This window comes from Lutjanus erythropterus, chromosome 11, assembly GCF_056507025.1.
Source record: "Lutjanus erythropterus isolate fLutEry1 chromosome 11, fLutEry1.hap2, whole genome shotgun sequence".
Taxonomy (NCBI): Eukaryota; Metazoa; Chordata; class Actinopteri; order Lutjaniformes; family Lutjanidae; genus Lutjanus; species Lutjanus erythropterus.
Window position 1 is genome coordinate 18,061,881 of NC_139327.1, and position 144,179 is coordinate 18,206,059.

Consider the following 144,179-nt stretch of genomic DNA (forward strand, 5'->3'; position numbering starts at 1 on the left):
AACATGCTATCTCAATGCATTATTATATAAAAGTACAGGAAACGTCATGCAGACGACGATGAACACACGTAGCAAAAATACCATAGAATACCTGTTATATTGTAACATTTCAACAATTTAGCTGCAATGTTACTAATGATGAGGTTGTAACTGTAATGCTAAAGTAACATTGTTACGTCACAAATGATATGTCACCATTGTAACATTGCAGGAGCGTAGTGTGTTGGTTGGGTTTGTGAAGTTTGGGTTGAACCAGGAAAAAAATAAAATAAAATAAATAAATAAATAAATGACATTATTATTATTGCAATGGAACACCAAAAGTCAAACTTCACAACATGCCTAATACTACCAAAACTACAGTTTATTCTGGATTTTCCTTCATGTAGAAATACTTTGTACACATTTACATTTTTCAGTTTCCAAACAAACTATGAACACTCGAGAGCTCTAGCAAATATCAAAGCTGTCTAATTTACACTTCTATAATCAGAAGGCTTTAGCATTACTAGATATGTTTCAGCTAGAACACACAGAGGGAGAAGTTCAGCGTTTTTCAATATTTATAAAGTGTAAAATGCTGCCATAAATACATAAACAATAAGCTTGTTCTCATGAAATGCTACAAAAATAATAATAAAAAAGGAAATATGGAGATACGTCAATCCCTTCAAATGTTCAGTCACTGCACATTCAGGTCTGTGCTGTTTTTCTAACAATAGAGATCCAGGTCGACGTGCAGTGGAAACGTCCAGCATCTGTGTCCAGAAAGCTCTCCGCACTGTAGCTTTTGCCACCTCAACCCCAATACCGGCAGTGCTGAGAGATCCACTGGCTGCACGGGAGGACGAGGACGAGGAGGAGGAGGAGGAGGAGGAGGAGGAGGAGGAGGGGTGGAGGTGGGGGTCCTATTCATACAGCCCTGGCCTAAATTAGGCCTTCACAACCTGCCTAAAAATAACAGAGAGAGCAGGAGAAGGAGAGAGATCGCTCACATACACAGAGCGAGTGTGAAGAAAAGCAGCACACCTCCTGTTTGTGTGTGTTTGTATGAGTGTATGTGTGCGTGTATGTGTGTGTATGTGTGTGTATGTGTGTGTGTGTTCCCAGTGGGCAGGGGCTCAGAGAGGGTTCAGTACATTGCATCCTCATATACGTCCGTCCGCAGGCAGAACAGGATCCCTCCACCCAGCATGAAGATGGTGGCCCCCCAGCCAAGCCCGTAGCCCCAGTTGAACTCGTGATACGTCTGAAGAACGGTTCCGTCGATGAACTTTATCGGGTAGAGGACCAGAGCGCAGGCCTGCAGAACCACTGGAACCAAAAGATTAAAATCATAAAGAGATAGTTCTGTTCTTTCATCACAATTTTACTGAAACAATTAGTCATTTAATTAGAATTCAAAGCTGCAATAACTGAGTTACTGAGTCTCAAGGTGCGTTCCAAACTGGGAAGCTGCAGTTTCCGAGTTCTCAGTGGGAAATTTCAACTGGAATGCCCCCTGAAGCTAGATTTCTCACTTGGAAAGTTGGAGAAACCACACCAACCCCAACTTTCACAGAGTTTAATTTTTTTCTGTCACTGGGTTTCCCTAAAAGCTACTTAACAGAGCAGTGGCCACAGTCACTTGTCACAGCACACATGGCAGAGTGACAGGTGGGTGGCAAGATATTCAGAAAAATGAGTCCGAAACCAACAGGTTTAATAACAGAATGTAAATTGCTCTGATATTTCTTAAATAATATTTTGATATTTTCAATATTTGATAGACATATGCAAGAGAGTGCACCGACAGTGCAAAAACAATAAGCTGATTAATCAATTTGATTTATTGCCAACTTTTGCCATCATCCATTAATTGTAATAATAATAAAAATATCCAAATTCTCAGATGTGAATGTTTTCTGGTTTCTTTAGTCCTTTATGACAGTGATATCTTTGGTTTGTGGACAAAACAAGACATGAGAGGATGTAATTTGAGTTTTGGGAAACAGTGATCAACATTTTTCTGAAATTTTATGGACCAATAAAACCAACAAGTAATGATCAAGGAAATGACAAATACTGATGTACAAGAGTGTAAACACAGCTGTGATGCAGCTGTGCATGGTCGATTGTTCGGCTGAGCCTCAGACAGCTTCAGCCCAATCTGACCCCTGCTTGTGCTTCTCTGAACTTTTCACACTTTTCACATTCTGTTTTACTCCTCAGTCTGGTTGTGCTACTGTGAATACTTCTGCTTTTTCTTCCACTTCATATTGGTATTTCACTTTACTTAACTTAATCATTCTTTTCAAGATTCATCCTTCTTTTTATTTATTATACAATTGTATATGTATTTCGTGTGACCTTTTTTCCACACCTTAACGAGGAGAATGAATCCCAGGCATTTAGTCCATAAAAATCATGATGTTAACAGCCTTGCTCATGTAAAAACACATCTGACAGCCAACACACTGATGTGAGGGCAGGAGTGTGACTTTGGCTGGTATTGAAAAGAGTCTGAAGGATTTTTGGCGTCTCCAAAGAGAACTGCGAGTCAGTGAAGGTACATAGAGGTTGGTTACATAAAGTGATTATATACAGTATCAGTGCCTCTGCTGCTTCAGATGGTCTCATCAAACTGAGCCTCCCTAAAGATTTTCCATGACAGGAATTACAATGAAGATTATGAGAGTTTTAAAGGAGCCCATAGGATGAGAACAGGAACGTCAAAACAGCTAACGTCATTTCTCTCCACTTCCATCGATCCTTGTACTGTTTACATGTAGTGTGACTCCTCATTACCAAACACATATCACTTTACTGCACCTCGAAATAAATGCAAACACTAATAAGAGCTTCTACACTATATAAGATAATTAAAGAGTAATTGGACTTATTTATTACTCTTGATTCATGTGATGCTAATGAAGCAAATATTTTGATTAAACAATAGCGATATAATGAAAAATATGTGAGTAGGTTGATAGGTTGAATTCCTTCCTAATGAGATTTGTATGAAGCCATTTGTTTCCCGCAAACAACAACAAAAGGCCACTGCTCCGAAAAACAGTTTGGAGGTCAGTGACAGTCTGCCAGACTCCATTGACATATCGCTCAATTTAACTGTTATTAACATCTACTCTTTCTGAAAGATTATTAATGATTTCTTACGACTCATAAACAGACACTTACTCATTCGGTGAACATACGGCATTAATTTGAAGTCTAATAAGAATGAAACAGGCAAACAGAAACAGGCTTTCTGGACTTTTAAAGGAGAACATGCTGGCTGTAGTCAGAGAAGCTGGTATTTCAACGTAGAATGTTTCCTTAATCTCTGACAACAGATTATGGTCATTTAATGATTTACTATTGTAAACATATTACATATTTCACATTTAAGCCGTGATACATTTTGTTAAAACTAACAATTTAATCTTTAAGCACTTTTCAAGCAAGGACAAAGGTTTTAGCACCAAATGTGTTTCTATTCCTCATCCTGCCTCCATAAAAAAATTAAAGTATTTCATGAAAAACAATCTTTGTATGACACACCTCCTCCCTGTGGGTTTATAGCTTTTTTTTCCTGACAGTGACATGAAACCAGTGTAGATCCTTTATGTTGTTAAATGTGGAGCATTTTTAAACAATTGTTGTTGTTAACCTTGACATCACTGAGGAAAAATTCCTTCCTTGTGTCGATTATTGTGAATCATTTTTCCTGTTAATGACTCAGGACCACGAGCTACCGGTGGTAAATGTGTTTCATTGTGAGTGTACGTGCATGTGTGCCATCAAAGGCGCACTGTGGCACTTCAGTTCCTTTCCGTACATGCTTAGGTGACTCCTGAGGAAAAGGACTTTGTGTAACTTCGACTCCTCCTTTCCTTCCTACAGGATGGAGCTGTGGGCGTGCAGGAGGGACGACAGCAGCCCAAGAATGTGGCGGTGTTGATGGAGCCCAGACTGAGCTTGCAGCCCGCTGAGGTCATATTTCCGGACAGAAAATAAATACCACACAGCCGTGGTCCTGCCAAGGGGCATTTAACAGTCCAGCCCCTCTGCTGCTGCTGCTCTGCTGAGGACTGTGAGCATGTTAGGAGACCTTATTCTCGCAGGCTCTTAAAGCAATTACACACAGGAAAGGATAACACCGCATTCCCACGCCTTTCAGTAAATGGCTAACAGTCAAATGTATAGCCATTAAGTTGACTGCACACACTGGTCCTTTGTGACTGATGTTTTCAGAGACGGACAAGACAAAAATCCCTTGTATTTCAATTTGAAAACATTATATTGCATTACTTATCTGCTTGGTCAAGTCTAATTTGTGAAATGGAGGACACCAGATGTACTGTCTATTATTTTATGCAGCTTTGTACGATAATACATACTCTTTGTACTGATATATTTGGTGTCAACAGAAACCGTGGGATCTTAAACGGAAACCTTGGCACGTCACGTCAGTTGAAGCAACAGATTCCTCAGTGCGTGTGTGCATATTTACCAAGAAAAGTGAGTTTAACTGCTTGCAGAACCATGTAGCAGTGTTTACATGTACCAGGACTACTGTACCCTATAGTTATTACTTTGTTGGCTACATTGCACTAGACGACAAACAAACTCATCTAGTATGTCGCCTGGCTACCCAGAAATGCGAGTTGAAATAGCATTTAGTTCTTCTTAACGCCAGTGACATGCTTGTGAGATCACTGGATGCAGGAGAAATGACAGATTTTGCAGCATTAAACCTTCTCTTTGTCTGTCATTGCAGCAGCACTCTCGCATCACTTGACTACATTAACCATCAACACCAACTGGACATCCGAATGAAAAGTGTTGAATTTTTGTTCCTGTGTCACTCTGAAATAAAATCACCAAAATGCAAGCTATTAAATGTTGAACAAGAGTTACTTTTACTGAAATTACAGTAAAAAGAAAGAAGACATAATGTGGATTTTCTTTTAAATGAATCTAACAATGTAACGCAACACAAGCAGGAAATAATGGACACACCACAGAAATGTTAAAGAGGTAGTTTGACATACATGTTAGATGAGGTGTAGGCAAAACAACCCTGCAGGACACTATTTGGTCAGGGTAGCATAGAGAGTGTGTAGCTGAGCAAGCAGCAGAAAGTGATGGTTAACAAACTGAAGAGGAGAACAGATGAGTGAGGATGGTAATCTGGCAGTAAATGCAAGGGTTCAACCTTAATGTCTTGTTTTATCAGTCCAAAAACCAACCAGCAGTTTACTTTGATAATAAATGGAGACATGCAGGAAATCTCGATATTTAAGAAGTTGAAAAACACAATTTTTCATATAAAATTACTTTAATGATTAATTGATAATCAAAATAGTTATTTTCTACCATTTGCCTGGGTGGGCAAGTTAGTTGCTAAATTTACTAGCCCAATGTGGCATTTTACTAGCCACGGGCACATGGGCAATCCTTATTGTTGAGCCCTGTACATTGCAGTTTAAAAGTCAGTAAGTAAAGGCTGCAGCTTCTCAGTACTAAATTAAAACTCCACTGTGTTGTTTCCCAACTGCGGCATCACTTTGATGATCACCTCTGCCTACACTGACAGGGTGCGATCTGCAGTGGAAAACAACGTTTACCTCGCCTACCAAACATGAGAAGAGTCAGGCTGTTTCACATTAAAACCAACCTGTCAGGAAAGTAGAAACCTACGAAAAAACAGATATTGCCCAAGCCTGCTGACCATGTTTTGGGTGCTTTTTGCTTTTAGACAGACCCAGACAATCTGTTCACCGTTTCATCCCCTTCACACTAAGCTAAGCTAACCTCCTGTTCCTTTTGGTCTAGGCTTATTGTAAAACTTCAGGAGGAGAAACGCTATTAATGAAGAATAACAGGATATCTGTTTCTTATATAATCCATTTTTATTTTGGAAACTGGCAAAGCTGGAACTAGGCATGAGTTAAGTAGCAGTAAGTGGTTAATGTTCCATCACTGCTGTCAAAGTAAAATAACCACAGGCTGTGAGTCAGTTATGACAATGCCTCTAATGTATATGGAACAATGTGTCTTGACTGCAAACTTCTGAATATAATTATATGTTTTATAGATAGATCCTCCCTCACTAGTGTCAACATTCAGTTTCACGAAACGACGCTTTCACAAAGCATGTAGGAGAAGAGCAGTCCAAGCATGAGAGGCAGTGCTGGATGAGTGAGGAGTCTGTGGTGGCTTTTTTTTTCCCCCCCTCAGTGACTTCACTCTGTTGGTAAGTCTGCAAATTCTGCGGCTGCTTTTTCTTGGCTCGTAAGCCGGCAGCTCCCCAGACTCCACACCACAGAAAAAATGAGCTCAACCAGAAGCTTCTCTCAGCTGCTTCTTTCTTTCTGCACCCTTCTATTTAATGAGAACACTGGAACAAAAAAAAAAACCCTGTCTATATAGAAATTGTTGTGGTTGTGCTGTGCCGTCTAGTGCAAGAGCAGGATGTGTTGGAACACAGCAGAAAAGTGCAAATTATATCAGAACTTTTGGTTGAAAAGAGGAGAAAGGGAAGAGAAAGACATACCTGCAGTGAAGAGGAACACAGCCACGGTGCGGTAGTGCCGTCTTTGCGTCCCCCGGCAGAGAGAAATCAGAGCCACCAAAAAGGCTACCAGAGTTGCCACGGCACCGGCCACCAGCAGCACCAGGGTGGCAATCTGCCAGTCTGCAGGATGAGAGACACGTGTACAGGTTAGAGTGGAGCATCCCAACAAAAGCCTGATTCACAGGACAGCACTGCTGAATTGAACCGCTGTGTTGACAAACACAAAACAAGAGCAAATCCCAGAGTGAAGCAGAATGGACTTTGGCCTGCACCAGAGAGCGGCTCCATCAGGAACACAAGCAACGAGAACCTGATTAGTAACACAGAACTCACAGTAATTAGATTAAATGTATTATAGAATTAGTTGCTTAGAGGGTTAAAGTTTGTATTTCAGACTTGAAGAAACATAAATTTACTAATCTCAACAGCTGATAACTTGTAAATGAAGATATTGAAACAACAGCTGTATCCTTTGAAACACTGTCAATATTTTCATAGTTTATTCACAGTATTTTGTATGACAACATATTAGGGTCATTATAGATAAGACAAACAAACAAACAAACAAACAAACAAGCAAAATGTCTGAATTCCCTTGAGAAAACTGTGATTAAAAAACAAAACAAAAAATTGTGGTGGTGTCTGTCTCTCTGCAGAGTGAAGTGATGTGATTCCTTGTCAAAAAAAAACCACACTATTTTTTTCTTGAAAATTTATGACTTTATAATCTCAGAGAATATTCAAGTTTTTCTCTTGCAATTTTGTTAGTTTTTTCTTGTAAATTTACTACTTTGACATCAGAGAATATTTCAATTTTTCTGCAAAATTTGAGTTTTTTTTCTCCCAAATGTACCACTGTAATCACAGAGAACATTCAAGATTTTCTCTCCTAAATTTGAGATTTTTTTTCTTGTAAATTTACTACTTTAATCTCTGAGAATATTCAAGTTTTGTTTTTCTCATTAAGTTACCCCTTTATTTTTTTTCTCAGAAATGTAGCACTTTAATCTCAGACTTTTTTCTTGTAAACTTATCCTCCTCTAAAATTTATTTTCTAAATTTATCTTTGTACCTGTTCAAAATTAATGTATCTTCCATGAATTTCGGCAATATTTTTTGGTACACTGCACACTGCTAGTCTATACCCAGCAAGGTTTATTATATTTCTATAACCTGGATTAGATTTTTACATGAAAATTAAGTTAGTAATTTAATTAATTTGTTGAAATTCTTGCTGCTAATGTGTGGTCACTGTGGTGTTCAACACTGTGACATCTCCTTGGAGTTTTTGGTTCATGAAGCGGCTCATGGTTGCCAGTTTTTTCCATGTGGGTGCAGCCAAGGTGGCTTTTTAACAGCACATTTATTCTATTTATATCAAACCAAGTTGCTCCTGGTGGAAAAGTAAAAACCTATTACTTCCCCTGCGTCAGAGGATTCTTCTTTGGAAAGACCTACACAACACTGGGCTGTTAAGCTGAACTGAGACGAACTCTCTATTCAGAAAAGCTTTGATTCAGAGTCTGAAACCAGAAATGTATTCAGAGGAAAATGTTACATTTTTCCATTCTTGCCCGCATTGTGTGTTCAGTCTTTGATGTCCCACTTGTCAGCATTCAGAAGAAAGCCTCACCTCAAAAGACTCGACTGAAAAGGAGAATTTGCATGAAGCTAACAAGCTCGGCGAACAATCTTCGCTGGGTGTGTCTGTCTCCCTCTCACACTCTGAGCTCCTGATTCATTTGTCTTCAGGGTGGTAAAAAGGAACTTTGTCCCAAAGACACATCTGAACTCCATTTGATTCAGCCTTCGAACATCTTTGGTCCATTATGTGGTTATAATTTTGGTTTTGAGTCAAAAAAACCTTCTCTTCAAAGAATATTGAACAGTGTACTCACATTACAAGTATAGTTTTCGACCTTACTGAGGGTATAAGTCATAATACAGTCTTCATCTGCATTGTTTTTGTCGCTTGCCATTTATTCTCTCTCGGCCAGATGACGTCACTCCAAACATAGATTGAAATTCAAGAACCTTGGGATAGCTATGAGAATATATGCATTATAAATCTGTTTTGCCTTGTGGTGAACTGCCCCTTTAACCTCAACGCGCCCCTCCACTGTTGCTTTAATGAGCTCTGCAGACACTCAAAGCGAAAAGCCCGCCTCCTATTCACCCCAACACATTCCACAATATCAGACAGCAGTCAGTTACCCCACGGCTGTGTTTCCCTCCACATAGTTGTGCCTGTGCTGGTGGTCAAACTGCACCAAAAGCCACTGCTGAACAGGAAAAATCTAAAATATTTTACATACTTCTGGCAACCAATGACAAAACAAAATGTTCATTAAATTTATATATAATTATATGGTTTGATTTTTTCCTTAAAGTCTTTTTATTACTGTTTTAACAATGAGCTTCTTTAAGTTTAATAGAGACGAAGCTCCAGTTAATAATAAGCCAACCTGCTGTACCAGCCACCAGACAAATGCTGGTACATCTGGTGCATTTAATGCGGATTTCCTCCCCTGGTGGGGTAAGGAAGGGGGTTGGAGGCGTAAACACTCCTGTCATGTGGCTTCTCTGCTGGACAAAAGACAACCTGGTGGGTCCAGGGCTGATGAAGTCAGTGGATGATGGGGAAGATGCTCAATAGCGTCTCTTCAGACCCACTCGAAGCCTTCTACTGGCTGCAGTGTGTTAACTTTTTGTGTCCCAGCAGAATTATATTCTTGTTTATAGCATCGTTTCTCATCATTAACGCTGAAACTGAGCTGTAAATTGAATTAAAAGCATGAATGACAACATTTAAAGGGAAGGTTTTGCATTTTCATGTGGCTGTCCGGTCGATGTTGATGGTAGATACAGAAAATTGAAGCAATACATTCCTCAGTGTGTAAGCTAAATTCTCTTGCTGCAAAATCTGTTGTTCTTCCTACATCCAGTGATGTAGTTGGTGTTAAGGAAGAGCTATAGACAATTACAGCCAGAGGACATGCTCAGTGAGGCTTTTGACACCTAATCCTCCTTTTGGCCAACAAAGTAATAAGATAGGCTAGGGTGGTTATACACAGCAACATGGGTGTGGGCCTCAGAAGCAGGAGGAGGAGGAGGAGCAGCAACTCATCTTTCTTGGTCAGTAGAGCACGCACTGAGGAATTTATTGCTTCGATTGACCCCTCCTAAGCCACGCCGCTTTTGGAACCTCAGTCAACTTTCTCCTTATCTGTTTCCACTTAGATATACTATGTGCTAAGCTCACCTACAGTATGTAGAAGAGAAAACCAAACTTTCAAGACGGTAGAAGATGTTGCTTGGGGAAAAAGCGACACATATATATGTATATGTAGTTAAGTTAGCTAATGTTAGCAAAATGATAGCTTAGCTGCCTAGCTAACAATTGCTATAGAACAGCTAGCTAGTTAGCTAGCATTTTGCTGCAGATGCATGGTGCATTTCATTTGAACTGGGAAGTCAGAATGGGAAAGTGAAGTTTCCAGTTGGAAATTTCAGCTGCAACATGTCGGACGAACCTCACCAACCCCGAACTCAAAATCCAAGATGGCCACTCTGTCAAAGCTGTTTAATTGGCACTTCTGTCTTTTGCATCTTGTGAAAACAGTTGTACACACATCACTCTCAAAGTTATATCTGTGGACACGTTGCTCTAGTCTTTGTATGCATGAAATGCCATAAAGTGCATTGTTATCAATCACAAGCAAAAGTTTCTTTTTCCTGACTTGTTATACAGGAACACAGTCAACTCAGTGAAACCTCATTCCCAACTCTGACTTTGAGCTCTGAGGTAAATGGAACGCTACCTAATGATTGATGTAGATCAGCTAGACAGTTAGCCTCAGTCTCGCTACAGAACAAAACACTTGCTAACTAGCCAGCTAACAATTGATGTCGATTACAAAAAATTAGATTAGATTACATTAGATAGAAAGTCGACCGAGGCAAAAGGGGTGGGGCATAGAGAGGTCAACTGACTACATTTACCATCAACACTGACTAGACATCCCCATGAAAACTGCTATATTTTCCCAACGCTTTGTTGACTGATTTACCATAGAAAAAAATCAGATAGGATTACAGACCCTTTTCACAGCAGCCATTTTTATATGAATAGTCAGATAAAGACAGGCGTTACCAATGATCCTAATTAAAGATCCATTCAGGTCAGAGTCATTGTGCTGCTATTGTGCATGTTGGCTCGCTGAAAGGCTCTGTTACACTAAATGGAACCATGAACTTGCATTTACCCTACTGTTTCATATTAATATGGCTGCCACTGAAAGAGGTCTATTGTCACTAAATCAACATGGTTTGAATACAAACTCAGTTGTCTCATGCCCGCCCATGAATTCGTCAAACCTTGCTGGCTGCAGCTGAGCATCACAATGTGTTTGTCACTGTGACACCACGTCAGTGCTCTGGTATGAACAGAGGAAATTTATCAGCAGCAGCAGCACAAGAAGCTCTGAATGCCTCAGCGGCTGGACAGAGACCAACAAACCAACTAAAACAAACTCTGACCAGGCTGGGAGATGATGTCCAGAACTGCCGAACAAATATTCCCCTTTGTTTGTTCAAACATGGGGTGTGCAGCCTTTGTATAGTACAGTACTAAAAACAGAACCTGAAAAAAGCCACTGATAACACGTTAGTTTAAAACCACCAGAGAGTTACATGGCATAATTACGTAATTACCAGTGCATGTTGCTTTGTATACTACGGTGGTGTTCAAAATGGGGACTGAGGACCAACAGTGGTCCTGAAGAGGGTAGAAGGGGCCCCCAGCAGAAGGAAGAATATAATAATTTAACTTTTAACACATTTTTTTAAGCTGGAAAAACAAGAAATAGAGTTGGCTGTTTTGATTGACTGACTTTGAAGTCAATGATAAAACATAACAAGCCTTACTTTGTATCAAAATAGATGGAAACTAGAACCAACATGTTCCTCATTAGACAGTATTAGACTTTATTAGACTTTATTAGAGGGTAATTAGGGACAAATTAAATCAGAACTGTACTGTAAACTAAAGTGTATTATTTCCCACTGTTATACCCTTATTATTATTTATGTAAGGCTAACACATTGCAACAGAACAGTAGTGTAAAATGAAACGAAATGTGTCCCTAATTACCCTCTTGTTATGTCTAATCAGGGTGTAATAAAGGGTCTTACACTGTCTAATAAATATATTATATTTCTAATTTCTTATTCCATTAGGTGTATGATGTATAATTAGTTTGTTTGTTTATTTTCTAATAGAGAACATATTATTTCTATTTTTTTTAATCAAGTTTTTATAAAAGTACAGCTTGTTCTGTCTTATTAGTGTATGTGTCCTGACATTAAAAAAAGTTTGGGAACCCCTGGTTTATTATACCATAAAACTGGAAAAAACAGATTTCTCCTAAAAAGCATATTACAAGCTTGATGTCGCAGCTTTTTCAGCATCATTCTCCATTGTGCAATAACAGGTCTAAATCTACAGTAGCTATTTGTTTACTGTGTCTGGTTCCGTCTACAACAAAATAACAGCATCCTAACTTCAAGGACAGAAAGTTACAAACAACAAAGCTCTGTCAAATAAACCAGAAGTGCCGGAAAAAAACAAAACAAAACCAAAAAAAACCCCAAACGTTGATTCCTACCAGATGTGAGGGTGGAGAAGCAGCTCCACTGAGCCTCCTCCTCCTCGCTCGGATGCCGTGCCGCGGACTGGGAGCAGGACTCCCACAGAGACAGGGAGAAATGCTCGGCGGTGACCCAGGCTGGACTCAGCAGAGCCACCACGTCCAAACAGAGCGCCAGAAAGACGCACAGCAGAGCGATGAGCTTGAAGGGTCTGAACACATACACCTCGTTCACAGACATCTTCTCATAACAAGATGAAGCAAACACCACCAACCGCTGCAGCTCAGTCACAGTCAGATCAGCTCGCTGGAAGTCCGTGCGCGTCCTCACCCACCATAGCCTTCACTGCTTTGTGCGTGCGTGTCCAGCTGGAAAAGTTTAACGGGGTACATCCGGTTAGATTGGCTTTTCAGAATAAAAGTAAGACCTGATTTTTTTTGTTATTCCTCGTGGCTATTTTTATTATAGTTAACTAAAACCAAATAAAAATTGTTAACATTTTTGTATAAATAAAAATAAAAAATAGACTGTACACACACACACACACACACACACACACACACACACATATATATATATCTTAAGTTTAATTTTTCTCAATTTGGCAAGCAAGAATGTCTGCCACCCATATAATTTTATTATTATTATTATTATTATTATTATTATTATTATTATTATTATTATTATTATTATTACTAAACTAAACTAATGAGGAAAAAACTAAACAATAAAAAATAAATAAAAATAAAAAATGAAAAAAGTGAAATGAATAAGCCTTCTCAAAAAACTGACTGAAACTAAACTAAAAAACAAAAAGAAATTAAAAATATATTACTCTCTTCCATGATACTGTTTTCAATTACCAGTGTTTCTCCAGTGTTTTATACTGATTGTATTTATGATCATGAAAGCCTATTTTTGTTTTTCTGGCTGCCAAAACTAATAGCAACATCCAGACAAATTAGCTACTTGAACTGATGGGTATGGAAATCACTTTATTATATTGTTTTTTATTGTCGTCCATATCTGTTTCAAATTATTATGCAAAATTTTGGCTGTAGATGCTCCTGCAAACATTCAAATCTCAAATTTAAGTTATACACTATGTGATGGCCATGATTTCAGTCACTAAGAGAGGATGTTGGCTTAAAATCACATCCTAGAAATGGGTCGAATGTCACGCCCAAAAACATCTGGAGAAAACACACTCCAGTCAGTACAATATAATTGTACATAATTATTATTGGCAACAGAAAAATTGGCTGAGTATAGAACAGCAGTCCTGCTCACACCCAGGCTTCAATTTCTGTGCTTTTATTCTGAAAGCCACATTAGGAAACCAAACTTGTTTACGCTGTTTAGTGGCAGCAGCATCTTTTCACGGGATCAGCAAATTACACCAGCAGTCAGTCAGTCAGGAAAAAGTGGTTCCAAGATCAGATCTTTTAAGCACAGAAAGGAAACACAGTGTAGAAGTGTAGAGTTCCCAAACGTCTCCAACACAAATGACATTAGTTTATGTCCAGGTCCCCCTTTTGTAAGGCGTCTTTAAAACAATTATTATTATTAATTATTATTATTATTATTATTATTATTATTATTATTATTATTAGTAGTAGTAGTAGTAGTAGTAGTAGTAGTGATATTATATATCAATTTTATTTATTTATTTATTTTGCATTTTTACTTATCTTCTCTCCACTTTGAAACTAATAAACAATAGCAGCAACAGCAAGACTAAGGACTTTTAAGACACTGTAAGCAATCATAGAATTTATTGTTGAATTTCTAGCACTGAAAGGTGTTGTTGTCTGAATGTTATATTCTAGCTACATAAACTTTATATTAAATAGAATGTATGTGAATGTAACCCCATTGTAATCTGAAGAATTTCTTTGCATTGCATATTTTCTTCTGTGATGTATTATAACTACATTTATCTTGTAATCTAATTATATACTACTATACTTTTCAACACTTTTCATGTTTATGATCATGCAAGTAATGATACCAAAAAAAAAATAAAAAAATCAAATTAAACAATAAAAATTAAAATTTCACGGTAAAGTATTCATCTCAATATTTAAAAAATCATTTCTAATAAAAATGATGTTTACAGCATTTGTTGTTTGTATAAAATTTGTTTCTGCTTCTGCTTTCCTTTTTTTAATAAAATAAAAGTATAGCCAGCCATGACCAAACCATGTACAAAAAATGGCTCAAACTGTCTTTAGCAATGAGTGTGTAAATTATGTATGTACAATAGCAGTACAGAAATAATGCATTAGTTGGCAGCAGTTCACTTATAAAATTGAAATAATAAAATAAATTAACCATGTAATATCATGGTATACATCACTGACACGGTATTTTTTAAAATGTGATATTGAATATATTGTTCCACCCTTACTGTCCTTATACAGTGATACAAGTAAAAAAAAAATCTGAACTATCCCTTTAGTGTCTAAAAGCTGAGGGCTGTAGTAAATCTTGTAATGATCTGATTGTCCAGCAGATGGCAGACATGTAGCATTATGGATGCTGAAGCCCACAAGACAGAACACTATGTCTGCTGTTAATGAATGACAGAGAGAGGGTGAGTTTGCCTGCTCAAACATCACAAACACCTGTGGAAACCTCTGGAAAAGCACAGCTGTATGACTCACAGACACTAACTCATTCAGAGAACATTCAGTATAAATTTGAACTTCGATTAAAATAAAACATGAAATAAATAAAATAAATAAAACAAATGTTTTTAAAATATATTTAAGTATTTATAAGTTCAAAGAATTGATGAAATAATTACTTTTTTTTTATTAAAATGTATTCATTTTACAGTATGTAATTATTCTACAGTTATTCATTTATAGTACTAAAATTAATACAGAAAAGCCTTTTACAGTAGTTGAATTAGTGTTGTGATAAAAAAAAAAATACACCATGCTGATTATTACTGCAATAATAATTAAATAAATGTGATTATTACTGTTATAACAATTACAGTACTCTGGTACTGTGTTTAGATTTACAGTAATCATACTGTGAAATTTATTTACAGCAGCTTACCAGCTACTTCCTGTCAGTCTGTTACTGAAATTTTTCCAGCATTATTGTTACAATGTTCTTCTCCCCACTAATGTACCTGTGTAATTATAAGTGTTAGATGACATTTTATGCGCCGCAGCAGTAACATCAACAGTATTAATAGGGAAAGATTGGTCAGAAAAGACTTAAAAACCCAGTGCTTGCTGAAAATCACTGTGACATATTAAGAATAGAATTGTCTGTTAGCTTGTTGGTCTTCTCTCTTAATCCTGTTTTGGCTTCTTCACACAGCCCGTGTGTAGGCCGAGCTCACTGATATTTTTACCTACTTTGGGAAATAACCCTTTGATCCACGCTCAGGCATTATGGTGAATTTAGTATCTCTCATAAACAGACAGAATTAAACAAAAAACACCTAATAAATCCCCAAAGTGGAAAGTTATATTAGATTTGACTACAATCTCGTCTAATTTTCATTTAGTCCACACTTCTTGGGAAATATTTCCATCTCCTGGTGAACAAAATAACTGCAGATCATGAAGCCTGTTCAGTGGGAGAATCACTAACTCTTCTTTGTGCTGAGAAAATTGTGCAACGTTTAATTAAACTTCCAATTAACAAAACACAATATTTGTCAAGATCAAATTCTTCTTCACATATTTTTGGTTGAGTGATTTATTGACCATCATCTATCTGTTTCATAATAATAACATGATAATGAGAGGCAACCACTTTACTGTACTGTGATTAGTTTTTTCCTCAGGTATTTCTATACCTGAGGAGGAAATGTTAAGGGGTTAATCTGCAAGATCCATGTTTCTTTTATTTTAGTGACATATTTGATGTTTGGCTTGATAGACACACATGAAACCAACTGCCAGCAGGTCAAATAATTACAGCACACATCGCATCCTCATACATATACAACAAAAATGTAAACACAACTCTTGACAACACTGTTTCTGCTCTCATTTTTTATGAATCAAAGGCAAAGAATCAGAGAGTCATTACCTGCCCTACTCTGCCACTGAGTGGCTAGTACTAATTGTTTTTGTTGCTTGGGTTGGTTAGATTTAGGCATGAGGAGTGATTGGTTAGGGTTAAGGTAAGAATATCAGAGGCAAAGCAGGGTGGGACATGACTTTGGCCTTCTGGGGGAAAAAAATGGTATCTCTATCCCAATGTGAAATAACCATATTTCAGTGCCTAATATGTCAGTGTGTTTTTTTCAACATCAAATTAAACATTTTAGAGTGGCCTTTTATTATGACCAGTCACACAATCATGCTGTTTGAACAGCATCTATATGCCACACCCATCTGGTGGATGAATTTGTGAAACAAAAATTTGAATGAATATATAATTGAGTGAATATATATCTTTTCTGTACATAGAGGAAGTATTTTTTTTCCCCTCAGATTTAGAATACATGCAGTTTTATCCCCCTACAAAAGAATGGAAGTAAGAGGACTTTTGTTTTGCAAACATAACAAACATGCAATGCATTTTTAATGCATTTTCTGTCAATGATGTTTATGTTCCTGTGCATGGGAGAGCAGGGACAGTTTCCTTTCACTTACTCAGAGACCATTAGGACAAGACCAACCAAACTTTATATATGTTGCTTCATAGATGTTGCAACAAACCTCAAGCCTGTGGAGAGTTGCAACACGATGAGGGGACTATTGCAATATGTTAAACTTATATATATATAATTTCATAGTATTCTGAAAATATCCATTGTCTCAATAGTATTGTAATATTATTCACTCAGTAATATTTACTGAATGACAGTTATTAAGTATTGTTTGTTTATATGTAGAACTTAGGCCTACCTTGAATCACTGTGCAGATGTTACAGATGCTGTCAATTCTCTCTATATTTCAGTGTAACAGGAAGAACTGAGCAATTTGCAATGTATCAAACTTTTATTAAACATGTTTTATTGAACAAAATTGCAGCTGTTTTAAAAACTGACCAGTGGGGATCATCACCTTTGTATGTTACTGATTAAAGAAGACTTGTTGCATCTGTCCCATATTGCAACTGTCCACTGTCTACCCTACTTGTCTTTTTTTTAAAATTTATTCTCAGTTTTTCTAACTTAGAGAATATATACTACAAATAATAGATATACATTGTTGTTATAAAAACACAAGAGCAATTTTCCTCACATCAGAGGTGAAGGTAGTATACATGAAAACACAATGGATTACTCACTACAAGTAAATACTTTGAGCACAGTATTTTCTCTCCAAGTAAAGTTGTCCAGTGTAAAGAACACACAGAACCTTTGAATTGCACCTCTGCTGCCTTCTTGCCCAGTTTGGTTTAATTCTACCCCTATCATTTGGTGCCTAGATTAGGGGTTTTCAGTGTATCTGACATAATGAGAGTTTCAGACTAATGCCACCCTTCTCAGTCCTAATGGTGCTGCCAAGCTGCCAGCAGGGCATCTGAGTAGGGGGGAGTCTAGTATTAGGCGTATCCATGGACGAAGCATTGCTCATTTCCTTTAAATGCCCCTCCTCCCCCGACAGCACAGGCAGAGCGTTCTGTCATCCTCCTCCAAAAGCCCCTCATTAGAAAATCTGCCGAGCAGACAAAGCTACTTGAGACGGCACAATGGTGACTCCCCACATGGTGATTTGAAAGAGCATAAAGGAAATCCAGGTCATGTTTTACTTTCCTGGATCCGTTTTCTCCCTAATTTTGACTTATCCACCGAGCCGCCCGCCTACAAATCCTCTGTTGAGCTTCATCCGCCATGTTTTAAATATCCAGGTGATTTTATTCAGACTCCCACATGCCAACACTCACATGGCAAATAAAATGACAAAGAAGTGCAGAGAATGAGACAATGGAGGATATATAAAAAAAAAATAAACACATGATGCTGACTCACATCTGTGACTCAGCATAATTCATGACGATGACGATGAAGACTATATTGTGTCTCTGACTGAGGGAAAAAAAAGCTTCTTTACAGACTACTCATCACATGACGTCACCCTCTGTTGCTCATGGTGGTCCTCCTGGAGTGGCTGCAGCTGATTAGGCTCAGAATAAGCCTCTCAAGGTTTTTCCGGCTATGAATAAGCTTCCATGGTAACTGATGAGGCCTTGTTTAATGATGCTCAGTCTGTCCTGCTCATCTCACTCTTAACCGTAACAACAGCAACATCACACCATCACGAGTCATGCTGTGGTCAGACTGTGTGAGCAGACATATCTCATTTAGAACATTCGCCATGGATCGATAATGTTAACCCACAAACTCTCATTCATGCATTTGTTCATTTATTCTTTCATAGTGTTGTGAAATTTCAGTGTCAGTACTTTATTTACTGTTATTACTTTCTGTCATTTTTACTGTACATCACAAAGTCATCATTTAAAGGCACAGTATCTAATTTCTGCTGCTAGTGGTCAAAATAATAACAGCAATTTGATGACATTGTGAAGTAACGTAGGGTCATGGTAGCTGTGGTCTTCATTGTTAAACAACCATATTGCTGATGAAAATCTATTTGACATGACTCAGGCTTGTTTTTTTTTCCCAAAATTGAAGTTTGACCTACCGTTGGAGCAGCTGAACTGCATGGGTTCTTCCAGACTTCCTACACATTGTTGTCAAAAGTAACATTAGATGAAAAGTACTGACAAAAGTAGAAATGTAAACTTCTTATGGCAGCTCGCGTTCTTTTGCATGCATACTGTCAGGAGATGCCACTGCAGCAATGGCGGCTTGTTAACATCAAGGTATTTTGCTAGATTCATCTGTAATGGGATTAAATGGCACTTGGCTTGTGGTGCTCAAAGTACCAAAAACCCAGGAGAAAAATTAAAAGCCAGTGTCTCTTCCCCAAAATCATGACCTCCTTGCCCAGGATAATCCACAGACCTTGTTGTGAGCAGTTTCATCCAAGAACTACTTTCTTTCTGCAGCGGAATCTATCAGAACCAGTTTAGAATCTACCAGAACTACTTTCTTTTCTACTAGAAAGAAAAGTAGTTCCTACATAAAACTGCACACAGCATGGTCTGTGGATTATCTTGAGCAATCAGGTCATGATTTCTGGAAAGAGACACTGGTTTTGAATTTTTCAGAGGCATTTTTTGGTGCTTTGAGCACCACAAGTCGAGTGTCATTTAATCCTAATATCTCCAAAACTGATGCATGGATAAATAGTACTACAGGCCAGGGGAAATCTATGATTTTTTTATTTTAGGGTGAACTGTCTCCTTAATTTTACTTTTCACCACTGATTGCTGTACTGTGGTATTGAAACTTTTACTCCACTGCTGTGAAAATCTATGGGATCAACAAAGTTATCACAATTCATCCTGAGGGGGACATTAATCTGCATACAAAATGTCATGACAACTCATCCGATAGCTGTCGAATAACAGACACACTGAAGCATTCATCCTCTTCCTCAGCTCATCACCGTTGCTCTGCGTCTAACCTAATAACACATCACTAATGATACGTGGCAGCACATTTATTGTTGTCTCCTGGACGTCACAGTCATCGGAGAGTGTCCTCAAAGTCACCTTGAAACCTCAACCTGCTTAAATGTTGTCATGACTGTTGCATTTTTTCCCCTTCAGTGAGTAGTTCAACGTGTCCTCCAAGTCAGTCCAGCGCACGAGTGCATCTTAGAGCAGCTGGGCTTGAAGTGCCTTGCTCAAGGTCATGTTGACAGTTAGTGTTAAGGGAGGCGACAGCGAGTCTCCTTCATTTCCTGCACTCTGATTTACAGCTTTGCCAGGGGATTTAAACTGATGGCTTTCCAGTTTCGAGCCTATTCTCAAGACTGCTGCTGCTGCAGTGACTATGCAAAATGCTGAAGTGGGTTAGAAGGAGAGTGATAGATTAATGTGGACTGCAGAGATGAAGGCTCTCTCACTGCATCATCATCACTGTCTCATCATTTCATGATTTCAACTTGCAGCAACAGTGATTAGCAATCAGGGTCATGAAGCTGATTGTATTTGGCCATTTGAGAGTCATTATCAGTTGTCTTAAAAACACTGAAGGGATGGTTCACCTCAAAATCAAAAATGCATACAGTTCACCGTACCTGTACTGCTATTTATCCATCTAGATTGTTTTGGTGTGAATTGCCGAATTTTGGTGATATCGGCCGTATGGATGTCTGCCTTCTCTTAGATATAATGGAACTAGACAACCCTAACCATGGCTTGTGGTGTTCACAGCAAAAGAAAACAAAACATCTTTGAAAAACTCAATAGCAATGTCTCTTTTAGAGCTGCATTGATACTTGAAGAAACAACTAATTGATTAATTAAGAAAATAATCTGCAAAAGTAATTGTTAGTTGCAGCTCTTTTCAGAAAGCATATTCAAGATAGAATCCACAGAGTTTGTCTTATGTAGGGACTATTTTCTTCCTATTGAACCACTCTGGCCAACCATATTTCTGTGCAGAGGCAGCGTGCATCTACTCACGGACGACAGGTTACATCTTAGCTAAGGTGGACACCCCTGCCTACTTCCATGCACAGAAAATAGTTCCTACATAAAACTGCTCACAAAAAGGTTTGTTGATTATTTTGAATAGATGGGTCCTGATATCTGGAAAGAGACATTGCTGTTGAGTTTTTCAGTTTTTCTTTTTTTTTTTGAGGGGGTCGGGGGATGAAGCTTTGAGCACCTCAAGCTGAGAGCCATTTAGTTCCATTATATTCAGGAGAATTTGAATCTCCTGAACCCTGCGACTCACACCAAAACCATCTAGATGAATACAGGCCAGAGGAAAAATATGTATTTTTGATTATGGGGAGAACTGTCCCTTTAAGTGAGACCGTCTCAGTATATCCTCTGATGTAGTGGACACCAGATGGAGTCACATTGTGTGTCAGTCCAACAATGAACAAAGACTTTTAATGTGGTGCCACAGCGACTACTCCAACTCTACTCACTGCTGGGATATAAAAGTCAAATCCGGGCCTCATTTTGTTTAATTCACTAAATTATAAGATGACAGATGTATTTATGAGAGAGTCCAGTGTTTGCGTTTTATAGTCAAAGCCCCGCTTGGCTTCACAGTCACTCTGCAGTCCCACTGTGTCCCTGGATGTCCACCTGTCTCTCAGTGGCTTGGCCACTCTGGGCCTGTCTGCCAGCTTGTGGACATCTGTTTACTTCCTCCTCCATCAGTCGTCATGGCTGCAAAACCCCCTCCTTACCAGACCCCTCCCCGCCCCTTGCCGTCCGGCCTTCTCCACCCCTCTCTCGTGTTTCCCCCAGACACCAGCTGTGAACCACTTATGCTTATCCTGCAGTCCACCTCATTCTGGCCTGTCATATCACCGGCCAGCACAGCTCTCTCTCTCTCTTTCTCTTTCTCTCTCTCTCTCTCTCTCTCTCTCTCTCTCTGAAACTGTGCTGTTTGTACTGGTTTCACAACCCACAAACACCTAATTTAAATATGCACACTGAAACTGGGTGAAAGTGTACAGAATGTCCATTCAGCTTTGAAAAAAAAACCCAAATTAGATATGGGAAATTTTGCATGGGGTAAATGGAAGAGAGATAGGCAAATGCACTTTCGAACACTTCTATTGTTTCTGTTTACTACTGCAGGAAATGGCCACCAGATATGACACATGATCCCACTGATGTTTGACGCTGAAGATGTGTGTGCCAAAAAGGGAAAAGTCATCCTGAAATTTGGTGGAATCAACTAATCTTTTCTCATTAACTTAACATGAATATACATCTTTTTTTGAATCAAGTTTAACTTAAAATTTCTATTTTTTTAATAAATGTGTTCTTCTAGCTTGAAGACTGATGAGTCGATGATGAGTTGATGCTGATGATGAGTTGTATTATACAGAGCTGAATGATCTTGTAAAGAAATACGATCAGCATATTAGCAGACTTCCCAGCATGCATTTTTTTGAGAGGTAAAATTCTACTGAGTCCCTTCTTTTTTTTTTATAGTTTGATGACATATTTGCTTTGTATCTCTTATAAACTCTAACATATTGTTTGTTTTCACAGTAATGAAACCATTCTTTGCACTTGAACTGAAAAAAGTGTCTCTGCAAACTGAGAAAATTTTAAATGAAAACAAATTTATTTGTTATGTCTGTCAGTGTGACTAAGAAGTTGTTAGTTTAACTTAATATCTTAAGCTTACTGAACATTTTTCCTCAAGTATAACTGAATTAATAACAAGATTATATGACTGGAAAACTTCCTTTGCTTTGAATGATTACAAAATTACCTCAACTCAACTTGGCAGTTAACTCAAAATTTTAAGGCAATGTGATTATTATGTTAATTATGCTATGTTATGTTATGTTATGTTATTATGTTATGTTGACTATTTTATGTTAAAACAAACAAAGTCAGTTTTTGCAGTGACATTTAATTTCTTGGGTTGATCTACATTCTAACGTAATCTTTTTTAAAATTACATTTGATATCAGTATGTCAGCAAGCTGAAGCAGTACAATAAATTCTGTCTGACCTGACCGTGACATAAGCTGCTAAAGGGCTGGCATTAAGAGCGACTCATTACTAACAGGAAGGACAACTTTGTCTATGCTGCTTCACCAGAATACATCAAGTCCAACATTTGAGAGGCAGAATTTGAACAAGTTCAAACTGACTGTAATTACTGGGCTCTTTATTCAACAGTAATAATGTATGAAAGCATGTTGAGGTCATTTTGATTTTATAATAGTGAATAATTTCAGCACTTGAAAACTTTTATTCATTGCCATGCTTCTTTAAATTGCCAGAAGCAACAGTGGACTCTTTTCATATTGTGGCTCATTTTGAAAGGTAAATGTGTCTACGTGGATTGTGCTTGTGAAAACTCCATGTTTACCAGTCAAACAGTGACATAGTTGGATTACCAGCCCAAGATTAGTTACTTGTACATTTTAGAATTGTTATAGTTATCAAGTTGTTATCTTGTTGTGTTTTTAGGATGTTTCTATTTCCATTTCTCTCCAGGCAAAACATTAGTGAAATATGAGTTTAGAAAGAAGTTATCGGTTCAATCCAGGGTTTGACATTAACTATGACCTCAGGATGTTGCTCTGTGGCCACCAAATATTCCATGTAGATGGCTCCCTGTGGCAACCAAGTTTAATCCTCATACTGTGAGCTCTTACCAACACAATGTTACATTTATACAAGCATCATAATTCCTTTACTTCTTTTGTAAGTACGGGTCTACTATGCCTACTCAAACTACTTAAGGTTCAATTATGCCTCCTCTATGTAAGAAATAAAATATATTGTTTCAAATGGACTAACTGCTGCTCAGAGTCAAAAGTTGCTCCAAGGAAGAAAAAGAGTCAGAAGCCTCTGACAACAACAAACATGGCGACGCTGGAGGAGGTTGTAATAATGTACGTCTTGAGAAAGAAGCAAAAACAGAGGCAGTGCTGTGGATGGTGGGCGTCTCCGTGACCATTAACTACATTCCGACATATGAACAAAGAATGCTTTTGACTAACTAATTGACGATGTACATAATTTCCAGTACTTTGGGATTTTAAAAACTTTGTTGTGTCTTTCTTGAACTTTTGGCCACACTGCTACACTGCTGCCATGACTGCAGGAAGTACTGCTCCATTTGATCTACATTTTTAAGTTTTCAGAAAACATGCAAAACTACAGACAAAATGAAAGCAGAGTACGGACAGAAGGCTCTGTCTATATCTGTATGCACTGCTAATGTTTAGCATAAATGAGCCTTAACATGATCCTTACGGAGGAACCAGAAACACAAAAGGTAAACTATTAAAAAACAAAAATGGAAAATTTTGGAATTAATGGAAGCAGAAGTGTAAGTGGTTAGAAAGTGACACATCTAAGGTCATAATATACTGGGACATGTGCCACCACCAGCCACAAGTGTCACAGGAAGGCGGTGTTACAGTATGTAACATATTCGTATTAAAATGTCAAATGGTAACGTGTTATATACTTTGTTGGGTTGTGTACTTAAATTACCAAATGTTTCCAACAATGTTAAAATGCAGAGAAATACATAATTTATCCATGGTATACCTGTGCATTTCCTGTTGGCTGTTGCAAGCTTAGTTGCTGTAACTTCCAGGAAACATAAGACATGTCGGATACATAAGAGAGGAAGGAAGCTGGCACATGTGACTGAATGTAACTTTAATATAACCTCATCCATGACCACGATTTTTCTACCTAAGTCATGCCAGATAGTTTCATTGGTTGTGGTGGTTGGTAAACAGTGAAGAAAACAGCTCCCATGGTCCCACGCACATTAAGTTGCCTTTTCTGTATTGCTCCTATATAAATTTACATTTGGGCCACCAAAAATATACTTCGGCCACCAAATTAGGTGTTTGGTGACCCATAGGATCAGTTCTTATATCATTGTTATATATTGTTAAAATATTAATGTCTATTCCTGTGATCAATATAAAGCACTTGCTTAACATTTTAGACAATTTAGGGATATTTAAACTATCTGTGTGACCCAAAATACATATTTGGGAGCTTTCTTTTGTTTAAATCCATTTCAGACAGTCAGAGAAATGCATCTAACGCCATCAAAGCATTTAATGATGAATAAGGGGATTACGTGACCAGATTTGCAAAGTCGCTGAGTACATGTTCAGTTTTGGCATGAAACATCGTGTGACCCAGCACCATACTGAGAGCCAAACATCCAAATCTGCTCCTCTTCTTCCCATATGCCCCCCCAAACCTAATAAACCACCTCCTGCATCGACACTCTCTCCCCCGTCTCCACTGACAGACTGCAGGCAGTGGGCAATGGCCCATGGGGAGCTCGCTGAGGGAGGTGCGGAGCAGCCAGTGATCAGAGTGAATTAGAGTTATGCGTGACATGCAAAGGAGAGGCTCCAGAATGTGACAACAGCTGAGTTTTAAAGTGAAGCTTTTCCGCCTGAGGGGAGAGGAATAGACGACAAAGAGAGCGCAGCCTGCTGTGAAAAGAGTCAACTCCTTTTGTTGGCGCTTTAAAAACACAGACCTGTTATCCATTGGTCTTCTCATTTAAAGCAGGGGGCTGCTCAGAGACGTCTTTGGCATCAAAGTAGACCAATCAATTAATGAACATGTTTGCCACTGTTTAAATCATCTTTATCAGCACTCAGGGCGTGTTAAGATCCTTACACCTTCAACAGCTGCAATCCCACAAGCATTTGTGCATCTGTGAAGACGATGGATAGAAAACAGACCTTTTTCTTAAATTTCCATTTTTGTCACTTTTATATTTTTGTGTTGCTATATTGCTGAGGTTTTCAAAGTGGGCTGTGGGCCTCACCAGGGGGCTCAAAACAGTTGTGAATGAAAAAAAAAACTTTTACGTTAGTTAGAGCATTAGTTGTCGAAACAAGATCATGTAGAACAGCCAACATGTGTGGGATTTGGTTAAAGAGATAGCTCAGATATACAATATGTGGGAATTTTACCATTTCACCATTTTCCCAGAGACAAACTATCAACTATCGCTGTTAAAAAAGTTGTGAAGTACTTGAAATAATTATGATCATGGCAATGGAGATTTCAGAGACAAAGTCACCACAAAAGAGTATAAAAAAGGTAAAACAGCACTGATTTATCAGCTGAATATTAGTATTGGTTGATATTTAACTTGCTGACTACAATCAGCTTATCAGCAAATACAATGACGTTCACCAAAGGCCGCCTCCATGGCATCTAATACTGATGCCGCCAAAAAGCCTTTTTAACACGTGGTTAATGTTGTGAAATGGTCGCAGTTTGGGCAGGTTTAGGATAAGACCATGTTTGGGGTTGCAGTAAATATGTTGCGTTACATAATTTGCGTGACATCACTGATGCTACTGGTAAGACAAAAATCACATGACACAAGTAACACAATAATAAAAACGTAACAACATTTTGGTTTCACACAGGACATGAACTTATGGTTGAAAGACTTGTTTGTCTGAGTCATTCATCCAACCGACCTCCTCCAGATGTGGACGTCTTCCATCTTCATACTACACACACCTGCATGGTAGAGATAAACCATGATCTTTTCCTAAACCTAACTTAGTTTTGTTTTCTAAACCTAAACAAACTGTGACTGACAACTGAAAATATTAAATAAAAAAATATTTTAATTTATTTATTTATTTTTTTTACATCATTATCATATTGGCCCAGAATTTCCAGAAAGAAGGTCAAGCCAATAGCCAAGAACATCAGTGCCTTCCTCACAGAACCAACAAAATAAACAAATAAATAAATATTTTTTTAATTTTGCAGTTTCTTGTCCAGCTTGTTGGGACACAAAGATGGATCATTTTAGGAGAAAACACACATATTCATCCCCTGTCTGCCCTGAAGTCAGTGTAGTTCAAGCATTAGACCAAAGATGAACTTTATGCAACATTATACATTTGTACTGTGGCCCAGTTTTGAGGCCCAGAAGTCATTACTGCTCAAGGAATAACATAACAATGGAGTTCATTTGTTTGATGATGTTACATTTGTGTTTTTCTTGCCACATTCGAGCCTGCTGGGAGTATCGTATGAAACCTTTACATCTCACCTTTCCCCTGATCTATGACACTTCCTGTGGCGTCTCCAGCAGCCTGACAGAGCTGTCGGTGAAATGGATACTGCACTACAATAACTAGCACAAAGCCTCTTTATTAAAATCTGTTACATTGCCATGAGGTTGAGAAAAGTTAACACCCCCAAGCTTGTAATTTAATATGGAATAATGACCAGTGTGGGCTTTTTGGTGACGAGATGTTTTGGTTTCTTCGGGTTGACAGTTTCTGCCTGTGTGATATTTTTAAAATGGAACTGACGGCCGTATCAGTTTGCTGCATCTATCATACAAAGTGTATGCAAAATCAACCACAAACATTTGTTCCTGTCGTCCTCTGGCATCTGTTGTCATCTCCATCTCCAGATATGTTATTTTATCGTTATCATTAAGTGCAGACATGTAAAATTAACTCTGCATTTCAGTAACTTTTCCTTGATGTACTTTTCTTTTGAAGCTGTGTCATATTTTCGGGGGTTCTGTGCAGATGTTCTGTCAAAAAGCAAAAGTAAAGTAGCTTGGATGTGTGTCACATATGAGCTCTCTTGATGTATAGTCATTGTTGACTGGCTATAAAGAGGTAAAATAGTAAATATATGGTCCCCTGACAATGAAATACTCCTTTAAGGGAACCAGAAAGAGAAGTCAAACCCAAACACTGTAGCAGTGAAGCTTTTATCTTCTCTCAACAAAGAGCTCCACCAGACCGAGAGCATCAAACTGTGGTTTGTCTCAAAGGGAGACGACCACTTGTGATGATTTTGACTTGGACGGATGCACACAGAAATCTATGGAAGCCTATTTCCAATAATGTGATGAGGAAGACAAAAAAAGATAAGTAATTATAATGCAAAAAGAGAGAGAAAGATTCTCATTGTTTTGAGATTCTAACATGTTATTTTTTTTTATGAAGGGAAGGTTCACACCTAAAGATCTTGATCCTGGATCAAACCAATGCGAGCATGAGGCATTTCTTCAGTTTCCTTCCACCAGTCTGGTTTGCGTTCACAAAGGCAAAGCTCAAGTGGTCCAGAAAATGTAAATCCATACACTGACCCATACATGATGCATTTGTCTTCAGTCAAACAGCTGTAAAATGGTGGACGTTTCATTTCCTATAAATTTTCCACAATAAAAGTCACACTTAAGCTTAAGCAGTAAATTTAGGATGTGTCATGCATTCATCAGCAGTAACTTAAAAACAATAATTTAAATAATTCCTATGCAGCTGCAAGCAAACTGCAAGATAACTGCAAAATAAAGCAGATAGATGAACATATAAATAGGGACACAGGAGAGACACTAAACTTCAAACCACAGAGATTTAGTTAAAAGCTCCAAAAGGGCTGAGGGCTGAACACACATTTTTTTTATTATTATTTTGAGACACTCACTCTTTATTTAGAGAAAGATTTCTAACTTGTCATTATTTTGAGAATGTCTTTCATTATTTTCAAATACTACATTATTTTGATAGTTTCTCACTATTTTGAGATACTAAGTGATTATATTGATAAAGTTCCTTAATACTCTTAAATAAAGTCATTATTTTGATAAATTTTCTCACTGTTTTGAGATACTATATCTTTATATTTATACATTTTCTTATCATTTTCAAATACTGTCATTATTTTAAGATATAAGCAACTATTTTGAGATGCTGAGTCATTATAATCATAAAGTTTCTTATCATTTTTAAATAATCATTATTTTAAGATGCAAGTTAATGATCTTTTCTTCCTCACTTTGGCTTCCACAGACATCAGCAGTCTTTTTGATGTGACAGAAAAATAAAATCAGGAGTTTAAATCAGGAATTAGATATATTCAAGAGAAGAACATTTACTTTCACCTCTGGACAGGAAGTAGGAGTGCCTCACACACACATCATAAGATCTCTAATAGTCTTTACTGCTCATGTACCTCTGGTGAGGCTGATGTCAGCTCCACCCAGCAGCCCCACACTGACTGATTGACTGACTGGCTGACTGGCTGGTACCTCCAGCAGCATTTCCACAGTGGGCGGGTCCAGGGCTCGTTGGCTTTAGGACCCAGTGGCTCCTCCAGTGAGGCAGGCAGGCAGCAGCAGCGGCTCGGCTCGCAGACTTGAAGCAGACAAAGGCGCAGGGAGAGACGGCGTGCCGCTATCCTGCAGCATTCATCCACTCCCCCACGCAGGCTCACACTCCCTTCACTCCACTCCAGCAAGCAGCAGCAGCGACGCAGGTGAGTGAGCCCGCTACACTGGGTGGGATTATCCGCAGACTTTACCGGTGAAAAGGAGAAAAAAATGTAAACTGGGATGGGGTTCATTCTGGAGTGAGGATATTGGGATGACATTGTAGGTTTGTCTGAGCGGGGGGGAATAATTTTTTGGGGTTTTCAGATACGTGCTGTTTGAGCAGGTGGATGATGATTAGGTGTGCGCACACCCACCCACCCCCTTTTTTTTCCCCCCCTCCTGAAGAAAAACTTGCATTTTCTGCCGCTGCTGTTTGCCATGTGCCCTCACTCATCCTTCATAAATGAGAAGAGTGGTGCCGTGAAAGTTTTTCCTCCCTTTTGTGAGTGCGATTTCCAACCACCGTGGCTGTTTCTGGATGGATTCTGTGCTTAAATCAGCTTTGATGGAGATGAGTGGAGAGCCGTAATGTGGTGCTGGTTTGTCAGGAGTGTGTAGTCACAGGGGTGTTGTGTGGGTGGCTCAGGCAAGAACATAAAACCAGCCAAAAATATCAATGATACTGCAGTGTTGCTTTTTAATGCCCAGAACCGGCTTTTAATTTGAGAGAATGCATCCATTTTGCTGTGGTGGTGATTTTAATCAGCTATTGTAAAAGTATGACATGTCATTAAAATGAGAATCACGATTTAAAGGTAATAATAATTTAACACTGAAAAGATTTGTTAAGAGAAAAAATCAGTGGACCACATTGCCTCCATTGAGTGGATGGACTTTTTGGAGCCAGCTGCTCCTCCAGCAGGAGCAGCAGTGATGGTGATGTCACTCTGAAGGCAGGCAGGCACCCTGTTTGAGACAATGGACTGTCCTAGTTGATGCTCCACTGGGGAAGGGTCACTGTTAGCTCTGCCCATTAGTGCGGCAGATGGGATTGAAACCTGGCCTTTGTCAGCTGAGGAGCACCCTCTTCACACAAGTCCCACCCCTATCAGCGTGCCTCCTGTCATAAAACCCCAGTCAGCAGCACAGCCAGGGGTTACCAGGGGGATTGGAGGGCCCCGCCACATGGATGGGTGGCGGCAGCATGTTTCCTTCTATTCTGTTTTATCGCCTCCATTTGCCAGTGTGGTCCTCCTCTATACTGTACCCTATGCCACGCACCATTTTTCGTTCCAGCCAATCAAGAGCACACCTTGCGTGACCGATCAACTGTTTGAAGACACGATCAGTTGAAGAGTCGAGCTTGGCTGGAATGAAAACCTGCAGCCATACGGTCCTTTATAGATCAGTTTGGATATGCCTGATATAGGGCATTAAACCACAGAGGACAATGCAGGATTACAAAATGTTAAAGACTCTGAGCAAATGAGCGTTATTTGAGATTGTTTCATTCATTGGTTTGCATGCATGGAATGAAAAGGGTGAAAGAGACACCAGAGGTTTCTGAGGAGATATTTTTTGACTTTTTAAAATGTTAAATGTTCATTAGAAGTAGAGGTGTGTGACACGTTTGAGATCAATATCACAATTAAGGATGGGTGTCATAAGAATTCTGTTGATACGATATTGATTAGGGGTGGGAGTCTCTTGGCACCTTTCATCTCGGTTCTTAGGGCTACAGTGTGACAACAGAATGATTATTGACGCATTTTGATGCATCAACATAAAATTGTAAACTTTAAAGCCAGGGGTGCCAGTCAGATTGTATCTATCTCCAAATGCTCACACTCAGTCATCCTCACCGAAACTCAAGAAGCAGCTGAGTTTAGAACATAAACATGACACACATGTTAATGTCTGTTACTTTTCACTGTCCAATCTGTTGAGCTGTAAGGAATGTACTGCCCCATATTATAAAATTATTACAGGTCATCACAATGGTGAGAAATTGGTTTAAAATGTCCATTTATTGACTTTTCTGCATCAATCCATAATCTTTCAAGAGAGAATTGCGATGCCTCCAAGATTTATTCCTCCCGCCCCTAATATCGATATTGATATTGGTTATCAATACAATAGTTATCAGTGGTATTTGCCATAATTTAGTGTGAAAAATAGACATGACATGAAAAGATTCAACAGTTATTTTATTACTTTGTGAGCCTGTTCTTGATACCCATCGCTAATCACAATATAACAGTAGTATGATGTTCAGAGCTGGGGCTGCATCTAATGATCATATTCCTTATTGATTAATCTGGTGATTATCAAAATCTCATAATATGGTGAGGAGTCCAAAGTGATATCTTCAAATGTCTTGTTTTGTCTGACAGACCAAAAAAAAATATTCATGTTTGCATTGATACAAAACAGAGACAAGCAACAAATCCTCACTTTGGAAAACTAGAGAATTGGAATGATTTGGAATGAATTGGAATGGTTGATTTTTTTGCTGGAATACTGTCTGAAATGCATAATTGATTATCAGAATAGTTGCTGATTGGTCTTCTCTCATATTAGTTCAGTTCAAAGCGGTGAACCGTGTTCTGCTGTTTTGCATAAACCAGTTAAACTCTTGAGACATGAAACAAGAAGTGAAAAAAAACTTTTGGTTTCAGAAATTTGTAAAACAATAACACAACACTGTAAGTTCATGTTAGTATAATATAGTTATAACACAAGGTCGATAAATGCAGATGTTGAAATGTTGCCTGTCTCATTAAAAAAAATGACAAACATCCTAAAAGACATATTTTGTATGTGCTGTTAATAAGCAACTCAGACATAAGATGTGTTCAAGTGACCTCACAGTCAACAGTCAACTCCTGTAAGCCAATTATGACCTAAGAGAAACAATTGAGATGCACTGGGTCAAACTGGGCATTTAAACTCTTAGAGAAAGACTACTAAACAGATCAACATACAATAATAAAAAGATAAGTTTGTGATCCCTCTTTGGGAAGTTCTTTTTTGAAGAAGAACAGTACATTAAAAATGAGATCATGTCAGTAGAGCAGGTCTTTAATCGGAGCAGTGATAACTTCCTCTTTTATGTGGGTGGGTGTGGGTGTTTTTATGGGTGTGTGTCACTGTTCAGTTGTCAGTGAAAAGTACAGTTCAGTGGGTTTTTGTGGCTTTTTATGACTGATTTGTGGTCATCAGGTGGCAGGTTAACATGAAGTCCTTAAATAGAAAAGCTTCCAGCATTTGGCCAGTCCATCCTATAGCATAAGTGGTTTATTGTTTATTGGCTGACCAGATGTATCGTTTGCATAATTTCCAAAAAACAGGAAGGACTGGATCTCCTGTAACATTCAAATCCCTGCTATTTAGAGAAACATGGAAAAAACAGGGTTAACATTCTTTCAAACAATGAAAGCATAAAATATGTTTCAAATTTAGTAGAAATGCACTGACAATGCCTTAACTCTTACTGTAACACTTCCTCCACTTAAATATTAAACAGTCGGCTCTGAGAATCCATTATTTCTACTGAACAATGTACTTTTTCTGATGTACAATATAACAAGATTTTTCAAATCTGATCTTGTACACAGATCTTACTTTCAACCATACCAAAGACGACTTCTTGGATTCTCTTTAGTACTTAAATACTGCACTACTGATATTTAGGGAATATTTTAATAAATATTACAATTTAAATTTTGCTTGTATTATCCAACCATAGTATGGGTTGTCTGGCTAGACATATGCTATATATTTTGTTGCGTTGTTTACTTAAATTATCCTAAATGTTTCCAACAATGTCCAAACGCAGAGAAATATTAACTAATTCAAGGTAGCAGTGCCTTTCGTACCAGCCGGTGCTTGCTAGATGCTTGTGGCTGTAACTTCTGGTAAAACACAGGATGTGCTGGATATGTCAGAGAGTGATGAAAAAAGTTGGCGTAAGTGACTAAATGTAATGTGAATGAAACTTTAATATTACCTCATCCACTAACATCACTTCTGCCTGAGTCATATCAGACTTTTTAATCTACTATAGTGGTCGCTTGGTTAAGATAACTCCCATGATCCCACACTGCTTTATAACATCATCAAAGTATGTCTTTTGTTATCATTTTAATGTGAGAGAGACGACTAGTGACAGATCTTACACGTTGTACCTTAAATCATAATTGCATTACACCCTAAAAAATATTAAAATGGAAAGTAACTTGTATTTTAAATTTTAGTTTTGATCAATTGTACTTTACCTGAGTACAGATTTTCTACCCACCTCGGGGCATTTTCATTACACTGGACATAATATGCGCATATTAACAGCTGGACAAATGAACAAAGGCAAAGAAATTGATTGATTGCAGATGTTTAACTAACAATCAACAAGTTAACAAATGGTCTATCAAAGAGAAATTTTAGATTTCTACCCTTGAACTTCACTAGTTGGCAATGAGCCAGACACTGATTCATCAGGGCAAGTGAGACGACTGCTCACAGGTGTATGTAGGCGGAGTACAGAAGAAGAGACAGACATATCGTATGTGCACTGTGCTCTATGCAGCAGTTTAGCCAAAGCTGATAAGACACTGGATTGTAATCTCACTGTAAGCAAAAATATATGACCTCAATTCAAGAATTGAGCATTTTGATGCAAAGCACTGTGGGCCTAAGCCATTTATAGATGCATCTTATTGAATAAGGAATGATAAATCTACCTTTAACATTTGGTTTCTTTGCAATTATGTCCCTAAACAGCGTTTCTGTGGTATTATTTGTTTATCATCAGTGAGAGACCCAGTTAAAACGTGCCAGTCAGTCAAATAGTCATCTTAATTTCATCCTTGTCAATAAACCTATTTTTTCATGACTGAATCTACTTCATTAGAACCTCTGACTGTAGCTTTATGATTATTTAAACATGGCGCTGAAAGGATTTGTCTTACATCAGAAATTTGGTTCTGCCTGGGGCCAGAGGGTATCAAATCTACAGAAGGTGGAAGGCAACTGAATCATCTGGGAAGATGAATTTTTACTGTAGGCTTTCAAAGCTTATTTTAAAATTTAAAGGGTCGAGACTGTCATATTCAACACAATACAGTTCAAGGACTGAAATTCTGCACTGAAGCTGATGTTGTTTGAAGTGGTCACTCTTTGAGGCAAGGCTATCAGTCACTGCTGTCACAAGGACACGTTTGGATGGAGCCTAAAGACCAGTGTTCAAAACCAGTCCTTTGGTTTAAAAAAGAGTGGTTTTATTCATTGGCCTCCTGTGTGCAGATGAAACCATTACACTCAAAGAAGTTAAATGTCTGCTAAAATGAAATTAAATGAAGATGCATGGTCCTGTATTGGTACCAAAAGCTTATTGTACAAAAAAAATGTTTATCTTTACCAGTGAATTCTTCCAATGACTGATAACAAAAGTGATCCTAATATATTAGAGATTATATGATTAATCAGACCAAGTATGTTTGTCTATTGGTCACTTTATTCTTGGCAGTTAAAAGAGTTTGTCTGTTGCATGTTATTGGAACAAGCCAAAATAGTAAATCTGGGCTAGACAGTAGCATTTGCTAGGTTGCCATTGGCAGCCATTTTTAGAAACTGGCAACCAATTTATGGCCTTTGGTTGCCATCAGTAGCAAACAGTTTTTGACATAAAATAATTGGAGTTTGACTGTGGGCTGAGTGGTTTAATTAGCCCGTGAATATCACAAATGAATGTGCAGATTGATTCAACTTCAAAAACAAAGTCTTGGAGGCCAAAGTATCTTTGAGCTGGACAGAAAATTATACAGCAAAGTACAGACAACATACATCTTGATAAGTGACACATTAAATCCACTGTTTCAAGGTAGCATATCCTACAGAAGCACGGTTTGCTGTTATAAAGCTTTTAAAAATTATTTTTTGTCACATTTTCATTATTAAACTAATTGCATTGAATCTGAACTATGCAAAATTTAAAGTGACTAAAAATGGCAAGCACGTTTTGATTTTTGGCAACCAAAAGTTGCCGGCTGCTTGCCAGCCCGGCAGCCACTTTTAAAAGTTAGCGTTAACCCTGTAAATGACAATGTTGCATTATTATTAATATCAGTGTATTTTACTCAGAGATTACATACATTATTTTCCTTCTTTTCCTAGACTCTCCGGAGCTGGTCACCACCACCACACATCTGTCACAACCATCACAACTTTCAGTCATCATGGAGCTAGACTTTGGACATTTTGACGAGCGAGACAAGGCATCCCGTACCCCACGGGGCGGACGGATGAACGGACTTCCCAGCCCTACCCACAGCGCCCACTGCAGCTTCTACCGCACACGCACTCTGCAGGCGCTCACCAACGAGAAGAAAGCCAAAAAAGTGCGCTTCTACCGCAACGGAGACCGCTACTTCAAGGGCATCGTGTACGCTGTGGCCAATGACCGATTTCGCACCTTTGACTCGCTCTTGGCCGACCTCACACGCTCGCTCTCTGACCACATCAACTTGCCACAGGGTGTCCGCTTCATCTTCACTATTGATGGCATGCGCAAGATCACAACCTTGGATGAGCTAGAGGAGGGTAAGCATGGGACGCACCAGACACATTTGATTTAATGTATGTTCTTCATTAGGTAAGGGATCATTTGATTGTTTTTTTCCCCAGTAGAGGTGCTGTATTTACCACATTCACACAGTGGGCATTTTCTTTTGACATCATGCTTAGGGTGGGAAACTTAAATGCTTGTATCAGAAAGATAATGTCCTATTACTGTGTTCTAGGTTGCACAAATCATTATCATGTCATTGTTTCCCAGTTGATCAGCAACTGAAAAGAAAAAGGATAGTGAAAATCCAGAGGGACATGGATAACATATTTGATAATATATTGCTTATCAAATACGTCATTTTAGCTGGAAATACAGCGTGATGTCCCCTGGATTTTCACTATTCATTGTATTTTCAGGTGCTGATGGATTGGGAAGTGGTGACGTAATAAGCATTTGTCAGATTTTGTGCATCTAATCAACTTTCAACCTGGAACACAGCAGTACGACGTTATCTTCTTGATAAAAGCATTTGACTTTCCCACCCTGACCGTGACATCAGAGGAAAATGGCCGCCGTGTGAATATGGTGAATTGGGACCGAACTGAGACATTACAGGCCACCATGTTAAAAATGATCTGCAGTTTCATGCCAGTTTCTGTGCTGAGAAGATTTAGAAGTAAAACATTTCCACTTCTCAGATTAGAAGTCTTATCCATTTTGTCTAGACTCCCGTAATCTCCTCATATGATGTATCGACTTCTAATCCGAAGGGTTACCTTGGACATGTGTCATGATCCACTTCTCTCAACTTTTTGCTCATTATACATTTTGTTAAGCTATGAAGTTGTCTTGAAATTAAAATGAACATGAGGAAGTGAGAAATACATGAGAAATCTTGCCTTCTTTGAACTAAACAGCCACATTTGCAAAACACCAACACGTCCTATTACTCATAATAAGTCGTATTCATGGGTCTGCTTTCAAGTATTTGTTGAACCTGCTTATAAAGCTGAAAGCAGGTCTTTTATCTTGGTCCTAAAGGGCCTCCGTGGTCTCAGATTTTGCATGTTTAGCTTTAGACTCTCACAGGGGTTCATACTGAGCTGTAAAGTCAGCTCTCTGCAGCTCAGCAGGATAAATGGTTCATTTATAGACGACATTAGCATCTAATTCTTTAAAGAAACCTCACAAGTGTGAATTTTTCTGTCAAACATCTCCATCTGCACACACAGTAACAGTGGGTGGAAATCCCAATTAAGACTGCACCTTTTTTGCCACTTATAGTTAAACAAAAGGATTTTTTTTCTTAATCAGCAGTCGAGATATTTTACAAAGCGGCATTTCTTACTCTTTGTGATCAGTTTGTGTTTCTGTCTGATGGATGGAGGAGTACAATGACGGACAGCTTCATGAGCAGCTGCCATCATGGCTGTTGGTGTCTGCTGTACTCTATATTTGGCATCAGAAAGCTGATCAGAAGTGATTCATGTTCTTACATGTTGGAAAAGTCGCCAAAGATGATTTGGAATCCGTTTTGGTAAATGAATGAAGTCTGTGCTTGGCACCAGACAAGATGATCCATGCTTTGGCCTGCACGAGGAAAGCCATATTTTAGTGTGTGGATGCAGCAACATAAAGCTTGTATTGAAGAAAGTGGATGGGAATGTTATGAAGATACAGTAGAGGATTACAAAAGAAAGAGTTCTGTATCGTTGATGCTTGAGTATTGAAGAAAGCTGCGTTTGTTGGATACTGTTTAACCTGGCAAATCCTCAGTCATTTTCAATCAACAACCATCAATCAGATGTTTTTCAAGAATCATTTCCAGACCCAGTTAAATGACCCAACTTTAAGTCCTGGCCCGCTTGCTGACAAACATAACTTTATGAGAAGTGGGGCGAGGTGGACTGGGTGAACTTGGGGTAAAGCTAGAAGATAAACTGCAGCTTAATTTGTCCAAAATAAGATGATCATCTTTGCTCCTTGAGCTGCTTAGGGAAGCTAGGAGTGTGTGTGCGCCTCTATTTGCTGCATGTGTGTGGTGACTGCAGTAAAGAAGGGGCAGCACTGTGGGTGGTGGGGGGCATTTCATTGTGCTTCCTCTTGTGGGATATAATTAATTGCTCAATCTCCTCTGCACTGTGTAATCCTGTTTTGTGCCTTTGTCTTTGCCATAATTTCTCCACATTTGGCCTAATTGTTGCCTTCTGGATTCCCCCTTTTGTCAGAATTCTTCTTTCTCTCCATCTCTCTCCCTCTGCCGCATGTTGTCTTTACTTTAACTCCTCTCCCTGTCTGGGCAAGAACAGCACAATCTGCTGTAAAGCCTGGAGGTCGATAATGGCGAAGAAAATGGAGGATTATTCAGCGAATGGGATGAAAGATAGGCCAATTTAGGAAAAGTACATTTGCAGTGGGGATGTAGAATATTTTAAATCCCTTACTTTTTAATTTTGAATGGTAAAATAACCCCTACCCCCTATATGATTAAAATCCTCCATTAAATGGATCATTTTAATTTGGATTGTTATGAGGTTGTCAAAAGTCAGTGTAATACCTACATCAGATGGCGATCAGCATGCCCCCATTTTAGAGAAGTGGACAGGACTGCCAGTGTAGGAAGTTAAGCAATGTACTGCTGTGAACAGGGTCAGCACCAAAACTAACTACTTACTTAAGCCATCTAAAAAAAATCTATATCAGTTTAAATGAATGCTATGTTTAGAATATTTTAACCAATTTACTTTCCCATCTGACAGCATTTTCAGTTCTCCAAATCAACCAAACTCCATATGCAAAATCAGTAATTTCACTTTGCAGAACACAGAAGTTGCTGATCAACGGCTGCCTTGATGATCGATTGCTTTCGTGACTTCGGTGTTTTAAAACAACTAACTAACAGATCGAGGCAGTGGTAGAAGACCACCGACTCCTGTGTTCTATGAGGTAATATGACAAATTTCACATATAGAGTTTGGCTGGTTTGGATGAGCAGTATTTGGCTTCTGTCATGGCAACCGTCAGAAAGACTGTCAGCCACTGTCTCCTGTGGGTCGTACACTCACTATCAATACATACCTCATACAACCCCACTTCAAATATGTCCAACAAGGAAGTCCATTAGTCTTACAGCAGGCTTCATCTGGATGGATGAATGTTTAAGTCTAGGGAAACATGCTTTAAAATCAAAACACAATCAATCTTTCATAAGTGAAGATGTGTTTCTACTGTACTACTGTTACTGTCGGTGTGTGCTGTAAAGCAGATATTGTTGGGCTGATCTGTGCTGTTGTCTCATGGTAAAACCTTTAAGTTTCAACTCCCCTTTTTTTCTTCAACACTAGACAAAGATGTGAAATTTCAAGCTACAGCATGAGAATAAAATAAAATATAGAATAGTCTAATCATTTAAATGAAACGCTTAGCTTTTTTCCTTCCTCAGAACGATTTTGTAGATAGATTTAGACCACTAATATCTGTTTAATGTCACAAAGACAACACATCTGTAGGAGTTCAATTCAAAAGCAAGTGGACTTGCTTGAGGTTCTTGAGGATGTTTCACCTCTCATCTGAAAGCTTTATTTTATTCTCAGTGGGGAGTTTGAGGCATTTAACCTATTGTGGGGTCAGTAAGTCACATCTAACCCTTCAAGATGACTGGAACTCCTACTAGTCAAGTAGAACTGAAGAAGCCTTCCAGATAAGAGGTGAGATGTCTTGAAGAACCTCAAGCAAGTCCAGTATAGCTCCTGGAGATACCATGACCCAGGTCAATCTTAACAGAAAAAAACTTGTTTCTCATTCATCCCATTGACATTTAACACATTTTGGTGTTAAGATATCCAAATTCTGAGAGTCCTCCTGCCATTCCTTTAATCCAATGGGAATGAATTGCATTTGCTTTGTGGGAATGTGAGGATCAAAAACAACATTTGGAAAAACTCAAAGTCTGTATATGTCTCTTTAGAAACAGTCTGGGAAACTTGAAGCCGGGCTATAAACAGTTTTTATTCTCTAAACTTCCACAAACAAACTGATACCATCTGTTGTTTGTGCCATTTACTTGAGCAAAGTAAAATGAATTTTAGTTGGAAGTTTAGATCGATGTGAGATGAAATCCAAGATGATGGTAATTTGCCTTCCTGCAGGTTCAAATGGACACCTCTGGGACTCTCAGGTGTCAATGTTGAATGGCTGAGTGTGTTACAAACACACTAACCCAATTTATCTCTGCCGTCACAGGGGAGAGCTACGTTTGTGCGTCAGAGAACTTCTACAAGAAGGTTGACTACACAAAGAACGTCAACCCCAACTGGTCCGTGAATGTAAAGGCCTCAGCAAGCCAGAAGAACATGCAGTCCTTAGCTGCCAAGGCTGCCAGCGAGCCCAGAGAGAGCAAGGACTTTGTTCGACCCAAACTAGTGACGGTGATGCGCAGCGGCGTGAAGCCACGCAAGGCTGTCCGCGTCCTGCTCAACAAGAAAACGGCACACTCCTTCGAGCAGGTGCTCACCGACATCACAGAGGCCATTAAACTTGAAAGTGGCGTTGTCAAGAGGATCTACACGCTTGACGGCAAGCAGGTATGTCTTGCATTTAGCCTATGCCCAGATTACATCATGCTCTCAGGTGAAGACATCGGATCATGTGTGCTGCATTGGGTCACCGTATGTGTATGAAAAACGCTTACCCTCCCATTTGTTTAATGGATAAGGCCCTGTGTTCTAGGAATTACTGGAATAAAGCAGGTACGGTACAGTATGTAAGCAAAGCTGCACAATAGGAAAATTTGTGGTCAGAATTGTGGACAGTTGGTCATTCATACATCCACGCACACCCAGGCAGGTATCAGGATCAAAGCAAAGCAGGAAACTAAATCATTTGCTCGGAAATGCAAAAAAAGACAAAAATGTTATTGTCTGCTCCTTCCCTCAGTCAGCACTGACACGACAGGTTCATGAGAACCTCGAACATCCATGAGAACAATCTGTGCACACAATGATCTTCATTGTCTCCAGTGTTTATCTGACTCTGAGTCTGAGGCAACAAGCTCTCCTGTCTTGTGGTTCAGGTCATTAGTATCCTGTCCAGTGGCCTTTGTTGTGGAGTTTTTAGGCTATTGGTATTTCTCAGTTGTCATTGAAAAGCTCAAAAGTCCTGGGAAGTTCTCTCTTCCATTCATTATGGTGGACCATAAAGAGCCAAGCCCTGTATTGTTGTTTGATCATTTTGTCCCCATTGTTACTCTATTTAGGCTGGTGCATGCTGGTGTTTTAGTAAAAGGGTGAGAAAATGGATCTAGAAAAACCTTTATGTCAATGAAACTCAAGTCTCAAACTCAAACTCAAGTCATGGCACTGAAGCTTGTAAACTTTACTCTGAGTCCTTTATGTTATTTGTGCACACGAATATTGTGGAATATGAAAAATCCCATGCAGACAATTCAAACTGGACAAAATGTGGCAAGTATAATACAGTTTTTGTTGTTAATAAGCTTGCTCAGACACACCTGATGTTTGAGGTAAAACATTTTTGGAAGAAAATGATCAGCTTCCAGTTATCAGGCTGTCAGTCTCTCAAGACGCTGCCACATTAGGTTGGTTGGCATAAATTCCCATTTTGAGATGCTGCGTTAGTTGCATGTTGAGGATCAAAATGCAGACATTTCTTGTGTCATATAACAGAAGCCACAGAATACAGGGCAGAGTGTCTTTAATAACCTTGACTGTTCTCTGGTGCTCAGTTAAGGGACCCTTTGGCTGTTGAAGCCAAACAGAAATCAGGGCAGTGCAATCCCCACAAGATGGACAAAAAAAAAAAACAGCAGGAAAGAAATGTAGTTTCCACTGGCTGGCTGTGGGCAAGAGAAATGTGCATTGACATCATACCTTTATTTTGCATACGTAAAAGTTAAGGTGGGTTCACACCTAAAGGTTCCTGAATTGAACCAATGTGAGCATAATACAGTTTCAGTTTTCCAGCTGATTGTTTGTTTCACAAAGGCAAAACTGTAACAGTCCAGAGACACAACTCACAGTTGGAAATGTTGTTTAATTATTGGGCATACAGATGTCAAGTAAAAAGACAAGAAACCTGCCAGGTTCTGGAGCGGATGTCAGTGGACTTTAGAGGACCGCACACATGAATGTCTCATAAAACAGTGGGTATTAAATAATTTCATAATGCAGACATTTCTCAGTCCAGGTTTGCCCCCTGCCGGTCCACATTTTTCAAGCAAGCGTGCTACTAGTTCAGTCATCACCAAAACAAGAAGGAACATGTATTTTAACCAATGAAATGACACACACAATGATACGCTTGTGTGACTGGTTTGTACTGCTGTACTGCTCCAGACTGTGAACACCCCTTTGAGGCAGACCAGAGGACGGTTGTTTGGTCTGCACCAGAGTTCGAGTCTAGCGTTCACATCAACCCAAACGAAATACACAAAGGGCGTAAACGCTCCAGGTTTCAGTTCAGCTGGATTGAAAAAGGCTGGTGTGAACTCGCCCTAAGAGACTAAAGGTAATACAGTGTCTCCTGAATTAAAAAAAAGGCTCAAGATTAACATCTAAGCTGTATCTCAATTCAGTAGTACTATTATAATAAAGTACATTCATTTCTTGAAAAAAAAAAGAGAGATGAGAGGTTTTTTTCCTGATTGTCCTCCTATAGTTTCTTGTGTAGCCTTGTATCTACAGTAAAACCATGAATATTAGCTGAGTACTCACTGAACAGACGTAAAATGTTGAATGGGAAGTGGGACCCAGCTGTAAATTCAGCTGGAACAAAAGCACAGGAATGGCGAAAGCTGATCAAATGATCCATTTGAGGCACACAGCACACTTTAACTTTACCTAAAAGTCACTCCCCGGGGAAGACTATTGTTTTCTCAACACAGTGGCTAAAAGGACATGATGTTTTATTCATGTGCGTGCTTTATTGGAGCAGCGTGGAGGGACAACCACAGCCACCGTGCAGGGTCACCCACCTGGAAGGCCATGGAAAGGTCTGTGAAATGGACCGTCTACTGTATCCTTTGTAACAAATGTGAGCTACTTTATAAAGTAATAAATAAAATGTGAGCGAGTTGTGTGGTCCAATAAAAACATTTGAAGATGAATCGGGCTGCACGGTCGAAATCTGGTCATCAGTCGTATTCTGTCCAGTAGGGAGAGATCTTCTGACTACAAAGTCTGACAAATTGATCTTTTCTTTTGATAATTTCAGAACCCACACCTGTAATTGTCTGCATGGATCAAATACTTGTGCTTTCCACACTATTGTGAATCACAGATAATTAACAGAGGCAGAGATGTGGAGCAAGCGTGAAAGCATGTGTGGATACGAACACGGACATCTGTTCCTCAGTCCTCTCTTTGATATGGTTAAATGTTCGCTAATTCTCCTGCGGGGACCTTTTTCCTGTATTATTCATTACAAGATGGACTGGGGATCATGCCCTGCTGAGTTCCTTTAGGTGTTGTACTTCTTCGTTTTGTTTTTTTTTTTGCCTTCCCCTGTATTAATAAGGCCGGAATCACATGTGGCTTGGAGGAGGGGAGGTGCGCTGAAATGATAGATGGGGGAATTTGATTTTAATGCTCTCTCCCAGGGGTGCAGTCTGGCTGCCCCGGGTCTTGTACCGTTTTTTCTTACAGAAACACTTGCTAAGATGTTTGGGTATGGTAATCACTTTATAAAATATGACTTTTATGTTAAAATTTCATGCTTTTTTATCTTTGTGGTTGGGTTGTGGTTAGATCTTGCTTGAATTTTTCCATGCATTTTTAATGATGTGTTTCCACAAAATGAACTTAACAGCCACCATATGGTAGCTTTACCAATCTGGGCACATTCTGTAATCATCACTGTAGATATATAGATTAATTATTTCATGATTAGAGTCCACTGATCACCTGACTCGTGTCAGGGACTCCCAGTTTTCATCGCAATGCACAGAATAGTGTGAAATGCTGCTGCTGCACACATTATTGCGGCGTCTTTGTGTGCAGAGGCACACTGCAGCTGCTCTGTGGTGGAGGTGATATGGTAGAAGCAATATTGATGCAGTGCCCGCCCCTCCCTGACTCTGCGCCGCCGATCCTCCTCTTCCCATTCCATTGCGATAGCTGCTGGGACCGGTTGCTAGGAGACCACATCCCGGGCACAAAGAGAGCCCAGCTGGTGTGGACTGGTCTGTCAGATACCACATCCTGTAGTGGGTGTGAGAGTTTACTATCAATGCAAGCCTTTGGTTTTAAAAAATCACATGTCATGTTTTTTTTTACCTGTATACATTTCATAATTGAGTGTGAATTGAAAGCATCATGGAGCATGTGCATGTGTAAATTTTTTAAAGCATCAGTTTTGATATAAAGGGTGATTCAGGTTGTGTTTCTGTAGAATTTTTGAAATGCCTACTTTTCACTCTTGATTTTCCTCTTTTCCTTTGGAGCTGTGTAGACTCTAAAGACAGCCTGCCCTCCTCTCTTTGTCAGTGTTGTGAACAAAATCACTCCCATTTTCCCCTCAAATGCTGGTGCTTTTCACTTCAATCGGGAAGGGTGGGGCCAGTGGATTCAGGACTCATTTTCCATTCTTGGAGCAAATTAGGATCGTTTTATTTTCGCTGATGGGTAATAATTATTCCCGGTGCCTTTAAAAAAAAAAAAAAAAACTTGATTTGCCCTCACTGCTTCTAAAGGCTGCATTAAATCGGGGAGAGTTTATTTAATTGCTGGCAGCCATTTTGTATTCACTCCTTTTTGATGAGAGGTGTCTGCACAGGAGAATAGTTCCTGATTTGCATTAAAGATCTGCTGCTTGTTTATCTGAATTGCACTTTGAGGGGGTTTTCGTCTAATAGATGCCAAATCCAAATGTCAGTTGTGCGATGTGTTGAAGGTACATTGAGTACCTGTATCTTATTAATGATCTTGACCAGTCTGCAGCATTGCCGAGGGCTCTTTAGCAGATTTTGAATCATGGTTTTCGTTTAAGTCCTCTTTTAAAATTGATTTGTCAACAAAGAGCCGCAGAAGAAAAGAAATGGATGCTTCAGGCGTGCTTCAGGCACAAGGTCACACTGTTATTGTTAGAGAACAAAAGATTCCAATTTGCTTTAAAAGTTAATAAGTCGTGCAGTGAAATTATTCACAGAATGGGATATGGATACAGGCATGGGCTCAGGGCTTCTTAACGACTAAAATACATCCAGGAATAGGGAAGAAAAGCCTGCTTTTCCTCGGTTATCAGTGCTCTCACAGTCTGCCTGCTCTTTGCCATGCTGCAGAAGCAGTTGTCATGGCAATAAGCTCCGCCGTGATGGATTCAGTTTGTGACAATGGCTGTAATACGCTGAGTGTGCTCTTTACATTGGGTCTTACCTGCTTGCTCTCTGCTCCTCACCCTTCAACACAGCTCACTGCAGACACATTTCACTCACACCCACCCACCCACACACACGCACACACACACACACGCACACACACACACACATAGCATTAACAGGAGGCAGACAGTCAGGCTGACAGAGGGGCGTGGTCCCCATGATGAAGCATCTTGAGCAAGCAAGAAGCCTGAATCCCCACACACACACTGAGCTCCCCTCCTCCGTTCCTGCACGAGCACCACATCAACAAGTGAGCATGACCTGGGGGGGAAAAGGAGGAAGCCCAATTTAATAATGCTAAGGCCACATCAGTCAGCCAAATGGAAAGCCTGCTTCCTCAGGGTTGGGGAGGGGTGGGGTTAAAACAACATCGTGCACCAGCTGCTCCCCATGACTGCGCAGATATCGCTGCCTAACTGGCTCATCTGTGCTCCAAATGCATCCGGAGCACCTACAGTAACACACAGACACTGTGCCAGTGCACCAAGGTCACAGATGGGTCAGAAAGGCAACTGGATACAGCAATCATCGTTAGAATCAGACAAATCACTGCCGTGCTCATATAAATGGGTTTCTTTTATATTTTCATCTACTAGATTTGATTTATTTCCCCTATTTATCTCCTGAATAAGCTGTTGCTACAAAAGCAAGATTTTCAAGCTATGACTGTCTTTTCTACTTTGTATTGTTTGTGAAAGCTTCAGATGAGATGGACAAAATGGAGACACTGTGTATTTGAAGGAATATTCCACTTGGTGCAGCAGAGGCTCTGATATTGATTAGGTCTGTGTGTCTACAGTGAAGGAAATGGTGTGGGAGTTTCCCCATGGGCTGCAAGGTCTTTATCTTTTTTATACTTCACTTTTCTCTCTCATTGTGCAGGAATCTTGAGACTGTACAATACAACATTTAATGAAATAGAATCTGGGTTTTTTTTTTTTGTCTTTTTTACTCAGACGAAAAGGCAACATGCACAGGGCTTGCTTGGTCCCTTTTGTGGTGCAGGGAATTAAATCTCCAAAAAATCCAGTTTCAAAGAGAGAATCAATTCTTGCACACACCTATCCCATCTGCATTGATTTATTAAATAAAATATAACATGCACATGTTCCCTTGGGTGGCCTGTCCTCCTGAAAATGAATAAATTTTATTTATTTTTCCATGGATGTATACAAAGTCATAGGAGCCTGTGGGGCATTATATACTGTGGACATTTTCAAGTTTATGCTATAAAACCCATAGTTTTATATTACTGACTTGAAAAACAAAAATATTGTTTGACTGAAATTCTACCTGCTCTTTAACCAATTGATTGGGTGATGGTTATTTCTAGTTTAATTAAACTGGTCACAGTGTACCGAGTGACTCCACCTACTAGCCTAAATGGGTGCAAACCAAAATTACACAGCATTGCTAAGCAAATGAATTTCAGCACTTGACCTTTTTCTTTCACGTGTAGCTATACTGTTACCTTGAGGGCATGTATATCAACTAAATTTACATACAGAAACAACTCCAACACATCCACACACTGCTGACAAGGCTCACAAAATAGAAGCAGCTGGCTACTGTACAAGACCCTAGCTATCACAGGTCACGCTGCAATATAAACTTTCATAAAAAGCAGCAGTTACAGCATCCAAGCTACTACTCTTGTTATTTAGATGGTTTCAAATGCGGCTTAATGTTCACACAGTTTCTCCTGATTGTCCTGCAATATTACATAATTGCCCCATCCTGTGGAAATGGCCACATTAGCAACACGCTAACACCAAATTCAATAGGATAACCAACAAAATACATACTAAAACAACAAAAACATGGCAAAACTGACAGCTTTTAAGGTTTGAAGCTTGGTCACGAACCGCTTGTAACTTTATAGGTACAATATTGAGCTTGCACTGTAACCAGCTGGCACTCATTCTCATATTACTCAAAAATTAAATCCCATTCACCCCTGAAAATAATGAATTAAGAAGCACTTCTCTACTTACACCATCAACTGTCCAGCCAATGAGGATGAGTTGACCAACTGACTATAACATATCAGCCCTAATTAAAGCACGGTCACAATATTATTGATATGTCTTGAGAAAGGTCTTTATGACTGAAACATCAGCCTTTTTTGATAAATTAAAGTGGAGGTGGGATTTTTTTTTTCCTTAACCTTTTAGTTGAATGCTTTGCCCTCAACCTTGCATCACACAAAGAATCATGTTGTCTACTAACATAAGGAAAAGGCAGTAAAATAGAAAATGCTGAACTGTCTTAATTTTTTTTGCTTCCAGCTGAAAATCCTCAAACTGATCTGAGATAACTCCTCTATGTTATCTTTCATAGCACAGCAGATTAGTGTCCTCCTCAGTTATCTTTGTTTCTACTGACTGGCCATTGGCTGACGTGTTAACGGCAGTGGTAAGCCTTCACTGTTTGTCAGATAAATAGTGATTAGATGAGCCAACCAGGTCACAACAGAGAGTCCAAACGATATAATGCAACATTGAATAGCTTTACTTCTGCACATAGATCAATTAACATGACTGTGCAGAGTCAGAGATGATACAGATAGTGGACCTGGAGAATCATTCGTTATCGCTCTAATTGTGCTGCTGAAAGGATGAGCTGAGGTCGAGACAAGCAGCTGCTTGTAGAGGACAAAGGAGGCATGAGCTTTGTTTGGAGATGTTTCCTGCTGCTTCACACAAAAGCTGTGGCAAGGAACTGTCGTGTGACTGTTATTGACCCAAGATATTGAATTTTGTTTTGCAGACCAAATACTTAAAAAGTTGGATTTGGGTGGTTTAAACCGTTTGAATTACACCTGAAATGATTGCCTTCTCAAAACATGTATCATACCATAGATTAGACAGAACATTTGAGACACTGCCCAGCCCAGAATATAATGGGCTGAGCTTTTTTTTTTTTTTTTTTTTTAAACTGTGGTTGTGGTACAACAATACGCAGTAGAATAATTAGTGGATGGAGCCACCGTGATGTCAGCCATTAGTTTGTCAATTACCTTTTTGAAGCCTCAGGTTTTTCATTATGGGTTTGCCATGTTTGATTTTTGCAACCAGAGCATACACAGTACAGACGAGAGTTTGCCTAGTTTGACAGGTTGATCCAAGTTTCGGGAGCCCTGTGTGTTGCTGTGGACAGACTAACTAAAACAGTCTGTTGTGCCATAAAGCATACCATGCTTTATTGTCTATTTTACTCTAAATAGGATTCATAATTTACAAAATGAACATCATGCTGCATAGAGGAAGACTTGAAACTAGCTACAATCTGACTTCTTTTTTGCAACTAGTGGAGTCCCTGATTGCTATTACAATGAATGCAGGTTAAAGACACTTCACTTTTCAGACCAGAAAGCTCTGTCCATTTACTCTACTGTTTACAGGCACAACACATGCTCGCCCCATAAAAGTAGGGAGGTTTGATGGAGGTGGAGATCTGATTTTTGCTTGTGCCTGTGGTGAATTCCTGGTGTCGTGAATAGCTCATGTTTTTGAAGAATGAATCCTATAAAAATATGAAACATCTCAACTCAGATCTCGGGTAATTTCCAGATGTTTTCGGTATTATGGAACACATATTAAAATGAAACTGTTCATTAAGAGGAATTCTAAACATTGCACTTGTGGCCCACTCTCTTCTCATCACGAAGTTCAGATGTGCAGAGAGCTCAGTTTCTTTATTTAGCACTTGACTACCATGATGACCTACCTACCATTGGCCAGAGTCTGGCTAAAGGAACTCTGAATAATTCAGTTGTTGGAGTTAGTGGATCCCTGCGTAGCTGCTGATGGTGTTGGTGGTTTTCGGGAGGTCATGTGGTCCTGACAGCTGGTGAGGCAGAGATTAGGGATGGGCTTGGTGGGACAGAGGGTGGTGGGCACCTGGAGTCTGGAAGGAGCCAGTTTTTCAGAAAACCCCACCCACCTGCCTCCAATACAGACACAAATAGATATGTAAAGACTGACTTAAGTATAGCTACTTAAATAGTTTTACAATGCCACATGTAAAAGTAATATCTATTAATTATGCATACAATGGAATAAAAAGTACTAAAGCTATTTTAAAAAAAACTATATAAGTGCTCATTCAAGACCTCTGTTTAGTCTTAATTGTCCTGCCTTAAAAATCAAAGTAAAAAATTCTGATATTGTGACAACTCTACTCTAATGCGTGTATGCCATGTGCAGTATATGTAATGTGACAGATCTTTCTATCATCTTTAAGTTGAATGTCAGTTTGTCCTTCTCCTGGACTGTTGCCAGGTGGATCTGGTTGACGTAGTCGACTGACCTTTTCAAATTGAGAGAGGACGCTTCTTAACCTATATCCAAATGTTCCCAAGCCGGCCTGCCCTTTCCTCACTGCAGCAGTGTTTCAAAGGGACGCTGACATTTTACATTTGATCTAATCGCATGCAAAGTAGAGCAGTTATCCACAACGTTTCTATCAACTGTAGACAGATGTCCAAAATTAATTAACAGTTACAGTAACTCTTAACCCATTATGGGCATCCCATGTGAGAAGAAAAACAAATGATGATGGACATGTTATTAATCGAAGGACTGTTGCTCAGGCAGCCTATGTTTGAATGACTGTCGGGACTATCTGTGGAACATTTGAGACAACAATCTAAATGAATTATTTGTGGGCTTAATGATGCAAAGAGGACCGGTCACAGATCTGCACTGTAACTGTGCAGATAATGTGGATCTTGAGTGATCCCTGTAGGGAATAGGATTAGCAGGATTGCTTAAAAGGATTCAGTGTTTTGCTAAGGACTCTTAAAGAGGATGGGTGATCTTTGAAACATGGGGTTAAACCCATAGGGATATCTCAGAGCGTATGTTTTTTTTTTTTTTTGTCTCCCAATTTGTTAATGTTTCTGAGACATCTCAGAACAAACATATACACTGATCAACCACAACATTAAAACAACTGACCGGTAAAGTAATTAACACTGATCATCTTGTTACAGTAGCACCTTTCAAGGAGTGGGATTAGGCATCAGTTCTTCAAGTTGGTGTGTTGGAAGCAGGAAAAATGGGCAAGTGTAAGGACTTTGACAACAGCCAAGTTACAATGGCTAGACGATTAGGTAAGAGCAGCTCCAAAACTCTTGGTTTTTGTTTTTATGGGGTGTTCCTGGTACGCAGTGGTTATTACCGACCAAAAGTGGCCCAAGGAAAGACAACCGGCGAACCAGAGACGGGGTCATGGGCGTCCAGGGGGAGCAAAGTCTAGCTCGCCTGCTCCAATCCAGAACTGGACCACAGGACAATGGAAGACGGTGGCCTGGTGTTTACAAGGTTGTTACTTGACCTCCTAATTCCCCAGTCCGATTGAGCATCTGTGGGATGTGCTGGTATACGAAGACAGATCCATGGAGGCCCCACCTCACAATTAAAGGATCTGCTGCTAATGTCTCGGTGCCAGATACCACAAGACACATTTGGCAACACTAGACCTTACCAATATTACAATATTTGGCAGGTGGTTTTAATGTGGTGCTGATGGGTGTATATGTGTAGTTCTGGGATCTGTGTAGCATTTGAGGTACCAACAATCTTGGTTAAAGTGGCCAGATAGGAAAACTTTTACTATGGAAGCCAGGGAGCCAGAGACACCTAACCTGCAGTGTCATTCACTGTTTTAGATTATTTTTTCCTCTGTTTGAGTTTTCTAAGCATGTTTCATGTTTAGATTTATGAAAAACATCTTAATTTTGAGGTATTAATATTGAATCCCTTCTCAGGTTGTTAAGAGGACAGATGAATAAACTCGTGCTGCCAGTCAGAGACCTGCAGAGAGGACACAGTCTTCATTTCGAATCGTGATTCTGTTAAGAGATTAAAGTAGCAGTCTGTTGGATAAACACTTTATCCCTTTAATCAGCTCTGTTCTTAAAGCTATTAAAACATGGACTAGCCTCTACCCTCCAGGCCCAGTCCAGCCCATTTCCATCTCCGCTCCTCCACCCGTCGGCCTTAGGGGAAGAAAGAGCTCTTCTTAATGCTTCCATCTTATGATTAACTGTCAGGTGCCCGTGTTGCCACACAGCTGTCTAACCTAATGAAAGTAACATGTATCTAATCTCTTGATGATGACCACGGAAGAAAACCCAAAATTGCAGCCTGTAAATTAGCCCTGGCTGAAAAACCAATTAGATTTTGATCCCTGGAGTCAAAGCACCATCTCCGTACCTCAGCAGGGATCTTCCAGGCCTGTATCCAGGGAATCTTGTGGGACGCAGAGAGGGTACAGCTGTTGGATGCCTCGCCAGCGAGTCACCACCACACACTTTTAGCTTGTGTAGCAGGACAGAGAATCAACATGGCAGCTGCTGGGGTGGGGTGGTCTCAAAATTATTTGCAGCTCATAGTTTGGATGTGTGTCACAAAGGAAACCATGATGCATGTTGGCTGTCCTGGCAAATGTCCCAACACAGGCTAGTCTTTCAGGCTGTGGAAAGAGTTTTGAGTGTTGTGTTTTTTTTTGTTTTTTTTTTAGAAAATTAGCCCCAAAGTTAACCCTGTGAATAAGGATGGAGTGAGTCATCTGTGGTTCAATCACTTCATATGTCTTGATCCAGTTATTCATGTAAGAAAAAGCAAATTTCAACTGGTGTTGAATGGCAAGCTGGAAATAAGGCTGAGAAGTTTTGTAGTTAATCTCATCTACACCCTTAAAAAAACCAAGAAGATGCACAGCTTTTAGCTTGAATGGCTTTAATAGGCGTGCCTGAGCTGGTAATAGGGCCTGTATAATGGAGAGCAGGGGAGAAGGTGTGGCCCGAAGACATCTGTCCACTCAGGCCATATTGTGTCAACAGCTGGTATAGACTGAAAAGTCCCTGGGGAAGGAAGTCGAATCACTTAAACATTACAGCAAAGATGTAACATTATATTCTCTGTTTGGGCTTTTTTGTGCCTTTTGTGTCTGTGTGCTTTGTTACAAGTGCCTACTGTAGCTGAAGGGATGTTAACATGACCAGGAAAACGCAAAGGCAGCTCACTACTACCTGCAGCTGACTAAATCCTTTGGCTGACAGACAAGGAAGATCCACATAAGGCTGTGTGTTTGCTCAATTCAGCCTCTTAAAAAATGTAATCAGCTTTTAACATTTTCATTTGTTATCAAATCTGTGATCACATCTTCCACAATGCTTCTTCTGCACAGCTATTAGCAGTGCTTCATCATCCTGGAAACGCCTGTATGGCTGACATTTTTTTTAATTAGTCCTGAATAAGCATTTCAAATGCACTTTATTAATGAATAATAACACAGATATAATCAGATTAATATAGAGCTGATAATCCTCTTGGCATTTGCAGTCTTGGGTTCTGTATCTCTCTCAGTAAGTGCAGTAAAGGCATTGATTAACGTTTAAAACTGACATTTTAACCATGCTAGCATTGTTGCTCCAGGGAGGGCAAAGTTGATCTGTCAGTCAGTCCACCACTTAAGATGGAAATGGCTCAGAGGCTAATTGACTTTGGTGACCTGCTTGCATTTCTTCTTGCACCACCAGCAGTGTGCAAGAAGAAATGTGTTTTTTAGTGCAATATCTAAACTTTTGGATGCATTGCAATTCATTTTCCGCTCAAATGAATTGTAATCACTTTGGGGATCCCTTAACTTTCATACGACACCATCATTTTAATAAATTATCACTTTTCATAAATGAAGCGAGAAGTGGGGTCATTTTTTCCTAGGCTTCTACACAAACAGACTTTTTTGCAATTAGTGGAGTCGCCCCCTGATGGTTGTTAGAAAGAATGCAGGTTTAAGGCACTTAAATTGCCTTCAGTTTTCAGACCCGGAAGCTACATCCACTTCCTACCTGCAAATACCTGCAACACTAAAGACACCCTAGCCTCAGCTGTTCTTTGTGTTTATTGATCATATTTAAATGTTAGTATTCAAAACTAAGACGGTGAATACAGTAAACATTATAGCCTATATGCTCATTGTGAACATAGTACCATGCTAATGTTAGCATTCAGCACAAAGAACTGCTGTGCCGACGTACAGCCTTACAGAGCTGCTAGCATGGCTGTAGACTCTTAGTCTTGTTATGGTACGAGTTGATGCCATTTTATTCAGGGTCTCAAGTTTTCTGTCTTCTGGCTTCACAGGTTACTTGCCTTCAGGATTTCTTTGGTGATGATGACGTCTTCATTGCATGTGGACCAGAGAAGTTCCGCTATGCCCAGGACGACTTCTCTCTGGATGATAACGGTGAGCGTGACAGCAGTAGTCTGTGTTGAACATTATAGTATACAATAAGTATTTTACAGACCACTGGTTTTAGGGGAAGCTTAAGTGTACCGCACATTCATGCACATGTATGGGCTTATGAACACACCATGAGCGTTAAATCAGAATGGGTGACAATTATTATGGCACTTGACACACCTACCAAGGACACACCATTTCCATGCTTTACGGAAGAGAGAGGTCTTCAGAAAAGACTGAATTTCTCCTCAGCATGACAGCTAAACGTTCGTATGCTGACAATTTCTCTCAGAAAGAACTGCAAGCATCATAGTGTAAGACATGCTCCTATGATATATTATGTCTTGACAATGATGCATTGATTCATTTAAACAAATTAATGTTCCAATTAGCATTGTTTATGTTTTTTATATTGGGAAAGGTAATAATGAGTAGGACAAAACCTGATAAATATTTATATTTTTAGTTGTGGAAAAAAATCAAGATTATTTCATAGTGAATGTTGAAAACCAAGCCACTTTAGTGTTTTATAGATATTTGTCGGGACTTGGGACACCCAGCTTGCAACTGGGACAATCCCGAACAAACTGGGGTGTCTGGTCAGACATTATGGTGAAAAGTTTGTCAGCTTTGTCCAGTATTATTGCAAACCATGTATGAATACATGCACCAGTGTCTGAACAAATACAGTAAAACATCATCATCATACAGTAGCTGTGAAAAGATGAATGAATTTGTGACGCCCACAAATTTACCAGTATACATTCAGACACACTTGGCAGGGCTTTTACACTGTTAATGTCTGCATTTTAATTTAAATAAGTCTATAAATCGTATGGATGACAGCAGTTATTGGAAGCCGTCCAGCGGGATTTAAGTGTTGCACTTTTTGTTTTTTAGGAATTTGGCTCGTGTTTATACTGACTCACTGGATGTGTAAACTGTGCAGTAGTACAACACAGCAGAAATTAATACATCAATATTATGGTTGAATGTCTGGAGATTTAAATTACTGCAGTCAAAGAGGACTTGTTTTCCCAGTATTCTGGGGTCTGTACTGTATTACAGAGACTTTCTCACTCTGAAATCCCATCCCATCTGTCTAGTAAACATAATATTGAGAGATAGACCTGATAAATAGATATTTAGGAAAAGGATTTGAACAAAACAATTAAACCAGGAAATTTTAGCAAGATCCTTAACATTCAACTCTGGTATATTGTCCCTCAAACATAAAAGCTAAAATGTGTGTATTGTATGTGTGTATAAAATGAAAATGTCCACATAGATTGAGAGCTAAATGGTTCCTGTGGTGTAATTTAATATATCATTGATGTTATATTTACATACGAAGCTGTGTTCTGGTTTATAGTGAAAGTGATGTATGTGAGAGGGAGGCCTCAAAAAAATAGGGAGTCTAAGAGAGGAGTGTGTTATCTGCAGCCGGCAGCCGGGATGGGGAAAGGTAGAGAAGAAGAAGAGCCATTAATCTGTCTGGTGACAGGTTTAGGCCAGCTGATCTGTTGGTGCTGATACTGCTGAGAAGTCAGGGAGAGAAAATGTAAAACCAATCCTCTCACAGTCTCCTCCCTGCTCCCCACAGACCCGAGAGCCCTATTTTTTTTTACCAACCCACTTCCACCTAATGTGCCCTCCTAGAAACATTCACTATCTTATAAATGTCTTTTTAATCTAAACGCAGCACTGATTCAAGGCTGATTTTATCATTATTTCCTCTTCATCTCTTCTCCTCCTCTCAATTCCTTGTCAAATCTTGGTCGGATGGAGATGTCGGTTCATTTATAATGATCTGGGTCCTTTTCCTTTCAGTGTACTCCCCCCATGGAACCAAAGCTAAATTGTTTCATTCAGTCTATAATAACCTTGGGGCAATACTAAATAAAATGGCTGAGAGTCTCGAGCATCCAGACATCGCTGAGTTGGCCTCGGTGGAGTCAATGGGGAGATTCTTTCTGTCTGTGATACATCACATGGACTTTATATTACGACATCGCATAGATCACTGGATGATCTATCTATCTAGCTCAGAATGTTTGAAGTGGGATTTTATGAAGTATTAATTGATAGTCAGTGTATTATCTACAGTAGATGGTGGTCGGCACGCCCTCAGGTTTGAGAAATGGAGAGAGGCACCAGCACGGAAGATGAGAAATGAACTGCTGTGGACAAGGTCAGCAGCAAAAGAGATATTAGCCATTTAAGATTACTACAAGGAGTTTTTTTTACTAGTTATGACGCAGTCTCATTTTAATACTGATGCCTCTATATGACCTACCTAAGCAGACAAGATCATCCACAAGTAGACTGGCTATTTCTATACAGTTATTCCTAATGGCTGCAACTGGGTCGGATTCTCCTTGAAATTTTAAGTGTGCACAATATTTAGAATATGTTCCCTATTTTACTTTGCCGTTTGACAGCGTTTCCCTAACAGGAAACTACTGTTATATAAACCAAATATTGCTCTCTCCAAACCAACCAAACTCCATAGGTGAAATCGGTCATTTCACCTCAAATTGCAGGTCTAGCACTGCCTTGATGTGTTGGTTTGTTTGTTATTTTGGTAATTCAGTGTTTTTAAAATGATGACGATGAATTCGGTTTCATCAAAGACACAATAGCACAATCTAACAGATAAAGCAACACTAAACCAGCAGCTCCTGTGTTTCTGCATGGTAAAATGTCTGATTTCACCAGTCGAGTTTGGTTTGTTTAGACACAGTGATATTTGGTTTATATAACAGCAGTTATACAAGGCTGTCTGACACCAAAGTAAAGTAGTGCAAAAATTCTAAATATAACATACACTTAAACTGATATTGATTTTTCTTTTGCATTGACCTTTTTTAAGTTGCTCGAATACCTTTTGTTGCTGAGCCTGTTTACAGCAGTCCATTGCTTAGCTTCTGTGCTGAAGCCCCTCTCTGCTCCTAAATGGGGGCATGCCAACCACCATTTATTATAGGTAATACACAGACTATCTATAAATATCTGACGCAAACCTACATCAAATAACCCAGACTATCCCTTTAAATGTTTATTCCGTACTTTTTTCTGCACTGAAGATGAACTTTGAATGTATTTTTCTTCTCTGCTTTCAAGCTGTGTTTGGCAGAATCACCAAAATAGATTTCAATCCCTTGTGGTGGTTTTTCACACTCCTCCTTATGTTAAAAACAAGACGGACGCACAAAAAAAGAGAAGCACATGTGTACCTGCAGCTCTGCTTATGCAGCGACACCATCAGTTGAAGCCGAGAGGGAATCTGCACGGATAGACTCGGGGGGGCTATTTCGAGTAAACTGAGTAGACTCGACAAGCTGCCAGTCTGAAGCATTGTCAAAGGCCTGGTGGCACACCTTGCAAACAATAGCACACGAATGTGGGTCTGTATCCAGCAGTGTGTGAAGGTTAAGAGAGAGAAAGACAGACATGGTGCGATCCCAGGAGACGCAGGGAGGACAGATAGTATAATTAGCATCAAAAGTGGAAGAGAGGAGGGAGGGGGAGGAAAGAGAGAGTCTGACAGTACAAACAGAGAGGAAGATGCAGAGGGAGGGGCAGCGATGTCTGGAGTCTGTCTACTCTGATTAATACAGTGACCCAGAATATACTGCATACAATTCTATATATGATTTATATAAACGCTCACTGCTGTATATTTCCACGAATCCTCAAGCAACAGATATCACTTTGGGATAACAGCCAGCAGACCCAGGAATATGAAGATCAAAACTGATTGACAGACAGTTAGAGCTGGGTATTGTTCAGAAGGTTTCAATACAACATACCTGCATTTGAGTACTGTTACCAAAATAATACTTAATATTTTACTTTAAGGAGAAAAAACACGCTAATATATGTTTTTTAACAAAAATAAATGTAGCATAAACACAAGCAGGCAAATTTTGACTTTACCTAAGTAAAAGCCAGGGAAAAAGTGGCACTATTTTGATTTGAATAATACCTGAGCAAAGAATAACTGAACAAGAATATGAATCTGTCCATTCAAAGCCGCCTTTCAGTTTGTGATGGCTTTTGTTGCCATGGATTAGAGGAGGGGGAAAAATCGATTCTTAGATGCATCGCAATTCTCTCTTGAAAGATTATGAATTGAATTGATAAAAAAGTCAATAATTTAAAACCCAACTGTCAACATTATAATTGCCTGTAACATTTTTTGAGACCGGGCTACAAGTTCCTCACAGCTGAATCAATCAGATGGTCAAACTTAACAGGCATGAACGTGTGCATCATGTTTACGTTCTGCTCGGCTACTTGTTGAGTTTTGGTGACAGTGGATGTGTGTGAGCAGATGGATACAATCTGATCAGCACCAACCTGCATACAAACCAGTGTTTGCTCGGTTTGGCTTCCATGAAGTTGAAGGGAAAATGGACCTGGACAAGAGCCACACTTTATGCAAGTTGACAATATAAATTAATTATGGATCATTACAGATATGTTTTAAAAGTAGCAAGTAGTCACCAGTGAGAAAAAATATGTGTAGAAATAAATTTGATGCATCAATATGCATTGATAATCCTTTTATAGCCGCATAGTAAGCAGAATCAAATCATGAGGTAACAAGGCATACCCATCCTAATAACAGATAGATTTTTGAGGTTTCAGTCTACAGTAATAATTGCACATTTAAGCAACCCAGCTGCTAATTGTATTTCTTCAGCCAGTTTGCATAGATTTTTGCAAAAGAAAACTGAAGTGCATCACTAAAATCCATTCCAGTTGAAACGTGTGGACAGTTTGGTTTTCACTAACCGTTCAAAGTTTGTGCTCATGAGTCTGGTGTGAATTTCTTGACAGAACAAGTGATATTCTGCAGAGAACAAAGACTTCACCCCTGTTGTATTTTATGCTGACATCTGTCTCCTTATCATGCTTCTGCTGTGGGCCCAAAACAATGGCTGTGTGCCAATGCATTGCATGTTTTAAAACCAAAAGGGACGCAACGTGACGTCATCAGTGCCTTAAACCATTTGTTTAGAAAAATGAGGAAAATGATTTGGTTTGCAAATATAAGGAAATGATACAAAATCAGCACGGTTAAGAAAGATTAGGAAAGTAACAAAAGAAAAAGGGTGGCGAGTGGTTTCAAATCAAAAGGTTAATATAGAAATTATATTGACCTTGCTGTCAACTCAGGATCCACACCACCTTGACATCAAAATGTCAAGTCAACACGCAGTCATTCAGACGGTTTGCCAAAATATATTTTTATCATTGCAGAAGAGAAGATTTTATTCAGAAAATTATGCAACTTTTCCAGCAGTTCACAATTCAATTGCAATTCAATAAATCTGCAGATTGTTTTCAGATTAATCATTTACACTATAAAATGTCAAAATAAAATGCTCATTAAAATTTTACAGGTAGAACTTTGCTTTTACATTGAATTCAGCCATTTTGATTAACTCTAAACTTATATCTTTGGGTAGAACATGAACACATGCAGCTTACTCGTTTAGTCTGGGGGCAAAAGTAATGATTTCTAACTTTCTCTGTCCTTCTTTCCACAGAGTGCAGGGTGATGAAGGGGCCCAAAGCTCAGCGTGGTTCAGCAAAGAGTCCCAGTGGAATCAAGCGCAGCAAGTCTCCTGCTGAGTCGAGTGAGCCCATTATTATCTCCCCTCCACTGTAACGCTTCCTGTTTAAAGAAGAGCCAAAAATGACCTCACCTTTTTCTGTGAATCAAAACAAAGAGAGCTGGTGGAAAATAAAACCAGGCCTTTTTCTGTCGCTGAAAACAGTCAAATACAACGTGAAAAACATGACAGCGTTGTGATATAGCGATCAGCTCGTGGCTGTGCTAAATCCCCTTCAGATATCGTGGTGCTGCTCTGTAGCTGACCTTGACCTTTGACCTTACTCTGGAGAGAATGGAGATCATAAATATGGATTTTTCCCTTAGGATCAATAGTGTATGATAGAAGATGGCTAAAAATACCAATCAGGCAGCTTCCAAGAAGCAAATCTGAGATTATTCTAACAGAATATTTTCTTTCCTATTTTTATGTTGTCCCACTATAATTTTGTGGCCTGGAAATTGTCAAAAGGCAATGAAGGAGTTAAAATCCTGGTCTTGATTGTGCTTCAAGAACAGGAGCCAGTTTTTACTTGGGGTCCAAACGATACCAGCTGTTAATCTCACTACAATACCTCATAAAAACCCTGTAATATGTGAGAATCAGGACAGCAAAAAAAAAAATCCAGCCTTTGTTTATTACCCTAAATCTCATGAGATTTACTATAATATATTGCTAATGCAGATTTGTTTTTTAAAAGTCATGAATAAGACATGAAAAGTAAACAAAGAGAGTGTAAACAGCTTTCAGCTGTTTGTTTGACAATCAGGCATTTTAACATTTAATCATATCCAGGAGGCACTAGAACATAATAGAGACACTGCAGCCTGCTCGGGCTTGAATCTTTTATGTTAACAACACTAGTAAACAGTGCTATACCTCTTTGTTACAGTGATATCTTAGTTTATATAGCTGTACTGACATGGTTGGACAACAGTTGATGCCATGAAATTTGATCAGGTGCAGACATGCTAAGAAAAAAACAAGCTTTTATGTGAACTGTAAAAACCAAAAACACTCAGAACAGAAAAATATGACACAATGTTTTGTTACAGAAATGTACTAACTTGCAGATCCTATCATAACTGTTCAGAAAAACAAACTCAAAATCCAACTTAAGATAGGAAATGTGTATTACAGAGGTTCCCTAATTTCCCAAAAGCTTAAACTCTCCAACTTTAGGATAACTGTTAAACTGTCCTAATGTTCACTTTTCCACCTGTAGCAGGTCTAGTATCTACTAATTAGCTAATGGTAGCAAACTGTAGTGTTCATGAACAGTAACATTTGCTAACAGCAGCTAATGGTAGTGTTCACTAACAGTAGCCAACCATAGTTTTTGCTAACAGTTCGTTAACAGTCGTGTTGGCTAACAGCTGAATCCGTATGGCTGCTCCATTATTGCTTTTACATAATTGACAGCAGATATGGTGCAGCCTTTTAGCCTCACTCTCTTTTTTAATGTCCTTAGTTAGCATTGTTATAAATTTTCCAACAAGAGCATCTTTGGATTTCTCTACAGATGTCACCAAAACCTCTAACCCATCCGTCTTGAAGTTGGGTGCCAGTCATTGTTTGTACTTTTTTATGTTTAAATGTATGTTTCAGTATGTTTATACCGTATAAGAAACAATTATTAAAACGATTGGTTCACTCAGTGAGATAAGAGAAGTAGTGTTGGTTGCTAGGTAACAGATATTAAAAGTTGATAAGCGATGTTGGATTGAGTATTGAGGATTTCCTAACCTGAGATAAAATAAGATTCATAAAGTTCTGTTATGCCAAATTAAAATAAACAAAACAAAACAAAAAATATTTTGGATTCCTATCTTAAATACTATCCTTACTTAAGACTCAAGATAAGGAGTTTCTGTAATATGGACCCTTTTTCTCATGTTTCAAACAACAGGTTCAAATTATGTGTTAAATTATATATTTTGTAAAACTATTAAGTCTCCCGCTGTTTATTGTTATGCACTGTGATGGCACACCCACATACTGCAGCGGCTCTGCTACATGTTCTTAAAGCCTGTTGAAGTATGAGCAAGTGACATTGTGCCTCCAACAGTAAAACGGCAGAGCAGGTGAGTTGTTAAATCTCCTGTAGGGTAAATTCACAGAGTTGGCAGTGTAGCAGCAGGTAATCCACAGTTCACGTTTCACGCCAGTTTACGCCATAGTTGGGTTGGGGGGGTATGGGGCGTCGGAGTGTCCAGCCCTGCGGGTTCCCTCAGTCCTTCAGCAGTCTTGAATATTTTATTGATCACTGATGGGGGATGCCTGGCCTTGAAGACAGCAGATGGTTGGCCAACATGCTGTAGAGGCAGTAAACTGTTGAGCATTAACCAGCTCAGTAAAACCTGAGAGGTCAGCAGGGTGATAATGGGGGTCAGAAGATACGTATGTGACTTGGCTATGTTAACTGGGATTAGTCCATGTGAATGATGATAATGAGTTTTCAGTCATTCACAGTATTTGAGTAAGTATTTACCCACATCAGAGTCAAAAGAAGAGTATTTTTCTAAACGTTCATACTCTTGTTATACTTCTTATGCTGCCTGTTGCCAAGAGTCTGTGTGAGGATGAAATAAATTATTTGGGATCCTTTAACTCACTCAGACTTCATAGCACTTTTCATACAATCGAAATGTAGCGCAAAGTGTTTCACACAGTAAAACAATAAACAAAATAGAGCACTAAAATAAGAAAAGGACTCTTATTAAAGCTACTACATAAAACTTGAATATTGTGTTGATTTTGGAGGCCCCTGTGGACAAAAGCAGTGGTAGTAAATTTATCTAAATATAAATCTCTTTCTGTCTAAGGTACTACCCACTGTGATTTTGCTTGAGAAAATGTAAACACAGGCTTGTTTAATCTGATGTAAAAGAGAATCTGACCCAGTAACAGCCATTAAGAATAACTATACAGAAAAAAATAGCCAGTCTCCTTACTGATGGTCTCATTTGTTTATGTAGGTCATATAGAGGCATCAGTATTGAGCTGAGACTGTTGCATAAACAGTTTTAAAAGTCCTTGTAGTGGCTTTAATGTGGCCTAAAATATGTCTAAGTCACAGTTAGCAGCTCTTTCTTCAGCCTCAATCTCAACTTGTATCAGGGTGCACTGGGTTTAATGAGTTGAATGCATTGAAAGTGTGTTTGGCACGGTCCTGAGACAGAAGCCCACAATGTAACACAGTGATCTTCAATTAAACACCCCCACACTGGATTGAGTTTTCTGCAGAGGATGAATAAATCTCTCAAATGTTGAAATCTAGAGACCGAACCTGGTCAGTGTGGGCAACTCTGCTGTGTATAGAGACGAGGCTGCTCTGCCTCTGCTCCAGCCGAACTCTGTGTGTGGGAGAGCCACTCATGTTTAGATGTACTCATTTTAAGATTCCAAGATAATAAAAGTTGTGATTTAAAGTGTTCAAATGGCTTGTTTAAGTCTACATTTGTACGTCTGTTTATCTGGCTGAGTCGTTAAATGAAGCCAGTGGCATTAAGTTGGTTAACAATGAAGCTTTATCCACGTTGTGTTTTCAACACTGGTTGGCTCAAATTTACACCGGCCATCTGGCTCATAGTCTTCAGAATTCTTTTCATCTCTTATAGACAAAAACTCTTTTAAAGCACTTAACACACACAACTACATCACATCGCACCGCTCTTAGATATAAACACAATGTTCCACACAGAGGGCGTCCTAGCAACGTGGCAGGACGCGGAGCGAGTGAATAAAATGTCATCTAACAAACAGAGGAGCTTGTCAGCCACCTAAACCAGCGTCCCTCTACGCCGCGGCCAAATGAGGCCACAGTTCAGGAATGACTTTTCTCTAGAGCCAAAGAAAGCGCTCCACACTTTCTAATCCACACTACTGTTTACCCCTTTCTCTCCCCTGTCTCCCTCCTCCTCCTCCTCTTCCCTCATCCCTCCCTCTTTCCCTCTCCTCTCTGCTCTGTGGGCTCCCTCAGCCAACGGGACGGGCTCCAGCAGCCAGCTCTCCACCCCGATTTCCAAGCATTCCCCCACCTCCACTCCCAACAGTCCAGGCCTCAACAACAAGCAGAAGGTACCTGGACCTTTTCTTCCCTCTTCTCACCTGTCATCTTCTTGCCCAGTTTGTCTTTGGGGTTGGGTAACATTCACATCTGAACTGTTTCACTACCAGTACCTGGAATTAAGTACCAACACCCGATGGAACCTTTTTTTCAGTACTTTTTCGGTAGAAATGTAATTTCACTTGTTAAAAATCAGTCAATCCTTACGTCCCTTGCCCTCCCAAACACATCCTCACTCCCTCTAGCCCGTCAGGCTGTCACTAGTACTTTCAACACTGTTGTTTGTGTCACAGATTAAGACATGATATTCTCCATGTTATGTTGTTATTGTTGTCATTGTTACTATCATAATTGCATACTGTAATATTTCCCTATTAAAGCTATAACATTACTACATTAAAATGTCTAAAAACACTAGACATGTGTTTTATATATATTTTAAGTTGTGTACTTGCATTATCCCAAATATTTCCAACAATGTTTCAACAGAGAAATCTGTAAATTATTCAAGGTAATGGTGCATTTCTTGCTAATCGCTGCTAGCAAGTCGCCAGTTGCTATAACGTCTGAGAAAACATGGGATACATCAGATATGTCAGAGTGAGGAAGGAAGTTTGCACAAGTTACTAAATGTAACATGAATAAAACTTTAATGTTACCTCCTCCATGAGCTTGATTTCTGCCTGAGTTATGTCAGTCTTTTTTAATCCACTATGGTGGTTGTTTAAAAATTAAGAAAACTATGATCCCATACTTACAGGGGGAACAGCTTGCTTCAGCAATAGGTTGTATATTAAATAGGGATCCAACCTATTTCAGGTCAGGTTTATAGCTACCCAACCCTGTTTGTCCCTGTAGTTTTTTGCTCCAAACTGTGTCTTAACACACATGATTTTGCTCCTCTGTGTCTGCAGGATCTCTACCTGCCCTTATCTCTGGATGATGATGATTCTCTGGGCGAATCGATGTAGACGCTCCTCCTGCAGCCTGTGTCCTTTATGGCCTGAAACACAGAAGTTTTTATACCTCTGCTGCTTTCCACCTTCACTCACAGTGCCACCTGTTGTCTAGGAGAACCACTCTTTGTCTCTTTTTAAGGCCTTAGCCACCAGGGCTACGACACCATTTGCTGCTTGAGAATAACACAAACACAAAACTTTTTTTTTTAACTCCGACACAAACCTTTTTTAAAAATCTGTTTCAACCACGGTGTTCCAATCAGCTCACTAATGTTCAGACTTTCTTTTCAATATTGGGGTTGGTCACATTCTCAAAAGGGCACACAGTTCACTGACCAGCAGATTTCACTGTGTAAAAATGTCACTTTTACTCAAACATTTTGTTAAAGGATGCACTTAATACTTCAGTCACAGGATTCCAAGCAGCAAATGAGTCTTTTTTGGGGTGTTAGTCAAAGCTGACTCGACTTTTGTATCACTTGTATTTGTGATGTTCCTCCATGTCCTCCTGTCCTTCTGCCCCGACGGTTAAAGGTGTGAAAGGTAAAAGGTTCCTCGTCAGAGGAAGTCTGTTAAGCCAGATAAAGTCCTTCTAACCCGCTGTAAATACTGTGTATAGCTATCCATCGTAACATCTCTGCCCAATGTCCATTGCTGTGCTTCCATAACGTCACTACGTCTGTCTATAACATTCGCTCAACATGATACAGGGTATGGTCAAAGTAAAAGAAGAGCCAAAATATGAAGTCCCACCACAGAGGGTGAGGATGTGTGGGATGCAGCTCCTGACTGAAGAGGATTACTGGTCGGAAGCAAACGCCTCCACAATGAGAATTCAACATATATATATATATATATGTAAATATATATGTAAGAGATTTATAACCATGGAGGCCTCAAAATCCTTATGATGGCAATAATTGGCATTTGTCTTGTCTAATTGGGGACAAGGAAATAACAAAAGCATCCCACAAAGCCCTCAGTGACGTCTTCATGTTGGTGTTTCCTCTATTTTGACCCTCTACGTAGAGAGTAGGCGAGACATGCTATATACCCTCTGTGTTTTAGATTTTTCACAAACTGCAGTGCATGATATTGATGAATGATAATGAAACTTTGGGCATGTGAAAAGCAGAGTCGAAGGACCTAATGGTGCATAAAAACAACCAAAGGAAAAAATATTAGGCCCTTATTTAAATAAGAAAAGCCAACACACATTCAGTTTACAGTCTAAGTCTAAATAACACCCTTTTAGGTCAGTTTATCGTGAAATTCAAAGCTAAATAAATAAACATTTCAAAACCAAAGTATGATTATTTTTTTTTTTAGACCAAGAATTATAGAAAAGGGGTAAAATATGTAACTTTACCAGTTGTAAAATTCTTCTGGAGGAAGCACACCTGGAGATTTCTGCATGTAACTTATAATGCATCAGAATAAAGTCAAGGTTAAATCATGCTCATCTGAGGCGATTAGAGTTTTATCAGGGCGCTAAACAGTAGTGGATTTCTCCTATTTTGCATGGCTCAGCATAGTTCTCAGATACAGGGGAGATGAAAACGTAACGGTTGTCTAAATCTATGTGTGGGTTTTAAAATTTTTATAAAGTTTATTAATTTATATCAAGGGTACTCGTGTAGGATTTTTTATTTCTTGTTTTAACTTGCTCACATGAGCTCTAAACACTTTTTTCAAGCCTCTGTGTGCAACTTTCTACGGCCATATTTCTTTTTCTATTGTCTCGACTTGCATCGTGTTTCTTAGGAATCTACTGAAATGAGTTTTCTCAGATTTCTGCAGGGAATCAAGCCTGAGAATCACTAAAATTGGACGCTACTGAAGCACAAAGCAGGGAGCTACTGATTCATTTCAGCAAGAGACACTTTACTGTCTACGTGCCAGCATTACAATGCGTGACCACAATTAATTTCTAATTAATATTAAGAAAAACTGCTGCACATGTAGCATCCTTTAGATTAACATCTATGCATTTGGATTCAAGAATAGTTAAATTATTTTCTATCAGAATGGCCTTTTTATACCCAATAGCATAATAAGAAATTAACTAAAATTGAAATTTTCATGCAGTTATTCCATTGTGATAATGTGAGAGTTGTGTGTCTTAGGAGTGATCCCGCTCTTTGGATAAGTTTTGAATAGCTGTTATCATCATCAGCCACTTAATGCTCAAGACAAGTTATCATGAAAAAAACTATCTGGTGCTGTGAATTACACCTTTCTCCTACAGGGAGTGCTGTCACACCAGCAGAATAGCCACAAATATCAACTAATCCAACAGCAGGGACGCCTCACTTTACCCACCATTTTGTACAAAAACTCCCTTTTGTTGTCATTTCTCTCAAACTATCGGTTCTGTATAAACTTACATGCTAATAATGTTCTTGTTTCCTTGATTTTTCTACAGCTTACTACAGCATATGAAACATTAACAGAAAATGTTGGTTGTCTTGTGTTAACCGGCCCGCCACCATGTTAAGATGGATGGTGTGAATTCATCACCTACAGTGGTGCCTTTTTTTTTAGATTACTGTCTTTTGATAAAAACAAAAAAAATGAAACGGGACATCGAAGGCTTGTTCTTTGTTAACAGCTGTTTGTAAAACATTTTTAAACGTCTTGAATGAGGAGGCCTCCCAACACACTTTGTTTTTTTTTGTAGAGTTACGGGACACTTTATCATGGTGTAAATACGCTCCCTCCCTGTGCTCTTTCATATGTACGCCTTTCTGATCGAATGAATGACTTTTTTTTCTTGGAAATTTACAATGTCCTTTTTAGTGGTATTTTGCAATGTCACAGTGGCTTGTTTCAGTGCTTCATTCAGTGTATTAACCGGTATCCTTTTGCAATTAAAACAGTTGTATTTCACTTCTCTGGTCTTGAGTGTTTTTTGTTCGTTTGTTTTTTACAATGGCGCCGACTTAAATGGACAGTTCAAAAAAAAAAAAAAAAACATCTGAAAAACTCAACATCAGTGTCTCTTTCCAGACATCATGACTCATTTAGTCAAGATAATCCACAGACCTTGTTGTGAGCAGTTTCATGTAGGAACTATTTTCTTTCTACAGAACTACACCTGCCAGTCATATAAGCATACATCTGCTCATGGACAGGAAGCTCTGCATCCTCCTCAGCTGAGCTGTAACCTCCATTTAGTTCCATTATATTCCAGGTTTTGTGCATTTGTAGATCCACTGTGATCTGCATATTAATGCACATGTACTGACAGTAAACTGACTGAATGTGGAAAAAATGAGACCGTTGAAATTGCCCCTTATGTCCTAAGACCTCTCAGGCTGGTCAGCGTCTGTTTTATAAATAGATGTTTCATTTATTGTGAATGTTTCACAGTGTCTTTTTGACTAAAAAAGGAAAAAAAAATTGAATTTATAGGTTGTTATGGTTAACTGTTCTGGCCCTTTAAGATCAAATTGGGCTCTATGTGGCCCCTTGAACTAAAATGAGGTTGACACACCTGATGGATAGATAGAACTACAGGTAAGAGGAAGATTTTGTTGTTTTTTATTTGGGGATGAACTGTCCCTTTAAAGATTTTCTTTTCTGATCTGAATACATTTTAGAGTCTCATTGTTTTCGCTTTTCACACACATTTTGTATTCACTGATTACTCCATAGTCAGAATTTTCCTGATCAAACTAAAAATAGAAATAATATGTATGTGTGTATATTGTATGTCTAAAACACTGATGGTCAACGCTCAACGTGCTCTAAGAATCTATTGAGAGACGTATAAATAGATAAAAGATTTGTGAGTTAAAAATAGTATTCTGCGCATGTGAAGATCACCGCATAACCATCTTCATCACCATGGGAACAGAAAATCTGTCTCGCACATATTCGGCGCTGGCCAAACATGTTGAACAATGGCTGAACTGTAAACATGGATAATTCATTAATTATAACATAATACTGAATGATAATGTTGAAATATGATGTTCCTTTGTCTATATTAACAGAATTTCTAACAATTAGCAGGCAAATTCACATCAGGGTTTTCAAATTTGGAGAGCCAAATACATGTGTGGGTTATAGTACACTCTAAGAAATAAAAATACTAACTGGTACCATAAAGGATTCATCGACTTGTCCCCATAAGGGAACCCTTTTTGATTCCTATTGCAACTTTTTTTTAATAAGTTAGTTCCACTTGAAACCCTTTCAGAGTTCTGAGAGTTCAGAGAACTTCAAATTATTTATTTTGTCCAACCAAAAGTCCAAAACCCTTCATCTTCATAAATGGGCAACTGAACTGCTTTAGATTTTAATTTTAGCAACTAGCTTCTCACCACCTTTTACTTATAGTCAGCATCACAAATACAACACACAAATAGGGCAGTTTGTACAATTTGCTGAGCTTTTATTAAAGAACAAAACCCACATGTTCGTCAATGACCATCTGAATCATTTATCTGAGTCAGTATTTCTGCTTTACAGGCAGACAATGAATTTAATTTATTACAGCACTACCATTCCAGACCAGAACTGCACCTTCTTATTGTTGTGTTGTACTGGAGGAAGCCCACTCCTCCCAGTGCTGTAAGATGACACTGGATCAGACATGATGAAGTTTGAACACTGAGTCGCCTGCTGCTCTGGCGTCCTCTGCTGCAGGACTCAAGTATGGACACACAGATTTTCCTTAATGAACATTCTGCCATCTGCTGGCTACCATGTCTGCATACTGTACCACTGGGTGTTTCTCCCTAGAAAGGTCAACACTGAAATAAAATTGACCTCAGCTTTTAAACTGGCATCTTGTCTGGTGTCTTGATAAACAACAAATGTACATCTCATACTGTAAATTCATTGTTAAAAGGCACTGAGACATGAATGTCTGTGTTTGTTGCCAACTATTCAGGTTCATGTTAAGTCATAAGCCTCTTTTAAGATCTTAAAATCTATCTGCTAAAAACAGCAGCGGAAAAAAGGTCATTTTCTGAAACTACCTCTAAAGTTTCCACAGAGGTTATGTCACAGGGGCGGCCTGGTGTCTGGATTGTTATCAGCTCAGATTAGCCAGGAAATTCTCCATCTTAAGCAGCTCAGTTGGTTCTTTCATTTTTTTTTTTTTATTATTTCAAGCAGAAATAGAGATTCATTTTAGGTAAAATTAAATATTAAGAATCCCACAAAGCAATCAAGCATGCAGTTTATTGGCATTCTATTAATTCAAGAATGCAATAATCTAGACTGCAGGAGCATCCATAATAATGCATAATTAATTCCTATAATTTCTCTACACTTCTTGAATGAAAGCAACTGTAACATAAACACAGATTCACCTCAGGTGTCAATAAATTATCATGTATTGATGATTCTGATTCTGCCAAAAGTATAACTTATGAGACATCTGGCCGTTTGGTCATTGACTGTTATATAAAACTAAAAACTGACCAGTTCAAGCCAACAGTAGAAGAAAAGCCCTGTAAACAGGCTTTGTAAACATACTTAAAGTTTGAATTCATATTTGTAATCCCTGAGGCGTAGAACAGTAAAGTCCAGTCAATATTTGTGAACAGCACTATTCTCTGATAACATAGGAAATCCAGGCCAGCTCAGTTGACACTGTGGATTTTTTTTCTCGGCCTTCTGTGCCAGAGAATGTACCCTTTATTCCAATAATTCTGTGCTTTTATGGTCAAATCACTTCTCATTCTCTGGATCAGTTACAGATTTCACTTCTTGATGACAGTGAGGGTTAAAGTTCACCTCCTGAGAAATTGTTTCACGCTCACAAACATTGGCGGGGCGGCTATTTCTCTTTGACCTTGTCCGTTCTAATGAAATGCAAGCACAGTATCTGTTATCTATCACCTCAGTGTGTCTCTGAGGTGATGAAGGTTGAGAAGAGAAAGATGAGAAGGGAGTAAGTCTCATTATGATATGTATCAGCGTGGGACAGATCTCAGCTGGAGTACAGGCAGAAAGCTATCAGCTGTTGTTCTTTTGTAACAGCACGATGAAAAGTCTAAATCTCTGCTAATAGTCCCAAGAGGCTGTAATGTTCCTTACATCCCACAGTACTAAAGCATTTGAGCGCACAACATAGTGACAAAACAATGGCGCAACTTGTGGAGCCTCCGACGTGGGAATGGAGATGTACAGTTTGTCCTCAGGATGGCACCAGAGGAAGACACACAAGGTTAAAATGTATGTGTGAGAATAATCATACTCTTTTTATTTCAGTGTGCTTATCAGTTGATTAAATATTTTGTGTGTTTTGGCCTGAATGAAAACTTGTGGAGTGTCCAAAAATGGGTTTATCCTCAAGGGAGCATTAATGTACTCTGTAAATATCATAAAAACCTAATCATTACATTTTAATATTTCTTGCGTGCAAGTAGAGTTATTTTGCGTGACAGCGATGCGAGATGAAAGGTCAGGTTCATCCTCTGGGGACTGTGAGTATCTACAGTAAATCTTATGAAGATTTTTCTCCGGACCAAAGTGCTGGCAGAACAGGCCGAATGACGAACATCATTATCGTCAGACCCTGCTGAGTGAACCTATACTGTAGACCTCAGCGACTATGAATTAAATGACCAAATATGTATGATGACCCAAAGCTTTCAGTATTAAATACATAAATACAAGAAAATAAGACATTAGAAAATAAAAAGAATACAAATAAATTGTGTACAACCTGACTCAAGCAATATATTTTGAAAAAAGTTTATTTCCATTGAAATATGCATTTATTTATTCATTCATTAATTTTTGTTGTTGTTAAAAATATCATTTTTCTGACTCATTTATTTTGCATGATGCCATTACCATAACCTGCAATATGTGATGATTTGTCCACTTGGTGGCGGCAGAAACAAGTTATAACACTGACATATCATCACCTTTTAAGTTGATATGGTGAAAATGTTTCTAAATAGTTGCTGTTTATTTACTCATACTCACTCATATTCACTCGCAGTTACAGAATTACTTTATCATTTATTTGGAGTTGTGCATCTGGCTACCTGGTGATTTGAAGTCTAATATTTGCTGCCTTTTAGCGCTGTCTTTGGTCTTCACCAACTCCTGAGAAAATATCACTTGTTACCTCCTAAATGCTGCATTGCATTGAGTAGGCAGCATACAACATGTTTTTACAGTGTTATCACTGAAAAGCACCAGAAAACTGGGAGAAGGAGCAGATTCAGGTGATAACTCTGTGTAGGTTCATCACAATGCGTTTCACATTGTGACACTGTTACTGTGTTGTCATCTCATACATTATTATTATTAAAAAAAAAAAAAAAAGATTATAGCAGCTTTAATGTGAAATTAAGAATAATGAAATAACATTTTTTGTTTAAAGTTCAGTCTATAAAATAAAAAAAAAAAGAAAAATATGCAGTAATAATGAGTTAATTTTCACAATTTCTTTAGTTTATTCACAATTCATTAGTTATTTAATATATTGTTGATATGAAATAGCAGGGTCAACTCAGGTGTTAGTAGGCAGATCTCATTTCACTGAGGTTATGTCAGAAATCATTCATTACTCCCTACTCGCTACTTGGGAATTTCTATGTAGAGGACTGTGTAGTGATCACACTTTATAGTGAAGAAAAAAACATTTTCGGACACTACAATCTGTGCCATTAATTAGAATGCATGATGGTAAGCAGTGATTGGTTAGTGACCATCGGTTGTACGCTGCTTTTCACTTTGCATTGTATACTTTGAAGGCTGCTGTGAAAAACGTCTCTTCACTTACAATATACTGAATTAATGATTTAAATGTTTCAAGAATTTTAAACGTATGTAATATTTAGAATTTTGACAAAATGTACATTATTACAGCACTAAGAGGTGGGAGTTTTCCATCAGTTTAGTCTTGACCACCTCTTTACCACGTGGAGGAGACCTTTTGACTTTGGTGACCTTATGACCTTTTCTCTCTTGCCACCATCACACCAAACCTTAGCTGCCCTGTTGCAGTGCAGTCTGCCCTTTAGCCAGTGCAAAGCTTACTGCAACACTGACACCAGTGGATTATTGGGCCTCACTGATGATCTGCACCGTTTTACACTGCTGTCTTCTTTTTAAATAGGTTCATGTCTGTGTGACGAGACATTTTTCCTCCCCCTTTCTCGTGAACTTGTGATTGTATCTGAAACTTTGCATTGGTCCTGTCTCATATCACTGCCAATCCAAATGATTTTCTTTCATTTTGGGCTTTTCTTCAGTTTCTTTTCAGCCTGTCTACTTAGCTCCTGCATGGATTTACCTTATTACTGTTGGCTCTCTGCAAACGCTCTTCATCGGCTTCCTCGTTTGCCCCGAGTTTGAAAACAGGAATTATCCAGACAAGACGTGTCTGTTTGAGGGAGTTGAAGTGCTTCTTATGCTCCTTAAAAACTTAAGCCGGGACCACTGAGAGCCTGCCAGTTCATCTTATTACCACAGTTCACTTACAGCTGGAGGATAACACGTGAATTATTGGCTGTGTTTGCTCAATTTGACTGACTTCTGACTAACTGGGAAATTTTTATGCCTCTGTGCCGATGACAGCTGTGGCCACAGACACATTAAGTTTTCATGTTGTCTGTCCATCCCATTTTCCTGAACAGGATATTGACAGGATTTCTTTTCGTGCACGTCTACTCCGACTCAAGGATAAACTATATAGATTTTGGTGGTCAGAGGTCAAAGTTTAAGGTCATAGTGACCTAATGTTTGTCCCATTCTCATGAGTGCGATATCTCAGGAACACTGGGAGGAAATTTCTTCAAACTTGACACAAATGACCACTCAGTCTAATGGATGGCGTGATTACATGTTAGTGGTCAAAGGTCAACATTCAAGGTCACTGTGACCTCTCTAAACACATTTTTGCCCATAACTTGAAAATAATTTGTAAGCTAATTCTGACAAAAAATTCACACAAATGTCTAACAGGACAAAATGATGAAGTGGTGGCATTTTATATCCAAAAGGTCAAAGGTCAACTTCCCAGTGACATCACAATAATATTCAGCTCTCTATCAGTCCTCTGTCCTCCACTGTAAAAATAGTCTCTAAGTGACGACAGCATGTTTGTCACTGGAAATTATTCACTGGAATCAGACATGTTGATATAGTGATAGAAAATAAAGAAACACTTTATAACTGTTATTAATTTCCTTCACAGTCTTCATTACATTTATTTATACAGATATGGGCGTAAACTTGAATTTGACTGGTTAGCAGAGGCACACATACATTTTATTTATTTTTGAGATGTTCAGTGAGACCTTACATTAACTGGGTGTTTTCTGTTGTCATCTTAAAAGAACAGACACTGATCAGGACAGGTTTTTGCTTGCTTCACCTATAAGTTGCAGATGGGTGGGCGTGAAGGTGTTTAGTTTCAGTCTCCCCTTCCCTCCCCACTCACAATCATCCTCTCAGCCTTTGCATAACACCTCCTGCCACAGAGAGGTGCTTGCCAGACCAGTTTTGAGTCAGTGCTTGTGTGCAAATTTGGGGAAGCCCTCGTAGCCAGAGGCTTAAACACAAGAAGCTGGGTTTGGTCTTGAGAAGAGTGTGACTATCTGTCTATATAACAGATCTCAGAACAGAAATGTGGGATTGATTTGAGCACATCTGACAGGAGGGTTTGAGCTCATCACTGTAAGGATTAGACAGCTCATCATCACAGGTGAGTGCTGCTTTTAACTATTTATACTACAGGTTACACTTTCATTCTTATATATGCTGCTTTGCTATGGTTTCATGATAATATTGGACATTTATTGTGTTTTATTTGATGGATTTAATACTTTTTAATGACACATCTTCAGTTGCTTTCGTGCCTCAAACAGACTTGCTCTTCCTCGCAAAATGACATGTGCTGACTTGTGTCAGTGTGTCTACAGGTAAAGTTTCACATGTCTCTATAGCCATAAATAGGTTTTCTCAGGTACAAGTCAGTACGAACTCCTCTTTAAAATGCAAAAAAAAAAAAAAAACATTAAACATGTCAGTAACCTGAAGATATCTGTTATCTGATTAAATGTGTTCATTTTCTTGCTGTGACAGATCTGAAAAGACTAAAACTCCTTAAGAATTATCTCTAAACATATCTCCAAACATGAAAAACGAATGCTCTTGATGTATGAAACAAACATTTTGCCGTCCTGTACGACACTTATGGAGAGCAAATAACCAACCAAAAATAACCTGCCTGACCACATTAGCCAGGAACTCTCAAACAGATAACACTCACACGCACAAGCACAAAAACAGACTCACAACAACCCCATCTGTCCCCGCCTTCACCCACAGAGGGATTTATTTTCTCAGTCAAAAAATGTCGTAGCCATGACATCTGAAAGTCTAATGCCATATTCCAGAGTTAAACAATAAAAGCAGGAGGTAATAAAATCCAGAGCAAATACAGCCAGGGTGTGGCTTTAAACTATGTACATGCGTAAGTAGGCCACTGGTGTGTGGGAGGGAAACACAGACAGGTACGACACCTGGGCACTTCCTTGTTGTGCAGCAGGAAGGAATAAGTGTCCCGCTGTCATTTTAGAGGTACGATGGACATTTATTGTTTCTTCTTCTACCCATTTCTTTTCTCTTCTCAGGCTTTATTTATTATTTTTTTAAATTTAATTTACATCTAAGACATTACCACTGAATTTCAAGTTAGTGCTGTTTCATTTCCAGACGTTTCATTTCTCTGTACCTGCCGGTTCAGGTTAATTTTCTGCTCTCTCCTTATAGTTTACTCTATAGATGTGTCTGCAAAGTTGCATGTATTTTTCCGTGTTCATTTTTTACTACTAATCCCTTAGTATCCTCACCCAGATTTTTTTTCCTTTGCACTTTTTTTTTATTTCCTTAAGCGATAAAAAGAACAATCATTGTTTTTTATTCTAATGATGATCACAGTTTTTTAAATTTAAGCCTGTATCATATGGCTGAGATGTCACTTCATGGTAAAAGTATCAAAATAGATGTACAAATGCAAAAACTTGATTTAACATTTTAACAAAAACATGGTTTTAGACAGTAAATACTGACGACAATACATACTTATGACATTATTTCAGTTAATATATACTGTTGTGACAATAAATCTGTCATATTAACAACAATGAATGATCAGAGTTTTTTTTTATTTTATATGAAACTGTCAATATAAGCTTCACTTTGTTAAGTAATTTTAGTAAAATTATTTCAGTGTATGTATTTATCATATTAACAATGATAAATAATAATAAGTTTTTTATTTCATAGCAAATGTCAATTATAATTAGGTTAGCTTCTCTACCTTTATAATAAAATAACAAGCAAACTGTTTGGCAGAGTGTGTTTCCAGAAAATTATTTCACCCTTAATGAACCTTTTTTGTTGTATTAAGTCACATAATTTTGTCCAGAAAGACCTCTGACATGTCAATATGTTGGAAAATATTACCCTAGTCTTCATGTCACAGCTGAACACGGCAGCATAAAACAGCAGAAATGGCTCCGTTTGATTAGGTTGAGTTCAACACATTTTCCAAGAGGATACAGTGACTCGAAATGAGCTTTACCAAACACATAAACAATATGACTTCTGATGAAATACATGTCTTTTTGGGCTTCTTGTTAGGAACAAACTGTCTTTCTGTCTGTCCGTCTGTCTCAGTTTATAGCTCATTGCTTCCAGTAAAAGAAATTTTGTTCTGCTGTAAAGTATTATTCTTGGCAAAATTAAAACATAAGGGTTTATCCGAAATGATTTTATTGGCGCATCTTGTCCAAATGTAGCCTTGAGCGGTCAATATGAGGGGACCAAAAGATCAAGAGTTAAAATATCATCAGTCTCCAGAGAATACAGCTGTGTTATTCATCATTTCCTCAGTCATAAATACCATTACTCATTTAAAAATCTGGCCTTAAACACAAACAGTGCTTGGCAGTCAAAGCTGATCTGTGAAGTGCCAGTCTCACACACACACACACACACACACACACACACACACACACACACACACACACTGTGCCAGCCTACGTTGTCTGTTGTTAATGTGTGAAGGACAAGGAACTGTAATAATTTTGCTCTTCTGTCTTTCTTAATGGATAAAAAAAATCATTTAAAGACATTTGTAAATTCCTTCTGTCCACCAGACAACAGCAGCACAACAGACTGTTAAGAATATGTTTATAGCAAATGTAAGCTAAGGTGAGATACCTTTAAAAACACTGTAAACACCAATTTGCTCACTCAAGTTAAAAAAAAGTTAATTGTAAAGAGCTTAAACACAAACTTTTAATGTGGACAGTAAATACTTTTGAGCCGGTTCAACTTAAAATTGTAAGTTAAGTGATCTTAACTTAAGGTTGAATAAACCAATTAAGTTAACTGGACTTGAGAAAACTATTCAGTAGGCTTAATCTTAAAATATTAAGTTGAACCAACATTGTTCAGTCAGACTGATGAACATGACAAACTAAATGCAGCTTCACTCTAAAAAATAAATGTTACTTTGACTAATTTTTACTAAAATTATGCATAGAAGAAAATGATAAGTCGGTAAAAACACTGCCGTTCTTGTCATAATGTGTGTCATATTCAGTGAACACAAATTATTCCTTTTATTAAACAAGAAACTGACTACATGTGATTATGAACATAATTGTATACATATTTTTTACATTTTCTTTAGTTTTTCAGGTATCAAAATATATATGCTACATGCATAATGGATGTGCTGTTGGTCTTGAAGTAAATAGATTATATTGGCTTTATACATTTTAAGAATTCAAAAATCTAAACTTGTTGAGCCAACATAAAAAAACAATAAAAAAAAAAAAAAACAATATCTCACAAGAAACGAGTAAACATAACTTTTTTATGTTATCCTGACAGTCCTGAATGTTTTTGTAGACACTGAATGAATTAGGGTTAACAGTGAATGTCGCTCCACACACGCTCTGTTAATGTAAATCAGATAATGTACTGAATTCACAGTTCAGTTTAAGTGAATATTTCAGTTTTTAGAACGCTGTAAATAACAGTTTCTATTTCACCACACGAGAGCTGTGTGCTCATTAGTGAATCCAGACTATCCAGGGACACTCTGGGTCACAGGGCATTTTCCTGCGGTTGTGGGAATCAAATAGTGCAGAGATTTATATGATGCATTTCCGCAGGCTTTGTCCCAGAAATGCTCGGAGTCAGAGGTTAGAGGGAGATCCTGCCCACATATAAAGTCAGAAAACGTCTGGTGTCTGTCATCAATCTGCAGCTGTGAAGCTTCAACGTCTGGACCATGTTCTCCTCCGCCGTCCTGTACAAAAACCAGCACTACAGTGAGCTGAAGAAGGACTGCATCAGGGACAAGAAGCTGTTTGAGGATCCAGAGTTCCCAGCCACCAGTACATCGCTGTATTTCAGGAAACCACCTCCTGGTTTTGTGGAGTGGAAACGACCAGGGGTGAGTGGCACAGTTGGTCGATCGATCAGGGAACACAGTTATTGTTGCAAATGAATATAGTCACATAGTTTACTGAATGAGGTGGCATTTAATTTAATTATTTTGAAATAACTAGATTTGACACATTCAGAGTGGAGCAGAAGACTGATGTGGAGATAAAAAAAAAAGATCACAGAATCACCACCAGACTTTAAATTAATATGAAGATCGATGACAGAGGAAGTGAGAAGAATGAGGATAACAAAGTGACTTTCTCTCTTTGATACCTACAGTATATAACAACAAACCCACAAAGATCATTACAACATGATACGACACGATACACTTTATAGTCTCATCTTGTACTCAGATTCACACATACAGCTGCATGTATGATAACATTATGAAAAACAAACAACAGGAAAAAACACATACTATACTACAGAATCATATATTTTACTTCTGAATACTTCTTAATTATTTGTCTTCTAAAGAAATGTATGTTTTGTTTTTGTTTGTTTTTTTGTGAAGAACAGAATGTCTGTCTCAGTTTAGAGCTTGTTGCTTCTAGGGAATGAAATTTGCTTGTGCTGTAATGTGTTATTCTTGGCAAAAATTAGATAACAAGATTTATTCAGAAATTATTGTACTGGTCCAATGACATATTAGCAGATCACAATTCAACTGAAAATGCCTCAGATACCAGAAGACTGTCTGACACCAAAAAGTTTAGATACAGGTGGTATCTTCAGATGCACCTGAGCCTAGAATTTACCTTTCTCTGTTTTTTTCTTTTTCTTTCTTTCTTTTTTTAAATTAAAATGTTTAGACTGAAGTCCACCATGTTATTTTTCTTGCTGTAGGAGATCAGCAATGATCCCCATCTGTTTGTGGAGGGTATCAGCTCTCATGACCTGAACCAGGGAGTTGTGGGAAACTGCTGGTTCGTTGCTGCCTGCTCCTGTCTGGCTTTGAAGCCCAACCTCTGGAAGAAGGTGAGCTCATATGGATCCTTTATTCTGAAAGTGTGAGCTGAGGGGCTGTCCTGTTAAATGTTGGTAACCGAGCCGTTCCTGTCGCTATGATGAGCACAAACCTGCTGGTGCAACAACACTGAGGTTTGAAACATGAAACCAGCCGACAGCACAGTTCAGATCAGGTCAGCAGGAATTAACCTGAGGGGGTTAATTCATGGTTAACAGTGAAACCACATTCCTTTGTCAAAACAAACCCAACACTTTGAAAACTCATCTAAACTACAATCTATTATTTCTATAACATTATGTTTTATTAACATTATTAATATTATTTTAAATATTGTTGTTGCTACACAAACCTGTTTTGAGTTTATACGTACTGTAGGGTGAACCATCAACAAAGGGAATAAATGTGAACATGAATGTCGAGGTTGAGTAAAAATAAGTTCCCAGTTGGGCAGAAATAAGGAAATCTGTAATATTTGTGTTTTATAAAGAACAATATGCAACAAGTCACAGGTAAAATTGCTGAGAGAAAAAAACTTCACAAACAAACAAACAAAAAAAATCCACTATTAACCCTGTTGTAGATGCTTAAGATAAAAAAGAATTAAGTGATGAAACATATAACTGTTACATATTAAAGATCAAAAAAATGAAGAAAAGGAGGCATTTTCAGAACAATGATTAAAGAACAGGAGACCTTAATGATGGTCAAATGTTAGCCAAAGGTCTTTTCCTCTCCTGCTCACAGAAATACACGTCTAAATGTAACTGATGGAGCGAGTCTGGGTCTTTGGAAGATATCCAACGTCACATATTTTGATGTTATCTGTTAATACGATTTTTCCGGTTAAAAGTTCACAACGATCCTTAGTCAGTGAAAAAATAAACGCAGGCTTCTAATACTTGTTTGTAATGAGCTTTAACCAAGGAAGTGTCAGCACAAAGTTATTAAAGCCGGAAATACCTTTGGGATAAGTTGATTAATATTATTCATAATCATTTTCTTCTAAAAATGACAGTATTCTTCACAAAACACTGCAACAGGGAGTCTGTGAAAATCACTGTACAATCTGACAAGTTGATCTCACTTAAAAATAATCTAGGACTGGAAGACTTCCTTGAAAAAGTCGATTAAATTAAAAAAAAAAAAAACTATTAAAACTATTAGTCTCAAGCTATGGTTACTTTATATTAACTTGTTAAGTTTGCTTAAAATTTAGTTATAGTTATATATTTATATTTATTTATTTACTTAATCTTGTAAAGTTGTTCTAACTTGAAAAAATGGCAAGTGGAAATGAATCAAATCAAATCCAGCTTATTAACAAAGCATTTATTATTTTAATTTAAAAACAACCAAAGTGCTGAACAATAAAATGAGATAATGAAAGTATATAACAGCAAACAGTAATTTGTTCTTTTTAAGGCTGGAGAAAATAGACCACATCTGCACCTTGTGTATTATTGCATATTTTGTGAAAAACATCAGCATTTATAACATTTAAAGGTAGATCCATGTAGGTTCTGACTAGTTTTGCTGCAGTCGTATACTGTTTGCCTCACTGAATAGATGCCACTGATGTGAACTCAACCCATTTTATTAAAATCTGTCGATTACATTAAATAGTCGTTCAACAGCAGGGTAAACACTAAACACAAGCACAAACACTAAATGGAACGTGACCTTGATTCCTATCATTGGTGACACCTGTGTTTACTCTACTGTTTCATATCAACATGGCTGCTGTGAAAAAGGTCTACTAAGGGCCGTGTACCATTTCACTCACCTGCACAACTGACTGCCTCAGCTGAAAATGACTCATTAGTCACACTGATGTTTGTTGGCTTGTGTTTTGTGTGTGTTTCCAGGTAATACCCGACCATAAGGAGCAGGAGTGGGATCCGAAACACCCAGAGAATTATGCAGGAATCTTCCACTTTCAGTTCTGGGTGTTTGGAGAGTGGGTGGACGTGGTGGTGGACGACCGGCTGCCAACAATCAGCGGAGAACTCATCTACTGTCACTCAAAAGACAACAACGAGTTCTGGAGCGCTCTGCTGGAGAAGGCCTATGCCAAGTCAGTAAAACATAAACCACACTGTCCCTTTGGCAGACGTAAATTTTATTTTATTTTATTTTATTTACTTGTTTGTTTGTTTGTTTGCTTACTCATATTCAGTTGATATTACAAAAATATACCCTTATGTCATTAATGATTACCATGATGTTAAACTAAAATAATTTACAACAAAGTACAACCACTGCTACAAATATGGATACTATTACTACTACAGTTAACACAACTTATATTTCTACTAATAATAACATATTTGCAATATATAATATAATGAGATATTACACCATGAAGGACAAAAAAATGGCATAGCATAAATAAATAAATATATGCAGAAATAAATAGATACAGAAATACAGAAATGAATAAATGTATAAATGCAGATATATCTAAATCAATACATGTAGAAATATATAAATAAATGGCAAAATCCAGAAACGGCCCTTTTCATTACCAAAATGTAATTATTCTTTCTTTCTCCTTCATATTATACAACTATTATATGCTTCCTATACACTGTGCAATGCAAATAAAATGTAAAAGACTTTCAGATAAATGAGAATATATTGGCAATAAGTTTGTGTATATAACAAAATGCAAATATACAGTATAGAGGGCATTCTTGTGTTCAGGGGTATTCTTAAAGGCATAAAATGCAACATTTTCCTAAAATATAATGTGCAGATTAATTTAAACATAATCCCTTTAACTCATCACTTACAACCCACTAGAAGTGTGTGATGTCTGTATCAGCAGAGACCCTGCCCTCTACCCGTATTTCCTTATTTTCTCATTATGTTGCTGTTCTTGGGACACTCAAACAACCCAAAACATCTGTATTTGACTGGTCCTTTAAATCTATAATACTGTACAATGTATTATGTTCATATTCGAACTATTCTCTGATTCTCTTGCACCCTCTGTGTGCAGGCTGGCTGGCTGCTATGAGTCTCTGGAGGGGGGAAACACGGGAGATGCTGTGGTGGATTTCAGTGGAGCTGTGGCTGAAGCCATCAACCTGGAGGCAGAAGCTTTCTATAAAGACCAGGAGAAACAAGACGAACTGTTTGAGGATCTACTGAAGGTCTACGACCGTGGAGGAATCATCAGCTGCTCCATTAAGGTCTCTGTTCCTCTTCATCGTTCGCTTCTTTGTCTCTGTACGTCAAACAAACTGGCTGTACTGTAATAGACCGACTGTTTTTATGATTTCATCAGGCACAGCCTCATGAAATTGAGGCCAGGATGGCGAACGGGCTGGTGAAAGGCCATGCATACTCAGTCACTGCAGTGAAGAGGGTGCGCCTGGGTCACGGTCTGATAGCCTACTTCAAGAATGAAACCATTCCTCTGATCCGCATGAGGAACCCCTGGGGCAAGACTGAGTGGAAAGGAGCCTGGAGTGACAGGTGAGGAGTGGTTTAAAGTTACTTTCTTCTCCACAGTTTTGTGTATTAAAAGTCCTACTCCACACAAATTCTTTAAAAGGTTTCAAAATTGAACACTTGTGTGTAGATATGAAAGATGAAAATAGTTTGCTCTTTTAATGCAACTTTTCAAATACATCATATGGTATTGACCTTTTGATATTAAATAGTTTAAACACAGGTGTTACCACTGATACTAATTAAGGTCCCATTCCATTCAGGGTTGCAGAGCCAACAGCACAACAACAACACCCTCACCCTGTTTTACTTGAATGGAACAGAACCATAATTAGTATCACTGTTGACATCTGTGTTTACTGTACTATTTTATATCATATTTCAACATGGCTGCTGTGAATAAGGTCCATGCTGCAGCCGCTAAGACCGATGGTGGACAGTTTGACAGGGAATGCAGTGCAGAGGTGGTCTTCTTGCTGTGTTTGTCTCCTGGGTGAGGCGGCTAGTTCCGTGGCTGACCGAGCTAACTTGCTAACAGCAGCTATAGTTAAGAGCAGCCAGCAGTTATCTTACTTTAGCAACAAGTAAACTAACCTAACTAATCTAACCGCTATCTGTTCATCAGGTAACTCTGTAAACTAAATCACCTTGGCACTGTACTGGTACCACTTTAGTTGTAGTTCAGGAAATCATTCATGACACTTACAATAGTCTGAAGACAGCCAGTGTCAAAACCAACCACATATGACAGGATGATGTAATGCTAAAACATAAGGCTCAGTCACTTTAAAGGTATAATCTACAACATTTTCCTAAAAAAACAATGTATGTACTCATATGAGTATAACCCCTTCTAATTATCACTTATCTGTAACTACAGTGACCCTGTCATCTGCATGTATTTCCTTAATTTTTTTCTCATTGTTGTTCTCACCTGAGCTTGGAACATTTCACCAACCCAAAATGCTGGTATTTGACATCTTGATGCATTTACAAACAGTCAGATCATTTTGACTGTACCTTTAAATTTAATCATGTGAAGCTGTCATGACAAAGACTTGGTTAGTGTCAAGATATCATAACAAAAGATATCTCTAACAATGTCTAGAGGATGCATTTTTTGTCAAAAATCAAAATATAAACTTTTCATAGCCAAACTTTATGACTCATAAGGTAATTCTGCATGGGTCATAACTTCAAAACTATTTATTCATATGTAGTAATAAAAATGCATTAAACATCTTCATTTTCTTGTCAGCTCTGAAGAATGGTCGAAGGTTGGAGATACAGAGAGAGGAAACCTTGGCATCACAGTAGAGGATGACGGGGAGTTCTGGTGAGTTCCTGTCGTTACAACAGTCCACCAGTGACTGACCACTGACACAGTGCAATAACACAGTTTCTGTTCACATCCACAGGATGGCATTCACAGACTGGTGCAAGTTCTTCACGGATGCAGATGTTTGCCGCCTCATCAATACCTCAGTGATCAGTATTCATAAGACGTGGCATGAGGTCGTGCATTTCGGGAGCTGGACCAAAAACGCAGAGCCGCTGCTGAATCGCTGCGGTGGCTGTACCAACCACAAGCAGACGTTCCTGCAGAACCCACAGGTGCTGCAGGCTCTCGCTGGACTCTCTGCTCACATCAGCCATATTCATGCACATGTACACAAATGTATACATATATATTCATATGTTTTTGTCCTTTTCAACTTCTTTCCCAGTACCTGTTTGATGTTACAAAGGAGTCTGATGAAGTCCTGATCTCCCTGCAACAGAAGGACATGAAGATCCACAGAAGAACTGGTCAAGGAGAAAATCTGAGCATGGGCTTCAGCGTCATCAAGGTAACATATAAAGTAACTCTTCCATCGTATTTTATTGATTGATTTATGGATGAACGGTTTATTATTGCTCTAGAACTGTAAGCACCAAAAGAATAACTATTACATTCTGTTTTACTGATAAGGGTTTGTGAAACATTGCACAAACATCATGGTGACAGATGAGTTTATAACAGAGAAAATGATGCTTGTCTGGGATGAGGAGGTTAGTCAAAGGGCAGATAGTTTTGAGGGAAAACAGGGTCATTTAATCACACTGGCTGTCATTCCAGTCAACGAGTTTGGCTTTATTTGACTTTTCCACCCATTTGTTGAGCAAACACAAACTGTTGTTGGATATTTTTAATGACAGGCAGACGTTACTTGATACTAGGTTTATCAGAACCAAAACAGATCATTTCAACAGGAGGTTAAATCATAAATGATTAAAAAATGCAAATGCGTTGGTTAATTGTTTCAATCTGGATATACAAAGTGCAACTGGACACAATTTCCTCTTCTTTCTCTCAGCGAGGTGCAAAGAGTTCAGACGCCTGGGTTCTATTACTGCGTTTCTGCAGCCACTACAATAATCTCACTGGCATTTTTGGTGGTTGCTTGAGAGTGAAAAAGCATCTAAATTCTTTCTGACTTACAACATACTGAACATTATGTAATTACGTCTAGAACTGCAGCATTTGCAAAAACAAATCAGTGCAACTCAGTAATGTGCTTCAATAGACGTCTTAACTGAATTGTAAAGTTCGTTCAGTCCTCTCATGCAGTTGTAAAACTTGCCAAACTAGATTTTATCCTACTGCCGGGATTAGATTGTCACATTTAAATAACTGTGGAACCATATGCAGCAGAACTGACATCACATTTTCCGTAATGTGATTCACTTGTCAGAGATCTGGCAAGATCTCTCAAGTTCAAACACACACACACTGACTAGTGCACACTCTTATCACGCTGACAGAAGTGCTGCCAAAGGGCCAGGTTCTGGACAGCAACAAATGTTGCTGCCACAAGGAGCAAATGATTAAAAATGAAACAGTGTGCACAGGGTCCTGTTGAACTGCTGTGAGCCTGAACCTTTGATTTAACACTTGTCATCTATGGTCACCATGCAAGTGATCCACCTCCTTTATCTGATGGACTCCAGAGTCCACATGTTTTATATTGTCATCCACTATACTTTGTATTTTTTGTTTGGGAAATATATCATTTTATAAAAGAATCAGACTTTTTTTTTTAGAGTATTTTGATCTAACTGCCAGTTATGATCCTTTCAAATAAAATACACAACATTAAAAACAGGTATCAGAGTGCATCTGAGGACATCTCAGCCACTGTAAAGACTCTGATGATAATCTTGACCCTTGTCTTGCTGCTAACAGCTCAAAGGATATGCAGTACAACCCTGGAGCCGGTCCAGCTGGATTTTTTTCTTCTTGCTCAACTGATGCACTAGTTGAGTGCAAGGATTATATTACTAACCTGTAGTTTCAATAACATGGCAATAAAATACACGCCTATGTTATATTCAAGTTCTCTTAAACTACTTTACTACTCAATAGTAAATTATTACTCCCCCAGATGCTATTTAACACCTCAAAATGTAATTTTATATCTGCAAATCACCTTATTATATGTATTACAGGTATATGTTTTGCATTATGCATATATATAATGCAGCACATGCATATGTGGAGTGTTTATTTAAGACACCAGTGGGTTTCAAAAAAAGTACAAATAAATAAATAAATAAAAAAAAGTAATCCACATGGAAAAGTTCAATTTTGCTAAATGTTTCCATGTTTCATCTGAAACCTGTAAATAATATATATGAGACAGCCAAACCAGTTAAAGTACTGCATTATCACTATTATGAGACATACAAATAAAAGAAAAAAAACATAAGTAGTCTAAACCTTAACTAGTCCAACCACAATGTGTGCATTAACATGTGCATTAGTACCCTGGTTTATTCGTCTAGTCCTGGTTTTGATCATGATGAACCTGGTTATTTATATCTCTGTTTACGTGATTCTAACAGTATCCAGGTTCCTGATCATTGATGTGTAGCTGTGTCTTGATTTCTCATCATCTTAGCCACTTTATTCTTTTTAAGAACTGTTCACCTGTAATGTCTTTGTACCTGAATCACTTCCTAAAGTTAATTACTATGGTTACCAAATAGTTAAGATACAATCTGCGAACTAAAGACGTTTCTGTAAAACGGGCTGGTTTCTATCGGAGTACTTAGACAGCATCCAGGTTCCTGGAAACAGGACAAGATGTTAACATAGACAAACACTGAAAAAACTGATCATGACTAGGACACTAATTCACATGTCAGTGAACTCAATGGTGGAATCACTTGCCAGACTTAAAACCTGATGCGAAAAGTCAGTGATTTGTTTTACATGAACACGAAATAAATGGTTTTCCTGTCCCAGGTGGAGCTGAACAGGAAGTATCGGCTGCACGACATCCTGACCCAACAGGCTGTAGCAACGTCTACCTACATCAACGCTCGGACGGTGTTCAAGAGGTGTGATCTCCCACAGGGCCGCTATGTCATCATCCCCACCACATTCAAGCCTTACACACTGGGTGATTACATGCTCCGAGTGTTCACCGATGTGGACTCAAACTGCAGGTACGACTGTGATAGAGGAGGTGTGATGTCAAACCAGTGAGAGTGTGTAGCTGAGTGAGTGTAAATCAGCAGCATGTCTGTGTTTTAGGTTCGCAGACAGATGTGTAATGTCACATACCCTACAATTATCAGGTCTATAGAGACCCTGCAGGGAAAGTAAGAACACAGCTGTTCTTCTCAGACACTGGTGGATGGATAATATCCAAGGAAAGCACTCAAATGAGTGTTTTGGAAAATGGAGACTCTACAATTATGTTCACATTAAATCACTTATAACGTAACATTTCTCTCTTACTGCTTTTCTTGGCCACAGATTTTGTTTTGTCAGGCTTTGACGTTCCTGTTGGCAGAAGTTAACACAGAACCAATCACCTTCACTCACACACAAGCATCCAAGCTGTCTAGTTCAACTATGAAACATAATGCACTTTTCTAGTCTTCCATTTTACTGATAGCAGGATCTAGGCCGGAGTACTAAACTACAGGAACTCTATTTCTCTCCTGGTGCCTTATCACCGAAACTTAGTAATACTTAAGTTAAGGAAGGAATACTCTCAGGATGGATTTTTCGCAATTTGGTATTAGCAAATCAAAAGCAAAACAAAAGCAAACACAATGATGCTATCTTAACACCCCAAAATCTTAAATAAAGTCTCCTCACTTTAGGATAACCATAAACTGTCCAAATTTTCACTTTTCCACCTGTAGTAGTAGCTAACTTACTAACTAGCTAATGGTAGCTAATGATAGTGTTCACTAACAGTAGCTAACAGCAGTGTTAACTGACTTGTTTAACTTGTACACAACTGATGTTTGCTAGCTTAGCCCACTCAGCAGTATCTAACAGTTGTTTTTGCTAATGGTCACATATGCTAATGGTTGTGTTTGCTAACAGTAGTTAACCATGTTACCAAAATCTCCAAATTGTTTTGTGCGTGTGTGTGTGTGTGTGTGTGTGTGTGTGTGTGTGTGTGTGTGTGTGTGTGTTATTCAATGTGTTTCAATATGTTTCAATGATAAAAAAATACAACAAAAAACAGTAGCTCTGTGAGACGAGAAAAGCAGTGTAGTGTAGTGTAGTGTAGTCAGTTGCTAGGCAACAGACATATGAATTCATAAGTGATGTTGGATTGGATTCCTAACCTGAGATCAGATTAGATGAGTTAGTTAAGACATGAACATTGAGCCCCTGGTACTTGAGGGGATAGTTCACTGAAAAATGAAAATTCAGTCATTATCTACTCACCCTCATGCTGGAGTGAACTGTGTTTGTGTGATGTGATAGTGTGCAAACAGCATGTAGGGGACTTGGATTATTCCACACAAGTGTATGGAGGCATTTTATTTTTTTTTTTTACATTTGAAAATTGGTCACCATTCACTTCCATTGTCTGGGAGATTCTGCAACACCGTTTTCCTGTAAAACTACAGCAGTGTTTTGTGGACTAACAAAATAAACTTAACCCTCGGTCAGTATGAGAGTGAGTAGATAATGACTGGATTTTTAGTTTTGGGTGAACTATCCCTTTAAATTCTCCTCTATTCTCACAGGGAGCTGACGGATGATAAGCCAAGAGTAAGATGCTGGAGTTCGTTCCTCGGATACCCACAAGCTGTTACACACATCTATGTCCATGGAGCCGAGGGGCTGCAGAACCAGGACAGTAATGGAGGTTAGAGGACTTTTACGCAAATCAGACTATACTCAAAATGTTCCCCCCACTGTGATCAGCCTGCAGTCCACCAAATCTGTTTGCTGAAATTGATCTTTACATGTTTTGATGAAGGTGCAGACCCTTATGTGATCATCTCCTGTGAGGGCCACTCAGTAAGATCCGCTGTCAAGAAGGACACCCTGCAGCCAGAGTTTGCAACCAGCGGCGTTTTCTACAGGAAGAAACTCAGAAAGCCCGTAACCGTAGAGGTAAGATGGTGTCTCTCATGGGCTGGTGGTCCTAATGAGTCTAATTAATCTCAGTGATGGGTGGTGCAGACAAACTGTAGGTCACCGTCCTGTGGAAACCATCTATCTCCAAAATGTCAAATTTTCAGACTCTGAGGCCACAAGAGGGAGCAAAATCTTCACAGCCACTGTAAAGGCACATGATGTTTCAGTTTATCCAAAACATTAAAAATAGTGACATTCAGAGATATATAACTACCAAGTAACCCATTACGCAGATTTTATTTTTTTATATTAAAACATAAGATTTCTGTTGCTTTTGCAGTTTTTTCTAATAAATGTATTATTTTATTATTTATTATTTTATGAATATTATTAATTATACAGAAGTAGTTTTCATGATATGGTACTTCTTTCATATAAAACAAAGACAACACAAAATTAAATACAGGCTAACAGAAGTGTGAACAGGTTGTCAAAGTCAAAGTCTCAGTTCTTTGCACTAAAGTCTCAAGTCCCTAAACTTTCAGTTTTGAGTCCTGAACAGAGCCTCAACTTATTGTTCTTTGTCCAACATCATATGTGAATCAATCTGTAATTGTTGACCTGCATATTTTGCACACTGCAATTTGTTTTTTCCTTGACCATTCTGTTCATGAATGCATTTATCTTTGGTATCATTTTCTCTGGAGCACAGTAACATAATGTTAGTTCTTCATGGTTCCTCCTGCAACCTGATTGGATGCTGTCAGACTGCATACCTTTTAGTCTTTTAGCTTGGGATAAAGTATTTTCTGGTCAAAAGGCTCAAGTCTGAGTGAAGTCACAAGTCACTGGTGTTAAGGTCCAACTCGTGTGTGACCTTGTTGAGGCGAGTCTAAAGTCATCTACTTTTTGACTCAAGTCTGACTTGATTCCAAGTCATGTGACTTTAGTCCACACTGCTGTATACTAATGAGAAAACCAGTTTCTCAGTTTTTATAGTTACAGCTAGCATAGGCAGTGCTTACAGTAGCAATATAAAAAATAATAATTATTAAATGAACAGACTGAATCCATGAAGAGGAAAAGCTCACATGTAGCTACTGATCAACTGACAGATGTAATGGCAGCTTGTCACTGGCTATAATTGAGAGCACAGGACATCATCTTTATCTGATGGTGTTATCGCTCAACATGATCAAATCAGTTGAAGCCCTGCAGACGTCCTGTGCTTCACTTTGCAGCAGTAACATTCGTACTGACCTGTCCTCCTCAGGTATGGAACAGCAACGCAGTCAAGGACGAGTTCATGGGACAAGTGGTGTTGTCGGGGTCGGTGAAGGACACGTCTGACCCTCAAAGGCTTCAGCTGAGGAAGAGAGGACGGCAGATGGCTGATGAGATGCCTGGTTACATCAGTCTGAGGATCGTCACTGCGACTCAGCTGACCGCCATATGACCTCAGCGGTGACCTGAGAGAGAACTATGTGGTGAACGTCTTGTGAAAGTTACTGAACATGTGGCATCATCAAAGAACCAACACCAGCAGTGGGTCCAGCTGTTTTCTACGGTTGGATGTCTGATGAATTTTACACTATTAATTGCACGTTGGTGAATTATTTACAAAGTTGAGAGGTGAGCAGGGCACTATTACATGGACTGAATGTCAATCCTTGTTATTTTTACACAGATGTTTAACCTTTTTTTATCTTTATTACTTTTTAAATCATTTTTATGTAACTTATAAAATATTTTTATGTTGATGCTTTGCAAATTGCTTGTAAAGAGATGTTACACTACAGATACTGTGAATGATGTGGCAGTAATTTGTCATTCAAGTCTTACCATTCATTAGTTATCATTTTGCTCTCTAGAGCCACCTTTATGCAGGAAAGCGTTCTGCATGTACAACACATAATTCATGTATCATGTATGTCATTAATGCATCTTCTGTTCCTTTCTTCCATTAGTTCATATCATTGTGATTTATTTTCATTATAAAGGAAATACAGAAACCTGACTGGCATAAACCTCTTATGCTCTACCCTTCCTTATCACAGACCCATTTTTGTCTTTTTTTTTTTTTGGTTTTTGATTCATAGATCATGAACCCTTGAATATAAAAATGAAAATAATTTAAATCAGTCGAGTAAAGGTGCAGCTCCCCCATTTGTCCACAAGCCATTCCTGACAGGACCAATATGGCTGCGACATACGAACCTATGCCGTGTCTGTGTATGTATGTCTCTGCAAAAAAATTTTCTTTTGAAACTTAGCCTGCTACAGCCTCTAAAAGACAGTAGTATTGGCCGAGGACATAGGCGTCTTTGTTGAGTGTAAGAGGTTAAAGGAGAAATATGTAAGACACTTGCATTCAAAATAATTACTAAAGTCCAAATAGCAAGTCGGGGTTCACTGCCTGCCAGACTCCATTAACATATTGCTCAATTTAACCATTACAAACATCTGCTTCTTCGAAAACATTATTAATGATTTCTTCCGACTCATAAACAGACACTTCCTCAGTCGGTGAACATTCAGCATTAATGTAAACTGTAATAAATGTGAAATGAGCAAATAAATACAGATGTTCCAGACAAGGATGGAAATCTCAAAAGAGAATATGCTGGCTGTAGCGCAATTGTTAGAGAAGTCAGTATTTCAAGTTAGCACGTTTCCTTAATCTCTGATGACATACAATGATCATTTTATGATTTAATGCAGTAAATACATTACATATTTCTCCTTTAAAAGAAATTCAACCTGAGAATCATGATAAGCATTGCCACAGCTCTGGTTTTCTTCCTCTTTTTATTTCAGTCCAGTTCCCAAACTGCAATATTTTGTTTTTTTACACTCAAGACACAGCCATGCACAATTCAAAGTTCAAAAAGTCTATTGCTTCAACCACAATTAAAAATAGTTTATCCAAAACCTCATTTCCCCGTCACTCGTTTGTCCTTTTTCAAAGATGGGGAAAGGCCTGCTGAGGTATGCCAGATGGATCAGCAGTTTTTACAAAGCTAGACAATAATAAGAGTAATAATAATAATAATAATAATAATGATAATAATAATTTAAAAAGTAACATTTTTTGTCTTTGTTCCATTCTCTTGATACACATTAATAGAGGAATTTTCACACCACGTGTACAGGTTTACACATTCAGAAGATAGGAATGTACAGGAGCAACCACAGAAAAGGGGCACGTCAGCGGCGTCTCTCGTCCTTTGTGCTCATAGTTCAGACCTGTACATGGGGCAGAGGCCAAACGTCCCAGGGCCGGCCGGTGGAGCTTCCTGACAGGCCACCCACACCTACCTACCGCACACACACATACACGTACTAACACTCAGCAGTGGTACTCAGGACAGACTGTGTGGGCCCGCACACAGAGTGCTGCATTCATCGGCTCTCTGTCCAGATGAAGGAGTGTCCGATAAAGCCCAAAACAGGAGAGCCGGATCCAGGAGTGTGGAGACAGCGTGTGTGTTTTCTCTTTTTTGATTTTCCCAGGGTGCAAAAACATTTATTGATACATACCATAGAGCAACCTGAATATTGTCATTTTAAGTTACATAATTCTGAAAAAAGGGGGGTTTCCCGTCATATTTACATACATACATACATATCCTAACAATCTTAACCTATTTGAAGATGAGATACAGTGTATAGTTTGTTTTACATGCATGAGTTCTGTTGCATCCTCCTGTCTAATCACATCACTCCTTCATCGTCTGTACATCTGCTGTACAATGGAGGTACAATATGACTAAGCAGCTACCCTGCACCTCAGAGTCAAGGTGGACAACACGAGTGAGGCATCTTCTAGTGCAGATTGAGGTAGCCCCTCTAACACACACAAACACACGCTCATACACACAGACGGAGGGATGCTACATGGGAAAAAAGGCCTGACGAAGCTACCAAAACACCGACACAAAGTAGATAACTGCTGTACAGGAATGAGTTTAAACACTAACCAGGTATGGAAGGAATGTCAGCAAACAATATGAGCTCCTAATACAGTTTCAGTGCTCATCAGGACAAAGGTACAATCATGAAATGGCACTCAGTACTTCACTCAGTCGATAACATTCCCCCTCTCTAATCTGCCACGCTTTCAAAAACTTTACTACAAAACGTATAGAAAAAAAAAGTCACGTAAGACACCATTAAAGACAAAAGGACACTGAAGCATGAATGAGCAGCATCTGAAATACCAAAGGTGAGGACAGGGAGGGGGCAGATGGACGAGGAGGACAGTTGGTGTCATTAGACATGAATGTTGTCGTGTAGTCATCTGAACGGGTAGGCAAAGTTTTTGGTTGGCATTTAATCCGAACATGTACAGTCACAGTCATGTAATGTTTTCTGTAATATCAGAAGATTTAGTTATGAGCTCTGCTTCTGAAAAAAAGAGGAATTATTACTTCTTCTATCTGCATTTTACATTTATGTTCTTACTTAAACATTTAGATGTCTCCATCTTGAGTCACCACAAATAACTAATTAAATAACTGATCAATTACTTGAGGAAAATGTTTTTCTCCCCCCATGCCTTCCTCAGTTCCGTCCCTTTTTGCTTTATGCTCCAATAACAGTTGAGCAAGCATGGTACCTGTGGAACCTTGGTCAGATTTAACACTTAAGTGTAAAGAGTCACATCTTAAATTAGCTAAATTAATCTAACAAAATGCTAGCTAACTTCATGTAGATTAGCTAGCTAGTGTTTGATTAACATTAGCTAACTTAAGATGTGACTTTATTTTTATAGGTCCCTCTGGTTTTCTTCTCAACATAGACAAGCCAAGAACATAGCATGAGGTTCCACTGGGTACAAAGCTTGCTCAGCTGTTATTGGAGCACAGAGCAAAAAGGGGTGGGACTTAGGAAGGGTCAATTTGTTGATTGAATGTTGTGTTTTATGTTGCAGTACATTTTTTTTTTGTCAAGGGGCATCTCTCCTACTTAAGGTTTACGGTCACAAGGTTGCTCGGGGCACCATGGGGAAAGCTGTCACATTGTGCAGCACCAGACCTCCAACTCACTGTGGGTAAATAATTACATGACCCTGTGTTTGTCAGTGTCACAGAAATGAAGCTCATTTGAAAGGCTAAAGAGTTCCACTGTGTAACAGCACCACAAAAAGGACAATCCAATACCAAATTTAAATATTTAAATGAAAAGATTTACATTTCTGTTGAGCCTCTGATTTAATGTTGTTTAATATTGTCTTTTCTTCTACAATATTTCTTCCTTAATTGTCAGATGGGCCTGACAGATGCTGGATTTTAAAACTAATTCTGATTTACAACATAAAGATGATAAAGAAAGCCACACATGCTGAAGATCTATGGATAATCCTGTTTGACGTGCTTGTATGCAGTGAATGCTACAGTTTATGTATGCACTAATTCATGCTGGCACCATTTTATAGTTATTATAATAATTTCTGAACAGTGTTCAATACCAAATGTTGATTTAAATGTATGACAGATCATCCACAAGTCAGCGGAATCAAGTTTCTCGCATCACAAAAATGACAACCCCAACAACTGAATATGTAACACCTCCCAATGTTACATGTATAAAGGACCAGTGTGTAGGATTTAGAGGCATCTAGCAGTGAACTTGCAGATTGCAAACACCTTGTCTTTCTTATGTGTAAGAACCTGCGGTGGCCGCAAAACCCACAAAAAAAGTTAAAGACTGCAGTGAAGCCAGTGTTTGGTTTATCCATTTTAGCCTGCTGTAGAAACATGGCAGTTCAAAGTGGCGGGCTCCATGGAAGAGCACTCATGCCCGCTGCAGGTATAAACGGCTCATTCTAAGGTAACAATAATACAATTATTCTTATTTTCAGGTGATCACACCCTAATGAAAACATACTTATGAGTATTATATTCCATTTCTGCTGATAAATAATTGTAAATCTTACACACTGGACCTTTAAAATAATCTGTATGCGTGATCTACAGTTGGGTCACTTTAATTATAGATGCTGCATTACAGTTCTGTGAATTCAATGTTTTATGTAGGCAAAATGTGCACCAGCAGTATTTCAATATTAAGAAATATAATATTGAATATTCAGAGGATTGAAGCTGATACATGTAGCCAGTTTTAGATAGAAAATAAACAAATGAACTGCAGCTTATCTAAACTCCAGTGAGTCTACAACAGAGACCGAAATACGAGACCCGTATCTCTTCACCAACATGAGGTGGATTAATGAAAGATAGATTTAAAGCTGGCATAGGTCATGTGAAATTATTCCTGACTGTTTCCCCTGTAGCTGCACCCCTACACACACTCACACAGATACACACACACATAAATATGCCACCTCGAGATGTGACGATCTGCAGAGGAGCAGCGGTGTTTCTCCATAGAGCCATATAGTCATGCAGGCAAAGGTTGGGTCCCAGAGTCACTCTCTCACATCAGCTGGTCACTGCAGGTGCACGTGTGGCCTGATTGTGCTCCATGGAAGGCGTAGGGGAAAGGAAACCAAGCCTAAAGCCGGGCGGGGAAGGAATCACGTACAGGCTCTTTAGTGTTGTCAGTTTCTTCTTCTTTTTGATTCTTTCACCGTTTTTCTTAGTTTGGGGAGCGACTGCTGCCAAACAAGACATATGACACAAAGAGATGTGCACAGTTTGTGCACACACACACACGCACACCCACCCATACACACACACACACACACACACACACACACACACACACACACACTTGTGATGGACTGCTCTACATGTACAGAGTGCTGGAGAAGTAAACGAGGAGGCAAGGTCTGTTCAGCAGCATGGGCCGAGAGGCTGCAAGGCCAGATGTCCGTCCTACATATGAGGCCTGGGGGTCTTTTGTCCTTGTGTTGTCACTGTAAGTCACACAAACCCCCCCCCCTCCTTGTGCCGTCGCTGTCACGTCACCCACCACCCATACACCCAAGCCCCTGCCCCCATGACTGCACACATCACAGGCAGGGCTCCAGCCTCAGGTGGGGACAGAGGGCACACACCCTAGCGACTGCTATTCTTTATGGCTTCCTTCGCAGCTACAATCAGAGGCGTCAGGCTGGATAGAGGCTTCGCCAGCTTGAGGAAGGAATGCTGCAGAGGACAGGAAGGAGAAAAAAATTTAGATATGGAGCTGAAAAGATATGGATACAGATTTAGAATTATAGATAGCTGACATTTAGTGATGATTTGGTGTCACCTGCAGGACATGAAGAGCAGGAGAGACTGCTGGGAGATTGAGGGCCTTTTCACACCTTGTATACTTTTGATGTGATTAGTTTTGGTTTCACATTGCAATTATACAAGTGCACTAACAAACTATACTTGACATATCTACGTCCTGTCGCCATCAGCCACGTGAGGTACGTCTCCCTGAACTACTTACAACCGATTGGTTTGTAGCGGGGCGTGCATCTGGTGTCGGTGTGTTGTCAAATCAATTTAATTCATCTCTCTCTCATCCTCTTGAAAAAAAATAGAAAAGTGTCACAACTGTTGTGAGCATTTTCTATCTGACTCTTTATGAAATCAAGAGACAGAATGTCAGTTGAACATTTGGTCTCCTCCTCTCCTTATGCACAACCATGGCTCTTTTTTTTTTTCCCCTTTTTCTGGTTCTCATGATAGCTTGCCAGAAATTCCTGTAATTGGATTGAAAGCCTCAACCATCGAAAAAAATGTTTTCACACTAAAAACTAGTAGTGTAACAGAACACAGTTGGTCCATGATCCATATGAATCACCCCACACAGTTTAGCATGCATGTGAACCACAGACTAAATTTAACCATCTTAGTGTCAAATACAGTTTTACTGCCGCTGTTTTTTTGTTCATATTTATTTTATTTACTTATTTTCTTTGGCGGATCCAAAACATAATCCGATCTGTGACTCAAAACTGCGAAACAATCCATAATGTTGAGTTTTGTGATCTGTTCCCAAGTACTATGAACAAATCAAGTTCAATTTGATCCGAACCGCGACCACCGCCTTCGGTCTGACCCAGGTTCTGGTTGTTTGATCCAGACGGTGGTTTCACACCTGTCCTTTTGGTTCAAATCAAACTGAAAAGTCCAAAAGTCAACAAAATGATAGTGTGAAAGGGCCCTTACAAGCACCCTATATCTATATTATTAAGCATGAATCATCAATATCATTATTAAACATCAAGGTATTTTTGGTTTTATGTATTCTGCAACATGGTCCTGAAAATCCTGGAGATATTATTGAAGGCAAGATCTACTACTTTTTTGCTCAAAAAAAAAAAAAGTAATAGATGGCATCAGAACTTTGAGTGTGCAGTTTTCACCTGTTTCGATATCTTACTGCAAGCCAGCATCTAACTGAAGTATTTGTGCATTTCCTTCTGACTGATTAACACAATAGCATAACATAATTCTTTAGATGTAGAATAAATAACATGTTGCAAAATTGTGAGTACATGCATGCATGTATGTTTATTGAGGACTGAGTTCGGGGTCTACCTGGAGCAGCTCCTTGGCGGAGCCTCTGCGGTCCACATCCATCTCCAAACAGCGATTGAGGAAGTCTCTGAACACAGACGACAGCCTCTCGGGGTTCTGCAGCTCTGGAGTCCCATTGGTAGCTATCAGATACAGCGCCTGCAGAGATGGATGAGGTCAAACAAACTGTCAGATGAGGGCACCACAAAAATCTACTCGAATACTGTACGATCTGTAACATCATGAACCCTGTGTCTGTGTCTCACCCTGAGTGGATTTTCATTCAGGTAGGGCGGTTCTCCCTCAACCATTTCTATCGCCATGATTCCCAGAGACCAGATATCAACTTTAGGGCCATAGGCCTTTCGAGTCACCACCTCCGGTGCCATCCAGTAGGGTGTTCCCACCATCGTGCTGCGCTTGTTCTGTTCTGGAGTGATCTGAGCACAGAAGCCAAAGTCGGCTGCAGAGGGACACAGAGGGTGAGAGGTGCAGTGGTGTGTTACATTCTTTGTTTAAATTCTGCTTTAGCACGTTAAACACAGTTTTTACTTTGCATTTACCCATTTAATTAAATGGTCTTTCATTTACCATCTCTCAAACTCTCTCTCTCTCAGAAAGGGTGTGTTTTACTTTAATTCTACCACACAAAAACCAATGACAAATTTATATGTTTGAATAAAAAAGTGAAGACTTACTGAGCTTGACAGATCCGTCCATACCCAAGAGGATGTTGTCACTTTTTATATCTCTATGGATCACCTGGTTGGAGTGTAGGAAGTCCAGGGCTTGAAGACACTGAGGAGACAGAAAAAATCTTTGAAATAAAAAAGAGAAACCTGTACTAAACATACACACATTTGGGCAGTCGTTGTTTTCTTAGCTGGGTGTTAAAATGTTTGTCCAGATGTCTGCATGTGTCCACCTGAACATTTGGGTCAGATCATCGGAGCCACAGGAGTAGTGGGTGATACTGCTGATGTCTAAACTTGGCTTCTTACCTCTCTGCAGACTGCAGCAATCTGGCCCTCGTCCATGCAGGTCTCAGTCACTACATCTGTCAACGAGCCACCAGCCAAGTACTCCATCACCACCCATAGCTCATCTCCTACTAAGTAACTAAAAAAGCAAGAAAGAGGAAGTTCTTATGGTTTTAGTGTGATGTGGGGTTTTCAGTTCAGTACTTGACTTGACAAATCAATAATGAAGGCATACTGGTTGCTACAAACACAGAGAATGAGAACAAAACTGTCCAAGAAAAGGAGCACAGAGAAGAATCTTTACGGTTTGTACTTTATGATGCAGAGTCAGGTACAACACACACTGGCAGAAAAACTGCTGTAGTGAAATCTGAAAGCTGAGTGGATCAGACATTAAAAAGTTTAAAGAAACTGAGTGGTCATGTAGTTAAATTCTTCTGTTGTACAACAGTAGGTGGCAGTGATGCACCTCAACATGAATTCTGATGACCATTAAAAGGCAAAAGGAGGAAGAAGAAGGAGAAGAAGAAGAAAAAGGATCTGAAAAGGAGGCTCAGGCGATCCCTCAATGTCATTATGGTAACAACGTGCAATGACCTTGTCCAAGTTTAGACCATAAATCTGTTGCTATTGGCAAATTAACATTAGATAAATTCAGACTGCTGCCTGAGTTCATTTTTAGAGTGTTATGAGTGTTTTTATATGGACCTTGTTTTCCATATCATGTAAATATGTTCAGGGAAAGATTATGTATAAAACTACCAATGCTGAAATGATCTGTTTAACTGATTAAATGATTAGAAAAGAAATTAACAAGAACTTTGCAATAAATTGTCCTTTAGGAAGCAAAAATGTCAAACATTTGCTGGTTTCAGCCTTTTCAAACATGAGGATTTACTGTTTGTCTCCCTATTACATAACAGGAAATTGAATATCTTTAAACAATGTGAAGACGTCACCTTGGGCTGCGATGTGATAGCCTTGAAATTTTTCAGAATCTAACAATCTCTCAAGAGAAGTTGAGATGGAATGAAAAATGCCTTTTTAACCCTTTTAGATTACATCCCTGGTCATATTGTGCATCTATTTATCAATATATGCCTAAAAAAAAAACAAAAAAAACTTTTTGTGTTTTCTTATGTTCAGAGTTATCTGTACTTTCTATTACTGACATTTTCAAAGCAAAATCATTACTTTAGCCTTTATGCATTTGAGGGGAATTATTCATTTCTCTTTTGCATAATTTTGTGCTGCTTTTCCAACATTAAGACCACTTTCAACCTAAACGGACCGGAAGGAAGACAGTTCCGTTGTGTATCCATCCATGCATATCACGCATGACAAAAAGACAAAAATGAGGTGAAAGACATAACAAGATGAAAAAGAACGAATGAGAATGAGACTCAGCTGCTGAGAAAAGCTGAGTTTCAGTTCACTTTGCACAGAAACAGCCAGCACAAATGTCTTTTTGTTTGCTTTTTACTTTTATACTTTGAGAAAATTTTAGAGCCTGTACTTTTTTACTTTCACTTGACTTAATAAGTTGAATCAGTACTTTCTACTTTTAGTTTTTTTTAACATAAGTATCTGTACCTCTACCTGTATACATCAATCAGTCCTCAAGTTTTAGTGGCTAAGATTCATTCGTTTGCTAGCTAGCAGCAGCATGGTATGTCGGGTTATATAAACATTCCAAAGCAAGATACTCTTGAAATACTGTTTCATCCATAAACAGGCCTTGACCTCAGGTTCACATTCATTGCTGCGTGAACTGTGACCCTGCGTGTGAAAACTGACCTGTCCAGGTAGTTCACTATGTTGGAGTTTTTGTTTTCCCTCATCACCAAGATCTCATTGATGATGAGTTCTTTCTTGGGCTGCTGCTGCAAGTTCATCTGCTTGATGGCCACCTGAGAAAACATACAAGGAATCTGTGGCTCAGAACAAAAGTAAGCCTGATGGCTTAGCATGGAGAAAAGAAATAATATGCAGCATGTGAACGTTGTTTCATTGACATTAGACTCTGACTTACCTCTTGGCCGGTTGCTATGTCGATGGCAGTGTACACAGTGCCGGACGCTCTGGTGAAACACAAGATCAAAAATCACATTAATGAACCATGTAAGTGTCTAAAACTTATTCCTGGACACTGATAATCATAAGAAAAATACATTTAATTTTTCCTAAACTCCAACAAATTCACCATTCAGCTGAGTGTTAGGTTTTTTTCAAGTTATAACTGTTGGGCTCCACAGATAAAATAGTAATCTAAAAAGAAAACCAAACTCTGCTGGGATTATAAGGATATAATTAGTAGGGTTGAGCGAGTACTTCCACTATGAATGATGTACTTTATACAAGTATGTGTCATCATAGTAAAATGTGTTAATATATTGATGAAGGAAAATCCTTATTGGGTAGCTAATCAGCTACTGCATGTAGGTCACTTGCTCTTGTGATCAAAAGTAAGTATGTTAACATTGCTAAATGGCCTAAATTCAAACTTTACAGATGCCAGAGAATTTAAGGGTATAAAATGTAAGAATTTGCCACCTAATTCATACAAACAAATAGGGGTCAGCATATCACTAGAGTAACCATTAACTGCTGTTAACTGCAGCTGTCATAGTAGCTGCCATTAGCTAGTCAGAGCAGTCAGTAATGCAGCTTACTAGCAGTCGTATTAGCCAACTTGAGTCTGCTCCAATGAGCTCCGGGGAAGTGTTGGTGTTTACACTGCTAGCACTGGAGTTGGACTGCTGGGAGGACGACCCAGCAGAAAATGCTGGTGGGGACTAGTGCTGGAATGAGCCTTGAAACCAGAGCCATGCGAGTGAGCACTCGAACCAGGCTCAGCAGCCTCCCGGTGAACAAGGCCAGGCGGGGCTGAAGAAAACCTCTGATGGATGGTGGGTAATTTTGGTTATTTTATAATGTTTTTAACTAAAATTCTTACAAATTGCACCAGACATACTGTACAGTATGTGATGATTTGAACACAGAAACTGCACTGCCATTAAATTACCTTAGCAGTGATGAGCAAACACTGGATCCGCAGAAAATTTATGCTTTCCAACAGTTGGTCAAAGGAATGGTATGCAGCCATTCTGTCCTTATTTGGAAGTGTAACTCATGATACAGAAAAACCTTCAGCTGTGAATTCAGGCCTCTGGTCGTTCTTTCATTCTCTTGCTGCCAACTACACCTGTGTACTGTCAGACACTATGAATAATGAAGCACAGTTCCTACTACTAATAAGTTACAGATAACCCGGCCAGCAGAGAGTAAATAGACTGTTATCCGCTGTTTAAGATAGGAGCTTCCTGATCAAATATGGAAATAGAGAGCATGAGCAGATAACAACCACAGTTTTTATCTTCGCAGATGTGAACAGAGAGAGTGACAGAAAAGCAGCAGCTTTTAAAAACAGGGAGAGATGGCTGAGCTAATCTAGCCTCTGGCCATTTCAGGATACAGTTCTCATTTCCTCTCTACTTAGTTTTCTCCCAGTCATTCAACCCAACCCTCCCACTGCCTCTGCCTCACTATAGTGGTCGCCACAGCTCCATTTCTCCCGGCAAGACTGACTGCTGCTGAAATTGCTCTATTTCAATAACTGTGACGACTGCTTTATGATCACAGATGGACTCACCCTTGTCCTATTTTCTCGAAGCGTGTGTACTTCTTTTTGGGATCCCCCACGCTCACAATACTCCCTGAGTCAGAAAGAAAGCAGATATATAATGATTGAGCTTGTGTGGGCACACACAGCCATGACGGCCTTCACGCAAACACAAACACACAAAAAAAAACGTCATTGGAATAGAAAGACAGGAAAGGTTCTGACTTTCTAGTTCAGACATATCCTGTCTCATAATTTATGACACATGCTAGTAATTTGGGAGGCCACAAGTAATGGGAAAAAGCACTTCTTTATCCAGTTTGATTACATTAGTACACCTTGTCCTTTTGCCTAATTTTTTAAAACACACAGAGTTGATGCAGTAGAAGTAATATGTGGAAAACAGCCGCTGGAAAACAAATACCCAGCCTGTCTTCTTCTGAATCACCACACAGGGAATTATTCGACACCGAGGTCATGTCCTCAGTGTTGATTTTGGGAATGGCTGGATTTTAACCTTAGGGGAACATTGCACTCCACAATTTTGGATGATTATGATGTTTATTAGACTCCAGATCTTTAGATTTAATTATGTTTTAGGAAATTAAACATTCAAAAATAAAAATTAAAAAAAGAGAGAGAGATTTAGGATTTCCCCACCAAAACTGTTTTGAGTTTGGAGAAAGCTTTTATAATCACTTACAAATATACAATTCATAAGAAGCACAACAGAACAACTGAATGAATAACTAAACTGTGGGAAAAAAAATTAAATGATCAAAATTTTTTTTCTGTTTTGGTGCCTGTTGAAAAATGCCTTAGGACCCTGGGTTATACCAAAAAAGGTACATTTAATCTAAATTTAGTTCTAATCTGAGTTTAGCAAAACTAGTTTTAAAATGAGTAAATACAGATTTTGAATTAAGCAGAGCACTGTTGTACAAATAAAAACTAATCTCAGTTCAGTAAATCCAACTTTAGTAATGTTAACCCAAATCAAATAGAGTTTAATCAACATGGAGATGCTTGCTCACCAAACTCAAAATGAAGAATAAATAAAAACTACATTTGAGTGCTGTCATGACCTGGTAAGTACCTGGTAAACAGGACAAAATCAAGGAAACGTTCAGCTGCTCTGTATTCCTTAAACTTGCAGTTAATACTGGATCACATTTTAAATTGGAGTTTAAGACTTTTGATGCAACATAATTTAATGTAGTCTATGTTAAGAGTAAAACTAAACTGAGGTTTAAAGAAAGATATGAATTAAATGTTTCTTAATTTTAAGCTAGTTTGGTGCAACATAATTTACAGTTAAACCATGATTTAATAGGGTTTAAGACTTAATTCTTGTTGGTTCAACTCAATCTTAGTATTTCTAAAACGCTGTCCTGAAACATTTAAAAGCATGCACAGCTCTAAGCACACGTACTGAGTCTCTCCAGAATCTCCTCGTCTGTCATTTTGGACTTCTTCCTCTGGCGGTCAGTGTGCCGGTACATTGTGTTGGATGTGTTCTCCGGCTGGACTTGCGATTCTGGAGGAGTCAACACTTCTTTCACGGGGGTGGGAGGCTTTGGTGGGTCCATGACGGAGCGCGTGTAGATCTGCAGGGAGGACAGGGTCAAAGACACGCAGAGAGGACTGCAATCACGGCAGAAATATTTTCACCAATCACTGTATCAACTCACAGATTTGGTGTGCTCGGGCCGAGGTGCAATGACCGGCGGCAGTTCGTCATCATCATCCTCTTCTTCCTCCTCCTCCTCCTCTTCCTCTTCTTCCTCATCCTCCTCTTCTGACACAGGTGGAGCGATTGGGGGCTCTGACGATGATGTTTTGGCGGCCTGGAAGGTAAAGATGCAAGTGAGTGTGGACGCATGCACCATGTAGCAGCATGGAGTGAAACAAATCCTTAAAATTGTTCCAAATTAAAGAGACCTGTCTCCCCAAAATCAAAAATACATAGTTTTCCCCTGGGTTCTATTTATCCATCTATTTATCCATCTAGATCGTTTTGGTTTGAGTTGCAGAGTTTTGGAGACATTGGCTGTAATGGCTGCAGTGCTCAAAGTGCTAAAAAATAAATTTGAAAAACAACAACGTCCTTTCCAGAAATAATGACCCAATTAAACAAGATAATCCACAAACCTTGTTGTGAGCAGTTTCATATATTGTACTTTCTTTTTACCATAAAAAAAAACAACTTACCAAAACTATCTAGATTGATAAATAGCACAACAGGTAAGACGAAAAATGTATTTTTGAATTTAGGGTGAACTATCCCTTCAAACCAAATTATTTTCTCTGCAATGAGTTGTTACCACAGTGAACAGCCTGCAAACCACAGACCAGTCATATGCAGAGTTTGACTTCTGAAGAACTTTCTCTAACACACAAGCTGAAGTGATGGTGAATTATATTTAAAATTATTTGAACCATATAAGAGATTCAGGTTATCAAACATGTTATTCATGGTGACAAAAATGACCATGTCATCAACATAAACAAAATACAGTTAAAGGGATAGTTCAGATTATTTTAAATGGGGTTGTACAAGGTACTTATCAATAGTCAGTGTATTACCTACAATTGGTGGTGCCCAACTCACCCCCAGTTTGGAGAAGTAGAAAGGGGTACAAACACAGAAGACAAACAATGTACTGCTGTGAACAGGGTTAGCAGAACAACATATTTTATCCACTTACAACAAGGTCCACTTGAAAATATAATTTTAAGTGTATGCTATGTTTAGAATATTTTCACTGCCTACTGAAACTGCAGCTATATCTGCCAGATATCACTCTTACCAGGATTCATAGCTAAAACAGTCATTCTACCTCACAGAACACAGGACTTGTAGGTTAGTTAGTTCGGATTCACCAAATGCACACAATAACACAAACAAACTAACCAACCAAGGCAGTGGTAGACCAATACCTCTAGCGTTCTGTGAGGTAAGAAGTGTTTTTGACTTTGGAGTCCAGTGAGAACAATATTTGGCTGATAACTGCAGTTTCCTGTCAGAAAAGGCTGTCTGATAGTAAGGTGAAGAGGTGAAAATATTGTAAATATAAAATACAGTTAAACTGAGACAGATTTTTTTTTTGTTGGACCTTTTTAATCGTCTAAAATAAATTTTGTTGCTGACCCTGTACAGCTTCCTTGGCCGTTCTGATCTACTGTAGGCCATACATTGACTTTGGATATGTACCTCATACAACACCACTTGAAACAATCTGAACCAACACTCTAATCTGTTGTGATACTCTACCCTGTAACAGTACATCTCACATTTTGTGTAAAAGGAAACGGAAATGAATGGGGATAAATTCTCAGGAGCAATTCTGTTAGTTAGTAGTGAAGGGAAGTAATGTGAGTCCAGTGAGAGCTTGAGAGAAAGTGTTAAAAAGAGTGAGGAAGTGCCATTCAGTGCAGTTTATCTGCCGGTTTTTAAATAACAAACTGTAATTAACTGTTCTATAGGAGAAGAACATGCTGCCACATTGCAGTGATGTGCAATATGGCGATGAACTGTAAACATCCTCTTGATGTGGAAGATACCTTTTAACAAGTGTGATTAATAAGCCTCAGGCATATTTATTATGCCTAATGCTCAGCCTTTATTGCCCCCATCCAAAGCTCTGCTAGCCTTGGATCATCTTCCTCTTATGGAATGGAAACATTTCATCCATTTCCAGTCCCGTCATGCATAAATGAAGCAGTGCAGCTTAGTTCTAGTGATTAAAGGGAGAGGGTCTGGCTGAAGGAAAGTCCCAGTCCTTCATTCAGACGTGCTGGGCCGCTGACCTGCTCCAAGGAGGTGCTGGGCCAAGACTGCAGTGCAGAAATGAGTGTCTAGCTAACTGTAAGCGGTGGCATGTGTTTTTTTCTTACAGAGCCATGCGGTAATGTCTACAATGGTGATGGCACAGGCACATTATTGGCAATGTGGATCAAATTGTAAGGAATATGAGCTTATACATGCAGTTTGACAGTCATCACAACCCTCTGTGGCATGCGCCCCTGCCCTGCCATTTCAGAGACGAATGGTCCGTGAAAAAAGATAAGAGGTGCTCTTGTGGAAGTTAATAAATACATCAGAAACTAAAAGATCCAATCACACCCCCCCCTGAAAATTTCAATACAGAGAGTGATGATGCCTCTAAACTCAAATATCTGTACGCAGTTTGCATTAGCCGGTTGGCATAATCAAAATTAGGAGATCAAATTTAGCATCAAAGCCAATGCAGAGATACATCATGTGGAAAGTAATATGGAGGAGTTACCTTGTCAAATAATGCGCTGCAGGTTCTAAGGCTGACAGGAGGCCCAGACGACAGCAGTCGGTTCTGAATGTGAAGGTTGAGAATGGGAGGATTTACTCAAAACAAACCCACACAGTGCTTAAGAGTAAGTGGACTTCAGGGGGAGGGGGGGGAGGGCAGGGGTACGCTACTGAGGGATGGACGTTAGGTCCACAGATTGTCCTCCAAACACCCAACATGAGGAGAGGACATGACAGAGGCAAATCATGCCACCCGAGGACTGTCCTTGCCCAAGCCTTGAACAGATTTTCCTCTGAACTTCATGATATCTCTTTAGATAAAGAGTTCTGATCACCTTCTTGTATAAAATCTTATTTTGATCTGCTTTCTTTTGGAAGCTACAACATGGACAGTAACTTCCACATCTGTTCATGCACGCATAATGTTCTAATACCTCATAACATTTTAAAGATGCAATCTATTAGACGACCAAAATTGTGAGATTACAACTCAATTATTCTCCAGTACTTTCCTAGTATACAGATAAGCACACCCACATGGGATTAGCTCTCTTTTCCACTGTATTTGTTAGCGTTACATTGTGAAGCACACATTTTGTTAAAAAACTTACATCACTAAGTTAAAACTTGAATTTTCAATGTCACCTTGCACCACCTTAGCTGGAAGAAAATCATAGTAATTGAAGCCAATGTTGTGTAATTCACCTCAGCAGCAAGGTAAAACTAAAAAGTTGTGCTACTTATTACTGCAGGAATTCACATGGGGAAAGTTGAAGGTTTGTGGTGTTTGTGGTTGAGTTGGATATGTGAACATAACTGTTAGACAGACAAGAAAATGGTTTCACTGTTAACAAAAGAGAACGGTCACAGACCGGCTCTACAGCGCTCTGATGAAAATGAAGAGGCTGCTCTCATTCATCTGAATGGATAAATGCTGTTTCATTTTATATTACTGAACATTTTCCATTCAAATTATAACTAAAACTATTTAATGAATTAACATTACAACTAGTGTGACAATTTTTCTTGAATTGAAGAAAGGTAAAGCCTCGGTCAATAAACCCAGAGAGCTTGACCACTACTAATATAACTGTGTCCAGAACATTAAAGGCAAACTTCAATATTTTTCAACCTGGACTCTATTTCCACATGTTTTTGTGTCCAAGTGACTAATAGGAACAAAAATTGTTGGTCCAGTATTGAGTGAGATCACTGCAGCTGGCAGACAGAGAAACAGGCTGCGACATAATCCTTGTGAGCAACTGTGCACCTATGTATATCTGCTTAAAGTGCTTGTTTTGCCATTTACACTGTCAGATTATGATTCAAAGTGTCTGACAACATTAAGGAAAGGATTTTCTTTAAGAGTAAGGTCCTTTATGTTCAACCAGAAACAGCTGATTTATCACTCTTGCCAAAAGCCACTGAACTCCATTTACAGAAACAGCAATTTTACCATCATAAAACACACTTCTTTCAAACTCAACAGTGACAAAAAAAAAAAACCCTTACTGTAAACGTCTCGGCTGGTCTTTCCACTGCTTGAGCAATCACCAACCCTGGTTGTTTGAATGAAATAAACCTTTAATTCACTGCATTAGACGTGAAAATATCAGGAGAGGAGCGAGAGGGAGGTCAAAGATCAGAGAAGCAGTAGGGAGAAATAGAATATTTTCACACCTCACACAGTGAATTAAGAGTTTATTTCATTCAAACAACCAGAGTTGATGATTGTTAGAACAGTGGAAAGATGAGCCAAGACGTTTTAGATACATTTTATTACGTTTATCAAGTTAAAATGAAGTGCGTTTTTGCAACAATAAAATTACTGTTTCTGTAAATGGAGTTTGGTGGCTTTTGTAAGAGTGCTAAATAGGCTGTTTCTGTTTAAACAAAATATATCTTTATCTTATTATCTTATTTATATCTTTAAAAAAAATGTCTATCTCTGTAGCCACCCTTTACATGTTGTCAGACACTTACTGTATATATAATAACAATGAGCCTGTCGGTGGCAAAACCAAGCACTTTAACTGGACGTACTATGAAGGTGCACAATTACCCATAAGGATTACACTGCAACCTGACCAACTGCAAAAACTGTTCTCCATTAATCACAAAACATGGGAAAATAGGGTCCAGGTTGAAAAATTCCAAACTTAACGTTAAATGCTGTGAACATGAATATATGTTATATGAACAGTGGTCCAGCTGTCTGTGTTGGTTAACGGAGAGTCATGTGGTTTGAAACTCAGGAAAAACACTCAAATGAAATATCCTGGACTTCCTGGTTGGTAGTAGGACTAATATGAAATGATCAAATATAAGACTTACAGTAATTGATGACTACATAGTGGAAACTCCTAACATGTTACATAAGACAGAGTTATCAATTACTCAAAGCAGCATCAAAGACACAACAAAAAATTGAACTGAACAAAATTGATCCTGTAACACTGCCAGTTCTTCAGAAGAATTAGTAATTACTTGGACTTTTTTTCTGTTTCTGATAAAAGCAAAGTGTTTGCTTCCTGCCAAAAATATTTCTTGGGTGAGTCTACTGTCTGGTAGAGGCAGACACTGTGAACCTTATTTAGAACAGACAGCAGGGACAGAAAGTAAAGTTTAGAGGTCCTAAATTCAATTACAAGTTTTTGGTCTGACCAAAGCTTGGATTAGGATGCAATACCATGTCCCTACATGTAGCACTATTATCTGCAGTTATAAATGTAGACTAAGCTAAGGTCCAGATGAGAAATTTGAACTTAATCTTTTATCTTTCTATCCTTACTGACAAAACAAGACAACAGCAGGGCAGACATGGGCTGTAGATAAAAAGTAGCAGTGTGCACAACTCCAAATCTTGATCAGTACAACATACTGTATACTGGGTGCACAGTCATAGCAAGAATCAAAAGCACACAAAACGCCAGTCCCTAAGATTTAACATTTTTCACTGACATTTTTCTATGTATTTCTATATATTTATACTTTTGTAAGGATTAAACTACTTATTTGTCCTTGTTATATTTATATTTAGGTTACAGATTGTTTCTATTCTATTTCTCTATGCATTTTTGAAAATTCAGTGGGGCTAATAGGGTCATTAACCCCAAATTTATTTCATCCTTCACAGAAAATCCTGTGTCATACTAGGTAGTATGAGTCATCTTTTTCACAGAACTTCCATTAATCTATTTTGTATATTTTGAAGAACAGACTCATTTTTTTTAATTTTATTTTTTTTAATATTATTCCTAATTTGAGGACAGACATAATGATTTATTAATATGGTCTACAGCTCTTTTTTTGTGGTATTGTTCCAGTCTTGGGCATTCATGTGTATATACTGTTTATATTACCTTCCAGCTCATGATATTTGTTGTTTTTTCAATTTTTTTTGTAGTCACTCCCCCTTTATTAAGAGAGGCCATTTCTGATTGGTTCATTCACAGGTGCTTCCTTCACAGTTGTTTCTTATCATGTAATTATGTATTCTCTCTGCTGATTTGCATTTGAATCTCACCTGTTTACAAACTGCCATTTCTGCTGTTACATCATACTGATGATGGCTTAGACCCTACCTGTTTTTTTTGCTCTCAATAAACAAGGAAACTATTTATCAATGAGTGCCTGTGCTTTGTATGCTTTAGACATAGACTGTAACAAATTATAACATGATAAACCAAGTTGCTCGTGGAAAGCAGCCCTTCAGCTCTCAAATATTTACCTGCATTGCAGGCTAGCAGAAATTGATGTTCAAAATAATCTTACAGAGAGCATCAGGTAGCACAGGATGGGTTACAGTTTCTCTCTGAAAAAAATGAGTTTGCTTTACAGACAAAGCATTGGCACCTCTCCTGTAGTTCTGCTTGCCTGCGGCCCATCCTAGAATGAAATCTGTGGTACCGTAGCCAATAGCTGAGTCACCTCTGCAGACTGAGGACCACTGTGACAGTCCAAGGCTGAGATGCCCTCAAATACCTTCACTGGACCTGCACAACCTTTTAGTCACACTGCCACACCCACTCGCCCTTCACTGGCAAAGAGCTCTTTCTAAGCAATAGCCCTGCATTAAGTGATACCACTGTAGTTAGCCTGAGGCAGCGAATCACACTGAACAGACTTGGATTCCACTTCTTCACCCGGCTGAGCGTGTACAGGCCGAGGCATTCAAAGCATAGATTACTCTGGTCAAAGCCAGGAATGAGGTCAGCACAGCGGGAGTCCTTCTAGATGCAGTTGAGCCTCCAGTAAAGCTTGTCTATGGGTATTTCAAAATCTGGTTAAGTCGATTGGAAACATAAACAATGAGCAGCAGTAGCTCTCGCAGTGGTCACCGTCTCTGTGCAGGAACTGCAAACTGATTGGCGTGTATGCAAAATTCAGGGAATTATGCTGCATAGTGAGGGCAGTAAGCCTCTAGAGGGGAGCACACACATTTTGCCCATTAGAGGCGATGAACGTGCTAGAGAGTAACCCAGTCTATCCCAGAAATTTCCAGACGGAGTTAGTGACAGTAAAGATTTACTGCAGTGTAGTCTGAGAGGTCCAAGACAATGAAATAAAGTCCCATAATGCTGCAACTTACCTGTTAGATTATTACACTGTTAACATGCATATAAATCATGAAGCACCGTACTTCCCTCCATATATTACTTCCAAAGCAATGAAATAGTGTATGGCTAAGAACCAGAGATGGGGTTGATTTGTAATTTGAAATGTTTTACTATAATAAGCAGACAGTCATGGGGAGGTCAAAATATGCAGTACAGCAATATAATTCCTAATAAATCAGACAGAGGAGCAACCTCCAATAAAAGGGCCTTATTTAATTAACAACATTCTTATTCAATTTAAAATTGAGCATTAAATAGTGGTTAGTTATTATTAGTTGGCATGTATCTGGACAGATTATCATTTTATGGTGTTTTCTATTAACAAATAGTCATCAAAAATATTGTTTAGGCTGATAACCAACACTTGTCAAAGTAATATTAGATATAAAAGAACTCACCAGAGTGTTTGCTGCTATGTACCCATGTGCCGACTTGTCTGAAACAGAAAAGAATCATTTTTATCGAGGTTACTGAAAATCTTTTGTATCAGACATAAGAATAAATCTGAAAATTTTTGAAGCTACTACAAGGAACTTCCATATTTTGTTGATTTTAGATGCCCCTGTGGACAAAAGCAGTGGTGCTTCCCCAGCTAAAACCACAAAATATAAACTTCGAAAATCAAATTATCTTAATAAAAAATGTAAAAAGAGGCTTGTTTCACATGAGAATCTGACACGGTGGCAGGCATTAAGAAAAACTGTATAGAAATAGCCGATCTTCCTGCAGGTGGTCTTGTTAATTCATGTAGATCATATAGAGGCATCAGTAATAAACTGAAACCGTTTCATAACCAGTTTAAAAACTCCTTGTAGTAGCTTTAAATATTGGTGGATGTTATTTTTTATCACTGTTGTGTTTTGTTGCTTACCTCCTGAAGTGAAGCTCATGTACTTCTGGTTGTTGACGGTCTCTTTGGAGTCGTAGAACTTTAAGACGTCCAAGACGGCCTGAGGGTTCTTCTTCTGCTCCAGCTTGGTGATGTTCGAGGTCTGTAGGAGCCGTGCCCACTGCTCTGGGATACCCTGCGCAAACAGGCGGAGGTAAAATGTTTTTTTTAAGTTCTGAAGTGAAATGTAAAATTTTAGCTTGAGGAAGTAGTGGGTTAAAGAGTGTGGGTTGTTATTAGCCTTCAATTACAGCAAGAAACTGTTGAAAAAAACAAAAAACAACCATTCACACTCATAGGCAATTTAGAGTCACCAATTAATCTATTATGCTGCATGTCTTTGGACTGTGCAGCCCCTCATTTTTAAATACATGCAAATATGCACAAATTAAAAGTATAAAAATAAAAATTACATGAAAAATTACAGTCTGCACAACTTTGATATGACATAATTTTTTATTCATTCTGCTGAGAAGAGAAATGAGTTATCATCATTTACCCACCTGCACCATACCTTAACACAGATGACCTGTAGTGCTTTTGCAAATCTGTATTTTGATTGTAACATAAATCTCTATGCTTGCAACATTACAGTAGCATCAGATTGTGTGTACATCTTTCTCTTTCATCTTCTCCTCTCTCACTCTCCCTCTCCCTCTTCATGCATGTGCTGCAGTTTACTAAGTTAGATTAAACCTGTTATTTTTGTTATTTAAGCTGTCCTTTTTTCCCTTTATTTTTTAAGGCAGAGGGCAGAAATAGAAAATTGTTTCATAGTAACATTGTACGATGTAGCCTCCTGTCTGCATTCTAGCACACTTGTGATTTACCACAATACCGTTAATATTGTTTATGAATTCAATTGTATTATTTATTATAGAAAATATTTTGGGAAAATTGGATTTTGTGCAGTTATTGGGCTGGAAAACATCAAACCAATCTGGCAACACTGGTTGAAGTTGCTTGAGGAACTAAATCTTCAAGGGATTGTTTGGATCGATTTTGGGAATTTCCCATATTAGCTTTATTCTTGAGCTTAGCATGGAGACTTGCAGTGGGGCACAGCTGCCTAACCATTACTTGTTGTTTTCAAATTTCAGTTTCAGTATGGGTTAAACAAACAAGAATCAGTGAGCTTTAGGGGTGCTGGTAGGTATATTTTTTAACCTTTAGACAGAGGCAAGCTAACTGGTTAACTGTGCTTGCTGTCTTTCCGCTTGGCTAAGCTAACTGGCTGCTGGCTGTACCTAAATATTAAACCGATAATAATCACCTAACTTTCAGGAAGAAAGTGAATATATTTATTTCCTAAAACGTCAGACTACTATTTCCACACTTTTCTTAGCCTGTTTTTAATGCCCGTTGGTGGCCATTAAGCCTTTTATGTGGGCTGAATGTAATTCAACAATGGGTTTCATTCATGCCATCTTTGTAAACTTGTGGATATTTTTACACTTAAAGCTGTCTGTTGAGAGAATAGTCAACTGTTCTGCTGGGCTCAGAAAAAAAAGATGATACTTGGAGGGGGATCAAGGGGTAAGTCAACAGTAATATACTGTACCCTCCCAGAGAGCCATGAAAGAAGTCAAATCAAAGTGTTGTGGTTGAAAACTGCCTTAATGTGGCCCTGTGTGTCACAGGCGCACAGTTTATCAAACGAACAAGGAACTGTTTGTTACCGATATCATGGACTGAGTGCTGTTCATTTGGAAGTCAAATAGACCAAAATACATACAGTATTCCTGAATATAAAGTTTTTAAAGGGGACTGATGATAAGTTTTCGTTTCCTTATACATTATTTTATTTGAAAAATAAAAGCAAAAAAACAAAACAAAGATGATTACACAATAAATTTAAAGTGCACTGCCTCGATACATGCAGTATATGTAATACAACAGAATGAACCATGACCACTGACAAGGCCTGAAAAATGAGCTGAAAACATCTCTGTAGGATCAAAAACTGCTCATTAAAAGCTTTATAATCTTTGTTTTGGGGCTAGTGTATTGAACCACTCACTCCATTGCATCAAACAATATACTGTGGACATTGTTCTATTTCTTCCCAATATATTATATGTGCTTACCTAATTGTTGTAGGAAAACAAAGAACACTTCTATGAATAACAGAAAAAACTGGATCACATTCAGTACAAAGTACATGAAAGGAGTAGTTCAGATTATTTCATGTGGAGTTGTATGAAGTACTCATGATAGTCAGTGTATTAGTTACAGTAGATGTAGGTCAGCACGTCCACAGTTAACAGAGGCAAAGAAGAGCACCGGCACGAAAGCTAAACAATGTACTACTGTGAACAGGGTCAGCAGTAAGACATATTTTAGCCACTTAAAAAAGATTGATTTAAAAAAATCATATCAGCCTATTGCTGCCTCGAGTTTCGTTTGTTTGTGTTACTGTGTGACTTTGGTGAACCCTAACACCAAACACACATAATAACACAAACAAACAAACAGTGTGTTTGTTCTGCAAGGTAAGATGACTGATTCTGGCTATGAAGTTTTCCATCCATCCATTGTCCACAACCACTTATCCTGATGGTAATGGGGCAACAGGCGGGGTACAACCTGGACAAGTCACCAATTCATCGCAGGGCTGACAAATAAAAACAAATAATCACTCACGTTTAAATTCACACCTATAGGCAATTTAGAGTTATCAATTAACCTATTATGCTGCATGTCTGTGGACTGTGGGAGGAAGCTGGAGTACCCAGAGAGAACCCACACAGACACAAGGAGAACATGCAAACTCCACTACCGAGCCCCTCAGCTGCCTGAGGGATCGGCACTCAGAACCTGCTGGCTGTGAGGTGACAGTGCTAACCACTGCACCACCACGCCGCTCCCTACAGAGTGTTAAGTGGCTAAATTACCTTTTGTTGCTGAGCCTGTTCACAGCAGTATGGTGCTTAGCTTCCATCCCACTACTCTCTGCTTCTACAAACTACTGGCCTGCTGACCAACATCTTCTGTAGTTAATACACTGACTACCAATAAGTATGTCATTCAATGCTATTTCAGGTAATCTGAATTATCCTTTTCAAGAGATAAAAAAGAAAGGGAATACTGTGTTATGGTACAGTATTATTTACCTAGGCTTGTTTTAGAATAAAACATTTACTGCAAACTGAGACTGCAGCTAAAATGAAATTTACCATTTTTCCAATGCAGGTTTCCCCTGACGGAGGAGATAGACTGATTGTCATTCAGGTCACTTGTGTTTCCAACTTTATGTGGAGGAAAATATATCATTAGTTGACTCTATCGCCTTGGGGGACTGTGATTTTGGAAAGATATGCCTGGGACTCTGCTTCAGATGGGGAGAGAATTTAGAAGCACATCAGTCCCTGTTTATATTCCTGATTGTCAGGTGAAAGAGATACTCACCGTGAATTCTCCTGTTACAGCATCAAAGCCGACATGAATAGTGTGTTCAAAGTCTGAGGGTAGGGATATCTCAGGACGTTCCTTCTCCTTCTTCTTGTTTGCTGCAGGAGACGAAACAAAAACTGATTACAGGCTGATTTCTAGTATCTTTATACACAGGAAACCAGTAAATAATGTGAATCTGTGCGACACTGAGCAAGAGGGTGATATGAGGAGAAGGACACTCACTCTTGTCTCCCCCGGGGAAGATGGAGCGCAGGCGGACTTTCTTGTTTTTCTCTTCAGGAGCCATTGGAAGCGGTTTAGAGGCGTGATTCAACGATGAAGAGTCTCGGGAACTACTGTTCATTCTCAAGGGGGGGGCTGGTGGTTTCTCTTCAATATCGACACTATCAGACATCTTTAGTAGCACTCACAATGTCCTGTGAGAGAGAGAGAAACAGAGAGAGAGGTTCATTGTTAAAAAGTCTGGGTATAGATCAGAGATAGACAAAGGTTTCAAAATCTCTGGATGCACAAAACATAATAACCTTGAATTCTAACCCTTTAAAGTGTACAACATACAAAAAGATCAGGGACTAAACTGCCAAATGAAGTTTCTTTTGGTTGATATTTAAATGCTATGGCAGCCAACTTTGTTAGATGCTGTTTGGCAGCAGAGAACATATATTAAACAGTGAAATGCTTATTCTATAGTCTATAGTCATCTGGGGATTCCTTAATGTAAGATAGTTGCTAGAATAGTGGTAAGTAATTAACAAATCTACACTGCTTAATTTAGAGATTTAGAGACTTGTGAGTCTACTTATTCTATAACAATAAAATAATTTAAAAAATATTTTTAAAAAATTAGCCATCAAATTTCCCACAGCCCAGTGTGATGTTTTCAGGTTGCTTCTTTTGCCAAAGATATTACATCTATAATGATATAATACAGACAACAGCAGCTAAAATTCATATGTGTGAGCTGGGATTAGTGTTTTTTTTTTTTGCTAGATAAACGACAATTAATTATCAAAGTTAAGTTTATTGTCTTATCCAGTATTTTAGAGCACTGCTGAGGGTGCATGAGATTTTTAAAAAATGTTATGTAAATAATACCATCCATGCATAATTCATAACATAATTATACTAGAATAAATTCAATACAAAACAACATGATTGTAAATTTGATTAAACCACATTTTATATTCAGTATTGGTATTTTCAATGTAATTGTTAACTGCTGAAAACTGTCAAGCCTCACAGAAGGAGAAACCAACAAATGCGGTCCTGTTTACTGTGAGAGGGAAGCCAGTCTCAGTATTGAATGACAAAAAAAAATCCCAAAACACAGATTCATTGTTGAAACACATATGCAGTAATACAGTTCAAAACAGAGAAAGAAGTGAAAAAGAAAGCAAAAACAAAGCCAACAAAATACAAAATAAGCAGTATCAGGGAGAATATGTTTTATTGGAATTTACTCTTTATTCTTTCAGCATTACATTCACATGAATTGTTATATGTGACTCAATAAAAGTCTGGCTTTATTTTTGAACAGAAGAATGATTAGGGCAGTGATGCGCAGTTGCAGAGGGTGAGGTGAATTTCTTTTCTCTGTGGCTGTGTTCTGAAGCAGAAGAACTGGGGTAACATGAATGTGACAAAATATCAAGTCTTGATGGCTGCATTCAGACAGATCTAACACTTACAGAAGACTTCTAGTTAAAGTTAAAGTATTGTATTTTCAGTGTGCTGGCTTATTTTAGCAGTGTAATATGAAAAGTCCTGTTACAGTAAGACATTTGCTGCAGGTCTGAAAGATTCTCCTAAAATCAAGTGTATTTTCAGTTCTTTGATAATATATCTAATACTTTGCACCAAAGACTTAGACATTATTTAGATTTAACTCCTGACATTGTGATAAAATCAATATGTGAATTATGTTTTCTCTTGCTATTTGAATGGAGGTTATTTGGAAGTGAGGTGGAGTCTGAGGTGCAGTGGGTCTGTTCAGCTGTGAAAACGGTAACCAGGAGTTGATTCTAAGAGAAACAGGCAAGAGTAAACGTTCCCATCACTCATCCTCTCATCTCCCATCTACCCACTTTCCACTACTATCTTAAACTCCTTCACTGCCTCACCCTGAGGCCAAGCCCATCATGTGATGTGCAGCACAACCGTCCCAGAAAGCGGGCCATCCAGGCCGACCCCTTAGTGGAGACCTACATTAGCAAACAAAGACCACTCCTCGGCTCTTACACGACAGCGCTCGTTGCCTCTGACAAACGACACATGTGCCTCCACAGTGGCCTTTACAATTTTATGTAACCATCTCCTGCGCAAGACAAAATCTGCTGGGTTACACCCCACGCTTTGTTAACTTCCCAAAAGAACTGGTTTAAATGAAGGAATTGGATTAGTGGAAAAATGTGTTGATACGTTGATAAGAAACTAGAATTGAATCAGATATGCAGCATTATTACACAAGACCTCTTTGGTTTCCCTTCTTCTTCAAAACTTGAAAAAGATCCTTGATTGTAGATTGTAAAAGACTGTATAAACCAATCTTATACAACAGCACAGTTATAACCTCATGGGCATTTTAATTACAGTCCTCTCCCTCTGTATTTTTAAGCTTATATACACATGTCAGATAACATGTCAGAGTAATTTAAAGGAGCAATGTGTGAGACCATTGCATTCAAAAAGGAGTACAGCACTCCAAATAGTGAGTTGGAGCCATAGACAGTATATTAAAAAAGGTTAAAGCCCTATTTAATGTACAATCTATGGTTAAAGCAAGTTGTTTCCCCCATCCAATCTTACCCAGACTCAAAGCTCAGGCAGAGACACTGGACCTACATGAGCACAAGGCAAGCACAACATAATACACTGGCAATGATGAGCAACAACAAGTCCTTCCCTGTTGATCAGCTGTTTATAACTCTGTGAGCTGTCTGTCAGTGTAAAACTAAGTCCACTATCCTGAAAACATAAGCCCACTGCTCCAAAAGTAAACACTCTGGAGTTGAGTTCAGTGACTTCCTGCCTTACTTCCTGCCAGACGGCATTAACATATTGCTCAGTTTAACATTATAAACATCTACTCCATCTAAAAGATTATTAATGATTTCTTATGACTCACAAACAGGCGCGAACCAATTTGGCAAACATTTGGCATTCATTTTAAGTCTAATTAACATGAAATGAGCAAAAAAAACAAAGACAAAATACACGTTACAGACTGGAATAGAAATTTTAAAGGAGATCATGCTGGCTGTAGTATTCTTGTTGGAAAAAACAGCATTTTAAGTTAGCATGATTCCTTAATCTCTGATGACATGTTATGGTCATTTTATGATTAAGTGCAGTTAATATATTATATATCTACTTTAACCTAAATTCCTTCATTTCCTACTGAATTAAGAGCAGGTTTGTGTAAACAGTGAACTTAATAAAGTCAGTGTATTTCAATTTTCTCTCTGTAAGAGAGACACAATTTCTCATCTAATCTAACAGTTTTTCATCCCTTGAATAACATTAACCATTCATGTGTAATTAGGCTGATTCTAATGTTTTATTCATATAAACTAGACTACAAAATATTTGCCAATACTTATTATGTGAAAAAGTCTTGAAGATAGGAAAAAATGTTCCAATATAAATGACCACCAACATAATCTTGATGTCTTTTAATAAATATAGTTTTTTTGTTCTCATCTGCTTGTGATGTGATGAGAATTATAAGATTTTGGTTTCATTGTCAAGAGAATGTCACACAAAACTGCAGTGTGAGCCTTTCAATTAACAACCTCCTCTATAAACACTGCAGGAAATTATTTAAAAGATAGCAGCCCATACTGCTGCTGTTCAAGTAGATGAATTTTCATGTCTTATCTGAGTAGATATGCAACAAATTGTGGGCAACAGTGAAGAGAAAGAACTGCAGCTCTCTTTAATATTGAGATTTACCCTTTCTCAGAACAGGCCACTCCTACCCTGACAGATTGGTTAACAATACAAATAAAAGTTACAATTTGATCCAGTTGATTTAAGACTATTTTCCTGTTGTATGTGCAAGATCTTGCTTGTGAATTATACTGGTGGTGGTGGGGTTGACTCTGTTGGCAGTTTCTACCCTGCTGGGTGAGTTCAGACAACAGCGCAAACAGGTTCTCTTAGGTTGGAGGTTAGGCGTGTCACTAAGAACAAAATCCAGTAAACAAAACTCTGTTGTGTACAAAGGAATGTCACAATATTGACATGCTAAATCTACAGGGAGTCGCTGACAACATGGCTATCGTAACACCTGAGAGGAAAAAAGCATCAGGAAGTTGTCAAGACAATAGGGAAGACATGCTGGTCATGGAGCCTTGACACACAATAAGCCTGAATCTATGCTGTGTTTTCACTGCAGGAACTTTCCCCAGGGACTAGGAACCTTTACAGGTCCACCACATAGACCTGGGTCTAACTTAAGTTCTGGGGATATTATTTTACCACGCTAAAAGGCACTGCTCAGGGTGTAGTACCTTCCAAAAGTATAGGAACTTTGGGGATGGGGCTTGCAGAACTTAACATTTCTGATTAGCATTTTATTTCAGCCACTATTTTTTAAATACAGCTTCAGTGCTTTTTTCATTTTTTTCATTTTGTTTATTGTGCTTTGACATATCAACATGGAGTTACAGAAGAAAGCATACGAAAAGAAAGCATGGACTAATAATGTTGATGTCCAGGCCTTATTGTGCATCTATGCTGAGGACAAAAAACTGTGGGAATTGTAAAGCTTTTACACGGTGTTGTCATTGTTGTATAGTTGTGTGCAAAGATGAAACAGCCGTTGCTTACAATGCGGATAGCATAAAATAGCTGGTTAGCTAGCTTGCAGTTAAAAGCCAAGACAACTCTGTCTATACCTGTGAGCAGGATTCCAAAATCAAGAACAAGAAATGTAGCTTGAATGTCAGTATCTCCAACACAGTCATTTATTTGTGGCACCCGACACAATTAAAACATGGGCCGCCACAAACTTTCTATATTTGGAGCTGTGCTTCTCTCTCTCATCATGTCTAAAAGGGAACCCTTGATTTGCAAAACTTCTACTGATCACCCTTGTGATCTTTTGTGGGTCTGGGGTTCCCTTCTATACACAGCCCTCTCTCTGTCTCTGTCTTTTACTAACTTGGTCGAAAAAATTCAAAATGCAAATTGTAGTTTACGGGTGACTGGTCAATTAATCATTTCAGTAATCAATAACTACGTCATTAGTTGCAGCCCTTGGTTTAAACCAACCCATTTCAACCAATGACATCTGTTTTCAATCAGTCTCGAACTTTTAGCAGCACAGAGCTAAGATTTATTTGTTACCTAGCTATCCGCAGCGTGGTACGTCAGGTAATGATAAGCTCACTTTTCAGTTCAAATCAAATTCCTCCCAACGTTATGTCCTGCTTGCCAATCCTATGCTGTTTCATCTGGACATTAAGCGAGTTTCAAACTTTCTTTGTTCACCAAGCTGGCAAACAATGGCTTCAAAATGCTTTTAAAGGTTTCGTTTAAAACGGTTGTGGATCGATACTACATGATCAGCAGAAATGCACAGAACCAAATACACAATGAAACCATTTGATCCTTTCTTAGGTTTGCCACTAAGACAAGCAAGTTCACATCTGTTAGACTGCTACTCATTATATTATAGCTTGAAAACAATTACTGCAACTGTTTCAGCTTTTCAACCTCATCGAACAACATTCAAATCACACAATGTCACACATAATCCCTTACATGCGTCCACCTTGTCTAGAGTTGTTTTCCATTATAATGACACATACAAGTGCTTCTGTCCTGTCTGTTGAGACTAATGCATCTGTGACTGATGTTAATCCATTAACATAATCTTCTGTACACATTCTTGCCAGCAACAGTGTGTCATAACGCTTTTATAGTCATGCACAGGAGCGGATTCACTGACATGTACACATGTGCACAGGCAAAGACCTGACAACAGAGACTGGGATCTAATCAATCAGGTCACTATCTGGTCAGCAAATACAGAGGAACAAAATCAATGGCTGCAACATCAAATAATGACAATGTGGTAGAAGGTTTTGAAGCCTTTAAACATAACATTGATGTTTTCTTGAGGTTTTATTGGGTGACACACTGTACACCATTGCTTCATTGATACTCATGTCCTCCTTGGTAGCATGCAACACAGAATACACTTACATAAAACAGTGAAGGTATGGTGCATGCTCATAAATATGATAATTTCAGTAAAAGTGCCATCAGAGAGCAGTGTGGATGAATTATGTAGCTGAAAAACAAGTCAGTGTCTGAGTTTGGTCATTTCTATATCAGGAAAAGCGAGAATCTGAGCCAGCAGCTTAAGAATACAACAGGAAGTAACCATTTTTATATATTAGAGATCTCTATCTGTCGTCTTTGCTTTTGTGTGGCTATTTGGCTAATCACCTGACTGACTGTCGGCCGCTACTGCAGCTCTGCTGAGCGGTCAGACGGTTAAAGATGGCAGATTCATGGAGGCCCAGACGTTACTGATTCTTCACTCACATAAAACACTGACCTATTTACTGTGCAGACTGACAGGCAGTCAGTGAGTGCACTGTCCCTGAAACAAGCGGCTCCTATTTCTGAAACACACATAGGCCAGTCTTTCAACATCATAAATCAACTCTACATCTGCAGTTTGCCTGATACAGAACACAGTCTTTCACGAGGATGAACTATTTCAGCAGACAAGGAAGAAACGATCACTTAAGAGAACATTTTTTGTCAAAATGTAAAACAGCAAAAATGCAGCTGATCCACAATATGCTAATTTGTCAGAAATTACACAACCATTTTGCTTGGCTTGCTTTGGTAGGATGTGACGTTTTGACAGCGATGTATAAATGTCTAAAAAAAACACACAGAGAACCACCACAGACACACCAGCCCGACTCAGACATTACTGGGGATGTTTTCACATTTCTCTCCCATAAAATATTAATCTATCCATGAAGAGCAGGCATTTTCTCTGCTCTTTCAAACATTAATGCTGAATTTGAATGGCTAACACAGGAAGAGGCTCTAATCTTGAGCCCATGGCGGCCCAGTAATGGCCCCCGCAGTGGGGGGAGGGCTCCATAAGCCCGGCTCTTCATGCCCCTGATTAGGACACGCTCTCTGTTTGACTTGGCTTTAGCTTTGGCTGTGCTTCTTTGAAGGATGCTGATTACTTGGATGGGATGGACAGCTAGAGGACATTCAAAGGATAAGGAGGGAGGGGGGGGGGACACTCCACAGCCGCAGTTTAGCATTGTTATCTGCTTTATTTTGCTGTTGTACATATAGTACTTCCCCTGGCCACCAGAGAGAGTGTTTTATAAACACTGAGTCAGAAAAGTTGGCCTGTTCTACTGTTGGTAAGAGAAAAGAAAGACAAGTTCACTTGACAACCTTCATACACACACACTGGCACAAAGAAAACCTGAAAAACACAACCAAACACAGACACTTCACCCAGTCATTAAAGAAATGGAGGCCAACAACACACAGATGTCAACATGTTACTGCACAAATGCTCCTCTCTCACACAGTTGCCTCTCAAGGTCAGAATAAAACATAGTCACAGTGTAGACGTGATTCCATCCCCCTTTAATTTCAAATGAAGGTCAGGGGAGGAGGAGGAGGTTTGACTCCCTCTGAGAGGGACATGAGTAGAATTTATGGTCACTAGATCAAAACCTCATGTGGTCAAACACGCCACAGCCTCAAAGAGGAAATCATCTCATCTAATCTTAGCTTTATTTATTTATTTTTAGTCTATAGATAAAAGAGACTGGCAGCCCAAATTCATTTTTTGTGGAGCAATTTTTGAAAATCTGATCCAAGCCACAATTAGCTGGTTTGTGATTCCATGTGAGCTAAATGTTAAATGTGATTCCCATCGGATTTCTACAGACAGATAACCCAGTACCAAGCAGTATTGAAACTTCCCCAGTCACACTGTACCTGCATTCAACCCTGTAGCTACACAGATCTACAAAAAAATTGTACTATAATTTACTAATTTTCTGTTTTTTTCTCACAGCTAATCACCACAAGCCTTCATACAGAAGAACCTTCAAAAAAAAGGTATTGAATTAAGTACTCCACTGGTTTTGGTATCACTTTAAGGGTACTGGTATTGGTACTGTTATCATAATGTTTTAAATGATACCCAGCCTTTGTCTAGATGCTCTGGCCACTCAAATCAGATTTAAAAAAATCTTCTTCCTCATTTGCAACACAACAGCGACATCAAACACAACAACAACAGAAAAATCCAAAGTGACAGAAGTGTATCAGAGCAGCTGAGCAGAAAAGTATATTTTTAAAGTTTATTTCCTGGAGATTCATTCCATCTACAAGTTTTGAGTACAGTCTCCCTGGGACTCGGTTCATATGAGCACATACAGACCTGAAATTAATGTTGACCTATTTAAAACAACCGTAACCACGTTTACCTAACCTAGACCAAATCATAGCTATCATGTGCAGAAATCATAGAAGGAGGGACTTTTAAAAACATTGGAATTGAATGTTAAAAAATATAAATGCAATCCAGGCATATGCAGAATGGTTCAATACCAACATTGTTGTAGCGGCAGGGTCAGAGGTTTAAGTGCGAAAGGAGTAGCTTGATATTTTAGGAAATACATTACAGCTGCAACTAATGATCATCTTCATTGTAAATTAAGCTGTTGATTACATTCGCTATTTATCAAGTAGTTGTTTGGTTCTAAAAATGTCTGAAAATTGTGAAAAATTTCCCAATGCCAAATATGATGTCCTCACATGTCTTGTTTTGCCCACAACCCAAAAATATTAATTTTACTGTCAGAGAGGAGTAAAGAAACCAGAAAATACTGACATTTGAGAGGCTGGAATTAGAGAATTATGACTTTTTTTAAATAAAAAATTACTCAAAACAATTATCTAAGTAGTTGACACAACTAATCAATTAGTCGATTAATCATTGCTGCTTTAAGATACACTAATTTGCTGTCTTACAGAGCGTTAGATGAGAAGACTGACACTACATTCATATCAGTGTGGTAAATATGAACCTACTGTTAGCAGCCAGTTAGCTTAGCTTAGCACAAGGACTGGAAACAGGAGGAAACAGCTACACAAACTAAATCGGCCTACCAGCACCTCATAATCTCAGAGCTTGTCTGTTTAATCTGTTTTTTGCACGTATAAAGTCCATATTTGAAATCCAGGTGGCTTTATCTGTGAGCAGTAACACAGTTTGATATTTAGTGAATGAAAAAGGTTGAAATTTGACATTATAAGGTGAACACATAAAACATGCAGAACCTGGAATTTCCAACTCATTAAAATACAGCTGGCTACTGTGGCACACAACTGATGACTGTGACTTGGTTACTGTGTTAGTATAATAATTTTTGACATATCAGCTTTTGTCTGACGAGGCTCCACCTCTTTGGTTTGGTTCCCCTTCTTTCTGCCAGACTCGGTAACTCTGCTTTGCATACAGCTGCCAACGTCTGGTTCATGAAAGGGACGAGTCACAGCCACCTCATCCGTCTGCTTATAACAGGTGGCAGGTGAGACAGGGGCGTCTCATGAACTAAATCTTATTGAGTTCACTGTGTGTACAAAGGTTCCTGTTTTATTTTTCATGGGGAAAGTTTGATTGTAGAAAGATTTTTGAGCAGCACGAAACATCAATATACAGGGTAACAATTAATCTAAACTTGACTAAGAGCTTGATAAAAACTTCATTACATATTCATAAATATTGATTCACTTGTTGTCACCATTCAGAAAGTGTGAAATTGTTTCTTTCATCGTGTGTTAATTGCTTCCCAGCAGGGGGAGTCATGCGTTTTATTACTGAATAAAAATGTCAAAATCAAACTTTTTCCTCCAATTTCTATTTTTAGCTGATACGCATGCCTGTGGGAGAGAGCCATGAAAATGCTGAACATGAGCATCTTTTAATCGTGTTGGTATAAAAGGCTTATACCCGTTCATAATATGCTAACTAGAGCATGATTACACAATATCAAAGGCAAACCACTTTAAATGTCCACTCACACTGACCACATACATCCCTCTGAGACCTGAAATACTGTCAATTCACACACAGAATATTATCCTGTAAAAAATGTTTTTACTAAGACAGATAATGACAACAAACACTTCAGTTTCTTCAAGCAGTTGTTATGGTGTTATGCAATCCTATTTTACACACAGCAAAGAACATAAACATCTCTAATCAGTAACCACTGATCTATTATTAGCCACCAGCCAGATGTCTGTCTGATCAAGGCAATTTTTTTATGGTTTGACTAGAAACTCCAGATAGGCAAAAAAATTGCACAGCAGTGAAACTGGGTCATCCAGCAGTTACAAAACTAGATTCTTCTGTTGTTGATACAAAGATGAAAGACACGTCGTGGTCTTAAACTCCACACTGTTAGAAATAAAGGTGCTAACTAGAACTATAAAGAGTTCTCTGCCTTGTCCCCATAGGAGAACTCTTTTTTTTCCTGGTAGAACCTTTAATAAAGGTTTACTTGGGACCCTTTCAGTCAGTTCTGTGCATAACCCAACAAAAAAGTTATACCTAAGACCATCTGTGAAAGGTTTCACCCAGAGTGAGGGGAGGTTATACAAAGAACCCTTGAATGGTATAATCGCTCAACCTAAAACTCTCTCTGGGGGTTTTATCCACACAATTTCCACCTTCTAAGGGTTCTACCAAGAATGTTTTTATATTCTAAGGGTTTCATCTAGAACCCACCTAGGGGGTTCTACTGACAAGTCTTTCATATGTCAAATGTTTAATTTAAAACACGCCCAGGAGGCTCTACCAAGAACCCTTATATATTCCAAGGTTTTCATCTAGAATCTACCCAGGGGGTTTTACTGAGCACCCTTTTATATTTAAGGGTTTCATCTAGAACCCACCCAGAAGGTTCTATTGAGAACACTTTTATCTTTCAAGGGTTTCATCTAGAGCCCACCTAGAGGGTTTTTACTGAGAACCCTTTTATCTTTCAAGGGTTTCTTGTAAAACCAATCTAGGGGGTTCTACTGACAACCCTGTTATATTTCAAGGACTTTACCTAGACCAATGTCCAAGAACTTGGTTATATTAAGATACAAAGAACCCTTGAAGAAAAAATCCTTCAATGATTTCAACAATCACCTCTTTCTTTCTAAAAAAGGATTCTTTGGATGAGAAGGTTCTTAAAGGAGCCCTTAATCTTCTAAAGAACCCTTGATGAGCCCCTGCTTCAAAAAACGGTTCTTAAGAAACAAATGGTTCTGGGTAGAACGTCAGCCCTTCAGAGAAGGGAACCCTTTTGGGACCCTTATTTCTAAGAGTGCACAGAACTAAATCCACCTCATATCTCAGGGGGAGCAGTTGGAGTAGAGATGTTGTTTTTCCAGAAATACACCTCAAGATTACGCATTCTTTTCTATTTCAATCCACATTTATTTTACTGCATCGAATAATGCACCTTTTGTTCGGCTGTTAAGAGTTTTACATTTATTTTTTTGCAATGATAATCAGCAACAAGGCTAATGGGACTGAAAAAGCATGATGATAAAAAAAAACCTCCCTGGCTGACTTACTTACTATGAACTAACTGTCTGCTCACGCATTGTGGGATAACGTTCCTTATACCCAAAACAAAGCAGGAATAAAACAGGCCAGTCTACACTCAAAACCCATTTATTCACCACAGCCTACAATCCACCATGACTCTCATTTTACCAGGCATGATCCTTTCCCAACCTCCCCTGCTGGGAAGGCTTGAGAGCTCGCTGTGTCATTTAATATTTAGTTTGGGCGAACCTCCCCCCAGTGCTGCTCTCTCTCATATCCACACATGCACATGTTCACACAGATACACACACTTCGGCTACACGTCTTCAACCTGTCGTGTTAGTTTTCTTATTTTCAGTGGCTTTTTCCATCAACATCTCAAAATAATAGTTAGTAGGTGTAACTTAATTAGATATATGCTTACATCTTTTTTGGTGAGGACAAGTCAGCAGCAGAAGTAAACAACATCAAATTAAAAGCATGAAATGAAACTATTGAACAGTCACAGCTGACAACTGCAGTCAGTGCACCGTGTTCTGACAATGTGAGCTGCTCCCTCTGGATGAGCTACCAGTCGAATAAAAGTGCTTTAAAGTGAAGCAGTTTTTTCTGTCAGGTGGGAAATTTCTGTCAATATGGTCTACCAGTGGTATAAATGTGCTTAAAAACACAGTAGAGCTTTCTGTAAAGTAGAGAAAAGGTGTTAAAATTATGATAAAATTAGCAACCTTTTTTCTTAGCTCTTTAATCTCCCTAATGACAGAAAGGCCTAATTTTATTCAATGCACATTTTAGTAACTGTTAGTTTATTCTGATAGGCATTTCCTGCCTGACAGACTATTAAACTGCCACATTATGATAGCTTTTCTTGTCTCCCTGACAACATGAACTTCTCTACCTCACCTGACAGAATGAAGTGCCTTATTTTCAATCACAGTTCATAGTCCATTCTGAAATATTTAATATTTGGAAGGATTTTTGCATTAATGTTTTACTCTTAACCTTGAATTCAAGACACCAGAAATTGCAAATATGAATTGGCACAAGATGGATGCAGAAGTTTGCAGCTGCTGTTAGCTTGGTCCAGTGGTTTATGACAACTAATTAAACAGCTTGAATACCTTTTTTTAAATGCCATTTTTCCTTCATTTGAAAGTTGGAGACATATGGGAAACAGCAAAAAAATCAAACAGAAGACACTGCACTTATAAATTATGCATTTTGGACCACTAGGCCATAGGGATGCCCAAAACCTTGAATTCTTCATACAATTTTGACATTCCAAGTAACTCTCATAGTTTTGCCCCATGTTGGTGGCTGCAATGCATGAATATATGAATAGAGTGAATACACTGTAAGTAACCAACCATACAATGAATCAGTTGCTCCCTGGAGGCAATTTGACTGTCCTTGTCACTATCCAACCCTCATTTTAAGTATCTCTGAGTTTCAAATTGTTGAATTTTAATTTCATGTCTTTCCTTGAACTTGAAAAAAACATTGCATGCATACATGTCAGCAATCAAACAGGCCAACTAATTTGCTTTCATATTATCAAAAACCAGGAAAACCTACTGCGGCTAATGGTGCCTACAGGTTGACAGATTTTGGGAATCTTTTAAGCTCATTGCAAGCCACACTGTGCAACATACTGTAGATCTAAACAGTTTCAGTTTGATGATCACACCTACTGAATTGTAGGCTATGACGCAAGTCAATATACAAGAAAACATCATGAGTGTGGATAATGAGTGTGCATCATCATCATCTGCACTGCTATAGTGGTGAACAATGATGCTGAACAAGAACCAAGCCTCTGTAATAGTGGTATTTATGTGTATGGAAGGACTACAAAGAAGAAGAAGGGGAGAATGTGGACACGGACTTGGCTTACGAAAATGAGGAAAACTTGGGACACCAATTTTCCAAAGAGAGTTTGAGATAACATTAAATATTTTTGTAGCATGCTAAAATAGCACACACATAATAACATAAATGCACGTTTGTGTACTGTAAACTCTATTGACATGTATTTGTCCCCCAGCACATGCTATATTCCTATTGGTTGGTTAGTAGACATATTGCAGCATTAGTCACATTGTGGGACAGTTGCCCTAAATTCATGATGGCAGTCTTTGGTCTAAAGACTACCAACAGCCATCTTTGAACCTCTATGACAGTGTAATTTAGGACCACCAAAGATATCACCACATTTCTTTCACATTGGTAATCTTTTGTCTGAGACAGCCCAAAATCATTAACTTTAACTAGTCACTCATCAAACTACGCTTAAGTGTCTAACTCCAAAAGAGCCAAAAGAGCTGCTGTGGGTTACAGTAAGTGTGTGCTTTACAAACACGTGCACCAAGCGCAGGTATGGCTGCTCATGCTGTACTGTCCACCTTAAGGCACTTTTTTTCTGCATTAGTGTGGCATGGGTGGGCACATTTGAATGCCAGCTGGAGGCAGAGAGGGGAGTGGATTCCCTCCTGTAATGCCAGCTGGTGCACCTGCTCTGAATCAAGTTGAAAGGGTTAAAACTCACCCATTGAAAAGTGAACATTGTAAGGGTGAAAACAGCTTGTAGATATGTCCATGCCATCACTCTTTTTCCAATGATTTACAGTTTGCATGTTCGCAAAATCAGGTAATATATCGTTTTGAGATCATGTGAAAAAATAAACTGTCTCCAGTATTTCTCTATATGTAGACATCCTGGCTCTGTGTCATGTTCTACAACTAAACTGCACTGTCTGTCTGTCTGTACCATCATTATTACAACTAGACAAGCATTTAATTTTGATAACCTCTCCCCTGCCAGATGTATATAGCTGCTTTATAATTTTGCATAGACAAATACTACCATGAGACTAATGTTTGTGGCAACAAGTGAATCAATTGAGATGCAGTGTGTTTCCACATACTATAGTTACACCTCCATGCAGCTGAGAACAGAAACTGAATTCCTTATTCTATCTTTTAAGGCAAAGAGACAGTGTGACAACACTGCTCTGGATGCTCTTCAGTTCAGAGGTGTTATTCATGTGTGACAGATGAGTAATTCCCTTCTACCTGGAGTTACAAATCTTGGATCATGTAGTCCTGACAACCACTTTTCACCTATATTCTTTTCACATACTTGTAGAGTTGGGTATTGTTTTGACTTTAGCTGTTTTTGATTCAAATTCTTTAAGGACACTTAAAGAATTTGAAATGCCTTCTTCACAACAACAATTTCCACATGAAACACTGAGCTAAGCTAACACGTAACAACAGTGGTCTCTTTTCTTGCTCTTTGAATATTTTAGGGTTTACTCAGGCAACTTTACTGTAACAATCAAGAGCATCCCGTCTTTTTTAAGCGTTTTGCAGTACAGCATTTGTTAAACCGTGATTGTTACAAAACTTCGTACTATTGTGCATTCTTTACCTTTATTTGTTCAGATTTTTTGTCCTTGTTCTATTTCTGTGTACACTGAGCAAAATGTATATAGCTGGAGTATATGTGAAGGTCTCACCTCAGGAAACACAGCCAGGAAATTCATAAGAGGGCAATAAGAGCAATTCTTAACAGAAGTAACAGTCACCTTTTGAACCATATCTGAGGTCATCTGCAATCTTTTCCTTCTCTGAAACTCATCCCACTTCATGGCCTCCAACATTTCACATTCTGCAGCCTGTTCATCTTCAAACAAACTCAAGTTCAGATGCCCCTCCCTGCAAACTCTGCAAAGTCCTGACCCATTGAAACTTGTTAATCTCTTAAACCACCTGAACCCTCTTCCCTCCTCTGCAACATTTCATCCTTTCATTCTCTACCTCTCTATCCATCTGGGGCAGCTTCACCCATTGCACCATCTTATTGTAAAGGCTTTAACGCCTCTTACTTTCTGGAATCTCAAATCCTCCCAAGACGTTTCTCTCACTTGAAGCCATATTTGCAACTGTGTGTTTGATACATCAGAAACAGTCTAAGTCATAGAAGGACTATCTTTTTCACAAGCAGACAAGTGCACAGAGACACAACACACACAGGACAAACACACAGACAAGCAACCCTATTCTAAGTAGCAACAGACATCAAGTAGGGAGATTACGGAGGGAGCTGTGTCAATGTGTCAGTGTGTGAGTGTTTCCTCTGTTACTCTCCCTCCCTGTCTCCCTCCATCCATCTCCCTCACTTACTCCCCCTCCCCTTTCTGAGACAAAATGGCCAGATGGCTTCCAATCCTACATGCTAATCCACAACACACAGACTGTAGCCCTGACACACCTACCACAAGGCTACTGCTCCGCTTTAGACAGCTATATGCCCTTAAACACACTCAAATACCCCGTACAAGGCCACTGCACATTTATAAACTGTCAACAAGAGTCCTAAAAGATAACCATGCTGGACAATGGCAGCATAACTCATCCAGACTGTGTCCTCAACAGATGGAGGCCGAATTGTGTGTGCTGTGTGTCCCACTATCATATTTCAGGCAGCCCAGTTAGCCGGCTGAGAGCCAAGATGAGGTTCTGTGTCCACTGCTTTTGTTAGCAGAGGTGAGGTAAGAGAAGCTGTGTGTGTTGGGTTACACTGGCCAATGGAAAACATGGGGAAGCCCAGAACTGCACACTAAGCCACGGAGACATGCAGGCAGACATACTGAAAAAAGAAAAGCTTCACATTGCTTCGTAGTGCAAATAAAGTTACGCTTTATCATTTGTCGTCTGTCACTAATTTAAAGGGACAGTTCACCCCAAAAATTAAAAATACATACTTTTCCTCTGGTCTCCAGTGCTATCTATCCATCTAGATAGGTTGGGTGTTTCTGAGTTTTGGAAATATCAGCCATTAAGATGCCATATAGCTTGCCTTCTCTTATATATGATGTAAATAGATGGTAGTCAGCTTGTGGTGCTCAAAGCACCAAAAAAGTACATTTTAAAATACAACTCAAAAGCGACGTCTCTTTCCAGAAATCATGACCTGTTTACTCAAGATAATCAGATCTTGTTATGAGCAGTTTCATGTAGGAACTACTACTAAGAAAGAGAAAGTAGGTCCTTCATGAAACTGTCATCTAATTACATTATATCTGAGAAAAGGCAGTCATTTCTATGGCCAATATCTCAAACACTTTGCAACTCACACCAGAATATCTTAGATGGATAAATAGTATGGGTGGGAGAGAAAATCTGTTCTCTTAAGTACTGTGATTATTTTTTTCTTCTTTTTTTATGATTCCTGAATCAATTATGTATAAATAACTAGGACTTTGTCTGTTAGCTCAGTGCTAACACATAACAAGAATTACCTTTGAGGAACTAACAGAAATTAACATTGCTATTGCGGCAGTATTACTGGAACAAACAGATCTGTTTTACTTTACATGTTTAACATAAAACAACATTTGTGCTCAGACTTTCAGGCATATATTTCTGTGGAAACAAACCAATAGCTGCTGACTTCACATTGCTAACTCATCTGTAACTCTGAGTTCAACACTCCACACTGACCAGCCACAGTAATAATACAGTAGTAATTTTGGCCTAACAGCTTACTTAATTTATAATTTTCTTATGGCACTAGCTTGACGAGCAGGTACAGCTAGCAGTGTTTTTTCACTACATTAATATGCAGTACAGCAGTAAACATAGTAAATATGCTGCTGAAAGATGGACCTGAAATAAAAAGCTCAGGGACTCTGACTGAAATGTGACTGTTTTTGTAAATATAAATCATGATATGCAGTCTCTAGAAGTTTATGTTTATGTTTATATGTGGTGGCAGATTAGATATGAACCATTTTATTTTGGTCACACAGGTCTGTGAAGACACTCATATCAAAAATATAAATAAAACAAAGAATACCAGTACATTTATCCAAGAGATACAGAGGGTCTTTGGTAGGTTCCTTTTCTAGTATTGCACAAAATATCTGCCCGACAAATCAAGCTAGAATAAAATCATCCATTAATTAAGCAAAATGTCACATTTCTTTGTTGATGCAGGAAAATTCATACCCTCATTTATTACAGAGCATACAAAAACATTACAAATACTGCAAATAAAAATCTAAATGTGTATAATTGTCACCTCTGCTCTTGCAAGGTAATTCTATCTTAAGCAGGAATGATTAGATAAACAGAAATAACAATAATGGTATTTTTGGTTGTGCTAGTTGATCACAACGGTCAGTTGTGGAAACACATGCATAAAAAGTCACGCCACGATGAGCTTAGATTTTGCCTGCACAGTTTATGTTTACACTATAAACTAAATGCTTGAGGGTGCAGTTTTAGTTTACTATTTTTAGCATTACAGAATGCACATGTACAGTATATCAGACCTGACAAATTACGTATGTCGGTGAGCTTTCTTTGCAAATATAAAATTTTCATGAAATCATGTAACCTACACAGAATCTGTAAGCAGCTCTGCCTGGACCCACATATAAATACTGAGATATTAACTGTCCATTTGCCTGTAACAGATGTGTAGATAAAAGTGTGATGAATATATAATGCCTATTACCCAGCAACGGTTTCACAGATCCGTTGAACAGCAGGATGTATACATACCAAACACTTTTACTCTGAGGCTGTATCACAGCATATCTGTCTGATTGTCTCTCTGCCTTCTGATTGTGGCACTGCATTAGATTACCACTGTACTGTAGGCCTGCTGTCTTTTCTGCCAAGCCCAGTGCTGTGTAACATGCTGTCCTGGCCCAAACTATTTTATGCACTGACAAAATTCCCTGTGAATTTCAGGTAGAAACCATAGATTAGATCAACTTATTTTAGTTCATGGGCCACATACAGCCCATTTCTATCTCAACTGGTCCAGACCAGTAAAACCACTGCACAATAACTTTTTTAGTGTAAAATAATGAAAATACATTCTGAAAACATTCGCAATTAATGAACCATCAATTCACAAAACAGATGATAAAGAGCAAAGTAAATCCAATGTCAGCAGTGTCTCACTTTTTCCACATTCATTCAGTCTGCTGTCATTACATGTGTATTACAATATTCAGATCACAGTGGATCTGCAAATGCACAAAACATTTATGTATTTTGGAACTGAACAACATTATGGTATTTTACTTCTCTATGATTAAAACAACTAGTCATGATTCATTAATTTTAGTCTAGCAATGCTGGCATCACTACACTACATCAACCAAAGTGGAAGCTAATGAGGAAGACGGTTAAGTCCCCTGATGTACAGATCATTTACAAATCAAAAGTTTTGGCAGTCCCTTAGCAACAGGGTTCCACCAATATTGGGGATAGTTTGGACTATTTGAATTGGGGTTTTATGAGTTACTTCTCCACAGTCAGTGTATTAGCTACAGTAGATGGCAGTAGGCACAACCTCACCTTTGAGAGGCATCATGAGTACTAAAGCTAAGCAAAAAAGCTAAGCAAAGTACTGCTGTGGACAGGGTCAGCAGAAAAATGTATTTTAGCCACCTAAAAAAGTCCCATCTAAAATAGTCACTATCAGTTTAAGTATATGTCATATTTATAATATTTTCACAGCTTTACCTTGCTGTCAGGCAGCCTTTTCTGATGGGAAACCATTGTTGTGCAAACCAAACATCACTCTCTCCAAACAAATGTGACTCCAGTAGCAAAATCAGTCGTTTTACCTTGTAGAACAGGGAAGTTGCTGCCTTGATCTCTTCAGTTTTTTGCATTATTGTGACTTCAGGTTTGTTTGGATTCACTGAAGTCACACAAACAAACTAACAGATCAAGGCCAGTGTTTCCTGTGTTCTAGTGTATATTTAAACTTACATGGATTTTTTTTAGATGACTAAAATAAGCTTTTCTGCTGACCCTGTGTGCAGCAGTACATTGCAACATTTCAAATTAGTCCATCTCTTTAAGATAGAAGTCTGACATGATGACATCTGAGATTATTTTGCATTGAAGCTGCTGATTGACAATAATTTTCACAGTGTCCTATGTTTTGATCTGGGATCAATGACTGCTCTGCAATTTATTTACACTTTGCAAAGTCATCCCATGGGCCAGATTGGACCCTTTGGCATTTGATACCCCTGGATTAGATCATTGAACTAAAAAAAGGGACAAAGGAGTGGCCATGACTGTTTATACTTTAAAATTATACCAGTAGACATAAACCCTTGGACACAGTGAAAGAAGAATCGAGTGCTGTGATGGTGTAGGATGTCTGGACAGAGACATAGTGGTGAATAGAAGGGACTGATGTATCACATCTATATCAGTATAACAGGCCAATGTTCGAAGGGAGTAGCACCTTCACTATCCCATCCCCCAATTCCCCTCTACAATCATCTCACCCTCCCTCCATCACTGACATGACTCCCTAGCATCCCTCCTTCACACGAAAGCCAGACAACAGGTCTCCCATCAGGCCCTGCTTCTCACACACCAGAGGATGACTGCGCTTCCTGATGGAGGAATCTCTCCCTCCCTTCCTCCCTCCACATTAGCTGTGACACCACCATCTAAACAGGCAGAGGTGATGGGGAGACACACACTCATCCTTCCATCCTCCTCCAACACCACCGGCAGCGATGGCTGTGGGAGAATCCGAGGCAGAATAGCTCAGCTTTCACAGGACCTGCCCCCACCCCCACTCCGATCCCCAATGAAGTCAGGTGACCAGATGTTGTATATCTCCCTGTCACTACAGCCAGCCGCCATGAAACTGCTTCACGCATCCATGTTAAAGCCGGGAGACAGAGGCACATCGCTGCTTTCTCTTAGTGTGTGTGTGTGTGTGTAAGACAGGAATGGAAATAAAAGGCATTTCTTCATGAAAGGCCATAAGTGAGGCAGTGCAGTGATAACAAAAGAGCATCCATCAGCGTATTAACCATCCATCACCCCCCTCCATCCACAGCATATACAGCTCTGATCCATCCGTCAGCCTCGGGTCTATAGACCCAAAATAGCATTGCTTCTTTTTTGTTCCAGTGTTGCCACTGCAGCTGCTGCATTTCTCCAGGACTGACACACACACACACACACACACACTCATACATACACACACACACATGCACACACACACACACATACACTAGGCCCCGTACAAACGCCACCATTGATTCTAACACCTCCCCATCAATAAAGATGCTATTTGCGAGGCACAAGGGAGTGCATACAGAGATGATGTGATGCAGAGGGGGGTATATGATCATACACAACATGTCCAAACCATCTGATGCAGGCATCCATTTCCATCTCACCCTAACGGACTGACTGCTGATGAAACAGCTGCCTCCTTAGCAGGGCAGAATGCAGAGTGGAAGAAGAAGAAGAAGAGGAAAAAACGGCTACAAAGCACCCCTACATACACAGCCTGCCCCCTCCTCCTCCTCTCCTCTCCTCTCCTCTCCTCCCTCCTCTGCCTCCCCCCCTCCACATCCCATATTGCATACACAGTGAGGGAATTACCTGAAATATGTCTTCACATTCTCTTGCTCAGTATTTCTCCTTTGAGCCCGAAGCTCTGGTAGGTTCATCGTCAGCCGTAAAGTCCTACTGACAGTTTAAAGGCAGGATTGCCATTCTCTTGTCAGACCAGTTCCTGACCCTAAAAGCAAGCTTGTTCGGCAGGCTGGATGCTTCACTGGCTGCTCACTGTTCCCTAGCCCATGATGTCATCCACCCTGCTCTGCTCATTGGCTGAGAGGCTGAATATTAATGCAGGCAGCAGGTCTGGGGGAGGAGGCAGCCAACGGGCAGACACAGTTGGTTTTCTGTTTGACAGACCAAACCTGCTGAGTGAGAGGGGCAGGAGGGAGGGATTATACATCCATTATATGTTCAAGAGCCTTTCTTTTGCAAACCTATAAGGCGGTAGTCTATGTTGGTAACCTCTTAGGACTAAATAAAGGCAGGTAAAACTGGAGACAACAAATATAACAAGAACAGGCTTTGTAAAGTGGAAATTATATGGAAATTCTCAAGACAAAGCCTCTTAAGTGCTGTGTTTAATGCTATAACTAGTTCTAGAGCTGCAACAATTGCTTGATTACTTGATTAGTCCATGATACGAAAATTAATTCTCATCCATTTTGGTAACTAATTGTTTTAGTAATTTTTCAAGCTAAAATGTCAAACATTTATGGCAGTAAATGAAGAGTCTTTGGGTTTTGGACTGTTGGTTGGACAAAAGAAGCAATCTGAGGATGTCACTTTGGGCTTTGAGAAATTGTGATGAGCATTTTGCAGACTCAAAAATTAATGGATGAATCTTGAATTAATAATAATAATAAAAATAATTGCTAGTTGCAGCCCTGACGGCTTCCTATTAAAGAATTATAGTTTCATAATGTGTAGATTACATGAAAGAATACAGCATATAAGTAAATAAATGACAAAAATATAAAAGCATGTAAAAAATATTGCTGCAAAAGTACAAAAGCAGTACACAATGAATCACATAATGAATAATCACATGCCAAAATCTCTTTACCTGTGATAAACGGAATGGAATACATTTTTATTTTGTATAGGAAGGGAGGCTATTTAATTCAAAATTATCTTTAAAAAAATCAACAAATAAATAGAAGTAGTAATAATCTATCATTTCTAGCTGTTTGCTGCAATATCAGCCTATATAACAACAGTCCCTAATATCTAAGGGTCCTAGGTCTTTTTTCTTTTCTTTTTAATTTTTTTATCAGGGCCATCTTCCACATTTGGAAAGGATGCTAACAAAATCTTTACCCAAATGTCAAGATTAATCTGCCAAACACCAATAGATTTCATTTTTCAGAGTGTAAAAGTGGCCCATGAGCAGGCGGAGACGACAACCAAAAAGCTCACTGCATTTGCCCTAATTTGCCTATGATGTCATCTTTTTCCTCTATCTCACCTGTGATTGGCTGACTGACACAGCATCTGCTCAGTCTCATGGCTAGTGCTTCTAGCCCAAGGTGGAGGCCTATCTGAGGCTCTGTGAATCATGGCTGGTTGTCCTGACAACCCCTGTAATGTCGATTCCTTGTCGGAGAGTAATATGGCTGTTCTGTGACAGTGTTCACTCAAATGGAGAACCTGATGATTACAACTCAGTGTCCCTTATAATCGTCTGTTTATGTCAGAATGTGGCCTTTGTGATGTTTTTGATAAAATGCAATCATATTTTCTGAGAAAAAAAGGGTGCTTCAAAACATTATAGGTTATAGAGCACAATATTTGTTGCTAAATGGCTGAATTTGCAGTTTAACAATCAAATGAGACTTTCTGAAGTCTTGGGGATTTAAATTATTATATTAAAAATCAGGAATAATCCAATGCATTTCAGTTTTGTTAGTATGCGTCTTTCTCCAGCTTTGCAGGCATACAAGTGCAATTTCAAGACCTGATTAAACCCTGTCAACACAGACAGGAAAGAGAAATGCAAATGTGAATTTAGTTCAGCAGTGCCACGCAAACATCTGAAAGCAGAGAGGAGATTTTCCTCTGACTCCTGACAGCAGACACTGAGATTCACTGTATGGTTCCACAGAGGTGGCGTGGCACAGTTCATAGAGAGAAGTCTCAAAATGACTTAGCTCCTAACTCTTAGCCACTCTGTAACTGTGTTATACTTTTAGGACAAGTTGTATTCACATCTCTTTTTGGTTACATTTTCTAATCTAATCCTCCCATGAGTTTAAAAGAGCAGCAACTGCTAATTCATTAATTTTCCATGCTTATGACCTCAGTACATGTGACTGTAATTATGAATAGTCAGCGTCACAGTGGGGCCGCCCCAGCAGGAATTTGGCTGATGGAGAGGAAATACCCTGAGCTATCCATCACAGGTCCAACACATGGACAGACAAACACTCTCAAGCATATGACCACTTCAGGGTCACCATTAACCAAATACGCATGTCTCTGGAGTCAAGAGAAACCCATACAAACCCAGAAACATGCTAAACTCAACAAGAGGACATCATAACTGAATCACTATGTTGCCATGATAGGAACCATGGTCAATCAAATTGTGTCTTATGTATTCTCAAATAGCAAGCTGTTTTTTTAACCAAAGCAACCACAGAGTGAGTGTGAATGAATGTCATGGTATAATGACTTTTTCACATTCTTCACTTATTTTCATCAAAAATAGAGCCAGGCGAGTGAAGTGTGCACAGAAAAATTGCACAGTCTGCATGTTTTTATATTGAGTCATGTGCCGATATAAACACAGCTGTTTGTAACAATCTATTATCTCTTCGTTTCCTCTACATTGTACATATCAGGCATGTTCTTCAGCCACCTTCGTCTCAAAAAATTACAGGGAAAACACTGAACCCATCTGTTGAGCTGGTGCTAAAGCCGTGGTTCTCTCTGACCAATCAGCAGTGTTGTAGTCAAGACCAGAAACTGAGACCAAGACCAAGGCAGGCCAGACCACACTTAGATGAGAGAGCTACAGATGTGAATCTGTAGCTCTCTCATCCAAGTGAGAGAATTACACCACAGTATGTCAAGTTCATGCTTGAGCTGATATTAGCTGATGTTGGTGTAACTATAATTACATTAGCTGCATAGCTGTCATCATTGTTTATTACAAGCAAAAACAGAGACTAGCTAGCTAGCTAACTGCAGAATTCACACACTGCTGTGTGTTTTCTTTTAGATACCGTTTTGCAACGAACTCTTTGTAGTTTTGGTAGACACATTTTATTACAGAAGTTTTAGCTGACATCTCCGCCTAGACAGCCACAGTGTTTTCTCTGCTCTCCCACAGTCACTATTTTGAGTGCATATGAAAGGGGATTTACATCTAATTCCAGTAATGATGTTAAAAAATAAATAAAACAATTCACAATCAATTTAGTCAGTTAGTTGTGGTCTTGACCACTCTTGAAATACAATCCTGAGTCTGAGACCAAAACAACAATGAGTAAAAATGTGGTCAAGGCCCCAAAAAGTGGTATTGAGACCTTTCATGAGACCAAGAACAATTCTAAGCAATACAATACTACCACAATTAGTTTACTCCACCTTTTAGTACTATCTCAGCTTGCTTGGAACCTAAACAAAGAGGTAATGAAAACACAGAACAGAATGGAGTTGTTCTGTTAGTACCATCCACAACTTTTGCCAATGGAAAGGCAAAAATAACCATTCTAACGTGTATTGATAATGGACTGAGCTGAACTGAATTAGACGTAAGTGGCCTGCTTGGTTGAAACACGGCTTTATATTTATGGGGCCCTTACAGAATCAGAACCCACCACCCAACAAAGAAATAACATACACACATGATCACTTCTTTATGTGACTGCACTGACGCAGTCTCTGAAACAGGTGTCAGTCCTTCTTTAACCTTTCTTTTTGCATTCATTTTGTAGATTCAATTAGGTCTAACAGGTAAAATGAACAAAAGAGATTATACGTTTCACCTGGATTAACATGGTTAGTTCACTCTGTGAGTCGAGCACTCTGAAAGAAACAAACTGGGATGACAACAATGATTAGAAAGGTCAGCCTTTTCTACAGCCAGTGTGTGTCCTTTCACAACCACATGTGTTGTCGTCATGTCCTTTGGAAGTACTGGACCCATACCTGCTTCCTCATTGTAAGTCACCATAGATAAGAATGCATAAAATATTTTAATTAAAGACCAGCACAACACATATGAAAGAACAAAATCTCTAATTTGCATTCAGTACTTCCCTCTGCTTTTATCTGGCCTTGTGTCTCAAACACTAGTCACTCCAGCAGCTGTATATTGACTGATGTCATATTTTATCCATTCCACATTCTCCTAAATATGTGATATTTACCTATAAACCTAGCTGAGCAATACTGAAGGCAAATCATGTCCCTTGTTGGTGAAAGCTCAGATCAGGAGCTGACAGACCAACCTGCAGCTGCAGTGAAGAGGAGCACGATTTACTAGTATCCATAGGCTGCTGTCAGTGATCAGGTTTATATAATGAATCCTATAAATATCCTCGGAGGCACAGCACATCTCTGTGGTGACATTTTGTAATAAGCCCTGTCTGGAATTTACAAGGGTTGTGAGCAGAGTAAGAGAAAAAAGAGAAAATTGCTTCTAAACATAATCTATATAACCTACATATCTGTTTAATATACACATATTCTGAGTTGAGTAATATCTTATCAGTAACATAATCAGGTAGGGTCCTAAAAAGTCTCATAATGTGTAAGTTTAGCATTACCTGACTGTACTTTAAAGCATGTTCAAGATTTGTTATTTCACTGTACCTCATAATTCACTTACAACTTAAATAACAGTTAGTGTTAAAAACTATTTTCATTAAAGTGGCATCAAGATCTTTGCAGAAAATTACAATAATAAAGAGTGTATATTACATCTATTTTCATAACATAACAGTAAGGTGCAGGGAAAGTTGGGAAAATACTAATCTAGCCGATTACAAGTGGCTTTTTAACCATACCAGAGCAGTACCTTTATGAACTGCAATTTGGCTGGTCTGCTGACCATTTTGGTCCAGACTGAAATCTTAAAAATACTGAATGGACTGCTATTACATCTGTACAAACATTCATGGACGATGAAGTCTACTGTTGTAATGCCCTAACTTTTCCACACCCTGAGGATGACATTTTTGGTTTTTAGTGAAATTTATCAACAACCATTTGATGGATTGCTGCCAAATTTTGTACAAACATCCATGGCGCCTAACTGCTGAATCCTAGTGACTTTTGTGATGCCCTGACTTTCATTCTAGCACCACCAGCCGGTCAACGCTTTCACTCATCCAATGAAATATTTCCACATGAATGGGATGGACTGACTCAAAATTTTAGTACAGATATTCATGGTTCCTGGGCATCTAAAGGTTTTCATGAAATGTCTCGACAACCAGAATTCCATTTAATAATATAGTAACATGCTGATTTTATCATTTAGCACAAAGCATCACTATATTGCAGTACAGCCCTGCATACTATATATAAATATATATATATATAAATATGTATATATATATGTATGTATGTATAGAGAGAGGAAGATGCACAACATGGCAACTCACTCAAAGTGAGGCCAAAACACCTTGATTGCCCCCTGGTGGCTGGCTGCAGAATAGATCATACATCCCCAGCCCTAAATTCTAAATTTTAGTGGATGGAAGTTTTTTTTTATTCTATATCAGTGTAGCTTTGCAGTCCAGCTCAATCTTCCATGTGCTAGACAATACCTTTGGTTTAACAATTCAGCATGGCCAGCCCTAAATACCATCAACAGAAACATCACACAGTTTTTGTTTGCAATATGAATGTTTGCAATGTGAATGTGACATTTCATCACTGCTTGTGTGTAGCAGCATTTCCTCATCAGTCCGAGAAGAATGTTTCATTCTGCAAAATGGAAGGACGAAATTCGAGATGATAGGCTCTTTGGTCTAAAATCAAATAATCACAGCATTGGTCAATCACTACTGTATAAACCATATCGAATTATGGTTTAGATGATCATATTATGGTAGAGCTCACTGTGCCTCGGGAGCAGAGGCAGAGGGAAGTTTCAGAGAGACATGCAGGCCTCGCAGGAAATGATGATACATGAGAAGAGATGAAGTGTGTAGGTGAATCCCACTGATCTAAACTTCACTTTCCGCTTCTGAAATCAATAAATCTCTCACCTCTCACCTGTGCTGGAAAATACATCTTGTAATAACAGTGGTGCAAGTTTCTTTTAGTTAGTAGTGCAATTCTGGAAAGGACACTGCCATAATAAGTTTGTTTTCTGCTGGTTTCATTCCTCCAAGTTCCAAGTATTCCATTCAGTAGTGCTCCTTCTTTGGTTAGATTCAGGAATGAAAAAAACAGCTTGTCTGTCAGCAATGAGACTGCCACAAGTTTCCTCTGCTGATGCATTTTTTGTACTGCAGCCTACAAAAAGACTATAATTGCAAAGGTGCAAGTTATGAGTCACAATATCAGATTTCACTAAATGGTAAAACTTTTTCATGGTTGCCATATTTATATGAACGAGTTGGGTAAAGACAAGTGTTATCAATTATAGTAATTAAGGTCCCGTTCCATTTAGTGTATCAGAGCCTTTCCATGAGCCAACATGCACAACATGCAGCATCATGACTCTGTCTGACCTGAGTGGAATGGAACCTCAATTAATATAACTGGTAACAACTGTGTTTACACTATTTCATGTCAGCATCACAGGCATAGATATGTACATGTCGCACTGGCCTTTGGATTGAACGTCAATGTTGGCAACATCCTGGACAAGACTGGCCTGTAAACAAAAACAAGTAAACAGGAGAGCTTTGGTTTCAATGAGTCCTTTATGCATGCAAGAGTTCCTGATCTACATGGAGCAAGTTATAAAAAAAAACTTGTCCTGTTCAATATGGCAGCAGTGTTCATGTATCACAGCAACGGGCTAAAGCAGTCAATGTGGCATTTTTGCAATAGAGAAAATTTGGCAAAAAAAAAATGCTATCAGACAAATTCAACTTTAACTTGTTTGTTGTTTGTTCTTCCTTTTCTTTTTTGGCAAATGAATTATGCTCAAAACATGAATGTAGGGGGCTGGAGAGAATCTGTAATCATAACTGTAAAAAAGTGTACAAAAACTATAATTACATATAATGGTTAGTGAAAAGACAACCAGGTGTACCTTTAAGAGGTGCTGAGTTATTTACAAAATATTATCATATGTATATTATTAACATGATATTTATTTTTTTAAATATTATGGGGATCGTCAATACCGGTGTTCACGATAACAATATTATCACCAAAAAAACAAAAACAAAAAAAACATAATCTAATCATGCAATCATCCACATCACATTTTTACAATCAAAATGTGTTAAAAGCTGCTTGATTGATGAAATCATTTGATATTATATTGCATAAATAATCCACCAGCAAAAGCATGTACAGTATTATACAGAATTTGTCTAAGTGTCCTGATGTCAGTGGATAAAACAGAAGAGAGACGGGCTGGTATGGACAGTGTATTAAATGCTCTTCATTTTACCACATCAGATTAACTTCTGTAAGCCCTTCACTGGTAACTTGGCATGTAAAAGATAATAGGTCACGCTCATCCGTGCTCCAACCATGTTCACAAACAGGAAAACTACTTTTTGTGTGCAGTGACACAGCAGAGATTACCCCCAAAGGACTATAATTGAGGTTAGTAGGCCTCTATCCTGCTGATTATGGTATTGATAGGTCCTACAAGAGCTCATCAAGTCTATCCCCTATTTTTCACTGTGAAAAATGAAATCAACAGTAATGTACTGTAAGCACTGACAGCTGAGCACTGTAATTACAGATTACAGCTTGGTTTAATGTTGTGCACTTAACACCTTGGCTGTTTTGCCAAGATTTTAAATGTGGGCTATGTTACATGTTTCAACCTGCTTACTCAAAGAGGATGCTGAGGCTAAGAGGAAACATTTTATCTGACTCAGGCTACTGTATGTTTTGGATCGTGGATGCTAGTTTGTGCCATCAAATTCATACATTCTTAATCTGTGGTTACCCACAATGGGGGTGGTGTGTGCTGGTGGGGGTCTTATTGACATTTTTTGCAGTATCATAGTTTGCTGTATCTGATGGTTGTGAGGCTGGTATAATGTGTTTAATATGAGTAGAGTGTAGCTGTGTCCCTGCAAATCTATTACATGACGGCTTGTGATGTTGAACCAATTTGAGAGATGCGTGCTGATAAAACACGATGATATCAAAACAATTTTATTTGCAGTCAGGGTACTATCACATCCTGGAAACAACTCATTCATATTCCATACAGTGAAATATATCTATTCACACAGCAGTCCATGGAAATTATTATTAGAAACATGTATGAAACCTGGACAAGTGGATACGGTGATGATAACTGCTGTACTACAACTACATTACATAATGTCTTTGTTTTTATTCTTCTAAAGTGATGTACAGTCTCACACTGCTCCTTTTGAACATTACAATTTAACTATTGCTATTCAACACACTATAACCTCTAGGTTGTAGCACAGTCTGGTAAATCCGTTCTTAAGAGGGATCAAGGGATTTTTATTATGACATTTGTGTGACAATGGAATCTACAATATACAAATCCATCTTACACTTAAAGGTCCAGTGTGTTAGAGATATAGGGATTTATTGGCATAATATGGCAGAAATGGAATATCATATTCATGAGTACAGTATAATCACCTGAAAATAAGAATCCTCGAGTTTTTGTTACCTTAAAATAAGGTGTTTATATCTACAAAGGGCACAGGTCATATATATA

The 144,179-nt window shown here is 38.7% G+C and overlaps 4 protein-coding genes across 7 annotated transcripts; 2 read left to right on the plus strand and 2 right to left on the minus strand.

Annotated features, from left to right (window-relative positions):
• Positions 1–341: 341 nt before the first annotated feature.
• Positions 342–12,568, minus strand: LOC146318892 (transmembrane protein 47-like). Its single transcript, XM_084731097.1, has 3 exons — positions 12,226–12,568; positions 6,539–6,679; positions 342–1,314 (listed from the first exon to the last, which is right to left on the minus strand). Exons 1-3 carry the CDS (start codon positions 12,446–12,448, stop codon positions 1,133–1,135), a joined length of 546 nt encoding a protein of 181 aa, XP_084587223.1. The 5' UTR covers positions 12,449–12,568; the 3' UTR covers positions 342–1,132.
• Positions 12,569–28,823: 16,255 nt separating this feature from the next.
• LOC146318893 (neuronal migration protein doublecortin-like) lies at positions 28,824–66,649 on the plus strand. Its single transcript, XM_084731098.1, has 7 exons — positions 28,824–29,057; positions 35,065–35,490; positions 39,701–40,041; positions 53,009–53,111; positions 58,667–58,756; positions 62,715–62,812; positions 63,716–66,649. The coding sequence occupies exons 2-7, from the start codon at positions 35,127–35,129 to the stop codon at positions 63,770–63,772; spliced, it is 1,053 nt and encodes a 350-aa protein (XP_084587224.1). The 5' UTR covers positions 28,824–29,057; positions 35,065–35,126; the 3' UTR covers positions 63,773–66,649.
• A 6,566-nt stretch (positions 66,650–73,215) lies between these two features.
• Positions 73,216–90,031, plus strand: LOC146318894 (calpain-5-like). 3 transcript variants are annotated; one of them, XM_084731100.1, is made up of 13 exons: positions 73,216–73,442; positions 76,930–77,213; positions 78,056–78,187; positions 80,045–80,253; positions 81,181–81,373; positions 81,469–81,659; positions 82,894–82,971; positions 83,054–83,249; positions 83,363–83,485; positions 85,924–86,126; positions 87,678–87,799; positions 87,914–88,050; positions 89,288–90,031. In XM_084731100.1, the coding sequence occupies exons 2-13, from the start codon at positions 77,049–77,051 to the stop codon at positions 89,468–89,470; spliced, it is 1,932 nt and encodes a 643-aa protein (XP_084587226.1). In that variant the 5' UTR covers positions 73,216–73,442; positions 76,930–77,048; the 3' UTR covers positions 89,471–90,031. The 3 variants fall into 3 exon arrangements, with proteins under 3 accessions (XP_084587226.1, XP_084587225.1, XP_084587227.1); XM_084731099.1 differs by having other exon boundaries at positions 77,025–77,213; XM_084731101.1 differs by lacking the exon at positions 73,216–73,442 and adding an exon at positions 74,253–74,320 and having other exon boundaries at positions 77,025–77,213.
• Positions 90,032–93,296: 3,265 nt separating this feature from the next.
• Positions 93,297–135,577, minus strand: LOC146318895 (serine/threonine-protein kinase PAK 3). 2 transcript variants are annotated; one of them, XM_084731103.1, is made up of 16 exons: positions 135,368–135,577; positions 114,529–114,722; positions 114,301–114,401; positions 110,875–111,028; positions 110,402–110,439; positions 105,386–105,448; positions 102,788–102,943; positions 102,529–102,703; positions 101,127–101,190; positions 99,507–99,555; positions 99,272–99,384; positions 97,496–97,613; positions 97,193–97,292; positions 96,761–96,957; positions 96,516–96,653; positions 93,297–95,126 (listed from the first exon to the last, which is right to left on the minus strand). In XM_084731103.1, exons 2-16 carry the CDS (start codon positions 114,698–114,700, stop codon positions 95,037–95,039), a joined length of 1,728 nt encoding a protein of 575 aa, XP_084587229.1. In that variant the 5' UTR covers positions 114,701–114,722; positions 135,368–135,577; the 3' UTR covers positions 93,297–95,036. The 2 variants fall into 2 exon arrangements, with proteins under 2 accessions (XP_084587229.1, XP_084587230.1); XM_084731104.1 differs by lacking the exon at positions 105,386–105,448 and having other exon boundaries at positions 135,368–135,576.
• Positions 135,578–144,179: the final 8,602 nt, after the last annotated feature.

Coding starts and splice junctions, on each gene's coding strand:
- LOC146318895 (XM_084731103.1), bottom strand. CDS start 114,700: ATGTCTGATAGTGTCGATATTGAAGAGAAACCACCAGCCCCCCCCTTG. Junction 102,704..102,787: donor GGCCCGAGCACACCAAATCT/GTGAGTTGATAC, acceptor TCCTCCCTGCAG/ATCTACACGCGCTCCGTCAT. Junction 96,958..97,192: donor GGACGGATCTGTCAAGCTCA/GTAAGTCTTCAC, acceptor GTCCCTCTGCAG/CCGACTTTGGCTTCTGTGCT.
- LOC146318893 (XM_084731098.1), top strand. CDS start 35,127: ATGGAGCTAGACTTTGGACATTTTGACGAGCGAGACAAGGCATCCCGT. Junction 35,491..39,700: donor CTTGGATGAGCTAGAGGAGG/GTAAGCATGGGA, acceptor CTGCCGTCACAG/GGGAGAGCTACGTTTGTGCG. Junction 40,042..53,008: donor ACACGCTTGACGGCAAGCAG/GTATGTCTTGCA, acceptor CTGGCTTCACAG/GTTACTTGCCTTCAGGATTT.
- LOC146318892 (XM_084731097.1), bottom strand. CDS start 12,448: ATGTCTGTGAACGAGGTGTATGTGTTCAGACCCTTCAAGCTCATCGCT. Junction 6,680..12,225: donor CTTCTCCACCCTCACATCTG/GTAGGAATCAAC, acceptor CTCATCCTGCAG/ACTGGCAGATTGCCACCCTG. Junction 1,315..6,538: donor TGTGTTCCTCTTCACTGCAG/GTATGTCTTTCT, acceptor TTTTGGTTCCAG/TGGTTCTGCAGGCCTGCGCT.
- LOC146318894 (XM_084731100.1), top strand. CDS start 77,049: ATGTTCTCCTCCGCCGTCCTGTACAAAAACCAGCACTACAGTGAGCTG. Junction 80,254..81,180: donor CTGGAGAAGGCCTATGCCAA/GTCAGTAAAACA, acceptor CTCTGTGTGCAG/GCTGGCTGGCTGCTATGAGT. Junction 88,051..89,287: donor GAAAGCCCGTAACCGTAGAG/GTAAGATGGTGT, acceptor TGTCCTCCTCAG/GTATGGAACAGCAACGCAGT.